We start from the raw sequence: 144,179 nt of genomic DNA on the forward strand, positions 1-144,179 counted from the left end.
CACAAGCATGCACTTGACATGCAACACACTGGAATCAAACCCAGGACTGTGTGTGGCAAAATGTACAGCATGCTAGGAATGTAACAGACTGAACTACTGTGTCAAGACTGCAGCAAGTGTATTTGCAAGATATATGTGCATGCAGTCTGTTACACAGGATTCACATAAGCATGTGTGCTAAGATGGGTATGATGTGTGACACTGAACTGTCTGTCATGATTTTCTAATCTCAATGTGTACTGACTTGCCAGTGCTTCAGCCCACAGTATAGGTGCTGTGACAACTGTGCCAAAAGTAGGTGGCACAACTGTGGACATTCTGCAGCAGTCTGTGCAGTTGTCAACTATACCTGATATCCTAGGTCTCACGTACATCCATCATTATTTATTTGGCTGTGTACTGGTTTGGTGTCTGCATCACAGTCCGAAGTACACTGTCAATTTTCCCATTATATGTACAAGCTGTGTGTCATTGGCAATCAGGATATGTTTATGGAAACACCTGCCTTACTTGAGAACTGAAAGGCCTAGTGGGCTAGTGCACTATGCTGTAGTTGTCAGGGTTAGTGTAGTTGACTTGGGTTTGATACTTGGCAGGGGTGATTATTTTGCAGATGTGCTTAACACTGTCAGAAACACAGAAGGTGATTAAGGCAGTTTTAAGCAGTTTTAAGTGGGTTTGTGTGGTACAATGCACCACTTAGCCCCACTTAAACCCACGTTAATTCCCAAAAAAATAAAAGGAAAAAGGTGATAGGAAAGTGGTGAAATGAGGGGGAAGAAGTGGAAAAAACAATGTAATAGGCAGGTAGGTATGTGCAGGACGAGTGTAGGAAAGGACCATAGCTCTCCATTTCTTGTACAGCAACAGCTGTGCAGGTTGCCTACAATTTGGAATTTGTAGCACTAAGGCTCTATGTCTAAGTATGGGCATAAGGTTAAGATTATCATTTAACCCTGAGGGGACAGTGGCATTAAGCCTAAACTGCCAAAAAAGCTCCCTCATAGCTAATCTGTTTTCCCAATTCCCTCCCCGTGGATCTTTTTTCACATACTTTTGCATACTTAGACATAGAACCTTAGTGTTATGTTAAGACACTGTATATTTTTATATTGTTTTAAATGTCAATTGTATTTTTGTATCATTCACATTTTATGGTTATAGTATTTAATAGTAAGGAGTGTGGTGAAGGTTTATTAAGCCTAATTGTCTGTATGTTATTAATTTAGTTTTATTGTTTTGTTTAGAGAGTTTGTTTATGTTGATGTTGCCACATCTTTTGGGATATTTATATTTATTTTATAATTTTTTTGTATCTTAGCGATATCTGGTTGTAGAAAAATATTTTTGTATTGTCTATATTTAAAAAGGGTTTAGTTTTGCTTTTAATTATATTCATTAATAAGTAATTTTTAATAAAATAATTGACCAGTTAAGAGTCATGTGATGACGTTTCTATAAATACTTGAGAGACTTCTATTGATGTATTCTGAAGAAGTCCAGGATTGCAAGAACAAAAGCGCTTAAGTTAATAAAAGTTTTTTTACAGTATTGGTGCCGTTGTTTTACTGGTTGACTGCCACGGTGGCTTTTGCTTTATTTAAATATGCTTAAACTTGACCTTTCTATTCATAATTAAATGTATCTGGTTTCTATTTTTACATGTCTGGTACATGTCCACTGCTAAGCATTGCACTTCACCATGCAAACACACAAAAAAAAAATATATAAAAAAAAAAAACTTTTACTACGTATGCATACCTTGACATCCAGCACTTTGACAGTGCAGGGGGTGTGTTACTCATCTCCAGACACAGTAACACACTCCCTACACTGATTCACAAACCATGTTACATGGCTCTCCCTCAGTAACACACCTTCATTAATATCCAAGGTGCACTGCTGAGGGGGATCCGCATACATAGCCATGGTACCTTCCATGTAGGCTTTACACTATGCCTACATGGATTTTATTAAATCTTCAGGTATGTGTTTTAGGACAGAATGTCTTGTGAAGAATGTATGTAATATACCCCAACATAGTTAGGATATGTGATGAGTCATGATGGTTATAACAAAACTATAGTGCCCATCATATATATATATATATATATATATATATATATATATATATATATATATATATATACATACAAGGGTGTTTTATTATCATTATCATGTTTAAGAAATAGTACAGACATTATGCTGTGGTAATACATGAAGCATTAATAATTCATGCTAAACAGAAAAGTTTAGTTATGCAAGCATCACTGATATTTTGATCTTTTCAATCATTCAATTATCCTAGGTCATCTCACTGAAATAGGCATTATCCTGATTAAAAGGTTGTGACAAATGCGCTTCTGACACCCTTTGTAAAAGTACCTTTTAGCTGGATTTGAACCATTAATCACCTGTGTTATTTATCTAAAGTCACTGCACTTACACCTTGTGCCTCAGAGAAAGTTACTTGACAGGTGCATTTTCTTCACTGTGTACAATCCATAGTGCTGATGGCCCCACACCACCACCAGGGTGATTTGAACTACAGAAGGCAGCCTAAACTACATTTTTCACTTCTTTGCTTAGGCAGTGAACCATGTTTCAGCTGCTGAGTGGAGATCAAATGGAAAAGGCATTAAAAAATATATGATAGAGAATAAAGCTGACAATAAAATGAATTTAATCAATGGGCATATGTAGCAATGAACAGAGCAAGAAATGCATTACAGTGACACATTTATCCTTCTCACATTTCCTTGCAACTTCAGAAATATACTTTGTGGAATACATTATCAGAATTGTTGTTAATGACAAATAATGTGAAAGTGGACACAGAACAGCTCATGTGCTGTTAGTTAAAATGAGAACAGTTGAGTTTCACACAACACAGTGATAATGTATGTAATTATGTATTCATACCTCCTCTACAAAATGAATAATTAACTGTATTCAAACTGTGCATCGCCTGTCTTACTTCTCTCACTTTCCATTCAGTTACATATTATCTGACAGGTATAGTTATCTGAGATGTGGAAATTATTCATTAAGTATTACCCAGACTGCTGTTGTCCAGGCACCATCACCAGGTATATTAGCATTACATAAGACAGCACACAAATGCAGATTACAAATTTTAAAAAATAGATATTGAGAATAACTGCAATGTGATTTGTAAACAGGATTTGAACATTGCATCATCTATCTTATTTCCCTCAATTTACTTCATTTAAACCTTGATCCACAGAGTTGGACATCTGTCGTGTGCATTATCTATAGTCATTACTATCCAGGGTGCTGATAGCCATGAAACAATACCAGGCTTATTTTATTTATTTATTTATGTATTTATTTATTTATTTTATTTATTTATTTCACATTTGTTAACTGGGTTGGTCCAACTGAGCACAAGCCCATTTTTAGTGGAGACCTGAGGAGAAAAGCTCCAACAGTAATATTTCACATAATTACACAGATTAGAGTATTAATCAGATTACAAAATATAGCAAAAAAAAAGAAGAAAATACAGCATAGTTGTTGACATCACATAAATAAGTAGAATAACATATGATTTGAGAAAAATAACAAGGAGGAGTATGCAATTTGCAGTCAGAAGTTGTTGAGATTAAGTATATTTGGTGAAGTCAGAGAGGTCAGGTAGGATCCTGACAGGGGCAGATCCAATTTTTCTGGAGGAAGTGTTTTAGTTCTATTTTAAAGCTGTCTGTGTGATGTTTCACAAGTTTGAGTTGTTCCAGATTTTTGTTATGGACGATTTATAAAGGAGATTGCCTATGTTCATTTTTGATGTACATGTTTCGAGAAGTAGTTTCTCTGAACTGTGGAAGGGGTGAGGGTTGAATAGTAGAAAACTAAATTGGTGAGAGAGGGACAAGCAGTGGGTTTATTAAGTTTGAGGTGGGTTAAGTGTAGTTGGGATAGTTTTAGATGGGAGAATTCAAGCCACTGTAGCTTGCAGAGAGCTATGTAATGGTGAGTAGAATTTGGTATGTTGGCTGCAAATTTGGCAATTTTATTATAGGCTTGTTCTAGCTTGGATAGTAGGCATGATTGGAGGTTGGTGAGGACTGGTGATCCATAGAGGTTGCTGGGAAGGAGATAGGCTTGAGCTAGGGTGTGTCTGGATTCAGCAGAGAGGAATTTTGAGTTACAGTGAAGCAAGCCAAGTTTTTTGTCAGTTTTCTTAATTGCATGGTGCATGTGAAAGTCAAATTTTAGCTGGTCATCAATAGTCATTCCAAGTAGTTTTGTGCTAGTGTCTACATTTATGATGGTATTGTTCAGTGAAGAGATGGAGAAGGTAGTCTTAAGATGGTCATTATTTTTGGGGAGAAAGAGGTGTAGCTTATTTTTTGGGGGTTTAAGATAAGCTGGTTATCATTTAGCCATTTTTCAATAAGAAAGAAAGATGGCTGAGTGTGTGTCTGAAGTTGTGAGATTGAGTTGGAGGAAGTAATCAGAGTGGATTCGTCAGCATACTGTATGAGGGTAGAGAAGGGGTGGAGGAGTGGAGGTCATTAAAAAAGATGTTGAAGAGAAGAAGTCTAAGAATAGAGCTTTGAGGTATGCCTATGTATATGGGTAAGAAAGAAGAGCAGACAGATTGAAGCCTGCCGGTGAGATAACTTGAAAACCATGAGAGAGTTGAGCTGGATAGATTAAGGTTAGCTAATCTAGTCAGACGTTTGGGGCATGATACCGTGTCAAATGCCTTAGATAACTCTAGGAACAGACATGAGACTAGATTATTGTTGTTCCTAGTTTCAGCAATGGTGTGGGTGAAGGATAGAAGGGCTGTAGAGGTGCTGTGATGAGGCCATGAACCATGTTGGGTGGAGGTGAGGATGTTGTTTTGGAGGAGGAAGTTAAGTATTTGGATGTGAACGCATTTCTCTAGATCTTAGATAATAGGGAAAGTATAGCAACAGGTCTGTAGTTAGACAGATCATTGGGGTTGTCACCTTTGTGAAGGGGATATACAGAAGGATTTCTAGATTTTTGGGTACAGTATTTTCTTTAATAGATCATTTAATGAGAATTGAGACTGGATAGGCGATGAAAGTTTATTGTGCATTGCCAAGTGGTGCTCAAATGCGGAAGGCAATATTAACTAAAATATTTACAGAAATAGTTTTAACAGTTTAAATGAACGTGCAAAGTATATATCTAGCAAGAAGCAGATCTACTAGTGCATTGCACTGATGCATTCAGCCTTCTGACATGTCCTTGCCATATCACTACTAAACAATATCAATATATTAGATAATGCCATGGAAATGGAAAAAAGACAGAGGGGAAAGCAAAAATGCTTTCATTTTTCACACATCATACAGAGTTAATTGTAACATAATTTCAAATGACATATATGACTGTCAGATTTACTCAATACTGACATTACTTGAGTTTCTCACCTCAACAAATTCATACATCAAAATGAGTTTCAGTAGTTATTATGACCTCTCTCAGTAAAAGGACTTTAAACAGGTTTCAAACCTTGCATCACATGTAAGGTTTCTCTAAACTCACTATATTTGCATCTTATGTCAAAGTGATAGGTATGTAATAGCTTGAATTTCTTCACTAAGTACTGTGCAGAGTGCTGAGGAAAGCACAACAATGTTAATCTTCATTATGCTATTAATGGCATTCTAAATTAAACTTGTCGGTTTTTACCTTTGGAAGTGAACTGTTCATGCTAATGACCACTGCCAGTCAATGGAGTGCAATGCCAAATGGCATGTAAAGGACGTAGAAAAAAAGACAAGTTTTGAAACAAGTTGTTTAAATGCACATTTCTGATGTTTTCCTCAATTTTGTTATCTTGCAACATGAGTCTGTATGGATTTAAACCATCAAACCTCAGGTTCATAGGAGGTAACTAGGCTAATGTTCCTAGAGCCTTTACAAGCCTAGCCATGTAGTAGCCTAATTGACCATAGTTAGATGGTTGTTGTTAGCAGAGTAATTCTATGATCAGCACCAACTGCCCCTTTCCACAAGGGACATAAGTGCTACCCCATGGTGAAATTACAGTCCCCCATCTTATTGCCAAGGTTGTGCTTAAATAGTTGAGGAGCTCTGCTTCATGTGAAGGGAGAACTTACTCCAAAGGACTGGCAGTCACTGGGAGATATATCTGTCTCTCCAACATGTTTTCTTCATGTCACAAGCTAGGTTGAGATCCCTGGATCAATTGAATTTAGTCTCATTTGATTTGTGGATAAGCAACATTTCTATTAGGGCAGGGTCAGAGACTGCTCTGTAAGCTAGACACAGGTCACTTCTCAGCAGCCTGTATGATACGAAGTATAGTGACAGGGCTTTCAGTAGGTCATGCATTGGAGGCCCTCGATTCTATTGGTTAGAAACCTCTGTGGTCTCTCCAGTTGCTGCAGGTGTCTGGTGAGGTACATACAGAAGGGAGTATTATACTCAATTAGTGGTCTGATAAATCTTGAGTAGACCAGAGTTATAACCTCCTTAGTCTTGGATGCAATGGCCTTATTTATTAGATGTGCACTGTAGAATGCTTTCTTCACCACTATGGACATTTAGTAATTGGAATATAGATTGTTATAGATCTGTGTTCCCAAGTCTCTCACCACTGGGTTTGAGTTTAGAGGGGTGCTACCTATGTTATAATTAGCAGAGGCTACTTCTTTTCCAAAATGGATAATGAGGGATTTTGTGCGTTTAGATTTAGTTTGTGATTTTGGCACCAATCATTTGTCTGCATCAGCACCTTCTATAACATGCTAAAATCATTGGAGGACTCTATGATTGCACCTAGCTTACAGTCATCTGCAAACTTGGTAAGCCACAGGCCATCTGCTCTCTCCTGGACATCAGAGAAATAGATTCCAAACAGTAGAAGGCCCAGAATAGATCCTTGTGGTACCCCTTTGGTAACTGTTCTACTGGTGCATGTGAACTCCCCAGCTTTGACAGTGTGCATTCTATTGGTGAGCCAGTTAGCTATCCCTCTAGTGATGTATGGGTTAATATCTCACTGGGGAGAGTTTCTCAATGATCCTTGTGTGGGGGGGATTTTGTCAAAAGCCTTGGCTAAATCAAGATATGTGGAGTGCACTGCTGTGCCTTCATCCAGGACTTTGGTAACATTCTCAAAGAAGTCTGCCAGGTTTAATAAGCAAGATCTACCTTTGACAAAATCAAACTGCTTTGGGTTGAGAGTTTGAATGCCACCTAAGTCCTTATTAATAAGGTCCATGATGATACTTTTCATGGCCTTGGAGATAAAACTGGTTAGGCTTATGGGACAATAGTTTGCAGAGTCAGTCAATGGTCCCACTTTGTACAAGGGGATGACTGTTGCTGTTCTCCACTCTGCCAGAATGAAGCCAATGCTCAGGCTACGAGTCCAAAGTGATTCCATTGTGTCTTGTTTTTTATTGTTTAGTAAGCAGCCTAGGATGTTACCTGGCCCCATAGATGCCATATTTCTGGTGTTGGAGAGCACTTGTATGACCTCTTCTTTAGAGATGCTCAGTAGAGGACTGGTATCAGGAATGCTTTGGGGTATAGTTGGGGGGGGACAGGAGGGATAAAGTTATTGCCAAATTTGTCAGCTACCAGTTTGGCAATTTCTTCAGGTTCCATGTGAGTAGTACCATTCATTATAAGTTCTGCACACAGCTGGGCATTTCATTTTAGATTTTAGACATAGCTAAAGAATGCCTTATGATTGTCTTTAGCTATGGAAGCTAATTTAGTCTCATAACTAGCCTTACAGGATTTTACAAGATATCTTATTTACTTGTTCAAGCTGTGTAGTGCAGACTTCCTCTGTTGAGTAAGTTCCTTCTTGTTCTGAGATATGTTTCTTTCTTTTGTTATACAACTTATTTATACTTATGGTCCACCAAGGTGGCTTGCTTTTCAGTAGGACCTGGTTTGGTTCCTGTCAGGTGCAGCCAAGTCAATACATTTGTGCACTCCTCTGCATGGGAGTCATTGTTGGCTGTGCAAGCAGGGGCTTTGAAACATTTTATACAATCACTTAGTAAACTATAATTTGCTTTGGAGAAATTTTTCATTTTTTTTATCCTGATGAGTCTAGGTCTGATATTTACTTCAAACAAGACAGATTTATGGTCTGACCTTATGAGGCAGGGCAACACACAGGGGGTAGTGTAGTGGCTCCCCATGTTGGTGAATACAAGGTCTAGGACATTTGAGCACCTTGTGGGGGTGCAGACCAACTGTTCCAGGACATTTGAACTAACAAAGTCCAGAAAGCTCATACTGATCATGTTTGTGTTTAGGTAAGTTGTCCAATAGAGAAAGGATAGTTGAAATCTCCCATTTGGGAGTATACTGAGTGATTCTAGCAGGTTCAGGTAGGTGGTCTGCTTCCCCTGGCTCATGGTGGGTGACCTGTAGCTGGCAATAATGTGGTAGGGTATTTTACCGTGGTATTAAGAACAATCATGTATAAATATTTCCCATATTTGCATACTAGCAAGTAGAATATGAGTTTGGAGGTACTCAAAATGTGACAGTGTAACATTTAATGTGCAACAGAAACAAGTTATGAACATTTTCCTATCTCATTTTCCAGTAAATGTCAGAATGATTGGGATATTGGCAACAGAATACTCATGTACTCACACAATATTAAACAAAGAGTACAAACACTGCAGCTGTATTCCTCTATTTTTTATGGTGCCTCATTCCCTTATCTATGCTTTCCTAACAGCAATAATATCTCATTTTTATTTCCTATGGTATATGTGTCAAAGACTAATGTACTCCCTTGAATATGCATAACATTTCTTAGTAAAAGGTTGTAGCTGTGGTCATTAAAACAGCATTTGAATGTTAGGAATGTTGAACTCCTAACTCGGTCACTGTACTTTCAGACTTTTTTACAGGTCTCTTCTCCCTGTAACACCCTCAGTAAGTATAAATCAAAGACGGGAGACTGTGAAACCCTGATTTTTCCTGCAGTCAGACTAATCATAAACACCTGCAAGCCATTAGCAGGTAACACTTCTCAATGCTCATCTTTGCAGTGCTAGGGTGAGTGTATGCAATTATGTAGTTCCTAACACCATGTTTACCTACCCTGCATGTAATACAGATTGTGTTATTCAGGAATGCTAATGAATTAGCACTTAATGTGCATACTCGCAGTGATAGGAGGGCTGAGACTGCCTCATACAAAGATAATCATGTAGCTAATGAACAGGTGGCACAGTGGTGCAGTGGTTAATATTGTCTCCTCATAGCAAGAGGTTCTCCAATTCAGTTCTTGAATGGGTGCCTTCTGTGTGGAGTTGGCATGTCCTCCCTGCATTTGCATGGGTTTCCTCTGAGTGCTCTGGTTTCCTCCCATATTCTAAAGACATGCATCTGGAGCATTTCTCCCTAGGCCTCTGCTAAAAATAGTCTCTGTCCTAGTCAGATTTTCCTGCTCAACAAATGTTAAATAAATAAAAATAAATATGTTGTAGTAGGGAGACTGTTTGCATCCAGAAAGCTCAACACTGCAAAATATACTTTGAGGAGATTTATCTACTTTCTAAATTGCTTTCTTGGTAGGGTCTGTTGCTATTTTTTACATAATGCTTTTTTGTTTAACATTAAGAATGGATTGCAATACAGCTACTGTTTAATATGGCTACATTTTGCATACATTTTCTTTATCCTTTACTTTTGGCATAACCCACACATGTCAGTTATTTATCTGCATTACAAAGTTTGGAAAAAAAATGCTACCTCACATAATTGTGTAGGTTTTATTTTCAGATAATTTGAACAGCTGTTGTAGAAGAGTGTAGTGTAACTTTTTAGCAAAGTCTGATACTTTTACATGTGTTGCCAAAAGAATTTGTTAAGGCAGTGATATCTACCTGGCTGCCCTCCACACCAGTTTTCTCCATTTATGCTTGTAAATTGTAAATTAGTAGTGTTAATGCTGTGATGTATTACTCAGTTGCATAACTATTGTCTGTATTACAGAAACGTTATTTTTGTTATTTTATGATTTCTTTTTTTTTTGTGTTGGAAGGCTGTCAACATGTATAGTCACAGGGAGCATTACTTTTTTAATTGTTGTGCCTGATAGACGCATGCATTCATACATAATTGATTTCACAGTGATCCTGTCTGTGTATTATAAATTTAATTTAATTTCATGTTTATTTTCTGTTTCATCTCATACAGGGATATGATGCCCAAGACATCTGTACCCCACAAACTGCTATTCACTGATGCAGAAAATGAGGTCATTATCTAGACCTTTAGTTGCCATGGAGCTTTTCTCGTAGAAAGATGCAGCAGGTGATCAATGACATCAGTGCTGTTGGAGAGCATGGGAGAAATTATTCCCAAATATGACATAGGTCAAGTGATATGATCACCTCTACCCACCATAGGGTGGCTGCAGTTTCCCAGGAACTGGTAGCTATGGGGCAGTCCTGCTACCAAACTACCACTGCCTGGGAAAAAAGAGAAGATCCTCTCCACTGTCAGAGATCCAGATAGCTCATCATAGGGTTTACAGAGAATCCTTGATGTTGCTGCTGATGTGGACAATAAACCTGACAGACCCAGAGTGTCTCAAGCAGAATTTCTAGGTATGCAAAATAAAAATAATGGAAGTGTCATTGTTTATATCTTTATATGCATATATCTTGTATACCATATGTATCTAGAGCCAGTGATAATTGTGAGTTAGATGACACAGTACTAAATTGATAGAGGAGAATATTTTGGGGGAGGTAAGTCCACTAGTCAGTATATTTTTGTGTAAGAAGATTCTTAATCTGCAAACACAAATGAGATTGTTCTCTGTTTCTTGTTTCACTTGCATTGTGTTACTTGTCACAGTGACATTCCTTTAATTTAATTTAATTTAAGTAACAGTACTTGATACAATGACATCTGCATTGCATTCTGCAAGACTACCCACACCTGGTAAGCAAACATTTTTATTGTTATAAGTGTATATAGGATATATTTGCGTGTAATTGAGACTAATATTGGTATTGCTTTAGCATTTATTATAGTTTAACATGTCTTTTCTATAACAAGGTTGTGATCATTTTCATTCCCTATTTCTCTCTTTCTTGTGTTTATTGCTTGTTTTCATAGGTGATCCTGACATTGGCATAGTCTGGGCATGCAGATGGTCAGTCTGACTCCAAGGTTGTGGCTCCCACAACCCCTGAACATACTTCAAACAAACTCAGCATGCCTACACAGGTCCCTGTTAGGATGTTGAATGATCATAACATTGACATTCATAACAGGAAACCCAGAAGATCAAAAAGGCACAACAATAAAGTGCCACAACATGGAAACTGAAAAGATTGAACTGTGTACATGAGTTATTGTGCAAGATTGTGGCACATCTGGGTTTATATATAAGTAACAGGGGGTTGTGGGGGGCACAGACCCCCACATGGGTGCTACAAGAGGGCTTGCACCCCTGCAAAAGCTTTTATAGTCAATGTTTTTAGGTTCAGTGTTGTGGAACTTTGACATTTTGCCTTTTTGATCTTCTGCATTTACTGTTTTGAATGTCTATGTTATGAACAGCTGACATTCTAAGAGAGACTCACCTACACATACCCATGACACAGATCCCTCTGATAAATTACAGATTGATGGTGAAACAGTTGATATGGTTACTCCTGTTGCAGAGCTGGTTGATTCTTCCCATAGCCATCATGAGGGTAAGGTGCCATATAGGAGAGTAGGTAGAGGTGCTTTGAGGAGACGTGCTTTCCACCCTCCTCCTGATGCTGGTGTGTCATTATGTGCTACAAGACATGTGTGTAGGGTCATAATGGAGGCACAGGTATATTTCACCAAGTCCTCAGAAGAGATAGTGTGAGTACTAAACATTGTGCATTCTGACACATGTGACTCCCTGAATCATGTGAGTGACTCCTTGGACAGGATGAATGACACACTGGATCAGGCAGTGTCTGTAATGAAACGTTTGTTGGGGGGATGGGCATCCATGTGGCTATATCTTCTGGTGTTAGCAGATGTAGCCATGCAAGATCCCACTCACATAGTGGTATTATTTCCACTGCTGTTTCAGTGATTGCAGTGTCCAGACCCAGATGTGGCATACCATGGGGTTGTGGTCCTGGATGTAATCATGAGTAGAGCTCATCCAGCAGACATTATTCACATCAAGGTAGCACCTCAATTTCTAGCCTGGGTCATGGAATTAGCAGTGCAACTCTTGGCAAAGGTAGTTCTCATGGTTGGGGGAGATGACTCTGAACTGACTACTCTACCATGCATGGCTCACACCTGGCTGAAATGCATGGATGTAGTACTAGCACAGTGCTTGATTGCGTCTATGCAAACACACACACACACATGTCAACTATCTAAAAAGTACTGTTGAGTGCTATGCATCTTTTGTTACTGGCCCTGATCACTGTATACTTTAATAAAAGCATGTGTTTCTTACTTTCAAATACAAACTCACTTCTTTGGTGTCAGCCTTCCCCGCTTGCCACCCCCCAACCACCATGAGTAGGTGACAATGACTGTGCCCTCCCCTTTGCACATGTGTTTATGACTTAGGATTGCATATATGTTGGATGCACACAGAAGATAGATACACCTTGCTTACTCACAAGCATGAATTTTTCAATCTGGGTTGCAGAAGAAAAAGTTTTGATTTCTTGTTCCTACTCATTTGTTAATGGTTGTTTATATAATTGTTGAACCTCATTGTATTTCAGTTAGTATGCAGGTAAAGCAGTCAAATCAGTAGATACATCACTCTTGCTTCTTGTTGGAACTGTACAAATGATGGTATAATTGACCCATTCCATAGTTTTTAGACAGTGGTCAAATAAAATGCCTGACACACAGTACTGGGTAGAATACATAGCTGTATATAGCAAACATTAGTCAAATAAGCTATTACTGACATAAGTGTACACTCCTGACAAATGGTCTGCTGAGGGGCATATACATATTTCTATATGAGAGTACACTGTCATGTAATATTTTTTTTTCCTTAAAGGTTAAACACTTACCTTGTTATTACTGCAGGTACAAATTGCGTCCTTGGGTGATGTCCCTATCTGATCTGCCATCACCATTTGTGGCTGGCGGTACTTCCTCTGACTCCTTATCTGTATCTGCTGGAGCTATTATCCCTGCCTGTGGTCCTGGGAATTGTGGTCCTGCCCCTTGCTGTCCACGTTGAAACTGTTTCCTGAGAATTCTATTGTGTAACATGGTACAGACTGTTAGTATTTCTGCAGAGGTGCCTGGGTCACACTGCAGGGCACTTCTTGATGTGTTTAGACACCAGAACCTTGATTGGAGTAATCAAAACACATGTTCTATGGTATTCCTGGTTTGAGCATGAGCATCACTGTATCATTGCTCAGTGGGGTTATGTGAGTTTTTCATGGGTGTAATGAGCCAGGGCTCCAGTGCCTAACCTGCATCCCCCACTAGATGTCTTGTGAAAATTCATGCCTAGCAATCCTTGTGCATAGCTCACAGGTTTACTATATGTGTGAGTCATGAAAACTGCCTGGGTTACCTGCACAGACATTGAAGATGATCCCTTGGTCATTACAGACAACCTGACAGTTTATAGAGTTGTATCCTATGCTTTTGATGTATCTTCTTCTCTGTTCACTTTGTGAGGGTTTTACTTCTATGTGTGTGTGCAATCTGCGACTCCCAACACTTCAGGGAAGTGTGTTATTGCATAAAATTCCTGCATAGTTCTTGTTCACTCCTGTGGGGTATGTGGGAAACAGATGCAGTCTGTTGCATACTGTAGTACTGCATTTAAAAATTGATGTAATACTCTAGAGGCTGATACATGTGACACCCCTAATATATCCCTTGAGGGTCTCTGGAAAGTACAAGTAGCTGGTGTAAGTAATGCTACTCATAGTTTTGTTTCCACTGAGATGGGTTCTCCATGATTTCCATGGGGCTTGACTAAGAGGTTGCAGGGGTTACATAATTCCTCTAGTGTTTCCCTGTCCATACTGTATTGCGCTACAATTTCTTTGTCATGTAGTCCATGATAAGTCAAATGGGGTCTTCTTGACCAAGGTCTAGCAGGAACAGTACCTTGATTTACAACCTGTTGCACATACAGCATAATGACAGAAGCAGTAACTCCTAACATTTTTTGTTGAACTGTAACCCTGCCTGTATTCCAAAAGCTTTTGGAGTTCAGGAAAAAGATAGCACTGAGTGTACGTGGTTGCTTTAAAGCTTCCTGAAAAGCTCTGCCATGTTGGATTGGTTAATTAGCATGTACTTCAGCTCTTTATGCTGTCATTAGCATATTCTGCTAATTCTCTTTGTTTTGAGGCTCTACACAACATGTAGAGTTGTTTAATAAATACCAAATAGTGTTCTATGATGTTGGGAGTATGGTGTGCCACCAACATAATAGCAACCCTTAGTGTAGCTGATAGTGAATCATGCCCATTATGTCAATCCTCAAACCAACTGTAACATAGTTTTGTCAAATCAGCCATGACAATTGTTGATGGCAAATCTCCACTCAAAAATGTTCATCTAACTAAAAAGTAACCAGATGTATAGTAAATCTATACTTGGCTAAAGAAGTAGTCAAGTAATTAAAAGGTAACCATAAATACACACACACACACACACACACACACACACACACACACACACACACACACACACACTGTAGGCGTTTACCCTCCAAAATTTCTTTCATGTTTTTTAACCCTCATATTGTCCATGTCAGCCTCCCAAGGTTTTAGATATTTTGGGTAATTATTTATATGTCACCCTCCCAAGGTTTTAGATATTTTGGGTAATTATTTATATGTCACCCTAATTAAGTGCATTGCTGTTATTTATAGTGGCTCCCTGCCTATACTACAAACAAAAATATAATAAATGAGTTAACATCTCTGCTGTTCTCTGAGTGGCATGTGTGAGTTGTACTGCAGAGTAATCTTGAATATGTATTCAGTGAAAACTGGCAATCATAAATCATTCAACTGTGCAACTAGGCTTGCATTGTGACAGTTCATGTCTAAGGAAGAATAACCTTGCAGTTGGTCCTAGAAAGTTATTATAAGTTTGCAGCCCAGACATTTGTGTTTCAATACTGCAGCTAGTACATTCATCATGCTATCCCTTTAATTGCCTTCTTGTCACTGATAGGTTGATGCAAGCGAAATTTCACAAATAAGAGCAATTTTTTTCCTCCTGCATTATATGACTGGGTAAATAAATATCTCACAGCTGGCCTAGTTTAATTAATGTAATGCAACATAAAGGTCATAGACCTATTTTTCTAGGAAAGATTCATAAAAGCAGAATGGTTAATTGCAGAAAGGTAATACAGACCCATGTCCCAGAAAGAAGCATTATAATGTAAACATTTTAAGTGTGTTGGTAAACAAGTGCCTTGTGAGTGAAATCCATATTCTATGAAATGATTAACAAATAAGCGCTATTATTCTTTATGAAAAATAATATTCGATTGGCTAGGACACAGCTTTATTTTTATTTAAAAGTTGGAGGGTGATAAACATATCTCCAGGTGTTACCTAAGAATGTTTTCAAGGTCTGACAGTAAACAAATGGAAGGCAAGGATAGCAAGTACCAGTTTTGCAAAGTATAACATGTTGCCAGCTTGTATACTTTTAATGTTGTGTACTCTGTTAACTTAGCTTTGCCAACTATGATATACATTTAAAATATTGCACACAGCAATTTTACTTTACTCCTTCATTCATTTTGCCTTGTACCTAAATTATTATGCATCCAATTCAACATTCAATCCAATAAGACTGTATTGGCACAGCAGAATAATGCCGTTTAAATGTAATTTGGTTATATTGGAGTGCTGTTTATCAAATTAGCCAGTATAAAATACACAAAAGGTATTACACAGTAGGCTATGGATCTGATCAGATATCTGAGACTTTTCTATGAAAGCAGGCATGTAAAGCTTACCAGGCATATTTAAAAATTCATGAACAGGTGCGATGTTTCTGGATCATTACACAATATGAGGGCTCTTTTTACAAAGAAGTTAGTACTATGGGGCTAGGATTTAGGAATCAAATCAGAAACAACTTTTCTGAGTAATAGAAAAGTGCATAAAGCAAAAAGCTTCTAAATATGACGAGGAAATTATTTATACTTCAGAGCTATCGTTGTCTTGTGTAGACTTTATTTTAATCCATGGATGGATTATTTGTTCCTTTCTGATATTTATACCTATGGAGGGAAGCTTGTACTGAGGATGTTCATAAAATAGCTACAAAATTAAGTCTGCAGCTTAAAATGCATCCTGCAGGGAATAATTAGTGCAAACTGGTTTGTTCAACCATGCAGGCAGAAGACTAGGGAGATATATTCATCTGATCTAAATTACTTACAAAGCCATGCCTGATTGCCTGGTGTGCTACTATAATTTTGGGCAAAATAATTAAGCAAAAGTCACATAATGAACTACTAAAACTTTCAAAATCTATCAAAAATGTAATACTTTCTTCTGTTATAAGGAAATACATTTCATTTATGACCATGCCCTCTTTGTTATTATATGTCACATTTAAATAATTAGCATTTATTTGATTCCAAAATGTAATATTTACTAAACAAAAATGAGAATATGACCTTGAAAAACCTTTAGCCTTTAAGCAGTTTGCAAAATATGACTTCCAGCTTCAAACATACCTCTCAACATCTTTGCATAAGAATTCTGGATATAGCCAAAACTAATGGAGGAACAAGTGCCCAAATATCAAAGACTTTTTAAAAATATAACTGTACTTCATCTAAACAGATTTAAAAGAATAACAACTTTTGCATCATTATGCATTTTCTGGATGATAAGAAGCAGGAATTTTCAACTATTCCACTAAAACATTCCTTCTAGTATACTGATACTCTACTGAGTAAGACAGCAATTATTACTATCCTACAATTGTATTCTAACCTGTCCTGCTAACTAATCTAACCTGTCCTATTTAATCTATTTTTTTTCCATGAAATATGTTATTGACACTGTAACTTCTGTATTAAAAATATTTGTAGGCAAGTAATAATTGTAAGTATACATGTACTTAGATATGTATGTAAAATCAAAGCTAAGTGTTAAGACTTGAATTATTTTTAGTGATGTAAGATATATTCTGTACTGTTTCTCTTTGCATTGTACCTGTGTATTTTTTTGGCATATGACTGTGGAGCTTTTCTGCCTGGGCTTCCACTGAAAATGGGCTTTGTGCCCAGTTGACCTTTCCTGGTAAACAAGTGTCAAATAAATAAATAAAATACCTGTATGTATGTATGAACATGTGTGCATATGTTTTCATCGACTCACAGAATATTAACCATAAACAGTGAATCACAAATACTCGTCCATGACAGAATAAGGAAAATGGCTGTAGCCCTTGCAGGAACCATGTTAAAACCTATTACAAAGTTTTCACCATGCCATGTTGTGTTTTGTAGTTTTGTAGTCAATATTCTTTGAGTTGACCAAACATTTGCTAGTTCCAAAAAGGATCATATATATTTATATTGAGAGAGAAAGAGATAGATATAGATATTGCATGCATGCATTACATTTATGTATGCATATATTTATTTATATATATATGTATATATGTATATGTATATACGGGCCCCCTTCAAAACATCTAAAACTCATAACATGTAATTTCATAACATTGAGACCAGAACATCTAAAACTCAAAACATCTAAAACCCATAATATTGAATTTCATAACGTCTAACAGTACAAATCACATGAAAATAACATCCCCTCCACATATAACGACATATAATGACACCAAACTACCAAACACACTTTTTACTATGTTTCTGCAGGGGGGCTTGATACAGTGAGGTTAGGAAATTAACTTTTTCCCACTGTAGTGCGATCTTGGAGTTGGTATATTTAAGTTATGGGGGGTTGTGGGGGTGCAGGGGGGCTTGCCCCCCTGCAGAAACGTAGTAAAAAGTATGTTTGGTAGTTTGATGTTATTATATGTGGAGGGGATGTTAGTTTCTTTTGATTTGTAGTGTTAGATGTTACGAAATTCGATGTTATGGGTTTTAGATGTTTTGGGTTTTAGATGTTCTGGTCTCGATGTTATGGGTTTTAGATGTTTCAAAGTAGACCCGTATATACCTAAATATGTATAGATACAGAGATGAAGATATATAATTTCATCCCTTCCAAATATATACTCAATGATCCCACCTCCCCAGTGAGCTCACCCTTGATAAGTTTGACCTTCAACTTAGATCTTCCATGGCCATACATGACCATGACAAATGCTTAGCATTCCTTGAACACATCCCTATTAGGGATGGATCACTAATACTTGGTGACATTAACTACCCCTTAATATACTAGAGCACTTTTCCTTCTACTATTGAGAATGCACAACATTTCTTAGGTTGGATAAACAGGAATTCCCTGAATCAAATTGTCCATAACCCCTCCTGAGGCAAAATATCCTGGAACTAGTTCTCACAAACTCATCTATGGCCTACTCTCTGATCATGGCTGGTGGATCAGTTTTAAAGTTTGATCACCAACATCTTTTCCCATGGTTCCAGAACCACCCTCTTTAGAGACTAAAAAAAAGTATATGGCCAGGCATAGACTCTTAGACATACAGTTGGAATAAGGATTAGAACTGTGATTATCGTTGTCTAGATTTTGCCTGTTTTGCTAGTCTTTGAGAGTTGGTGTAAGTGAGGAGTCATGATTCTTTTAAATATATCATAAATTTGTAGCCTAGCTCTACCCCCTCAGTGTTAGAATTAAAGTTAGGGTTAGGCTGCAGCTTGAGCTAGTGCTTTCTAAACTCTGAGTTATGCTTAAAGAAGCTAGAGTAAACTAAGGCATAAGTTCGCTTTGACTATATCAATGCTGGGGAGTGTGGTTGTAGTTAGTGCTAAGGCTTGATATAGGACTAGACAAATATGTTATAGGATAACAGTTTTGCTCCAAATTTGTTCCATGAAACAATCATTTCTACCCCAAACATACCAGAGTCACTCCTCCCCACTGTCTCCAACAACCATATCCTTTAAGTGTTCTTCAAGACAAAAAATACTTCATCAATGGTTCCCAACAATGGGCGGCCATGGTGGTGCAGTGGTTAGTGTTGCTGCCTCACAGCAATAGGTTCTCTGGTTCGATCCTTGGCTGGGGTGCCTTTTGTGAGGAGTCTGCATGTCCTCCCTGTAGTCATGTGGGTTTCCTCCAGGTGCTCCTGTTTCCTCCCACATCCCAAAGACATGCTGTAGGTGGATTGGACACTCTAAATTGGCCCTAGGTGTGAGTGTGTGCATGTGTGTGCCTTCTGTGGAAGGTTGGGTGCCGGGCTGGCAACTTGACACCGTAAAACTCCACTGCCAATCATGAGCGGACAGGTGATTCACTGTGGCGACCCCTAACTGGGAAAAGCCAAAAGAAGAAGAAGAAGAATGGTTCCCAACAATATTCTGGGCTGTCTTATAAACAAAATCAAGCAAGTCTTTGCTGATTCCCTCTTTATGGTTTTTAACCTTAGCCTTGACACATCCTATGTTCCCATTCAATGCAGCACTACAATGTTGATGTTCCTACTTAAGCATGGCCCCAGCACTGACCAAAGCAACTATAGACCCATTAGCCTTACTAGTATTATCTGTAAAGTTATGGAATGCACCATCACTGATTTCATTAACCAGGAAATTATGAATTTAATCAAGCATGACCCATACCAATTCAACTCTTTAGTCTTGCAAACTTCTTTAAAAAGGAAACAATGGATCACACCATTAACACTGTCTACTTGGACCTAGAAAAAGCATTTGATATCATACCACACAATGGAATTGTAAACAAGCTAACTGTCTAAACATAAATCTCTAAGTGACAAAATGGATTTCAAGATTGGTCAAGGTCAGAAAACTTGTTGCTTGGATCAGCAATAACTCCTTAGTTAAGGAAATGTGATCACTGTGTTTCCCAGGGGTCAAAATTAGGCTCCCTTTTTTGACATTTATTTTTCCAATTTCAACATTAATAACAAGGATCTTTGGGTAGCTAAGCTCACTGATGATTGAAAGTTTGGTATAGTCAGCAAATCAATGAATGATACAAATTCCCTTAAAGTGGAACTATCATATATTAACACATGGTGCACTGAGATCAGGCTCAAGCTAAATGCAATGAAAAGCAGTACAATCTCTTTTTGAAAACAACAAATTGATACCTCCTACTGGATCAGTGACACCACACTCTCCAATGAGTCTATCTTCAGAGACATAGGCACCTGGATAGATGGTTCTCTCTCCTTTGATCACCATGTAGCAACAGTATTCAGGAAGTCCTTCTATACATCACAATTAATCACCAAGGGCATCTTTTCCAAAACCAGGGAAGTTATTGTTCCACTGTAGTCTGCCCTGGCTGGACCCATTATACAATATAATTATCCTTTGATGTGTATCTCACAAGCCATATCATAAAATCAGAAGACCGCAGAGGTTCTTCACAAAAAGAATCTCAGTTATAAAAAAAATCTTAACTATCAGTGATGTTGGGAGTCGCTCTTTTTGTTCTTCATGTCATACAGAGTCCTGATGGGAGACCTATGTCTTGCTTTCCTTGCTCTCAGGGATCCCACTATCTGAGACCTCCTTTTTCTCACTGTCTTAAACAGTAAATCCACCACTAGAACAGGAGATCTGAATCTACATCAGGGAGTAAATAAAATTAAATGGAGAGCTAGGTCCCCCCCCCCCCACCCTTGCTTTGGAATGCATTCCTCTTGCATGGCAAGCGGTGCAGCTCTGTGCTTCCCTTCAAACATAGCTTAGTTAGACAACTGGATGCATTTACTCTTTTTCTTGTTGGACCAGTTCACTAATCAATCTAACAACAAAGTAAAAAAAAAAATGTAAATATAATTGATGTAAATAAACAGAGTTTCCTGCAAGCTTTAAGAAAAATATCGAAACTCGAAGTACCTTTAAGTAAAACACTTCATTAATATTTAGTTAATAATTTTGGAACTTAAAAATTAAACAGGCTGTGCTCTTTAAATGTTACTGCTGTTGTTGAAATTCTAATAACATACATACATGTTATCTATGGTTCTAGAACGTAGCAAAGACAAATTGTCTCTCTGGTGGTGTAGCATGAGAGAATTACCTGTATATGCCACTAATGAACTACATCTTGCAGTTTATTAAGGGAAAGAAACAAAATAAACTTTGCATGACAGAGCTTATGCATGACTCTGAAATCTTGTATATGTACTAATCCTTATCAGATTTTTAATAATACATTACATAGGAGGAACAAAATTGGTAGCAACATTACTATTTATTTTACTCATAAGTTGATGAAGAGGAAATCCCTTGTTTATTGTTTCCTTGAGTATTTTTGCATTAGTTCATAAGTTCAAATACAGTGTTTAAACCAAACAGCTATCAAACAATACTGATTACTCCAAATAATTTTATTTAACATTTGCTGACTGGGAAAACCCAACTAGGACAGAGCCTATTTTCAGTGGAGGCCTCGGGAGAAACACTCCAGATGCATGTCTGTTAGGTGTGAAGAAACCCATGCAAACATAGGGAGGACATTCATACTCTGCACAGAAGGCACCACAGCTGAGAATTGAACTAGAAACTCTCTTGCTGTCAGGTGACAATGTTAACCACTGCACCACTGCACCGCTCAAGCTAAAGCCAAATAATGTTCATGTACTTTTTTACTGGCCCAAAAGTCTAAATTAATTTTAAAATTGTCAAGGCTATTAGACTGTTTTACTGTTATTGGTATAGTATTCCAGAACTTAGTGATTTTCATAGGTATAAATTGAGAACTTACCTTAAGATTTCCTGTCTTAATCACAAAATTCAAATTGTTGTGCCTGTGCACTTTTGGACATCTATTTAACTCAGTATTGTACATTATTTGCAACACGAGCTCATAGAAAGTGTTATATGCTAATTTCAGCTTACCATGAATACACCTAAATCAAAAAGAGAACAATTTTAAGATCTTACATGGAGCTCCATACTCAATAATCCTAAGATTTGTAATTCTTTTTGTAAATTTCCTTTGTACACCTTCTAATATTCTTAATTTCCCTTTAGTATATACGCAAGAGCTGTTATCAGTCTTATAAACCATAACCAGTGTATTTTCTTTACTTGTTAAATTCCATAACAAATATCCCAGTTGCGTAATAACTTTTGTACTTGTTAACTCAAAGTGAGCTTTAAAGGAGAAATCAGATGTAATAGTAATCCCTAAATCTTTATACGTTTTAACCTCTGCAAGCTGTGATGCTATTAAATTAATAAGAAATCTAGATATTTCGCTTGAAAAATACATAACTTTGCACTTGTCAAAGCTAAATGTAAATCCAGATTCAAATGCCCACTTACTTAATACTGTTTACTAAATAAATCTTATTTTGCAATCATCTATGTTTTTATGTACCGAAAAATTGTTAGTTTTTTGGACTGGTGGAAAAGACCAGGTTAAATAAAGCTGGCCCCAGTACTGAACCATGTGCAACTCCTACTTTCACTGTCAAGTAATCAGAGAATACATCATGAATCTTAACACACTGCATTCATCCAATTAGTCAATTCATACTCCACATAATGGTAACTATAAATGTTATACTCCAAAAGGCACTCCATAATGACCTCATATGGCAAACTATCAAAGGCATTGGCCAAGTCCAGAAAAATAACTCCTCGTCTAAAATCTAAATCCAAGGCAGTAGTTATTTGTTCATAAAAAAAACTTGTTATTCAGTGTAGATCTACCTTTAATAAATCCATGGTGTACAATATCTACCACTTCTAAATTATTTTCAGCTGTATCCATAAGATCCAATAAGCATCTCTCAAAACACTTTCCCAAAAGAGATGTTACACAAATTGGTCTGTACTTGTTTATTTGTTCTTTCAATCCTTTTTTATACACAGAAGAGATGCATGGCAATCTACAAGATTCAGGTACTATACCATTTTCCAATAATTTGTTAAATATAATAGACAAATGTAGAAGAATTATATCCTTTGTGATCAATAACAAATTTCCTGGAATCATGTCAGCACCCATAGAAGTTGTTTCCTTTATCTTAATAAAAGCAGAAACAATTAGAAATTCTCTAATTATTGGGCAGAAACAGGAGTTTTAAACATATTTATTTCATTGTCACAGAAATTGTAAGGTTTAGATTGTTGATTTCCTGATTGCATGCGGTCCATTGTAGCAATGAATTTTAGTCAGAATGTTTACATTATATACAATTCAAGGTATAAAGTTTATACTGAGAGATCATTTAAACATTTTTTCTGAATGATCAGTCTTTCTCCGAGTTCGAGTGACCACTGAGTAAAAATATATAAATAAACTGATGCAAACTGCAATGAAGAGGGTTTGCTCACTCATTATAAAAATACTTGCTGTCATGTGTTTGGTAATTATATGCATGAAAACTTGTGTTTCTTAATTATGTTGTTAGAGTATTTGAAAACTGTTATTAATGAGTTTTATGCAAGTACATATAAGCAATTGTGTGGCTAAAGCTCATGTATTTTCATGAGATATAGTAGACCCTGGTTTATGTACTGAATCATTAAATTATTAAAACATTTGAGATCCAAAGGAGTTCTAGATATACCAGGCAGAATTCTTCCAATGGGAGCTTAGTTGTTTCTGTGTTTCCATATATTCATATTTTCAAGTAATGTACTGATAAATCTTTATGTGATTTTTGACTATAGTGTTCAGAATGTGCATCACATGGTTCATAGGTAGGTACTAGGCTATTGCCCCTAGGGCCTATATAAGCCTAGCCAAACGGTACCCTGGCTTTTGCCACCCAAGAAAATTATTTTCCTGTGCACCTGTCAAGCAGAGCCACAGAAGTGATCCCCAGGGTGAATTTCCTATCTCCCATCCAATCATCAAGATTTTTCTTGAAGAGTGCTAATGAGGAGCTTTGTTTGCTATAGATAGGTAGTTTGTTCCAGAGTATGGGAAGTCTCTGGGACAGGAATCTATTCCTCCAGCATGTTCTGTTTATTGTGGTGACAATGTTTAGGTCCCTGGAACATGTAGCTCAGAGGAATTGGGATTTCTTTAAGTGGAGCATGTCCAACAGCTCTGGGTTTGACATAGCTTTGTATGTTAGGCAGAGATTGCCTCTGAGTAGGCGATATGCGACAGAGTAAAGCTGGAGTTTTTTGAGACGGTCTGCGTAGGGCATCTGTTTGAGGCCAGTAATCCTCTTTGTGAGGTATTTTTGTGGCCTTTCTAGTTGTTGTAGATGTCTTGTGAGGTACATACCAAAAGGGGCATTGTACTCTATAATGGGTCTAATGAGTGATGAGTAGAGGGGAACAATGACCTCTTTTTTCCTGGATAAGAAACCGTTTGTGATGAGGTGTGCCACATAGAAGGATTTCCTGACTACTGTTGTAATGTGATTATCAAAGGAGAGACTACTGTCTACCTGTGTCCCAAGGTCTCTTATCACACTTTCAGTGTTAAGTAGACTACCGCCTATATGATAGTTCATGGGTACAGAGTTTTTACCAAAATGGATGACAATGCACTTTTTGGCATTAAGCTTGAGGCCATGGCTTTGACACCAGGCATCTGTCTCAGTGAGGCCCTTTTGTAGGATCTCCACATTGTTAGGAGTTTTGATTATGGCTTCTAGTTTTCAGTCATCTGTGAACTTTGTTAGGCAAAGACCTTCTGTGTTAGCCTGTACTTCAGAGAAGTAGATACCAAACAAGAGAGGACCTAGGACTGAACCCTGTGGTACTCTACTTGTCACTGGCCTGAAGTTGGATTTAGAGTCTGCTACTTTCACAGTCTGGGTTCTGTCAGTGAGCAAGTCGGCAACCCATCTTGTGACATAGGGATTTATACCTTCTTTAGAGAGTTTATCTATAATTCCAGAGTGGGGGAAAGTGTAGAAAGCCTTGGCAAGATCTCGATAGGCTGTGTGAACCACCTTACCCTCATCTACGGCTTTGATGACCGCTTAAAAAAAGTCCATCAGGTTTAGGAGACATGATCTGCCTTTTACAAACCCAAACTGGGTACGGTCCAGAGTTTGGAGATTACCAAGGTCATTGTTTGTAATTTCAATGATGATACATTCCATAGCCTTGCAGACCAGGCTCATCAGGTAATGGGGCTGTAGTTCCCAGGGTCAGTGGTGACTCCCCCTTTGTGGAGTAGGATAACCTTTGCTGTGCGCCATTCAGTGGGCACAAAGCCTGAGGTGAGTCTATGACTGAACATGGTACTTAGGTAGGGTGCCTGTTTGTTCTGTAGTTCATGTAGAACGCAGCCTGGGATGTTGTCACGTCCCATGGATGCTGTGTTCTTGGCTTTGGAGAGTGTGTTTTTTACCTGTGCAGCCGTGATTACAGGAATTTTGCATTCTTCCGGTATAGAGATGGGCCCTTTAGGGGATGAGAGAGGGGTAAAGTTAGCACTGAACCTATCTGCCAGGATGTTGGCAATATCAGTTGGTTCTGTATATTTAGTGCCATTGTGCTGTAACTCTGAGCAGATCTGAGTGTTGCCATTGAGATTCTTGACATAGCTATAGAATGCTTTGTGGTTGCCTTTAGAATCAGTGGCGATTTTGTTTTCGTAACTAGCTTTGGAGGATTTTATGAGGGATCTCAGCTTCTTACTGAGGTTGACCACGGAGTTCCACCAATCGTGGGATTTTACTCTTTTTTTGCGACAGTTTCTTACTTCTGTTGTAGAGTTTGTTTATGGCAGGGGACCACCAGATTGGCTTCCTTTTTTTTTGAGGATAGCATCTTGGTTCTGTTAAGGATAGCACGATCCATTCACTCATGTAAGTGCTTATAAAGTGCAGTTGTATATGATTCAGCAATCGTACCTCTATTGTCCATCAGCATGGGTGCCGTGAAGTTTGCCACTTCTGTCTTAAGAAGCGTGAAGTTGGCTTTGGAGAAATTTTTTACGGTGGTTTCCCTAATGGGGGTGGGGTTGCGATGTGGATGTCTAGGGTGATTTGCTTGTAGTCAGATCTGACCAATAAGGAATTGACTTCTGATGTGGAACACCGGTTGCCCATGTTGGTAAAGACCAGGTCTAGGATATTGCTGGCCCTGGTGGGGGTGTGGATAAGTTGATCCAAGGTGTTGGAATTTAGGAATTCCAGAAAATGTTGAGCACAAGAATTGGTACATGAGTAGTTTTCCCAGTTAATGGTGGAGTGGTTGAAATCGACCATTATTAGGGTGTTAGGTTGTACCCTAATATTTTCCAGTGTATCAAGAAATGAGGAGTGGGAATCCTGGGGCATGGTGGGGGATCTGTAGCAAGCTACAATTTGGATTGCGGTCTTGCCCAAGTTTTGCACTATAATTTCAGATGCATTATGCTGAACAATCATCCTGGAGGTGTGGATATCCTTAATGAATATGGACACGCCTCCGCCTTTAGTGCTTCGGTCCAGGTTAGGTGGCCGAAGGGTGTGGTATGAATTATAGCCTGATAATGCAGGGGTGCTCTCTGGAGCCTTGAACCAGGTCTCTGTCACTGCACAGATGTCAATGTTCTCCATTTTAAGGAGTGCCTCGAGGGAGTGCATTGTGAGGTTTAGACTTCTAGCATTAAGTAGCATTACCCTCAGATTTTGCTTGCTTGTACCTGTTACAGTGGTGAATCTGTCATTTGAATCTTGCCTAAAAAAGGCACTATAGGGGTGGAAAGAGCCTTAGCCAGTATCTGGAATCCCAAGGGCGACAGGTGCAGGCCATCTCTTGCAAAGCATCGTGGTTTGTCGATCATGTCATTCCAGGCAGACAGATACTGGATCCCCTTAGAATGACACCAGAAGCTTAGCCAATTGTTGAAGTCAATCATTTTGTCCTTGTACTGTGGTATTATTCTGGGTGATGGCAGGATGCTACTCAGGGCTAAGGTCATACCTGCCTGGGCTACAAGATACCACAGCTCCTCCATGTCTCTTTTCATGTAGTCCAAGGAGGTACATCTCAGGTCATTCACAGAAACATGAACAATGACAGAGTCATATTTGTGCTTGTTGTGGAGTGACCTGAGTGCATGCGTTATGTGGTGGATCCTGGCACCTGATGAGTGGAACATCAGTGTGCCTGACTACAGAGTCAACTATAACTAGAAAGTTGGGTACATTGTTATTCCTTATGGGCTGTGGTTGATTGGCCCACTGAGGTTGTGGGCTATGTGTCATTCGAGCTGTGTTGGGGGGGTGGAGGTTGCTTGTGTTTCTGCTTTGGAGGTCCCTGTTGCTTGGGTATATATTTTTTTTGAGAGCATCCACAAATGGAAGTGTGTGTTTTGTGTTTCTGTGTGTGTGTTTTGGTGGTGTAGGTTTTGAGGGACTATGTGATGAGTGTGGTGAGGTGCAAGTATTTACCTTCTCTTCTTGACTGTCTAGTCCAGTCTTGGGTGAAGAGAGCTTTGCTTCCAGTTTGGCTGTATAAGTGCATCTCTCACAGATTGTAGTGTTGGGTGGTATAAGGAGAAGGTTGCCTGTGTACATGAGGCGATTGCTGCATTGCCCCAAGATGCCCAGATTCATCAGGTAGATAAGAGAAAACACCTAGAGCTGACTCTTAGACAAGCCTGGATAGCTGCTTATTTATTAAGTACTAAAACTGTTTTCCTCTAGACAAGTGGGGAAAGTTGAGTGCTATAGTAATTTATAGCTTATTTAGTGCTTACAATGAGTTCTGAGCAAGTGCTGAGCTCAAAGAAACAGATTTGAGTGCTGAAACTAGAAAATTGGCTAGTTCTAAGGAACAAAATTATGCTAGAAGACTTCCCTCCAACACAGGAAGGCTTGGGGGTTCAGAAGCTTACAAACAGTCCAGGATACAGCAAATCTGTATCTGGACTAGACAACTTACAGGAAAGGCAGGAAACAAGCTTAGAATTTTTTTTTTGTAAAGTGGAAAGGGGAAAGGAGGAGTAGAAACTAACTGGGTTGGCCTTCTCAAATGTTCTCCCTGGATTAGGTTGAATGAGGTAATGACACTAGACTGGGAGGAGTGTCCCAGATCAAATTTACAGTAGGGGCGGGCAACTTCAAAGCCACCAAGTATAAGAACAGGATACCAATAGGGAGTAAGAGTGGGAAACAAAAATCAGAACAAACAAACCCAAACAGATGCTTAACAATTGTAGAAAATTCTAGTTAATACCTCACACAGTGAAACTAGCTAGCAAAGTATATGCAGACAATAAAAGTGCTATAAATAACTCAGAAATAAGCAAAACACAGGATACTTAATGTTATATATCACATATTAGTTGGCTCAGAGCCCTTCCTCCGACTTCCTCCAATTAGCTCAGTCTGGCAATTTCAGGCAAAGCTGTCCATATGCGGTCTGTACCCACCTCATTTTCTGGTAATCAAAAATACCAGATGTTGTCAGAAGTAATAGAAATAATGTGTTTTACTTTTTATTTAATAATCTATACAAACATAACCAAGAAACCTTTACTTCATGGTTATTTGTCTTAGAAATGAAAATTCTGGATCCAGCTAATTAGTTTAGTTGACTTGAAAACATTTGAGAAGCTAAAAATATAATGTATGCTTTGTATTTAACTTTTATTTATTTATTTGTTTGCATATTTTTTTTTTCGGTTTGTTTCTATGTGGTCAGTTGTGTGGCTATACTGGTACGCAACCTTTTTCAGTCACAAACCAAGCCAAATGACACAAAGTAATACATTTGAAGATATAGCATTCATAATACAGTTTTGTGCATGTGTATGTATATATGTCTATATATATATATATATATATAGAGAGAGAGAGAGAGAGAGTGAAAGTGAGTGAACGAGCAGTGGATAATAATAAAAAAAAACAGCAAAACACAATGTAAATACAGATATCTATTAAAAAATTGCAGGCATTATCAAATCCCTAGAATACCAAGTGTATCCCAGAGTTTATTTGCTTTCTCAACCATGCATAAATTTTAATGCAACTGTAAAGAAGTGGAAGAAGTCATGAGCATTTAGACTATATTCAAGCATTAAGAGGGAGACAGACAAAAATTTGCAATGACGAATAAAACAAACTTTAATCAGTTAACTGTGAGCAGTGGATTAAGCTACCATTTATCTACATTTTTTTCTTCAGGAGGGCAAATGATCCTCTGACTCTAGTGATGCCTTTCCTGGTGAATTAAAGGACTTAGCCAACTTGGTGAGTTCTATAATTTCTTAATCTGAGATTGAATTTTGCAATATCAGAAATTTCTGAATGAGCAACACATTACTATGAGAATTAGATTTAAGGGTACTGTGAACAATGTCTAGAGAGTGAGGGGAAATTACTTTATAACACTTAAAGTTCAAAGAGGATTTGGAGTCTGCAAAGTTGCATGTTTTAAACACTTAAAATAATAAACCATGAGATTTAAAAAAAACATAATGAACATGAAAATTATGTTGCACTGTAGAAGCTACAGCCCTGTTAAAAAGAACATTTCTGGGTTAATCATGTTTCTAAATCTGTGGCAAAAGTAATCGCTTTGATAAAAAAATGAGTTTTCATTATGAAGATAAATTGTCTGCAGATATGTTTTGTGCTGAGAGTTTGCGTGGGTCCCTCAAAAATGGACATGTTAACAGTAGAAAAGACACATGTTCCCAAAACAGCATGTGGACAGCAGCATTGTACCTTTTTCTGAACAAACAGCTTGGGCTGACTGAAGACAGTGTGGGACATAGAATGTTTTTTCTATTGTACCATGAATAGTTAAGGCCTGATAGTCTAACTTTGTAAGTAGAATAAATTGGCATAATTTCCACTTAATCTCTAATATTTTATCCCAGACTCCCCCCATGTTTTTGCTACTGTCTTCCAGATAATCTTTAACTATAGACAGTTTCAAAATATATGAATCACAGTGCCTATTCTGTCTTGTATCTCCAGCATTTGCTCTTTTGTGTCCCTACCCCCACCTATAGCCTAAATGGAGTGTATAACTGAGTGCATGAATCTCTTTCTTTGGTCTCATACTGATCTCATCAGTTTCTTAGATTAACATATTTCAGTCAGCCTTTCCAACTTAGCTCCTTTTCAGATGTATATTTCCCCTTTTAGTCACCCTCGCCCTATTCAATTAATGGCTGACATCCATTTAGCCTGTATTATATCTTTCGCTACACAAAATCTCAGTTAGACACAATCTGTCCTTCTTACATTGATGTGAGAGATCCCACTCCAGTACGTTTTACTTTTATTTCTTTTTTATTCCACTATAACTTTGGTATACTTTCTGCTTGCCTGTGTTGCAGTCAGTCACTGCCGTTTTACTGCAAACTGCTGTATGGATCATTTTCTTTTTCCCTTCTTCCAGTACACACATATACTTCAATTTATTCATCCATTTCCTCCATCATCTTTTGTTTAATGTTTTCAGTTCCTTAGCCTTAGAAACCTGTGCTACCATTAGTCATTTTCCCTGGATTCTCATCTAACTTTTACCTACAGACACATTCTGATGCAAATCCCTTTATATTTTGCCTGAACAGTTTGCTTATATGAGTTATGAAAATGCCATAAAATTACTTGCTTATGCATCTAACATACTATGGGGGTTATTAAAATCTTTCACTGAATTACTAGGTGCATTTATTTTCCATAGGTTCATAGGTTCATACTAGGCTATCTGCCCTAGGGCATTTATAAGCCTAGCCAGAGTGTGTTTGGCTTTCGCCACCCATTTTAAATTAATTTTGCTATGCCCTTTTTCAAGGTTAGTATACTGTGCCTCTGTCTAACAGTGATGCAGATGTGATACCCAGGGTAAACCTATGATCTCCCATCCACTCATCAAGATTCCTCTTGAAGAGAGTCAATGAGGGACTCTGCCTAACCTGGACTGGGATTTTATTCCAGAGTGAAAGGAGCCTCTGGGTTATGAATCTGTCCCTCCAGCATGTCCTATTTATTTCAGTGCTGAGGTTCAAGTCTCTTGAGCGCGTAGCTCGATGGGATTTGGATTTTCTGAGGTGCAGCATGTCCATTAATTCCGGGTTGGACATGGCTTTATACATCAGGCACAGATCGCCTCTGAGCAGGCAGTATGCCACTGAGTAGAGCTGGAGTTTCTTTAACCGGGCAGCATATGGCATCTGTTTGATCCCTTTGATCCTCTTGGTGAGGTACTTTTGGGGTCTTTCCAGTTGCTGCAGGTGTCTGGTAAGGTACATCTCAAAAGGGACACTGTACTCAATTATGGGCCTGATGAGGGATGAGTAAAGAGGCACGATGACCTCCCTGGATCTAGATGTGAATCCCTTCATGATTAGGTGGGCTATATAAAATGTTTTTCTAACCACTTTGTCCACGTGGTTGTCAAATAAGAGATTGCTATCAACTTGGGTCCCCAGGTCCCTAATTACTTCTTCTGTACTTAATGGATTGCCACCTATGTGGTAATTTGTGGGCACTTTGTTTTTGTCAAAGGGAATGACTATACACTTTTTGCCGTTTAGCTTGAGGCCATGGCTCTGGCACCAGTTGTCTGTTTCTATGAGGCCCTTTTGGAGGATGCTTGTGTCAGCTGGAGTGTCGATTATGGTGCCCAGTTTGCAGTCATCTGCAAACTTGGTCAGCCACAGTCCTTCCGTGTTGGCCTGTACCTCCGAGAAATATATACCCAACAAGAGAGGTCCCAGGACTGAGCCTTGTGGGATGCCACTTGTAACTGGTTTGGAGTCTGACATGGCTCCAGCAATTCTAACCATGTGGTTTCTGTCCTTGAGCCAGTTTGCAATCCATCTAGTGACATAGGGGATTATATTTAAGCTGGTGAGCTTATCTATAATGCCCGAGTGGGGTATTGTATCGAAGGCTTTTGCGAGGTCCAGGTAGGCTGTGTGGACCACCTTCCTCTCGTCAATGGCCTTGGTGACTGTTTCAAAGAAATCAACCAGGTTTAAGAGGCAGGATCTTCCCCTAACAAAGCTGAACTGGGTAGGATCAGGTGTCTGCAGGTCCCCAATATCTTTATTTATGAGATCCATGATGATCCTTTCCATAGCTTTGCAAACCAAGCTAGTCAGGCTTATGGGGCGATAGTTTCCAGGATCCGTTGAGGCACCACCTTTGTGGAGAGGGACCACTGTTCTGTATGCCACTCTTTGTGTACATATCCTGTATTAAGGCTGAGATTGAACAGTAGTTTTATGTTTGGGTTTAGCTCTTCTTGGAGTTCATGTAGGACGCAGCCCAGGACACCATCTGGTCCCATTGATGCTGTGTTTTTTGCTTTGGAGAGGGCAGCTCTTATCTGAGCATCTGAGATGTCAGGGGGGCAGCACTCTGCTGAGATAGATATTTGCCCTTTTGGTGGAGGGGGGGGGAGAAGTTTGCGCTGAACCTGTCAGCTAGGATGTTGGCAATGTCTGTGGGTTCGGTGTATTTTTTGTCATTTTGGACTAATTCTGAGCATATCTGGGAATTCCCACCCAGGTTCCTAACATAACTAAAGAAAGCCTTGCGATTATCCTTAGTGTCCTGTGCAATTTTTCTCTCGAAGCTGGCCTTAGACGATTTTATGAGTGCCCGTAGTTTTTTGCTAATACTGATCAGAAATGCCTTCCCTTTTTGGGATTTTGCTCTATCATGTAGTAGCTTCCTCCTTCTATTGTATAGTTTGTTTATGGCTGGGGTCCACCCGACAGGACGTCTGCCTTTGGAAGATTGGGACTTGGTTTTATTTGGGATTGCATGATCCATGCATTCCTGAAGGTGTCCATAGAATGCATTTATAAAGGATTCTGCGGTCTGGGCCGTATTTTCCACAGGCCCGGGGGCTTTGAAGGATTCCACCTCGGTTTTGAGGAGTGTGAAATTTGCATTAGAGAAGTTTTTCACTGTGGTTTTCAGGGCAGGGGGTGGAGTCAGGATGTGAATATCCAGTGAGATTAGTTTATGGTCTGATCTTACCAATGAGGGATACACTTTTGGTCTGGAGCATAGAGTCCCCATGTTGGTGATGATCAGGTCCAGTATGTTTTCCCCTCTTCTTGGAGTGGTAACGAGTTGTTCCATAGCATTTGAGTTTATAAATTCTAGGAACCTCTGGGCTAGGGTGTTGGAGCTAGAGTAATGCTCCCAGTCTATGTTTGGGTAGTTGAAGTCGCCCAATATAATGGTGTTTGAAGAGACCTTCATATTTCCCAGTGTTCTCAGGAAGGCCGAGTGGGTTTCCTGGGTTTGGGAGGGTGGTCTGTAGCAGGCTATAAACTGGAAGGCAGTTTTACCCACTGTTAGTTGCACATGGATAGTGTCTGATGCTTCATGCTGTGCCACCAACCTGGAGGTGTGGGTATCTTTGACAAATATTGATACTCCCCCTCCTTTTGTGGTTCGGTCCAAGTTTTGGGGCCGAAAAGCATGGAATGAGGTATAACCTGGTAGTACTGGGGTGCTCTTGGGAGCCCTGAACCAGGTTTCTGTTACTGCACAGATATCGATGTTCTCCATGCTAAGGAGAGTTTCGAGTACGTGCATCTTGAGGTTTAGACTTCTGGCATTGAGTAGCATTACTCTTAGTTTCTTATCCCTTGTGATACCTATGGAGGTGGGTTTGTCTTTTGAGCCTTGCCTAAAAAAGGCACTATGGGGGTAGCAAGAGCCTTTGCCAATATCCGAAAGCCCAGGGGTGACAGGTGCAAGCCGTCCCTAGTGAAGCATCATGGCTTGTCGAGCATGTCATCCCAGCCAGACAGGCATCGGATCCCCTTTGAATGACACCAATACTTAAGCCAATTGTTGAAATTGATCATCTTGCCTTCATATTGTGGCATCATTCTTGGTGAGGGTAAGATGCTACTCAAGGTCAGGGTCATACCAGCCTGGGCTACATGCTCAGAGAACTCCTCTATGTCTCTTTTCATGTAGTCCAGGGAGGTACGTCTCAGGTCATTCACACCAGCATGGACAATGACTGAGTCATATTTGTACTTGCCTTGGAGTTACTTGAGTGCTTGTGTTATGTGGCGGATCCTAGCGCCCGACAGGCAGCTCACCGTGACCTTCTCCTTGTTCAGCCTGGTGAGCGGGACATCAGTGTGCCTGACGGTAGAGTCACCTATAACAAGTGTATCAGGTGTGTTGTTTAGCCATAAGGGCTGTGACTGTTCGGCACATTGGCTTTGTGAGCTATGTGTTGCACATGTTTTGTTTTGGGGTAGCAGTTGCTTGGGTGTCTGCTTTGGAGGTTTCTGCTGCTTAAGCAGATTTTTATTTAGAGCCTCCGAGTATGTTTCTGTGTTTATATGTGTTTGGTTTGCTGTCGTGGTAGGTCTATGTGAGACTGGAATTGTAGTGAGTGTGGTTTCCTTCTCCTCCTGACTGGTTTCGCCAGTACTGAGTTGAGAGAGCTTAGCCTCCAGTATGGCTATATGGTTGCATCTCTCACATGTGTTGGAATTTGTTGGGAGGAGGAGAGGGTTGTCTGTGTACATGAGGCAGTGGTAACATTGCCTCAAGATTCCCAGATTCACCAGTTGGACCCGAGAGGAGATTGACAACTGACCTTTGGACATGCTAGAATAGTATTGGGAATTCCTTTATAATTGAAAAAAAAGGGCTAATGGGGAACAAGGTACTCAAGGGGAGTTTGTGAGGGTGTAGTGCTTTTAATTTTTTAGTGCTGACTTATATAATTGCTTTAGTGAGCAAGTGCCAGGTAACTTAAATGCAATGTGTTACAGGTAACTTAAATGCAAAAATGACAAACAGTAACTTTCTTTCAAGTGAAACAAGTAAATAAGTACAGTAAGCAATGTAGATATCACTAGGGATCCACAGAAGTGCTGAAAAGCTGTGTTTTAGGTGGAATTAGCATTTCAGGGAAATAACAAGCAAACAAACAAGCATACAAACAAAGCTAGATTCAGCAGGCCTGGATCTAGTCTATGCTACAGCAAACAAGGTGTACCAATTTCAGTAAGAAACAGATCAAATATGCAGGCACTATAAGCCTTTAACCATAAATTCCCAGCTCAGAAGGGCAGAGTCCAGCCTCTCCTCCCACAAGGGTGCAGACCACGAACCTTCTTAATGTAAAATAACTGGCCTGAAGCCCAAGTGCTTAAACCAGAAAGTACAGTTGTGTACACTTACCATAAATGTAGATGTTCGAGTGTCGTCACTGTTGCAGTCATCACTGTAGGGTTCTCCCCTGCCGGCAGGCAGTTCTCGGTCAGCCAGAATCCCAAAGTATGGGTCCGCCGTCAGCTGCTCAGCCATGCTCCCTGACGTCAGTGCGCCAGGAGTACAAAGCTGGCAGCCGACGCCATGTTCTCCAGTTTTTTTTGCCTCAGATGTCAGGTGTTCCAAAATGAGTATAACCCCATACCCTTTGCAAATACACCTCAGAAGAAGGGTGAAGAAGGGAACCACACAAAAGAAAAAATAAGAGGGGACAGGAGGGAGGGTAACCCAGACTGCAACAGTGAAGACACTCGAACATCTACATTTATGGTAAGTGTACACAACTGTACTATGTTCGTGTTTCACTGTTGCAGTCATCACTGTAGGGTTGAATCCCAAAGCAGAAGAAAAGGGAGGTGGTCATAAAGTAGAGGGGGCAGCTAAAAGGTTCTGCAAGACTGCAGAAGCAAAGCCTGCCCTAGACTTAGAGTAGAGAGGTAGATTGTAGTGCTTAGAAAAAGTATGCACCGAACTCCAAGTTGCAGGTTCCAAAATGTCTTTGGTAGGTACTCCCCTGAGGAAGGCAGCTGAACTAGCAGCAGCCCTGGTAGAGTTAGTCCTAATACTTCCTGGGATTTGCTTTCCATGGTGAGAGTAACAAAATCTGATTCCATGAGCGATCCATTTAGAAATGGTCTGTTTTGAAATGGCTTTGCCTTGGGAACTTGAAGCATAAGAAACAAACAATTGCTCTGTTTTCCCGATGTTCTTGGTTCTGTCCAGGTAAAAACTTAGTTGTCTGTGTACATCCAAGGAATGCAAGATCCTTTCCCCCCTATTTTGAGGATTGGGGAAAAATGTTGGCAGGTGAATAGTTTGATTTAAAGCTACTTTGGAAACCACCTTAGGCATGAAAGTAGGATTAGTCCTTAAAGACACCCTGTCTTGGTGAAAAATAATATAAGGTTCCACAGCCATGAGTGCTTGCAACTCCGAAACTCTCCTGGCAGAGGTCAGAGCTAACAGGATAGCTGTCTTCCATGATAAAAACTTGATGTCAGATGTGGCAGCAGGCTCAAAAGGAAGTAAGGTGAGTTTTTTCAAAACATAGTTGAGATCCCAGGCAGGAATGGGTGGAGATCTAGGGGGCCTTAAATTCTTAGCTCCTCTGTGAAACTGTCTCATGAGCTGGTTGGAAAAGATTGGTGGGTCTGTATTATAATGAGCAGAGATAGCAGAGGCATGTATCTTTATGGAAGAGAAGGAGAGACCCTGATGTAAAAGGTCTGTCAGGTATAGTAAAATCAGAGGAATATTAGGAATAAGAGGAATCCTGAGCATGCATCCAGGTGCAAAATCTTTTCCATTTTCCTGCATAAGATTTTTTAGTGCTAGGGTGTCTGGCTTCTAAAATGACATCCATAACCTGCTTGGGTATGAGAGAATTAATCATAGACCCTGGATTAGCCAGGCAGCCAGGCTGAGAGTTTTGACATGAGAGTGCAGAACCTGACCCTGGTGTTGGGACAAAAGGTTTGGAGTCTGAGGTAAAACCCAAGGGGGTCCTGAGAAAGGTTTTTCAGTGTTGGATACCAAAACTGTCGAGGCCAATTTGGGGCCAGTAAAATTATCATCTTGGGCTTGTCCTGCTTGATCTTTAATAACACCCGTGGAAGATGAGGTAGAGGCGGGAAGGCATACCCCGAGAGGTTTCTCCAACTGAATGATAAGGTGCATCCACTTTCTATGCTAGATCATGGAATGTCCTTGTGCAAAAAATCTGTAGTTGATGATTGAGGGGGGATGCAAAAAGATCTATGTGCGGGCATCCCCAGACTGCTGTAATCATCTTGAATATTTCGGTGTCCAGCATCCATTCATGTGGGTCTGACAAGTTCCTGCTCAGACTGTCTGCCAGGATGTTTTGTTTCCCTGGTAGATACTGAGCTTGTAGGTCCACTTTGCAAGCTTGAGCTGTGTTCCATAGATTCATGGCTAGTCTGCAAAGGGGGTAGGAGTGTGAACCCCCTTGCTTGTTTATGTACCACATAACTGTGGTGTTGTCTGTCCGTATCAGTAGTTATCCTGGTTGTAGAAGATTCCTGAAGGCCAATAGAGTGTTCCGAACAGCTAACATCTCCTTTAAATTGATATGCAGGTGCTTCTGATCCTTTGTCCAAAGGCCCTGCAGACATCTTCCCTGCAAATGGGCTCCCCATGCGTAATCTGAGGCGTCTGTGGTTAGTATCTGGCTGGCTGGAGGCAGACTGAAGGCTTTCCCTTTATTTTGAATACATGCCTTGGTCCACCAAAGGGATTCCCTTTGCAGACAAGGCAGGATGGTGATCTGTGTGTCTAGACTGTGGCAATGCTGGGACCATACACTTTTTAGGTACCACTGTATTTTCCTCATATGTAGTCTTGCATATGGTATGAGAAGGATGCAGGAGGCCATGTAACCCAAAGCCTGCAGGAATTTCCTTGCAGATAGCTGAGTTAGTGACGCCAAGGTTTTGAAAGTTGAAGCCAGCTGTAATTGTTTTTCGGATGTCAGAAATACCATCTGGGTTGTTGTGTTTAGAAGAGCACCCAGAAAAGTTATCTGTTGTGAGGGTGTTAAATTTGACTTTTTTATGTTCACAGTGAATCCCAGGAACTTGAGAAGATTCTGAACAAATTCTAGATGCTGGAGTAAGACATCCTTGCTGTCTGCTTGAATAAGACAGTCGTCCAGATAAGGGTAAATTTGAATTCCCTTGAGTCTGCAATAAGCTACTACTGGTGCCAGGCATTTGGTGAAGACCCTGGGCACAGTAGACAATCCAAAGGGCAGTGCAGAGAATTGATAGTGCCTTGATCCGGCCTTGAACCTGAGGTATTTTCTGCACTCCTGTCTGATAGGAATGTGTAAATAAGCCTCCTTTAAATCCAATGTTACCATCCATGCATTTTTGCTCAGCATTGGAAGTAGCTGCTGCAGAGTAAGCATCTTGAATTTTGGTATCTCCAGGAAAGTGTTCAAGACTGACAGATCCAGGATGGGTCTCCATGAATTTTGCTTTCTAGGGACTAGAAAGAGCCTTGAGTGAAAATCTTGCCCCATTTCTGAAAGTGGAACCAGTTCTATGGCCTTCATAGCCACAAGGGCTTCCACCTGGTTTAAGGCCTCTAACCATTGATGTTTTGGTAGATCCGGCCATCCGTTTGGTCTTGGTAGGGTATGAAAATGGAATTTGTAACCTCTTGAAACCACATCCAGAATCCACTTGTCTTGGGTTATGTAAGTCCAGTTTAGGTGAAAAAGAGAAAGTTTTCCTCTGAGAGGGGCTTCCAGGCAAGAAGTTCCTGCAGCCCAGCAGAGGGAGTCATTGAGCCTGTTTTCTATGAGCTTGAGGTCTGTTCTCTCCACCCCTAGGGGTGGAAGCAGTCCACTGTCTTGGTCTGTAGGAGGTCTGCGTTTGGGGCTTTCCTCTGGAGCATCTGTATCTACCCCTCTGAGGCCTGTCTGAATTGGGAAAGGACCAATTTTTAGTTGGCCAATTCCTACTAAATCTGGGGGGCTGTACTTGTAAGAAATCCTTAACCGTTTGCATGGATTTTGCCTTGTCCTCCATCTTCTTTATCACCTCTTTAGCCTTAGATCCAAACAAAACATTATACTGAACAGGAGCATCCAGTAACTTAGCTTTCACTTGATCCGGCAAATTTTGTTCCTTTAACCAAGCATGTCTTCTAATGACTGTATCAGAGGCAGCAGCCCTACAAGAAGCCTCCAAGGCATCAAAACCACAGTGTAAACCATGCTTCCCTACTTGTTCAGCGGCATGCATTAAATCATGTAATTCCTTATTATCGGCACAAGCGGAAATGGAAGCTAGCTTTTGTTTCAAAACAGACAGTAGAAATTGCTGGTATTTTAGCATATGAAATTAACAGTTTAAAGCCCTAACAGATAAAGTTGCAGAAGTGTACACTTTTTTGCCCCATCTCTCTAAAGCTCTGGAATCCTTATCTGTGGGAATGGGGTTTTTAGCAGAAGCGGCCTTAACCCCCTTAGGGCCCTGAGAAATGGTTTCAGGATCAGCAGTAGGATTCTTGTATAATAATTGGTAAGAATCAGGAACCCTATAATATGTGTCTGGCTTAGCAGGAGCTGGAGGAAAAAAGAGTCAGGAGTTAAGTTAGCCTCAGAAAAGGCATCATCCACAATATCCAAAATAGGAGGAATAGCCAAGGGTCTATGTAGGGGAAGAAGAAGAAAATCCCTAAGTCTTTTCTTAGATTCTGAGTACTCCTGTCCTTCCCAGTGAAAATGTTCCCTCATTTCGTGTAAAGTTTCTCCAAATGAAAAATCCTCAGGGGGAGAAGCTGAAGGATTGGATTCCTCAGCATCAGAATCCTCATAAGGAAGGAAAGAATAATCCTGGTCAGAAGAAGACACTGAAGAAACAGATGCCTGATCAGAAGAGTCATAAAACAATTCCTGCCTTGGCCTTTTATCTGGAGGGGGATGTGAACCCCTAATCATGGTAAGTAAGTCCTCCGCCATCTTAAGTAACTGTTTTTGGGACTTGGGTCCCAGATCAGAAGAGGCCTGGGCTGAAGTCTTAGATTTGGAAGGAGTCTTTGCCTTTCTCTTTGGCTTTGTCTTTATCAGAAGCTGTGTAGGCCTGAAAACCCCCTCGGAAGCTGGTACCTGCACAGTGGCTCCGGACCCATCCGAAGGAGCATTGTCCGAAGGTCCTGCAACTGAAATACTCAAAGGCCTAGTTGGCTCCTCGTGGGAGTCCGAAATGGCCGACGACAGGGGCTGCAAAAGCACCTCACTGATGGCTGAACCTGAAGCTGGCTCTGCTTGTAAAACATTGTCTGTTTTGGACCTCGGAGGCCTGTCTTTATCCTTGCGTCGTTTGTGAACTCCGGTAGTCGGAAGCGGACATTTTGTAATTAAATCGCCTACCGAAATAATGAAAAGCAAAATCGTACCTTCGTTTAATCGTACGTTGATTAAATCTAGCACAAAACCGACAACTAGCTACGTCGTGGTCAGGGCCTAAGCAAGGAATACAGTAAGAATGGAAATCCTTATGAGGTATTTGCTTCCCACAAGAAATACAGTTATTAACTTTTTCTGACATCGGACTGGAGCAAGAAAAAAGTTTCCCCAACGGGGTACTTAGCTTTGAGTGGAAGAAGAAAGTCTTTGGACTGAAGTACGTAAAAAATTTGTCAGGAGTCAGCCGACCATCACTTGCGAACTGCTTTCACCGCACGGCAAGAAAGGCTGGAGAACATGGCGTCGGCTGCCAGCTTTGTACTCCTGGCGCACTGATGTCAGGGAGCATGGATGAGCAGCCGACGCCGGATCCAGACTTTGGGATTCTGGCTGACCGAGGACTGCCTGCCGGCAGGGGAGAACCCTACAGTGATGACTGCAACAGTGAAACACGATGAACATCTAATACACTTTTAGAATAACAGACACTGAGCCCTCAATCAGCAGTTCCCAACTTAGAAGGATGTAAGCTACCTGTCCTGCCACCACAGTGCAGGCCACAAACCTTCCTAATGTAAAACAACAGGTCTGAAGCCCAAGTGCTTAATCCAAAAGACTTAGAATGATAGCTACAATTTAATCAAATTGTTCAGTCTTTCTTTAGCATTGTGATTTTTTTTATCTTTGATAAAGAAACATTGGAATCCCTGGTCTATACAAGGCAGTGCTTGATTCAGACATGGTGAGAAATTATTGCCACATCTCTAACCTTTCTTTTGTAGATAAGGTTATTCAGAAGGTTGTATATGTGGAAATGTCTCCTTATATTGCACTAAGTGTCATCCTTGATCCATATTCTGAGGAGAAATCTTATTGAAGTATTTATGAGCTATTATAGTGAGTTTTTAGCTACCTTACTGGGTCTGAGGTACAGATAGCACTCTCTCCAGACTCGTAATGCTAATTTGTTATACACTGAATATGGAAAATCAAAGACAAAAGAAAGAACTTTTTGGGGACGTGCTCCAATACTTTAAAATATGTTCCGGACTGAAAATTTTTAGCATTTTGAGGAAATTTAAAACCAAGTTATTTTTCTTTTTTGCATAGCTAGAGTTTGCAGCAATGTAGCCTGGGCACAGACTCCCAGAAAGTCTTTCTTGGATTTTGAACCTGTTCATTAAACCACTGAAACCAGTAAGTCACAGAATCATTATTGTTACTGTTATTATGATTACTGTTCGTGATCTTATTTTCTGTTGTGCTTTTTCATTTTATTGCTACCTGCCTAATTCATTAATGTCTACATAAACAACTATTTGTGAGTTGCTGCTGATGTGAGTGAAGACATGGACAAAGGCAAAATGTCAACACATTTGGGGTTGTTGAGGGAGGTTTTTTTTTTCATAGAAAAATGCAAATAATGAAAAAGTGGTTTGCAATATAAAGCTAATTTAAAAGATGCTTTTCTGTTCTTTGGACATGTAATTGTTTTTATACCATCCATTATTAAATATTCCATATTTGATAAGATCCCTAAGTACAAGATTAGTGCATATCTATGTAGTCCTTTATCAAGCCTTGACACTAACTATGACCATATCCAGCAATATTGGTATAGTCAAAGCAAGCTTGCCTCATAATTTACATTGTCTTTACAAGTATAACTCCAGTGTAGGTAACACTAGCTCCAGTTGCAAACTAAACCTAACTCTAATTGCAGTACTGAGGAGGTAGAGTCAGGCTACTCATTTAAAATACATCTAAAAGAACCATGACTCCTCACTCACACCATCTCTCAAAGATTAGCAAAACAAAATCCAGATAATGATAATCCCATCTCTAATCCTTATTCTTACCCTTCGTCTAAGAGTCTCAGTTTGGCTGTTTACTATTTCTAGTACTGTTCTTTAAGACAGATGCAGTGAATTAACCTCTAGTGTGTTCACAAACCAGGAAGCATATGCATTGGGAAGGAAATGTATTGTTCTGTAGTTTGTGCAACTATAAAAGATGTCAGAGTTTCTGGCTGCAAACACATTATTTATTAAAGCAGCACCATGATACGGAATATCTCAGTACAGAGAGATTCAGCCATATACCCAGTCATGAGTTCTTTTATAACTTTCTAACATTAAAAAAATAATTCCGTTCATACAGAGTTTAAGGCTGTCACAGCTATGACAAAACCCATTTGCATACATGTTCAAGGCTAGAATGAATAAACATTGATAAATATATAGAAAACAGGACAGTTTAACAAACGTTATATATTCTTATCCAGACATGTTTTATGTATTTAATTTAAACAGGCTTATCTCAGTGACATGTCATACAAAGAGTAGGATTCATTAATCTAATAATGTCTACACAGTTAGAAGAAAACTTTTACCAGCTGATTGTTAAGGTCTGAATCCACTACAGTTCCCCTTCATGCTATAAAGCATTACATTCCCAAATCATTTTAAAATATATTGTCATTATTTTGATTATAAAACTTGTATGGTCAAGGATGTTTTGTCTAGCCGTAACAACAATAGCATATGTACTTTTTTTTTTTTTTTTTACAAAAAAAGTGCATTAGCAGATTTTAATAGGATATATAACAGCTATGAAAAGTACAATTATGACAAAAGTAATCAAACTTTGCATTATATCAGTACCAGTATTTCCAAATATGCTACCCAACCCCCAAACAAGGTCCAGCCAGACTCAGATTTAATTATATTAATGTCCAGTTGTTGAATAAAGTCAGCCATCTTCTCTTGCTCATCATGAAAGTCTGAAACAAAAGTACAACACCATTTTTTAATTAAAAGGCAAACTCTGCCCTTCGAGGCTAGTACGTAATCAAGAGATATTTAGTTTTACAATGCCATGGGTCAAATCTCAGTTAATTCCCTATTTGTCATGTGGATGTGTTCTGATGTTTTGTTAGCCATTTCAGCAAATATAAGAGACAACTGAGTTACTTCATTTATAGTGCAAAGTATGCCACACTGAAGAAAGAAGAAATATACTGCTTGATCAGTTGGGGGTATAGAATTGTTTTATTTCACAGTCTTGTAGTTGACATGGTAACCAGGGATATGCATGATCTCCACAGATGTAATGATTGTCCCGTATTCTCATGCCTCACCCCAGTCATATGTTTTAGTTTGTGTTGCTATCACAGTTTCATTAGAAGTGTAATTACAATTGATATAACCCATTTGCACAGTACAATTTCTGGCATAACAAGTATCACCTTTTGCTGATGTAGCAAATTGATAGCATATTTTTTAGTCCATTTTGTGCTATTACAACAGGCTTGAATTTTCATTTAAAATTGCATCTCGGAAACAGTCTGCTAAAAAGGAACAGGTAGCATTAAAATGCCCCCCTTTGCATCACGGGGCACAAATCCACACAACCAGCAATATGTAACATTCAGATCATTTGCATATTGGTGCAGTATTCAAAGAAACAGATTTTCCTTATGTCAATCAGAAGCAGTAAAAGGAGGAGACCTAGTGATGTCGAAGGAGATGTGATACCATCATCATTTGCTTCAGTGGATGTCAAGCAGATTTTCTTGCAATGTCAAGTATAGAGCCAGTTCAGTATTCTGGCACAATTTACTGTCTTATAGGTAGTTAGGATGATAAGATAAGGATTGACCTACTGTGACTCAAAAGATGTTTTGCATTGGAATACTTTCACATAAACTTAGTTGCCAGGTCACAGGTCATAACAGAACTATAGCAGGTTGTGGAAGGGTTTCTTAAGTTCTCTTATGAAAAGTCTTTTAAGATAGAATTAAGTTTTGAGCAATACTCCAGGAAGAGTTAATAAGTAAATACCAGTTCACAGTTTCTGGTGGGGAAGGTAACATTCTCATGGGATGGTCCATAACAATTTCATGTGGACTTAGTTTTTGGGTAGCATTTACAGTTCCTTGCATACTCATCAAAGTAAGAGGCAAAGCATCTGTCCATTTAAGTCCCGATTCATCACAAATTTTGCTAATACTAGTTTTAAGACTATGGTTAGACCTTTCATCGAGGCCAGATGACTGAGGATGGTAGGGGCAGTGAAACTGCAATGAGATTCTAAACACAGAACACAGTATTTTAACAATTTCAGCCATCAAATGAGTACCCCATCTGAATTAATATTGTGTGGAATTCCAAACCTAGAAATAAATTATTTTAGTAATTTCTTCACTACTGTCACATTTAACACATGGATAGGTTTCCAGCCATGCAGAGAAAACACATACAGTAACTAAAATATATGAAAATATAGCACACCTTTTCATTTGGATAAAATCTATTTGAATATTTACAAAAGGTCCTTAAGATAGAGACAGAGCAGGAAGTGTGTCTTTTACAGGACGTGCTAGGTTATATGACAAGCAGATTTCACAATTATTTATATAATGGCTAACTAGAGACTGAGAAAGAGAGACAAACCAACATGCTGATTAAGATTAAGAAGTTCATGCTTACCAATGTGATTCAGTAAGTGATGTGCCCTTACCAACAAGGAATGTACAACTAAAGGTGCTACTACCCTGCCATCAGGGCATCTCAACAATAAATCAGCATACTTTTTACATCCCACTTAGATCCACCTCTTTTTCTCAGCCTTTGAAGCTTCATTCTGATAAGTTCATAGGTTCATAGTTTCATACTAGGCTATCTGCCCTAGGGCATTTATAAGCCTAGCCAGAATGTGTTTGGCTTTCGCCAACCATTTTAAATTTATTTTGCTATGCCCTTTTTCGAGGTTAGTATACTGTGCCTCTGTCTAACAGTGACACAGAAGTGATACCTGGGGTAAACCTACAATTTCCCATCCACTCATCAAGATTCCTCTTGAAGAGAGTCAATGAGGGACTCTGCCTAACCTGGACTGGGATTTTATTCCAGAGTGAATGGAGCCTCTGGGTTATGAATCTGTCCCTCCAGCATGTCCTATTTATTTCAGTGCTGAGGTTCAAGTCTCTCGAGCGCGTAGCTTGATGGGATTTGGATTTTCTGAGGTGCAGCATGTCCATTAATTCCGGGTTGGACATGGCTTTATACGTCAGGCACAGATCGCCTCTGAACAGGCGGTATGCCACTGAGCAGAGCTGGAGTTTCTTTAACTGGGCAGCATATGGCATCTGTTTGAGCCCTTTGATCCTCTTGGTGAGGTACTTTTGGGGTCTTTCCAGTTGCTGCAGGTGTCTGGTAAGGTACATCCCAAAAGGGGCATTGTACTCAATTATGGGCCTGATGAGGGATGAGTAAAGAGGCACGATGACCTCCCCTGATCTAGATGTGAATCTCTTCATGATTAGGTGGGCTGTATAAAATGTTTTTCTAACCACTTTGGCCACGTGGTTGTCAAATGAGAGATTGCTATCAACTTGGGTCCCCAGGTCCCTAATTACTTCTTCTGTATTTAATGGATTACCACCTATGTGGTAATTTGTGGGCACTTTCTTTTTGCCAAAGGGGATGACTATACACTTTTTGGCATTTAGCTTGAGGGCATGGCTCTGGCACCAGTTGTCTGTTTCTTTGAGGCCCTTTTGGAGGATGCTTGTGTCGGCTGGAGAGTCGATTATGGCGCCCAGTTTGCAGTCATCTGCGAACTTGGTCAGCCACAGTCCTTCCATGTTAGCCTGTACCTCCGAGAAATATATACCGAACAAGAGAGGTCCCAGGACTGAGCCTTGTGGGACACCACTTGTAACTGGTTTGGAGTCTGACATGGGTCCAGCAATTCTAACCATGTGGGTTCTGTCCTTGTGCCAGTTTGCAATCCATCTAGTGACATAGGGGTTTATATTTAAGCTGGTGAGCTTATCTATAATGCCCGAGTGGGGTATTGTATCGAAGGCTTTTGCGAGGTCCAGGTAGGCTGTGTGGACCACCTTCCCCTCGTCAATGGCTTTAGTGACTGTTTCAAAGAAATCAACCAGGTTTAAGAGGCAGGATCTGCCCTTAACAAAGCCGAACTGGGTAGGATCCAGTGTCTGTAGGTCCCCAATATCTTTATTTATGAAGTCCATGATGATCCTTTCCATAGCTTTGCAGACCAAGCGAGTCAGGCTTATGGGGTGATAGTTTCCAGGATCCGTTGAGGCACCACCTTTATGGAGAGGGACCACTGTTGCTGTACGCCACTCTTTGGGCACATATCCTGTAGTAAGGCTGAGACTGAACAGTAGTTTTATGTTTGCGTTTAGCTCTTCTTGGAGTTCATGTAGGATGCAGCCCGGGACACCGTCTGGTCCCATTGATGCTGTGTTTTTTGCTTTGGAGAGGGGGGCTCTTACCTGAGCATCTGAGATGTCAGGGGGGCAGCACTCTGCTGGGATAGATATTTGCCCTTTTGGTGGGGAGAAGTTTGCGCTGAACCTGTCAGCTAGAATGTTGGCAATGTCTGTGGGTTCAGTGTATTTTTTGTCATTTTGGACTAATTCTGAGCATATCTGGGAATTACCACCCAGGTTACTAACATAACTAAAGAAAGCCTTGTGATTATCCTTAGTGTCCTGTGCAATTTTTCTCTCGAAGCTGGCCTTAGACAATTTTATGAGTGCCCGTAGTTTTTTGCTAATACTGATCAGTGATGCCTTCCCTTTTTGGGATTTTGCTCTATCATTTAGTAGCTTCCTCCTTCTATTGTATAGTTTGTTTATGGCTGGGGTCCACCAGACAGGACGTCTGCCTTTGGAGGATTGGGTCTTGGTTTTATTTGGGATCGCATGATCCATGCATTCCTGAAGGTGTTCATAGAATGCGTTTATAAAGGATTCTGCGGTCTGGGCCATATTTTCCACAGGCCCGGGGGATTTGAAGGATTCCACCTCGGTTTTGAGGAGTGTGAAATTTGCTTTAGAGAAGTTTTTCACTGTGGTTTTCTGGGCAGGGGGTGGGGTTGGGATGTGAATATCCAGTGAGATTAGTTTATGGTCTGATCTTACCAGTGAGGGATACACTTCTGGTCTGGAGCATAGAGTCCCCATGTTGATGATGATTAGGTCCAGTATGTTTTCCCCTCTTGTGGGAGTGGTAACAAGTTGTTCCATAGCATTTGAGTTTATAAGTTCTAGGAACCTTTGGGCTAGGGTGTTGGAGCTAGAGTAATGCTCCCAGTCTATGTTTGGGTAGTTGACGTCGCCCAATATAATGGTGTTTGGAGAGACCTTCATATTTTCCAGTGTTCTCAGAAAGGCCGAGTGGGGTTCCTGGGTTTGGGAGGGTGGTCTGTAGCAGGCTATAAACTGGAAGGCAGTTTTACCCACTGTTAGTTGCACATGGATAGTCTCTGATGCTTCGTGTTTTGCCACCAATCTGGAGGTGTGGGTATCTTTGATGAATATCGATACTCCCCCTCCTTTTGTGGTTCGGTCCAAGTTTTGGGGCCGAAAAGCATGGTATGTGGTATAAGTTGGTAGTGCTGTGGTGCTCTCGGGAGCCCTGAACCAGGTTTCTGTTACTGCACAGATATCGATGTTCTCCATGCTAAGAAAAGTTTCGAGTGAGTGCATCTTGAGGTTTAGACTTCAGGCGTTGAGTAGCATTACTCTTAGTTTCTTATCCCTTGTGATACCTATGGAGGTGGGTTTGTCTTTTGAGCCTTGCCTAAAAAAGGCACTATGGGGGTAGCAAGAGCCTTTGCCAAAATCCAAAAGCCCAGGGGTGACAGGTGCAAGCCGTCCCTAGCGAAGCATCGTGGCTTGTCGAGCATATGATCCCAAGCTGACAGGCATCGGATCCCCTTTGAATGACACCAGTACTTAAGCCAATTGTTGTAATTGATCATCTTGTCTTCATATTGTGGCATCTTTCTTGGTGAGGGTAAGATGCTACTCAAGGTCAGGGTCATACCGGGCTGGGCTACATGCTCAGAGAGCTTCTTTATGTCTCTTCTCATGTAGTCCAGGGAGGTACGTCTCAGGTCATTCACACCAGCATGGACAATGACTGAGTCATATTTGTACTTGCCTTGGAGTGACCTGAGTGCTTGTGTTATGTGGCGGATCCTAGCGCCCGACAGGCTGCTCACTGTGACCCTCTCCTTGTTCAGCCTGGTGAGCGGGACGTCAGTGTGCCTGGCGATAGAGTCACCTATTACAAGTGTATCAGGTGTGTTGTTTAGTCTTAGGGGCTGTGACTGTTCGGCACACTGGCTTTGTGAGATATGTGTTGCACGTATTTTGTTTTGAGGTAGCGGTTGCTTGGGTGTCTTCTTTGGAGGTCTCTGCTGCTTAGGCAGATCTTTGTTTAGAGCCTCCAAGTATGTTTTTGTGTGATTATGTGTTTGGTTTGCTGTCGTGGTAGGTCTTTGTGAGACTGGAATTGTAGTGAGTGTGGTTTCCTTCTCCTCCTGACTGGTTATGCCAGTACTGAGTTGAGAGAGCTTAGCCTTCAGTTTGGCTATATGGTTGCATCTCTCACATGTGTTGGAATTTGTTGGGAGGAGGAGAGGGTTGTCTGTGTACATGAGGCAGTTGTAACATTGCCTCAAGATTCCCAGATTCACCAGCTGGACCAGAGAGGAGATTGATAACTGACCTTTGGACATGCTAGAATAATATTGGGAATTCCTTTATAATTGAAAACAAGGGCCAGTGGGGAGTGAGGGTGTAGTGCTTTTAATTTTTAGTGCTGACTTATATAATTGCTTTAGTGAGCAAGTGCCAGGTAACTTAAGTGCAATGTGTCACAGGTAACTTAAATGCAAAAATGACAAACAGTAACTTTCTTTCAAGTGAAACAAGGAAATAAGTACAGTAAGCACTGCAGATATCACTAGTGATCCACAGAAGCGCTGAGAAGCCGCGTATTAGGTGGAATTAGCGTTCCAGGGAAATAACAAGCAAACAAACAACAAGCATATAAACAAAGCTAGATTCAGCAGGCCTGGATCTAGTCTATGCTACAGCAAACAAGGTGTAGCAATTTCAGTAAGATACAGTTCAAATATTCAGGTACTATAAACCTTTAACCAGTAATCAAATTATTAAATTACAAGGATTGTCAAACTTTTTGGATGCTTTCTGTACAATAAGAGCAACATTTCTGGTCACATCCAAACCAGCAACATGCTTGACTGCATAATCTACTAATCAGTTGCCTCTCACAGTGACAGTGTTTCCCTTTATATACGTTTACACTTTAATTACATCCAAACGTTTTGGTAACAATAAAGGATCTAATAGATCGTTTGTAAACTTTCCATTTTTATTTCAGTACCCGCTGATATTAAAAATCCTCTCTGTCTCCAAAGTTCACCAAAGTCATGTACTACTTTGAAACCATAACAGCTATCAATATAAATGATTACAACCTTATTTTAACTATTTCATATGCTTTTTTAATGCAATACGTTCAGCTACTCGTGCAGCTGAAAACCTTTTCAGTTTTTCCTGACAGTACTATGCTTTCAGTGCACATGGTAATGCCTGCAGTGAGGTTTCCATTTTTGTCTCTTCCACATGATTTGCCTATGAACAGCTCCATCTCTACATTGTCCAACTGGGTATCCTTTAAGTCATATCTAGCAGAAAGCACATGGTTAGTCACAACTATACTGTCATATGGTACACCATCTCTTACCATGGGCAGAAGAGTTGCAGGGTTTAATACCTGTCACTGCTCAATAGTGATTGAAGGGTTTGAGATAAATAACAACAACTTGGTTAACCTGGCTGCTGAAAAATGCTGCACCTTAGATTTTATTAACAGTGCAGAGACTGCTTGGAGAACTGCAACTGTAAGTTTGTGCTCTAGGACTAATGCCGCGGACTGTTCTACCATCAGTGCAGCAGCTGCTACTGCCTACAGACAACATAGTAATCCACTAGACATCAGGTCTAAGAATGAACTGTAGTATGCAATAAGTATAAATGCATCACCATGTTTTTGAACTAATAGCCCTGCTGCATATTCTCCCTTTTCATGACAGTACAGAGTGAAAGCCTTTTTACAGTCTGGGAGTCCTGAAGCTGGAACTGTAGTAGAGGCTTGTTTTAGAAAAGCGAAAGCACTTTCTTCCTTTCTTCTCCAGGGTAATAGCTAAGGTGTCTCTTGTTTGAACATATCAATCAAAGGTTTAGCAATCTCTGTATAATTTGGTAACCACTGACTACAATACCTAGTCAAACCTAGAAGGCTCACAGCTGTTTTTGAATAACTCTGGGTTGCCTTTGTGATAGCTTTATAGATTTATTGGTTCATAGGAAGTTACTAGACTATTGGCTCTAGGGCCTTTATGAGCCTATCCATGTTATACCCTTGTCCCCTTATTGACCAAGTTTTATTGTCTATATTTAGAGCACAAATCTATGATCAGCACTGACTGTCCTTATCCAAGAGGGACATAGATGTCACCCCTAGGGTAAATTTTCAGTCTCCCATTCAGTTGTCTAAGTTATGCTTAAATAGGGTCATTGTGGAGCTCTGTTTTACATGAATTGGGAGTTTGTTCCAGAGGAGTGGCAAACTCTGGAGACATATCTGTCTCTCCAGCATGTCCTGTTAATTAATGTTCCAGGCTAGGTTAAGATCCATAGAGTGAGTGAATCCTGTCCCATTTGACTTGTGGAAGTGCAGCATTTCCATTAGGGCAGGGTCCAAGACTGCTCTGTAGGCCAGGTACAAGTCGCCTCTCAGCAGCCTATAACATACAGAGTACAGTGCCAGGGTCTTCAGTGTGTCCCTGTAGGTCATGTGTTGAAGGTCCTGGATTTTCTTGGTGAGAAGCCTCTGAGGTCTCTCCAGCTGCTGCAGGTGTCTGGTGAGGTACATACAGAAGGGAGCATTGTACTCTATTAGTGGTATGATGATGGATGAGTACAGGGGAGTTATAACATCTTTAGCTCTGGATGAGATGCCCTTACTTATGAGATGTGCAACTTACAAGGCCTTCCTTACCATTGTGGACAAATGGTGATCAAAGTTAAGGTGGCTATCAACCTGTGTTCCCAAACCTCTCAACACAGGGTTTCAGCTAGGGGGTACTGTTAATATTGTAATTTGCAGGGATTTCCCATTTACTGAATGGGATGATAATATTTTTTTGTTTGTTTAGTTTAAGTCTGTGGCTTTGACACCAGTCATTTGTCTGTGTAATCCCTTTTTGTAGTATGTCATCATCATTGGGGGATTCCATGATTGCAACCAGTGTGCAGTCATCAGCAAACTTGGTAAGACACAGGCCATCTATTTTCACCTGGACTTCTGAGAAATAGACAGTAGGAGGCCTAGCACAGATCCTTGTGGTACACCACTGGCATCTGGTCTGCTGGTAGTGGTGGAATCCCCATCTTTGACTGTATGCATTCTGTCATTGAGCCAGTTGGCTATCCATGTTGTGACATATGGGTTAATTTCCAGTTTTTTAATTTTTCCAAATCCTTTGGGTTCCTAATACCATGACAGGAGTGGACCCATTCCTAAGTTGAAGTATGATTAAAGTTCATGAAATTAGTATTGTTTCAGTCTTTGAAGTCAGCCAAAAGTGCTCTTCACAGCACCTGTAATGTGCTCAGTAATTACTCCTCCTGCACTTCATACAGGGTTACATGTATTGGTAACATATCTAAATACAATTGTAGATTCTTTTTATAAGACCCATTGCTCCTACTACTATTGGAACTGTCTGGGTATCTTTCTTCCACATTGCTCTCGTTTCTGCCTGCAGATCCTGATATTTTATGACTTTGTGTCTCTCTGTATGCAAGACACTGTAGTCACTAGGTGCTGTGATTTCAGTGACCAATGCTACTTTTGTCTTATTTTCATGGACCACTATATATGATTTTCTAGCATCCATCTTTTGAACTGTTGCTAAAGGATGATCCCATGTTATGTAAACTTCATTTTCTATGATGCTTTGTGGCTTTGTTTTGTAATTTCCAGCTGGGTGAGTTTCTTAATGATGCCTGCGTGGGGAATTGTGTTAAATGCCTTGGCTAAGTCAAAATAGGCTGTACGTACTATGTTTGCCTTCATCCATGGCTTTGGTGAAATTCTCAAAAAGTCCACCAGGTTTAATAAGCGTGATCTACCTTAACAAAGTCAACTTGGGCTGGGACAAGAGTTTGAAAGACACCTATGTCTTTGCCAATAAGGTCCATGATAATTCTCTCCATGGTCTTGCAGATATGGCTAGTTAGGCTTAGAGGTCTATAGTTTCCAGGGCTGGTTCATGGACCCACTTTGTGCAAGCGATTGACTGTTGCTGTTTTCACTCTGCTGGGACAAAGCCAGTACTTAGACTGTGGCTGAAGAGTGTGCCAAGTGATTCTGCTGTGTCCTGTTTTAGACCATTTAGTAGGCAGCCTGGTATGTTATCTGGTCCCATAGTTTTTGGCCATGGAGAATGTGGTTATGACCTGCTCTTTGGAGATACTAGAAAGAGGGCTAGTGACAGGTATGCTTTAGGGTATGTCTGGTGGGGACAGAGAGGTGAAGTTTGTGCCAAATCTGTCTGCTAGCAGGTTAGCAATGTCTTCAGTGTCAGTATGAGTGGTACCATTCACTACTAGTTTGCCACAAAGCTGGGCCTTCCCTTTTAGATTTCTGATATAGCTAAAGAATATCTTGTGATTACCCTTGAATAGGGATGCTACTTTAGCTTCATAATTGGCCTTAGAGGACTTTACAAGATATCCAATTTGCTTGTTCAAGCTGAAGAGGATGTCCTTCCTCTACTGAGTCAGTTCCCTCTCGTTCTTGGACATTAGTTTCTTCCTCTTGTTATATAACCTTTTTATGATTGATGTCCACCAGGGTGCTTTGTTTTTTGTGAGGACCTAGTTTTGATCCATTCAGGTACAGCTGAGTCTATATATTCATATAGGTATTTATATAAGGCATTTGTGTACACCTCTGTATAGGAGTAATTGTTGACAGCGGTATCAGAGGGTCTGAAACTATTTATGCCATTGCTTAGGAGGCTATAGTTACTTTTGGATAAAATTTTCATCCGATTTGCTCTTGTTGGAGATCAGGTATAATTGTTACTTCAAGCAAGATTGCTTTCTGATCAGACCTTACCAGGGAGGGCAAAAAAAGGGGGTAGTGTAGAGACCACCTATGTTGGTGAATACTAAGTCTAGGACATTTGTGCTCCTTGTGAGTGTGTTGACTATCTGTTCCAGCACATTTGTAATAACAAAGTCCAGCAACCTTAGGGCGAGTATGTTTGTGCTTATATATGACTCCCAATTGATTGAATAATAGTTGAAATCATCTATGACCAAGGTGTTTGGCTGTATACTGAGTGACTCAAGTAGATATAGGTAGACAGAGTGGTTCAAATGGTTCATGGTGGGGGACTTATAGCTAACAATGATATGGAAGGGAGTTCTACCTACAATTAGTTGGATGTGGAGTAGTTCTAAGGAGTCATACTGCTTGACCAGTCTTGAGGTGTATTTGTCTTTAATAAAGATGGATACACCTTTGACTTTGGTTCTTTCCACTCATTTTGAGGTCTAAACATGTGAAATGCATTGTAGTCTTGCTTGGCCAAGGTGCTGTCTGTGGCTTTAGACCATCTCTCTGTGACTGCATAGACATCGGTATCTTCCAAGGTAAGGAGTGCTTCCAGGGAATGCAGCTTCCAAGTTAGACTCCCAGCATTAAGCAGCATAACCTCGAGTTTGTTTCTAGTGGATTTTTTAAGTTGGGAATTTTGTTGTTATGACTTTGCCTTAAAAGGCACTATGGGGGAGGCAAGTACCTTTCCAGTAACCGAATCCCAAGAGGTGACAAGTGAATCCCATCTCTGGTAAAGTAACATGGTCTGTCAACTGTATCTTCCCAGGTTGACAGATATGGGATCCCCCTAGATTCACACCAGAATCTGAACCAATTGTTGAAGTCAATCATTTTTTTGCTTATATTGAGGCATCATCATGGGTAAAGGTAGAATGCTGCTTACAGCTATGGACATACCTGCCTGGGACACATAATCTGAGAGCTCAGTCATGTCTGTCTTCATATAGTCCAGTGAGGTACATCTCAAGTCACTCACTCCAATATGGGCTATGACATAGTTATAATGGTACTTAATGCTGAGAGACTTGAGTGCATGTGTGATCTGATGGATCCTGGAACCTGACAAGGAGCTGATTGTGACCTTTTCCTTGTTCAACCTTGTGATGGGAACATCTGTGTGTCTCACTATAGAGTCACCTATGATCAAGACATTTGTTTTTTAGGTATTTTGCCTTAGGAGCTTATTAGCAAAGACACTGTTGTATGTATTATTATGTGCAGCGGATTCTGTTGGATCTGCAGTTTATATGCAGTAGGTTTGCACTTGGGAGGTCAGTGATCTTTAAGTAGGTTTCTAGCAAGTACCTCTGAGTATGTGGGTTTATGTATTGTGAGCTTGTTATGTGCAAGAGGTGAAGTGTGTGTGTGCTGACAACCTGTTTGATGTTGGGCTTGTTGTTATGTGAGAGAATTGATTCCAAATTCATAGTATAGCTACATCTCTCACATGTTGAACTTGTTTGTTTTAGGAGTAATTGGTTGTCAGTATTCCTGAGGCAATTGCTACATTGCCCCAGGAAGCCCATGTCAATCAGGCTGGCCAGAGAAATGGTGGGAAACTGTCCATCCATTATGGCAGGTATATACTGTAGTAACTAGTGAGGAGTGAGCTAGATGGACCAGGTTTTGCTGTAAGAATAAAAAAGCAGCTATTCTATGGAAGTCTAGGGAGTAGAAAACTGTGTCAGTGCTTCACAATACACAACTGAATTGCTCTTAGGGCTGCAGTGTGCAACTCTGTTGCACATAGTGAAGCAGGGGAGCTTAGGAGGGCTCCCTAGCAAATATCTAGAACAATTGTTTTTCTAGTCATTTGCATCTATTCATGCCTATACACAGTTGTGCTAAACCCTCTTTGCACAGTGCACAGATGTGTGCAAATGCGAGGCTTAAGCACAAATGAAGTTAAATGATTTTAAAACAAAGTAATCAATGGGAAAGCCCAGTACTGAGTCATATTCAAGCAATCCCCAACTTGGACGTGTCCTAGGCTGCACACTTCTGCCACAAGGGTGCAGGGGAGATTCCTAATGTAAGATAGCTGGTTTTAGTGCTCAAGTGATACCAAACAGTCTAGATTCAGCAACTGTGAATCTAGTCTATGCTATAAAATGCAGAAGTACTATAAATTAAAAGTACAGAGAATCACAGTCGCAACAGCAAAAAGCAGTTTAAATAAAGTAGCAGTTCAGTTGTCAAAGTGCAATGTAGGTTTTAAAAATACTTATTTTTCAGCAGATTTCAATGGATGCCTTGGATTTAGTTTCATTTCACTCCAGATCTCTGACTAAAGTCACCAGTCTCTGAGCAGCTCCAGTAAACCAATTCCAAATCTGTGCAAACGCAAGGTTAAATGATTTTAACAAAGTAACTAAAGGGAAAGCCCATGACTGAGTCTTCAACATGTGAAGGCAAAAGTTGCCTTTTATTTATTTATTTATTTATTTAATTTCACATTTGATAATTGGATTAGTCTAACTGAGTTTGCAAACAAACCCATTTTCAGTGGAGACCTGAGGGGAAAAGCCCCAGTGAACATAAATAAAAATGAAGTGACAATATACACATACTAAATAACAATCACAATACAAAATAATTGTAAAAAAGAAAAGGTTAACTACTTGCATTGCACTGATAGTAAGCAACCCATTTTCAGTGGAGAACCAAGGGGAAAGACCCCCAGCAAACATAAGCAAAGATAAACATACAGGATAAAAACTATTAAAAATGACAATACAAATACAAAATTAATTATAAAGAGAAAAACAAAAGAAAAAATTATGAACATTAAGGGTTGCATTGATAGCAGTGGTCGGAATTTACTACATATAAGAGTAAAAACAAAAAGATAATCATTGTTCAAAAGAAGGAAAATGTAGAGACATTGATAGGAAGTGGGGGGAAAAGATAAATAATGTGGAGAATGGGAGGGGAGACAAAGGAGGGGGGCTATAGTAGTAGAGCTGAAGGTTTAGAAGTTTAGTTTAAGCCACCATTTTACCATGCAATATCAAGTACCCTAAATATTTTCCAACTTCAAAAAGCACTAGAGCACTCCAGGACTGATCAGGCAAATATATTTATACAACAATATATCCCAAGCTCCTCAATGCAAATGTAAGTCCAAGTCACAAATCTCAATACACAAAAATAATCCACAAGTTTATTGTAGGTACGTAGGTTAGCGCTTTCACACTGATGGGCTTCCTCAGACCTTAATACATGCAAAATGATGCTACTAGATTTGTAATGTAATAGTGAACATTATAAACAGTCATCTAACAATCAGCCTTCTATTCTTTAAAATAGGCTTGATGGGAACCTTGTCATTGAGACCAGCTTTCTGGTAATCCCTTAACCTAGTAATCCATCTGACCTCTATTCTTTCTGTATAATTCCTCATATCTCCCCCTCTAGGGCTGGGTATATTCACTTGTTTATAATGTTCACTATTACATTTAGGGTTTGAATTTGAAACATATTATTTTTAGATTAGTTTAGATATGTTTTGCTATCAATATTGTTTTTTTTTTTATATATGTGTATAACAGACCTTTTTACTTTTATAGTTGGTTTATCAGGTTATTGAACATAATTATTGTTGTTGGTTTAGTTATAAATAAATATGTACTGTTTTTATTTAGAAATGTTTTTAAATTATGACAGGTTTGGTTACATACAAATATATAATGTTTTTATTTAGATATATTTTAAATTAATTGAAGGAAATTCATAGCTGCCTAGCTTGAGCATTTTCTGGCTTGTTAAACTTGATTTCTGTATTAGTAGCTGTATTTAGAGCACAACCAAAAGCTGTTTGCTGAATTTCCTGTTTGCACTTAATTTTAAATCGTTTTTTTCTTAAAACTTGCATATTTTCTGTCCTTGACCTAGCACTCTTGTGTGGGGTCATTTACTGCACTGTTATAACTTGATATTACTTGTGAACCTCTGCTATCTCTGTAAAAACAAAACAAAAAAATCTTGCTTTTTCCCACTTTTCTGAGAGTTAAAAAGTTCAGTTACAGGCTTGCTGTTCCTGAACTGTTTGAAAGTTTCTGTGAGGCCATTTTTGCTTGGGCTGAAGGAGGGTCTCTGTGTTCATCAGTGGCAGTGACTAACATTGAGCAGCTTCCCTGCCCCCCGTGGAGGTGGTTACTGACTTGAAACTGTAGTTTTATTGGCCACTAGGGGTCATTTCCATAACTCCTTCATTTGTCCTCAGAGGAGTGGTTTAAGGCAGTAACTTGTAGTTTATTGGCCATTTTGGGTCATTTCCTGTCTTTTCTAGACCCCTGCTATAAAGCACGCTTTAGCGCGCATTAGCGCGATTTAGCGCGGAGTTGCCACTGTTGCACACTAGGGCAGCGCCGGTTAAGCAGGTTTAAACTATTCGGGCTACCTGAAGTCCACTCTTCAAATTTTCCCTTAAAACTACCTTCCTCGAACTATACTACTGATCTAATCAGCGTATCCTATAATTAAAAAGATCATCTCTACTTGACTCCAAGTAGACTATTCTCTATCTGTTAAATGTAGCACTTGCTCCTACAGTACTTATTACCTTGATACGGCACTCTTGTCATAGATAGTACCCCAAAAAGGCAACCCCCATTTCTCGGTCACCCACGCCCCCGGAATCTTTTTAAAGTTTTTCTGTCTATTCCTTCTAGCATGTCGAGGGATCAGTTGCTAGTGTCCTCTCCTGCTCAGCTGGTGAACCTGGGAATATTGAGGCAATGTTACAATTGCCTCATGTACACAGACAACCCTCTCCTCCTCCCACAAAACACAAATACATGCGAGAGATGCAACTATACGGCCAAACTGGAGGCTGAGCTCTCTCAACATAGGACTGGCAAGACCAGTCAGGAGGAGAAGGTTACCACACACACTATAGACCCAGTCTCACATAGTACCATTACAACCTCAAATCACACACATAAACACACAAAGACATACTCGAGGCTCTGATCAAAAATCTACCAAAACAGCAGAGGCCACCAAAGCAGACACCCAAACAACCACCACCTCAGAACACAACACCTGCAACACATAGACCTCACAGTCAGAGTGTCAAACAGTCACAGCCTTTAAGGCCAAACACAATGCCAGACACACTAGTCATTGGTGACTCCATAGTCAGACACACTGACAACCGCTCACCAGACTGAGTAAGGAGAAGGTCACAGTAAGCTGCCTGTCGGGCGCTAGAATCCGCCACATAACGCAAGCACTCAGGTCTCTCAACAGCAGGTACAAATATGACTCAGTCATTGTCCACGCTGGTGTAAACGACCTGAGACGTACCTCCTTGGACTACATGAAAAGAGACATTGAGGAGCTCTCTGATTATGTAGCCCAGGCAGGTATGACCCTGACCTTGAGCAGTATCCTACCTTCACCAAGAATGATGCCACAATACGGAGATAAGATGATCAGCTTTAACGATTGGCTTAAACACTGGTGTCATTCAAAGGGGATCCAGTGTCTGTCTGCCTGGGATGACATGCTGGACAAGCCACGCTGCTTCGCAAGGGACGGCTTGCACCTGTCACCCCTGGGATTCCGGATATTGGCAAAGGCTCTTGCCACCCCATAGTGCCTTTTTAGGCAAGGCTCAAATTCTAAACCTACCACCCTAGAACACAAAAAGGAAAAACTAAGGGTAATGCTGCTCAATGCCAGAAGTCTAAATCTCAAAATGCACGCACTCGAGGCCCTTCTCAGTATGGAGAACATCGATGTCTGTGCTGTGACAGAAACCTGGTTCAAGGCTCCTGAGAGCACCCCAGCTATCAGGTTTTACCTCATATCATGCTCCGGCCCCAAAATCCAGACAATACCAAGAAAGGAGGGGGGGTATCCATATTCATCAAGGACACCCACACCTCAAGACTGGTGGCAACGCACGAGGCATCGGAGACCATCCAGGTGCAATTAACCATAGGCAAGACTGCTCTGCAAATTGTAGCATGTTACAGGCCACCCTCACAAACTCAGGAACCTCACATGGCCTTCCTGAAAACACTAGAGGGGATAAATGTATCACCAAACACCATCATACTAGGTGACTTCAATTACCCTAATATAGACTGGGATCACTACTCAAGCCCAAACACCCTAGCCCAAAAGTTCCTGGAATTCATAAACTCAAATGCCATGGAACAACTAGTCACCATCCCCACAAGAGGAGATAACATACTTGATCTCATCATCACGAACATGGGAGCACAATGTTCAACACCGGAGGTGTACCCCTCACTGGTGAGATCAGACCACAAACTAATCTCGCTGGAGGTCCTCATCCCACCTGAAATAAAAAGACCACAGTAAAGAACTTCTCAAAAGCCGACTTCACACTTCTAAAGACTAGTGTGGTCTCCTTTAAGGCCCCGAGCCGGAAAACAGTACTCAAGCCGCTGAATCACTTACAAATGCCTTCTACCAGCACCTGCAGGACTGCATGGATAAGGCAATCCCAAGCAAAACAAAGACTCTTTGTACCAAAGGCAAGCGTCCAGTCTGGTGGACCCCAGCCATAAACAAACTCTACAACAAAAGGAGGAAGCTACTACAAGATAGAGCAAAATCCTTAAAAGGTAAGACACCCTTGATCACTATAAGTAAAAACTAAGAGCTCTCATAAAATCATCCAAAGCAAATTTCGAGAGAAAAATAGCTAAAGACTCAAAAGACAATCATAAGGCCTTCTTTAGCTATGTTAGAAACCTGGGAGGAAACTCCCAGATATGCTCAGAGCTAGTTCAAAATGATGTGAAGATTACTGATCCTACAGACATTGCCAACATACTGGCTGACAGGTTCAGTGCAAACTTCTCCCCCCGAAAAGGAGAGATATCTATACCAAATGATTGCAGCCCCCTAAACATCTCCAGCGCTCAAGTGAGAACTGCTCTCTCCAAAGCAAAAAACACAGCATCCATGGGACCTGATGGTGTCCCCGGCTGTGTGCTCCATGAACTCAATGAGGAATTAAACCCACAGCTAGTACAGCTGTTTAATCATAGTCTTACCTCTGGATACGTACCCAGGGAGTGGCGCACTGCAACTGTGGTACCACTTCACAAAGGCGGTGCATCCACCGACCCTGGAAATTACCGGCCCATTAGCTTGACAAGCCTTATCTGCAAAGCCATGGAGAGGATCATAATGGACCTCATAAATAAAGACATAGGGAATTTGCAGACTTTGGATCCAACCCAGTTTGCCTTTGTCAAAGGCAGATCATGCCTTTTAAACTTGGTTGACTTTTTCGAAACAGTCACCAAAGCCATTGATGAGGGAAAGGCAGTCCATACAGCCTACCTCGATCTGGCTAAGGCCTTCGATACAATACCCCACTCGGGTATCATTGAAAAACTCATCAGCTTAAATGTCAACCTATACATCACAAGATGGGTTGCAAACTGGCTGAGTGACAGAACCCACAGGGTCAGAGTTGCTGGCGCCATGTCAGACTCAAAGCCTGTCACAAGTGGTGTCCCACAGGGCTCAGTCCTGGGCCCACTCTTGTTTGGCATCTACTTTTCCAAGTACAAGCAAACACAGGAGGGTTATGGCTGACAAAGTTTGCAGATGACTGCAAACTGGGCCATAGTAGAAAACACATCTGACACAGATATCCTTCAGAAGGGTCTCACAGAAACGGATAACTGGTGCCAGAGCCACGGCCTAAAGTTAAATGCCAAAAAGTGCATAGTCATACCCTTCGGGAAAAACAAGGTTACCCCTAGCTACCAAATAGGTGGCAATCCACTGAGCACAGAAGAAGTTATCAGGGACCTGGGGACCCAGGTTGATAGTAGTCTGTCATTCGACACCCATGTAGCTAAAGTAGTTAGGAAGACCTTCTACATTGCCCACCTTATCATGAAGGGATTCTCATCTAGATCAAGGGAGGTCATAGTCTCCCTTTACTCATCACTCATCAGACCAATGATTGAGTACAATGCCCCATTCGGAATGTATCTGACCCGACACTTGCAGCAGCTGGAGAGGCCACAAAGTTCCTCACCAAAAGGATAAAGGGTCTCAAAATCTGTCCTATGCTGCCCGACTGAAAGAACTCCAGCTCTATTCAGTCGCCACCGCTTGCTCAGAGGTGACCTTTGCCTAACATACAAGGCCATGTCAAACCCAGATTTGATGAATATGCTTCACCTCAAAAATCTAGATCCATCAGAGCCACAAGGGCGGAGACTTAAACCTTGACACGGCTATTAATAGGACGTGCTGGAGGGATAGATTCATCACCCAAAGACTCCCTATGCTGTGGAACAAAATCCTGGTACATGTGAGGCAGAGCACCTCGCTGGCCTTGTTCAAGAGAAATCTTGACCAATGGATGGGAGATCGCAGATATACCCCAGGGATTACCTCAGTGTCACTGCTCGACAGAGGCACAGCAAAATAATGGGTATAGTTCCCCATACTAAAGGGGTGGCGTAAGCCACAAAACGATGGGCTAGGCTTGTAAATGCCCTCGGGCAGATAGCCTAGTATGAACCTATGAACCTATGAACCTATGAAATGATGTCATGATTTGTCAAGTATAAATCTAGTAGCATTGTGGATTATTTTTGTGTATTGAGATTTGTGACTTGGACTTACATTTGTATTGAGGAGCTTGGGATATATTGTTGTATAAATATATTCGTCTGATCAGTCCTGCAGTGCTCTTGTGCTTTTTGACTTTGGATTATATATATTTATATAGCGTAAGGAGCACTTACTCCCCGGTCGCTTGTTACGTTTGTTTCTACCCTAAATATTTTACTTTAAGTGACCACAAATGAAGTTTTTCCTTTGATACCTTCTGTCCTTTTATTGCTAATTCAGTCAGCAGATTTATAGTATTCTGGTGGCAGTGCATTAATTAATCTGAAGCTAAAAGTAAATCATCTGCCTATGCATGAAAATCAAGTCTCTTCAAGGCCCTATTTTAAAATTTGAAAAAAAAAAATTGAAGCGCTATCTACAAACCCCTCTGGCATTTCTAGTCACATACTGAATTTCCATATATGTAAAAGCAAATCGATTTTGGTTGTCAGGATGAATAGGAATGGAGAAAAAAGCTGAACATAAATCTATTACAGAAAAATAGGTGGCTTACGGTGGAATACAAGTCAGTATGGTTGCTGGATTTGGCACTATGGGGTATGAAGGGATGACAATTTATTGACTTCTATTAAACCAATATAAATCTATATGTACTTCTACCTGGCTTTTTAACTGGAAGAATAGGACTATTACAGCAGCTGTGTGTTTTTGCTATATTTCCTTACTGTAGTAAAGATTCAACTCTAGGTTTGATTCCTTGCACTGCTTCTTGTTTTAAAGGGTATTCTGCTATGTGAGGAAGTGGTTTCATGGACTCAACACATATGTTTACAGGTCTAGCAGATGTTAACAGCCCTACCTTATTGGAATGCCTTAGCCACATAATTTCAGGAACCTGCCACAGATTATTTGCATTGGAACATTGCATTTCCTTTCCTTCCTCGATAACATTTAGTACAGCAATTATTTCTTCTTCAGATTCAGCCAGTAAATCTACAAAAGCTCCATCTGTAGCTCACAAAACAATACATCCTAATTTACAAAACAGACCTCTACCCATTAGGCTTGTTGGAGTTGAATTACTTAATTAGAAAGCATGCCTGTTTTCATTTGGCCCTAAAGAGACATGAATAGGTTTAGATACAGGAAAAATACTTAGGGTGTTAGTTATACCCACTACTGATACCTTTTCAGATGACACTGGAATATTATCCTAATCACCTAGTTTCAGTACATACCAAGTCTCACCAGTGTCAGTCAGAAATGGAACATCTTTTTGTCCTACTTTTAACTTAACATAAGAACAGATACAAAACCAGTGGTGAACCAGCATGCAAAAGTAAACACAAGTAATCCAAAAGATGTGCAGTATGGTAGGGGCCAAGGACAGTACCACAATGCCAAATGAAACCAAAATGAATGAGGCGGTATCAAAGATGGGTATAAACTAAACCAAAACTTCAAAGGCTGTCCTGAAAATGTTGTTATTTGGATCTTACTTGGGTTATGATCTTCAGTGGCTGCTTTTGCTGTTTGATTTATTTTGGAATTTTGAGGAGCAGCCACCATGTCAGCTATGGGTTCCGACTCCTTGTATATAAAAAATTCTCCAGCAATGGATTTCACATCTTAGATGGGTAATCTGACTTGGTTGATCCAACAGCTTAGTCAAGTTGTTTCACAGTCAAGGGCAGCTGAATCAATGCATTCTACACAATTAGCAGCTGCTCAGAGAATTCCAGTGGTGGAGCAACAGGTAAATGAACAATTTATTTCCCCGTTGGGTAACAATGCATTTGAACTTGCACAAACTGATTTTTCTGAAACTGCAAATGTTTTAAAATGGATGGACGCTTTTAATTTCTCTGATGATTGTGGTTATATTAGATCACCAGGTGGACAGTATTTGTCATTAGACCAGTAGATCAAGTTTTTGGACAATACTTTATTTAAATTTAAATCATTATAAATGGACAATTATTTTATATGTTAAAGTGTACGTAGACAAAATGTACCAAAGGGGCTTTAGATATGGAAGTTCCCCCAGGGTATAGAAGAAAATTCTTCATTTCACACGGAACATTTAGATTTATTTGACCCTACCAGTCTTGAACTCACTCACATTAATTAAAGTCAATGAGTGAAAAATTACAATTTTAAAAGAGGAAGTTTCTAAATTAGTCTCCTCTATTTTGGGAGAGTTAAATTTTGGGCAGTACAAGCATTCCTTCAATAATGTGTTTAAACAAGTTACTACAATTATGTTGTCAGTAAAAAGGATAAAGGACAAGAAACTATGGAGAGATAATCATGAATACAACACCAAATGCGCGTATCCGAAACCCAAGTCTCTCAAAAAAGCACATTCACTCACTGAAGAGGTGATGACTGAACCTACTGAATTTCAATATGAGAATGTCCATGAAACCAGAAAGGTCCCTTTATTTATGTATTATTATTATTATTATTTATTTGACATTTGTTGACCGGGAAATTCCAACTGAGCTTGTTCATAGGTTCATAGTTTAGTACTAAGCTAACTGCCCTTGCGAGCCATTTTAAGCCTAGCCAAGTATCCCATGTGAGACTCAAACCCTGCACCTTGTGTTTGTAAGGCAAACACTTTAGCCATTAAGCCACCTTCCCAACCCTGTGGAGTCCCGGGGATAAAAGCTCCACAGAAAATTCATACATGAAAGAAATTCAACAGGGATTGAAGTAAAATGCAATAAACACAAAGGTTTATACAAGAAAAGTTAAGTAAATGTCCATTACTGTATGAGTGAGAGATGTCAGCAAAAGAGGCATGTCAACCATTAGGACAACAACCCCCGATATGATCTGCCAGAATAGCCAACAAATACAAAACAAATGAATTAGTTCAAGAGGGGGGAGAACAGAACATACTGGTCCAAGAGGAACACATACTCCACCAGATTTAACAAATGGTGAATTGTGATGAGATCACTGCATCCTCTGGTACAGTGTCTGTTACTAATTTCAATAGTTTAAACATCTACAATTACACGGACATTTTAATCCAACCTGAACACCATGGTTTATTTTTAAAAGGCTTCACTTGTACTCCTGCTGGTCATGCAAGTGTAGAACAGACTTTAATTTACTTGAAATTATTTCCAAGAAAAATGAATTTAATAATCCTAATGGGGGACAATATAAACAATGAAAGGGTGATGCACAGCTTGAAATGGAAAAGACATACGACCCCTCCCCCATCCAGTTATTAATGCATTTGGAAAACTTTGTGGCAACAAAAAGACAACTTATGTTTTACAACCTTACATGTACTGAAAAAATGGGTCTATATTAGAAGACCGAACTTTCAAAATTTCGAGTGTTCTAATATCAAACCCTATTAATCGAAAATTTAAAACATCGAACATACAGAACAGCGAATTTTTTTCCTAGGGAAAAAAAATCACTGTTCCAAAACACATGCACACAGCACAAGCACACCAAACAAACAGCAATCCACACACATACACCTAAACTCTTACACCTAACCCTACACTAAACTATACATACACCACTAACTACTCACTTACCTTAACCCTAACCCTAAGGTCTGTCACTATCACACAGTCACCTCACCCGCACCCTAACCCTAACTCACCTACCCTGCCCTAACCCTCACATCCACACAATCACACATTTACCTGACCCATGCCCTAACCCTAACTCACCTAACCCACCCTAACCCTCACGTCCACACAATCACACACTTATCTGAACCCGACCGGTAACTTTCCACCACAGCGCTGAAAATACCGAAGCAACAGAAACTGACAACTGAATTCTTTCCTAGGAAACAATTTGGTTTTCTGTTTCTTCGATATTTCCAGCTCTCGCTGGAAATGGGTCGATATTAGAACACTCGAAATTTTGAAAGTTCTGTGTTCTAATATAGACCCCTAAAAAACAGCTACTTGTAAATCTCACTAACAACAACAAACATCTGGTGTATGAAACCAGATAAAGGGGGAGGTCTGGTTATTAATAATTTATCTGACTATATCAGTAGATAACCAATGTATACCAATCAGTTTCTCTGAATAAGATTCATACTGCATACGGTTCAATTGGCATGTGATTGGAAGAACTATTATTGTTTGAGGGCATCTCTGTGAACTTATACAGCTTTCTTAAGGTGTCCTTTCCTATTATTCCCAAAATATTTGGTATCCCGAAAATACATTTGAATGTATTAGATTCATCGTTACAGCCAATAATGGCAACAAGTGGGTCAGTTACTGAGCCTTTTGCAAAATTTTTGGATACCAAATTGAAATGTCTCTTTAAAGACTTCACACATCTTGAGGGACTCATGGGATTTTGTTGATAAATTAAGAAATTCACACAGTGGAAAAAATACCATATTGGTCACCTTAGATGTCAGAAATTTATTCAGAGTGATCCTGTACGACATTGGTTTATCATGGTTCAGTGACATTATTTTGGGTTCCCATTTAGCTACTGACAGCACACTTAGACTTATCTCTGATTTTATGGAAACAGTCCTAACCTACAATTTCCTTTTTTTTATGGAAAATATTTTAAACAGATCTCCAGGGTGGCAATAGGTGCAGCTTGCACCCCCAACCTTAGCTAATGTGGTTTTGTTAAAATGGGGAAAGGTTGTGGTGTTTAAATTGGACTATTTTCAGCACTGTAAGAGCTATTGACACTTTCAGGATGACATCTTTTTTGTTTGGTCCAGTACTCCACACCAAATGGAGGTGTTCATAACAGAAATGGAGAAATCGACAGATATTCTTAGATTTTCATCCCACATCGAAGAGCACAAGATACAGTTTTTGGATGTTGAACTTGTGAAGAATAGTGCTGGCACATTAGACACATCTATATATCATAAACCCACACACTGTAATTCATTTCTGCATTTCAGGAGTTGCCATCCTTTTCACCAAAAGAAATGTGTTCTAAAAAGTCAATTTGCATGAATTTCTAGGTTAACATCAAACAATGACGAGTGCTCCAGACAGCCTGAGATATTGAAAAACATATTTTTGGATCATGGATACCCTGTGGAGATGGTTGAGAAGATCAAAGAAGAAATCTGGGCAGAGAGAACTAAGAAGTGCGCTCCAATTATACATCATGGTTCATGCAGCGATGGACCTAACAGAGGCGAACAAAGGAATACAACTAATCAGAATCTCATTATTCATTACTCCTTGAATGCAGCAGACAGGAATATTATATTAAAACACTGGCCACTAGTACAGAAGGAAAGTGACTTCAAATGTCACTTCGATGGTATGCCCTGTTGTACCTATAAGAATCATCCAAACTTCAAGACAATTCTAGAGAGGCCAGACAAAAAAAAATCATGTACTGGAAATTTTAAGACATTGAAATGTGACTGGTGCAAACATTATATGTATATAGAAAATAACTAAAACTGGACACTATGGGACACTGTTAGAAGATAGCTTACTAGGGGAAGACATTTTTGCTATACATCTAAAGTTGTTTACCTTGCCCAGTGTCAGTCATGCGTAGCCTTTTATATAGGCAAGACCAACAATTCACTTAATAAACATATTTATCAGCATTTGTATAGCATTAAAAAGAGATAACAAAAGTGCCCTAGCAAGGCATGCAATAAGCTGTGAACATTGTTCTATGTTTAAATTCTACATTCTTCAAAGGATTACAGTTGAAAACAACAAAGGGGACTGGCAGAATTTATTATTGCACAAAGAATTATGTTGGCAGTTATGTTTGGATACCACAAGTGTACCAGGATTAAATGAAGCAGCATCCATTACTACTGAACTGAAATATAAGGCTTCTAAACTTTGAGCTTTGACTGCATATTTCAAAGTTATTTTTTCTGCACCCTGTTTATTTAGAATATTCAGGGGCAGAATGCTATTTTTACTTAAAAAAGTGATCTTTAAATATTTTCTTACTTGACTTGTTGACAATGGTTTTCAGTGTTACAAAGTTTCACTGTTGTTTTTAAACAGCACGTTACTTTTAAATTGCACAGGTCACTTTAAGAATTTTGGCAGTATTTTTTGATACATTGTTACATACTTTTTGTTTGATATAAAAAATGGCTGTTTTAGAGTGTTTGCATGATATTATGGCAATTTTAGGTCTTTATTTCTTTTTGAAGATGTCTGCAGTACGTTAGATGAAAGCAATAATGTTTTAAATGGTTTTGCAATAAAAGCTTTACTCAGGATCGTTTGGCTGTCCTGATCATTTTGTTTTTTGGACAAAACTCCAAATGATATAAAAGCTGTGTAAACCTTTCATAAAATAAATACAAATATGTTACACATATGTTACAATGGCCCATTTGTTCACCATTGTGGCAAGCCCTCCTTCCGGCTTGATTTTGTTAAAAATGCGTTGCTCTTCCTCTACCCTGCCTACCTCTGCCCCTTCTTTCAAAGCTCTGTTTTTGTAATTTAATGAGCTTTTCTTCACCATCTCTTTTCTTTTCATCTACTTGATCCATACAATGCTCTGCATATTTTATTAGCCCACCTCCTCTTCCTGCCATGTTACCAAGTGATGTGTTATTAATGCCTGCACATTTGGTAACAATCTGTGCACAAAGGCAGAATTTAAAGCTGACTGAGTATTTACAATTGGATACCAGAATGCATGGAAAATACTTCTCTCAACATAGTCATCTGGTGTTTCTCCTGTACTTTATTTACATGCAGTAATTTTTTCCCAATTTAATTTAACAAGATATATCTCTAGAATTTCATTTAAGAGCTTATCCTACACTTCGGCTAATGCATTTCTTCCTCAAGTAGTCCAACAATCAGGGCCCTGTTCTGGGGCCAGTCCGTCCTGTTCCTTTAATTTTGCATATACATCAGGAAGGACTACTGCTTTTAGCAGGTACTTTAAATCTGCCAAGTTTGGTGCATTTATGTATTATTTATTTATTTAACATTTGTTGACTGTGAAAGTCCGACTAGGTCAGATCCTATTTTCAGTGGAGGCCCAGGGAGAAACACTCCAGATATTATGTCATATTTAAACAACACTACTCAATTCTTCTTTGAACTTTTGTTGATCTTGCCTTATTTTTGGAAAGATTTTGATAATAGTATGTAAATCATTACGCATCGAAGGTCAGTAGACTAATTTCATACTGCCATCAGGATGTGTCTGAGGGGCTATACAGGTTCTGCCTTTTACCCTTCTTCCTATACAGCCTGTTTGGCCTTTAAATGAGTAAGATGCGCTTTTTTACCGTTCTGCTCTACCATGTCCTGTTTCCCTGGGTTCTTCTCACTTCCAGAGTCAGAAGGTAAATCAGGATAAAAGGTGCTAGAAAGTTCAGATTTAAGTGTGAGGGATGTATGTGGAGGTGCCGAAGGTACAGTATTTAAAGATACAGTTTGTCGTTTAGGTGTGTGAATTACAGACAGGGAGATAAATGGCTGAGATGTGCAATGAGGAAATAAAGGAAACTGATCATCTTCCCCAAAGATTCCTCCCCTTCACCTACCATCTCATGAGCTACTTCTGACCTTTGGGAATCATTGGGTACAAAGATGCAGTGTTACAAGATTTAACTGTACTTCCTTAGCTCACTCTAATAATTTTTCATTTGTATCTTTTAACCCTTTTAACATGACTTCCTTTCCCCTCTTGAAAGTTTCTATGTACTAATAATTATAACAATTCCATTAATCAAATTTTATCAAGTTCCTTAACTTGCTACAATCATTTTTCATTTGTATCTTTTAACCCTTTTACCATAAATTCATTTTCCCTCTTGAACATTTCTATATACCAATAATTATAACAATTCCATTGATCAGATTTTATTTTTTTTTTTATCCTTTTCCTCCAACTGTGTTCTTAGGTTCAGTATTTATTACGTCAAAAATACAGTTTTCAGGGAAACATAAGTCTGGGTTTGGTTTAGTTAGTTTATGCCATTCTTTTACATACTGACAGGAATTTGCCCCATATTTGTAATACATATAATCAGCTGGAGAACCATCTGATCATTCAGTATTTTACTATCTGCTGTACCAATTTTATTTCACTTCTTTGTTTTGCAGTTTCTTTTTTCACTGTTTTCCTTGTACTATTAAGACAGAACACACATACTCATGCAAATGGCACACATTCACTCATCACAGGGCCCCTCCCTGCTGTTTATTTCAGTCTGAAACTCATTTCAATCTTGTATCTTATTTTAGACTGAACCCCAAGTAAGCCTTGTTGCTGGAGCCCCCCTAGTCAATTTGCACTGCATATGCTTTATTTAAACCTCACAATTTTCAGTATTATCCAAACCACCAAATGCATTCACTAGTATAATAAATAATGTACATGCAATCCAAAGTTTCATTTAACATCATTGATCTCATAGGAATTCAAAGACAAAATGTGAGTTAAAAGCACTTACTGAGATGGGCACCAAATATTTGTCGAAGAGATCATGCTACAGGCTTCAGTGATATCAACCAAACAGCTACAAAACCTGGTTAGAACTCTGAAGTCTCAGCACCAACTGAAAAGGAAATGTGTTAATCTCTACTTCATGTAGCTATACAATTCAAGATAAAGACTGACAGAATGTCTGGATGCAAACACATTTATTACAGCGCTATCATAATACGGAATATCTCAGTATAGAGAGATTCAACCATATGCGCAGTCATGAGTTCTTTTATACCCTTCTAACATAAAAAACAAATAACTCAGTTAATATAGAAATTAAGGCTATCACAACTATGACAAAATCCATTCTCATGCATTTTCAAGGCTGGAATGAGTAAACACTGATAAAGCTGTAGAAAGGAGGACAGTTTAACAAATGTTATATGTTTTTATCCAGATATGCTTTATGTGTTTACTTTAAACAGGCATATCTCAGAGACATGTTATGCAAGGGCAGGATGCATTAATCTAATAATGTATACATGGTTAGAAGAAAACATTTATCATCTGCTTGATAAAGTCTGAAAAGGGTCAAGCTGACCTTTGTTACAAGAATTACATGGAAGACGCTTCAGCAATTTAAATTAAAATGTTCAGAAATACAGAAAATCCACTACAGCATGGACAGCGCAGACTAACATGATTCTCAAGCCTTTTGTTTATACACAAGTACAGGTAGCAGTACTAACATACGTACACATAACGATGCAATCTTCAATACTTTCTACAGATGAGCACTCCATGCTCCCACTATGTATCCTTGGGTTTCAGCTTAATGTGAGTTTCAACTGAATGAAAGATAAAATAGTCAAAAGTTTCAACATAATAAAACTTTTCAAAAAAGAGTTCATTTCTCTGGTATTCAAGCACCTAGGCACCTCCATGTGGAGGAATATGCCCTCTCCTTAAATATATTAACTGTATTACCACTATCATAAAAGAGAAAAAGCCTACAAGAATCACATCGCTGCCTGCTGACACATGAATAGAAGCCACGCTAATGATTTTGAATAATAAAAACTGACCATCCAGCTGAAAGTTGGTAAGTTTAAATCAAGTCAAAACCTAATTCAGGTGGATTAGTGACATACCACATGTGGTACTGCATCATTACACCAGCTGTTCTCAGGTCAATACTAGACAATTAGTCTGCAGACCATTGCAAGTCTAGCCAATACCCATCTTCAAAAGTTCCCCTCAGCCTCAAACAGGACAATACAGGACAAAGTAGGGGAAAAACTGAATCTGCCCATCCAATTGTCTAGGTTTGTAGGTGTACCTTTAAAGTGGCAAGGGTATTAAACATTTAACATGTAGTGGAGGTTAGTTCTGGAGGTAGGGGATGCACTGGGATATGAATGTTACATTAGTGCATTTTATTTATCTGATGATTAAGGTTTAGTTCCATTAATCAGCTGTTTGAGACATCATTTGCCCTGCAAACCAAGATGATATCAAAGATGCTTAGATCTTTACGACTCAAAAGAAGAAAAGAGAATTATATAATAAAAAGAGAACAGAAAAAGGGCCACCAGTCAGTCCTAATCGTTTAACACTTTTGAGACAACTAATCTTTTTGTTTAGGAATCTTGGAGGTCTCTCAGACTGAGTTATATGTTTAGAAAAATACATGGCAAAATATCCATTATATTCAATAATCATATTAGACTACTAAGCTGATGACATAAGGGGCCCCTTAACCAAAATGGGTCTGATGAAATACAAGTGAAGAGGGATTAAGACTTCCTTACATTTTGGAAAATTTCTAATAAAAGCATTATTAGAATTTTTTTATTTTAATAGCATATTGTGATCCAAAATTATTTTTCTTAAACTCCTGCTAGACATTCCTACATAGAAAGCAGGACAAGTTGAACATGGAGCTAATAATGCTTTGTTTAAACATTCTACTGATTGTGTTAATTGGAAAAAGTTTATTTTTTTCTCTGTGATAGAGGTAGTTAAGCAGGACATAAGGGGAGGCAACTTTAGAAATTTGGTTGCCCAGAGGGAAGATGAGTGGCAATTTAAGCTGGCCTCCTATGTATATCTGGGTCTTAATGATGCTGTGAACATAAAGTGTTTTGTAAACAATAGGAAAGTGACTATAAACAAACATTAGTTTTGTTTTTTAAATAGTGTAGTTTGTGTATAAGTAAGTTTTTCCCTTGTATTTTTACAGGTGTATTTTATTTTTATTTTATGCTTATATATTCTATTTTAGCATTTAAACATGATGTAATCACTTTTAATTAACATGAGTTGGGGATTGGTTAGTGTTGATGCTCTGCATTATTTAAATGTTAACTGACAGGGTTTTGATGGTTTGTTTCTGAAGAAGTCTGTTAGGCAAATACTGAATATTAAACTTTGACTATGCTAAAAACTCTAAATCAGAGTCCTCCTTGTGCATTTTGGGTGCTTTTTTGTTTTATGTTTTTTTTAGTTGCACCATTGCCTGGTATTGCTGTGTTGTTTCAATTTTATTGGCAAATCTGTTAGCAGAACATCTTGCTACTAATGAATGAGCACACTATAACAATGTTCCCTGTAGTTGTGCCTTTGTAGCACCATTTGGTAGGGCTTGGCCCATAATGTCCCAAGCTAACAGGTTGAGAGCTATGTACATGCAACATCATCTATACAACATATGGAGTTACTGTCCTCACAACTGCAGTAGTCTGTGTAAAACAAAAACAAAACTGGAAAGCAGAACCAAGCTGGATAAAAACGGCACGGACTGTTTTATTCAAGGTAAGCGCTTTCAGCTAAGCAAATGCCCAGCCTTCATCAGACAAAAGTCACTCCACACAGCTCTATTTTTATATAAAAAAGTAGTTCACATTCATTAATCATTAATAAACCAATCACTGTCATGAATCAATTTAAAATGGTTACACCTATAATCATCATATTATAGAAACTTCCTTTCTTAATCTTTTTAGTCAGTATAAAACAAATGTTTACTCAAGAAGCACCTATTCATACAAAAAAAACAAATATAAAATGTATATAATACAACAAAGTTACAAGCTACATTAAAAAACCACACAGTAGCATAAAAACTGAATGCTTAAGGATAGTAAAATAATTAAATATATTATTCAAAGAGAAGCTGTCTCACATTAAAGTTACTATAAAATGCTATACAATTTGCCAAATAGCAATTACCTGAGAAGAGCTTTAAGTTTAAGCACACACTTTATGGATGCAAATTCATTTAACCCTGGGGGGAGATGAGCACATGTTCTAATTTGCCAAAATAACTCTTGCTCTTCCAAATACAACTGCCAGGGTCCTCCTCTTATATAATTTCTAACCTGGTACAACACACAAAATACAAAACAATGATCAGGGAAATCTAAAATGTGCCTAGCAAGTGCATTTGTGAGGTCCTTCCTACCTATGGCATACAGGTGTTCATAAATTTTTTTCTTTATTTTTCTCTCTGTTTTGCCTATATAGAAGGAAGGACATTTCTCACATAAAGCTACATATATTACTCCCTGTGTATCACAGTTGTAATTACCCTTGATAAAATATTTTTTCCTGTTAATGTACACTTTCTTATCATTGTGAATAAATTTACATTGTGGGCACATACCACATTTTCACATACCCTTTATTTTATCTTTTGGTTTATCTACGACCATTTCAACAAGGTTTTTGAGGTTAATACCCCTTCAATATGTGTATTTTGGATATGTACCCAAAACCTTAACTAGAGCTCTATCTTCTAGTATGATGCTCCAATTCTTAGCCACTGCTTCCCTTATAAATTTAAAGTCCACACTGTATGTGAACAAAAAGTTAATTCTAGGGTGAACAGGGGAATCCGTATTCATGATGTCATTATTAGCTCTGCCCATCAAACCTCCACCCAACAAAGGCATAAAATGCCCAGTGGTCCTTTTGCTCTGAGCTTCCTGCAACATCCCCCACAATAAGACTGTCAGGATACCCTCTACTCAGAAACATTTTACTGATATTGTCACATTCCTCAATGAAATCAGTATCATCTGAGATCATTCTGGCAGCCCTGACAAATTGCCCCTTCACTACACTCCTTTTTTGATGGAAAGGGTGACAACAAGAAAAATGGAGGTAACTATTTGAATGGGTTGGCTTTCTGTAAATTAAAGACTTAAATTTATTATTAGTTTTGTCCTTACAGATTTTAACATCCAAAAAGTTCATTTCATCAACTCCTATGGAATACGTAAATTCTAGAAAGTCAGTCATTCCAGAAATATTGTCAATAAACTCAGGGATAAGATTTTGCGGGCCCTTCCAGATAAAATACATGTCATCTTGGTATCTAGTATACCAAGTGACATGTTGTTGGTACAGTTCACTATTGAACAGCCAGTTACGTTCCCAAAACGCCACAACGCTATCAGCAAAACTACACCCACAGGGTGACCCCATGGCAATTCCTAGATTTTGGAGAAAAAACTGGTCTTTAAAAACCAGAAAGTTGTTTGATAACACTACATCTAGTAGAGTTTCCACTAGGTACATCTGTATATTGGTGGCTTTTTTAGCTAACATGAAATTTCTTGTCCAGTCAATACCTAATTGGTGAGGTATAACTATATAAAGATCTTTAACATAGAACAAGAACCTAAAGGACAAGAACCTAACAGGGTCTCTACCCACTTCGCTCCCCGCCCTGCCCCCTATATCCTCCTGCCCCCAGTGGTCCCACCTTTATTGCACTCAAACCCCTCCCATCTTTCCAATATCCAACCACAGCGCTAACCCAATACTACTTCCTCCATATTCCCTCTACTATCACACCTCCTCAACTGACATGTACAAGCATACCTTTCCTTTGCTCACTGCATGCACTCTCCTTGCATATCTTACATCCTACCAAAGCTCCATCATTCCCCCACTCAATCACTACCACTGTACTACTACTCACACCACCACCCATGTCTCACCCATACTCAGCTCCCCTCCCAATAGCTCAAGAACCATCCCTATGCACCCCCCACATATTCTACCAACTATATTACTCAAACGTAAAGCATCCCTACAACTTAACATAGTAACCCTCCCACCATACCTATTACCCACAGAGAACAATCATAAAATTTCCCTTATAAACAAACACATTCAAAAACTGAGAAAACTAATAATCTCATACATATCAAAACTAGCCCTAAGTGGAGACATCCACCCCAACTCTGGCCCTACCATCTCCAACCCCAATCCTCATAATCAGACTAGAAATCACAACTTCTCCCATATTACAGCCAATAGAATGCCAAGTGACTTCCTTCTACTAAGCCTAAATATTAGAAGTATATCCAACAAAGTCCATGAACTCCATGCCACCATAGACTTATACTCCCCAGATATAGTCGTCCTGACAGAAACCTGGCTAAAACCTCACATTCCCAGTGAGCAAATACTCCCAACAGGTTACGGCATACTAAGAGTAGACCGCCTAAACAAAAAAGGAGGTGGTGTAGCTATAATGTTTAAACAACATCTAAACATCCAGATCTTAAAATCATCAGCTCCACAAATAGGCAATGAAGAAATAATATATACCAACCTCAAAATTAACCGAAATAAAACCATCAACATAATTGGATGCTACTTCCCACCTGGCCAAAACATCCCTCCACTAGAAAACCTCCTCAGCTTGTCTACCCACCATCTCCCCCAAGAAACTATCATCTTAGGTGATTTCAATATTGACTGGCAATCCTGTTCTGGCAACAATCCAACCCATCATGTACACCTTCATGGCTTCACCCAACTAGTCCAGTCACCAACAAGGATAAATAAAAACTCCAGCAATCACTCTACCCTGGATTGGATACTAGTCAGTAAGAACCCCCAGTCATATATAACAGGCTGCTTATCAGATAGCCTCAGTGATCACTCCCCAACATTCCTACTCAAAAAATACCTGTACCAAGCTAAACCTGTCATCTATCATCAAATACGTAAAAAAATAAACTTTAACCCACTCACATTCATCTCATCCCTCAAAGAATGTAACTGGTATGCTCTAAAGTACCTCAGTCTAGATGACGCAATTCAATCTTTTAATACTACCTTTCTGAACATCCTTAATTACCATGCCCCCATAAGATTTTCCAGAACCAAAGCACAACCCTCCCCATGGCTACAGAAAACCACTAAGTCAGAAATGAAAAATAGGGATAAAGCCTGGGAGCACTGGTGCAAATCCAAAACCGGCACAGCTAGACAGAAATTCCTAGAACTACGCAATAGAGTCAAAAAGCTAATAAAACAGGACAAATTCCAATACTACCAGTCTGCCCTAGACTCCTCACAACACAGCCCCAAACAATTCTGGTCCTTCATAAACTCCATCCTCCACCCAGGTAAAGTCAGTACTCCTCCTCCTAACATCCCTCACTCCTCAGAAAATATTGCTACCTCATTCAACACACACTTCACCCAAACCATACTATCACTAGTTAAACAACACAACCCCCCTCCCCTCCAACCCACACCTTCAACTAGTAATCTCCCCACTGCCTTCTCTTTTTCTCCTGTACCTACCTCCAACATAAAAAATCTCTTAACTAAACTTAAACCCACCAAATTAGCAGCAGACAACCTCCCAAGTGAATACCTACAAATCGCAGCTGATGCTCTGGCCTACCCAGTATCCATCTTGATTAACCAATCTCTGTCAGAAAGTTGCGTTCCCACATTGTGGAAAGTCTCACATATAATTCCCCTCCACAAAGGCGGACCCTGTGCAGAACTAACCAATTACTGCCCCATAGCTATTCTCTCTCCACTCTCCAAAATACTAGAGAGATGCATACACTCTCAGATCTCACACTACCTCCTTACTAACAACCTCCTTTCCAGTACTCAGCATGGTTTCCGACCAAACCATAGCACCACCACTGCCTTACTCTCCTTTACAAACACTATCCTTCAGCATAAAAACAATGGCTATCTCTCCTCTGCCACTTTCCTAGACCTATCTAAAGCATTTGACATGGTCCCACACAAACAACTTATCTCTGTCCTCAATAACCTATCCTTCTCACAATCAGTCACCAACTGGTTTCAGAGTTACCTGTCTGACCGCCAACAATCCGTTGTATGGCAGAATGACATATCTCCCCAACTACCTGTCTCCATAGGGGTACCCCAAGGATCCATCATTGGACCCCTACTTTTCTCTGTTTACACCAATAATCTAGCCTTTGCCACCAAACATGGCACACTCATCCAATACGCAGATGACTCTACCATCATCTGCTCAGCCCAGTCCCTACCCAAACTGCAAAAAGTCACACAGGAAGCCTTTTCCTCTGTTGAAACATGGTTATCCGATGCCCAATTAATACTCAACCCAAACAAAACTAAACTACTCATCTTCCAACCCACCAAACATACTCAAAACAACTCTCACTTTAACATCACAGCAAAAGACAACACCACTATATACCCAACTGAACACATCACATTCCTAGGAGTGGAAATAGACAATAAACTAAAATTTGACATTCACATATCCATGACCATAAAAAAAGTCCACAAAAAACTAGGAGCATTATACAGAAATAAACAATTTCTCACCAAAGCAGCAAATATTTCAATAGCAAATTCCCACCTTATCTCCACCCTACTTTATGCCTCTCCAGTATATACCAACCTAAGGCAATGTGATCCAAACAAGCTAGAAACCTGCTACAACAAAATCGCAAAATTCACCACAGGGGCATCCTACCGTAGTCACCACTGTCTCTCACTTGCTGAACTGGGCTGGCTTGAACTCCCTCACCTCCTTCAGTGGTATCAACTCTCACTCGCCCACAAACTAGTAAACCATCCACTAAATGTCCCATCCCTCCAGAATCTACTCCAACCCTATCGCACCACCAGACCACTAAGATCCAGCAACAAAAATCACTTGCAGATCACTAAAGTCAATAACTCTGCTGGTGAAGCACTATTCTCTTGCACCATAGCCAAATTATGGAACTCACTCCCACCCACAATTACCTCCGTACCATCATGCACCAACTTCAAAACTTTATTAAAAGCGCACCTAAAACATGCTGGCTATGCCCTTGCAACTCCCACTCTAATATCATCCACCCCATCCAACTACTGCCTTTCTTTCACCTCCACTAACTACCTTGATGATAGCAAGCTCAGATGCTCATAAGCCTGGTACTTATTATACAGCAGGAACTTCTCATTGTTACATTTGTTAATGCCTGTTATGTACTTCACAGATAAAGATTCTAGTTGTCTACTGATGTACTATGTTCTTCATCTGTAAATATGTTGTAAGTAATTTCTATGTTAAATTGTTAATCACTATGTAATCCAATGTAACTACTCTCTGTTTATTTTACTGTGGAGCTTTTCTCCACGGGCCTCCGCTGAAAATGGACCCACATCCAGTCGGACACTCCCGGTCATCAAATTTAAATAAATAAATAAATAAAATAAATAACTAAATAAATAAAACATCTACCGCCAGAAAGATCACATCTGAATGGTATTCAATTTTATTAAAATTCTCCAAAAAATCCCAGGAATCTTTACAAATCTGAGGTTCACCCTGGATGTATGGTTTAAGGATACCATCAATATACTTGGCACAAGCATAAGTAATAGAACCCCGTCCGTCCACTATGGGCCTTAAAGGGGGATCAATTAGATTTTTGTGAATTTTGGGTGTGCCAAAAATGGTAGGAACCTTTGGAGCTGGCATGGACAAATAGTGAAAGGTGTTACAATCAATACTACCCTCTAGAAAGAGATCATCCAACACTCCCCTGATTTTCGTATAGGCTACATGCACTTCATTAAGACTGGATCTCAAATATGTATCAGATTGTAAATGGATAAACATTTTGTTTTCATACACATATTCGCCCATGAAAACCAGACCCCCACCCTTATCTGGTTTCATGACTAATATTACATTCATTAAGAAGTGAGATGAAATCTAATTCATGTTTGGATATGTTACTTCTTATTCTCAAATCCTGTGTGTTATTATTAAGTCCAGCCCTAAAATCAATGTCACATAGTTTTTCAAAAATATTCAACCCAGAATGCAGAGGTGGGTTGAATACACTTGATACTCTAAAAGAACTAACAAATGCAGGTGTATTTCCCAAAGACACAGACAAATTCAGCTTACGGACATACAGTTTAAGATCTATAAGTGTTTTTACAAGATCACTCCTTTTATCTGGAATGAACGACAAACCTTTTGAAAAAAAGTCAATCAGGGGTTGCTCAACAGTTAGAACCATGTAATTATATATCTTAAAGTCACTATGTTGGGTTGTAAGGATCTCAGGTCCTATCTCTAAAGGATATGTAATCTCCTCCGTTGGTTTCCTTTTCTCTTTCTCTGTGGTTGACCCCTCTTGTTCAATCTGGTATTGTTGTCCTGAATGTTCCTGTCCCTGGGAAAACCCTGCTCATTGTCAATATGAGCAAATTCCTGATTTTGGTTTTGACCATGTGCATTATCTGAATTATTTTGGCCCCTAATACGTTCACTTCTGTGCACAGACATTTGTTCTTGATTAACATTATTATTATCTGAAGTAGTAGAATTTTTAGACTTTTCACCTCCCATAGGTGAATTCTGTACTACCAAAGGGGGAGGGGGGTAAGCTTTATTGTTTGCATAATCTGACAAGTCTCTGTCCATTTTACATTTTTTATTAAGAACCAGTTTAGAAACAGAAGCTTCAATACTTGAGAAAATTCTCAGATAGTCATATTTATATCTCAAAAAATCATTGTCTTGCACCAAGCTAGACTCCAAAACTTCAAGTTCCTCTTTGAGACCAATAATCTCAGTTCCATAAAAATTAATTAAAGACAGCAAAAATTCAAAACCCTGTTTATCAAAGAGGGTTAAAAGTTCTTGATGGAAAACAGAATTGCATAGCAATCCCGCAGGATAACGCCACTGGCATAAGCCCTTAGGCACAACTTTCTTCGTGATACATTCCTGCAAATAAGCAACTTCCAGTTGCAATTTTTTACAATGAAACACTTTATGGTCAAAAGTATTCAATCTGTCAACAAAGTTACTCACCGACCGCTCACTGTTCGTGGCTGTCCCCTCTGAATCATTAGATACTTGAAAAAAGTCTTTTTTACCCAAGAAGTTAGCCATTGTAGGTAGAGCAGCAACATTATTAACTCCATTAACGTTTTCCGATAACTCATTAACTGAACCATACGAAACCTCTCCACTACGTCTCCTGATGTTACCACTACAATTTGGCTGCCCAGAAGATGTGGTAGCATTATTAACTTGTTGGAAAATAAGCTGATTCACCAGACGCACTGCAGGGAAACCGGTCGTTTCAGGATTACCTCTGGAAACTACAACTGAATCAGCATGGTTCCCTTGAGTGCACAATTCCACCTTTTGCGATAACGCTTCCACTCTATTTAAAAGTTGACTAGAGTGGTCAAATTTCCTAAAGCATTCTCTTCATTTGAATTATTAGTAAGAATAACTTCTCGCTCCTTGTCCTGCAAGAATAACAGCTGTGAATTAGTCCCATTATGCCCTCTCTCCAATCCAGCTTCTGTGTTTCCACTAGCCATTACGAAAAACAAACTAATATACACTCAAACTGTTTAAAACAAAAACAAAACTGGAAAGCAGAACCAAGCTGGATAAAAATGGCACGGACTGTTTTATTCAAGGTAAGCGCTTTCAGCTAAGCAAATGCCCAGCCTTCATCAGACAAAAGTCACTCCACACAGCTCTATTTTTATATAAAAAAGTAGTTCACATTCATTAATTATTAATAAACCAATCACTGTCATTAATCAATTTAAAATGGTTACACCTATAATCATCATATTATAGAAACTTCCTTTCTTAATCTTTTTAGTCAGTGTAAAACAAATGTTTACTCAAGAAGCACCTATTCATACAAAAAAACAAATATAAAATGTATATAATACAACAAAGTTACAAGCTACATTAAAAACCACACAGTAGCATAAAAACTGAATGCTTAAGGATAGTAAAATAATTAAATATATTATTCAAAGAGAAGCTGTCTCACATTAAAGTTACTATAAAATGCTATACAAATTGCCAAATAGCAATTACCTGAAAAGAGCTTTAAGTTTAAGCACACACTTTATGGATGCAAATTAATTTAACCCTGGGGGGAGATGAGCACATGTTCTAATTTGCCAAAATAACTCTTGCTCTTCCAAATACAACTGCCAGGGTCCTCCTCTTATATCATTTCTAACCTGGTACAACAAACAAAATGCAAAACAATGATCCGGGAAATCTAAAATGTGCCTAGCAAGTGCATTTGTGAGGTCCTTACTACCTATGGCATACAGGTGTTCGTAAATTCTTTTCTTTATTTTTCTCTCTGTTTTGCCTATATAGAAGGAAGGACATTTCTCACATAAAGCTACATATATTACTCCCTGTGTATCACAGTTGTAATTACCCTTGATAAAATAATTTTTCCTGTTAATGTACACTTTCGTATCATTGTGAATAAATTTACATTTAACTGACAGGGTTTTGATGTTTTGTTTCTGAAGAAGTCTGTTAGACAAGTACCGAATATTAAACTTTGACTATGCTAAAAACTCTAAATCAGAGTCCTCCTTGTGCATTTTGGGTGCTTTTTTGTTTTATGTTTTTTTTAGTTGCACCATTGTCTGCTATTGCTGTGTTGTTTCAATTTTATTGGCAAATCTGTTAGCAGAACATCTTGCTACTAATGAATGAGCACACTATAACAATGTTCCCTGTAGTTGTGCCTTTGTAGCACCATTTGGTAGGGCTTGGCCCATAATGTCCCAAGCTAACAGGTTGAGAGCTATGTACATGCAACATCATCTATACAACATATGGAGTTACTGTCCTCACAACTGCAGTAGTCTGTGTAAGCAATATTACCTGCAAAGTTACTAATGGTTTCTTTTTTCTCTCACCTCACCCCATCTATTGTTTAATTTATTAATTTAAATTTATTATGATGATTTGTTATTAATATATTATTTGTAACTACTTCTTATGTTGGTTGTATGTATAATTTCATATAGCTTTGCTGTTAATATACTTTCATTTACGTTATTTATTGTTGTGTTCCTCATTATATTCCTGTATGTTTCTTTCAATTAATCATTTTTATCTTCTATTATGTTAATACTAACATTTGTTTGGTTATGTTTATTTTTACCTTATGTTTATATTTAATTTACTATAGTGCAAAAGGGTAGGCCTGTTCCAGGCAATCCACCTACCTTGGCTCCCAAGGCTGTGGCACCGGGCCCAGTACATCTGGGCTGCAGCCTGGTGGAAGTCCGTCTGCTGCTGATGCACTACCTGGGTTGTCAGGTAGTTCTGTCCCACAGGCTGGGGTTGGTCCCCCCTCTGGGAGTGGAAGTGGAGGAGATGATTATGTCACCTATGCAGAACTGCCAGGCATGGTGCATTAGCTGCTGTGCTAAACTTTTGGTACACACCTATGCAGAATGGAGAGCATGCTGTCCATCCTGGTGGGGCATTCTTGCCCTGGTGCAGGCACCGGCCACTGCCTCCACAGGAACAGTGCTACCAGTCCCATAGGTGAAAACTTGAGTCACACTTCTACCATGTCTGATGTCCATACGACTGTGATTCCACAACACCCTTCTCAATGAAGGTGTTTACCCCCCTCTTTTGCCACACACCAACCCTGTCTGCTGTCTTGTCTGTCTTGTCTGTCTGCAAAAGCTTCCTCACCTTCCCACCTCCACAGGTACCTATGTCCCTTTCCTAACATTCCACTCTCACCTTAAAAAAAATGGGCATCTGTCCCAAAAAAAAAAAAAAATTGTCCCGTACATAGCTCTCCATTTTGCACATGTGCCCAGTGGATATACTTAATTTGGTCCAATTGGTTTAACAGCTTAACAACACACTTATGTTGTCCGCATCCCTCTCTCTGGGGGTGACAGTCCAAATTCATCTAAAAAATCTGTTACAGTGTACAGTTGTTGCTGTACAAGAAATGGATAGCTATGGTTCTTTCCTACACCCTTCCTGCACATACCTACCTGCCTTTCAATATGTCTTTGCCCCTGCTTATCCCCCATTTCACCACTGTCCAATTTCCCCATTTTCATATTTTTATGGATTTTTTTTGCATGACACTGCAAGGCAAGCTGTGTCGCTAAGCTCAGCTAAATGATGCTATACAGATATACGTGTGTGAAATAATAATATTCACATTCAAAATGTACACCTCTTTACTATTTCAAACTCAGGACCATTGTACTTTTAAATGAGTGCATCAACACACTAAGCCACATGGGCGGCCACAGTGGTGCAGCAGTTAGCGTTGCCGCCTCACAGCAAGAGGTTCTCCTGTTCGATTCTCAGCTGGGGTGCCTTCTGTGCGGAGTCTGCATGTCCTCCCTGTGGTCACGTGGTGGGTTTCCTCCGGTTGCTTCAGTTTCCTCCCACATCCCAAAGACATGCAGTAGGGGCATTGGATACTCTAAATTGGCCCTAGGTGTGAGTGTGTGTATGTGCCTTCTGTGGAAGGTTGGGCGCCGGGCTGGCAACTTGACACTGTAAAACTCCACTGCCAATCATGAGCGGACAGATGATCCACGGTGGCTGCCCCTAACCGGGAAAAGCCGAAAGAAGAAGAAGAAGAACCCACCAAGCCACACAGCTGTTAATTAACATAGGTGGTTTCAGCAAAACATACCAACTGCCAGGTTATTATCATTAAGCATGTTTAAGCAGGGCTGCACATTGTGTCACTTCACGTACATTTGCTTAAAGAGTAATGGAAAAAATGTGAGTGAAATTTGGAGTCTGGTACAGGAATACATCACTAGAAAGCCAGACACAGAATAAGGGGTGTAAATGAGGTCTCTAACAACAGGTAACTGTGCACTTCTATCTGCAACATTTAAAAATACTCCTGCTAAAACAAAGGTGTTTAACTGGGACTTTGGTGCAGAAATACATCCCTATAAAGCCGTGCACATAATAATGGATATAAGCGAGACATGTAACAGCCTGTAAGTGTGCAATTATATGTTGAAAAATACACATGCTGCAATAGTAACTCAGTAGCTCAGTCTATTAAATACTTTGAAGACATTAATGTTTGGTACACATGGCCCTGGGTTCAAATCCAGTGGTGTGTAGCATTTAAAATACATGTATGTGCACATCACCATTGTGAATTCTGGAATGAATGTCTGTGTCATTAATTATTCATCAACCCAATGCATTTCACATGGATTGTCTGCTGTTCAATGATGGAAGTCAAAGGCCTGCAGATAGGAACACAGTTGACATATTCCTATTGCAACACTAGAAAGTGCATAGAGTGTCAGGTCATGCATTACTATGCATTCACAGAGGATTTTAAGTTATGCAATGCAAAGGAGGCCCAGTAATATCAGACTACAGCAGACAATTATTAGCTACTGATATTACAAATAAGCACAGCTGCACAATGAGCATACACATATAGAGGTCGTGCTAGCAATAAGGATTGCCAGCACACACATTCCACATGACTACCATAATGTAACACATGGCTTGGCAGTCATCCTTATGGTTGATATAATGGTAAATGTACACCTACATTGTTCAAGGACACAACAAACACATTGCCCTTTACTCTGTTAATGATACCTTTGGCTAACATACTTACCTTAAACACATATCTCAATATCCTGTGGGATGGGTTCCCTCAAGCAGGCTCTGGTTGTACACCAGGGCTGCCACTGGTCACACCTTTACTCATAAGTGTTGTTTTCTTCCACATTGTACAGCCTGTAGCACACATATGTGTATGTAATAAGTATCTACTTCAAACATCCTCTCTGTGCTGACATAGTAGTTCTAGCCAGCATTTCCACCCCATCATATGAGAAAGGGAATGGATTCTACAATGAGCCCTTATATCGCCTTTAATAGTTGCATGTGATTGCCTGATTACACTGCAAATCAGCTGTGTGTGCTTCAGTTAGCATTACTCAACCACAGATTGTCTCTGAACCAATCACCTTCTAATGAGAACCATCTTAAAAAGGCAAACTCCTAGCTAAGGAAACCATTGTGTATGAGAGTTACTTTCCATGGTGAACTTGTTGTCAGAACATGTATATATCTGTATCTTTTCAAAAGTGGAGTATTTTATTCCGTCAGGTATGTAACCATTTTGTTTTCAGCATGATGCATATGTTTTAATATACTTAAGGGGAATGGGGATTACATCAGTAAACCTTTCTTAGAACTGTACCAGTGACATGCCATTGATCTGCAGCCGTGCAATACGTACAGAGGATGTAGACTACAGCAAGAGTTTAATGCTGTCTGTTAACTAGGGACACAGGTCTGTTGGATACTGCCATTGTTGGTAGTTGTAAGACTACACAGCTACGTTTTGGCATTGAACCCCCATATAACTCCCTGTGCAACTGATGATACCTGTGCCACATCCCTAGAATCATTGTCATTGATGCAAGCAAATGAAGCTATGTGTCAGATGCACAGGGTGACTATCTAAATTAATGTGCATTTGTTTCAACCAGTGTTGCCTTTGCCATACTACTTGTACTAGTCAGTCACAGAGTTTGAATGCTGTCATTTGTAATGTTTAAACTACATTATGATGTGTATGTTATGTTGGATGTTCTTATAATGGCTGTGTAGCCACACAATGAAAGGTGTCTCATGACACTGTTTACCTTTCACTTTCAGGATTGCGTAGGACACACCTATGGGTTCACATCTACAATAAACCTATTAACATCAGAGCACAGGATGGAATGACAACACAGAAGACAAATGCCATCAGAAAGGTAAAACTGTTACATGGCTCAATGGGTTCATATGTGTATAATAGGCTAACAAAAACAAGAGCGTCTTTCATCCTAGCCATTCATCCCTAAACTCTGACAAGGTCTGATACCCTTGATAAGTGTAAGCAGGCTTTTGGGAGCTGACACATGAACAAGCCAGGGCATGCAAGGTGAACCATCCACAGTTTCCCTGTGTACTTTACAGACATTTGTCCTAAAGCAGTTATAATTTTCGTGTTCCCCATCCTGTTGTGTAACTTGCACATGATTTGCATTAGGGTGGAACTGAGCTTCACATGCATTGGAAGCCTGTTACCTATTGAGTGTAGTGTCTGGGCAAAATACCTATCTGTCCAGCATGTGCTGTTTATACCACAGTCAAGGTGTAGGTGTGTAGGTGAAGTAATTCTCATGCTAGTCCTTTCTTGGATATGCAGGAAGTACACAGGGGGGTCTGACACCTCCCTGCATGGCAGGTATACAACACCCCTCCAAAGCATGTCAGAGATAGAATACACAGTTATGGGCTTGACGCGGTCTGCATAGCACATGTTATGTACACTGTGTATCAGTTTACTGTGAAACTGGGGTTGGAGGGTGGCCTAATGGTTATGGTGTTTGCCTTACAAACACAAGGTGCAGGGTTTGAGTCAAACAAGGGATAATTGGCTAGGCTTAAAATAACTCACAAGGGCAGTTAGCCTAGTATTAATCTATGAACCTATGAACCTCTCTAGATGTGCACTATCAATGTGTCCATAAGTTCCTGACTATTGAGTCAACTGTTGGAGGTGTGCAACCAAAAAGTTAGTTACCAGGGATGGATAACTTCCCAAGGGATAGTATTGTGCATTCCTTGCATTTACTGTTAAACCATGGCTCTAACGGGAACTGAATGTCTGTGTCATCCCATCCTGGATAACTGCTGAGTCAATGTGTGATTCAATGACAGCTCCTAATTTGCAGTCTTCTGCAAATTTAGTCAGTTAGAGGCCAATGACAGTGGCAGTGACTGCAGAGAAGTAATTGCCTTGAGGGAGCACATCCTGCCCCACCCAAAATCACATCACACATATCTACATGTGAGGAAGTCTTTACCAGACACATAAGTAAAGACCAGACACCTCAGAAACCCAAACACAAGCTTGCTACACATAATCATACCTCTGCAGAACACAGTACATGTAATAGCTCACACACCACTGTCTCACCTGTAAAACACCTAAGGCAAAACACATAATCAAACATATTACTCATAGATGATTACATCATGAGACACATTGATGTGCCTCTCATCAGGCTACATAAAGGAAAGGTCATGGTCAGCTTTCTGTGAGATGCCAAGGTATGCCATATCACACATGCACTCAAGTCTGTCACCATCAGGTACTGTTCTGACTGTGGCATAGTTCCTGCTGTTGTGTACAACTTGAGACATACTGGACTGTATGCAGACATGACTGGGCTGACAGACTATGCGTCTCAGGCAGGTAGGCCCTTGGCTTTGATCTGCATTTTACTGTCACCTAGGCTGATGCCTCCATACAAACAGAAAATGATTGACATCAATAATTGCTGTAGTGTGGGTGTCAGTGTAAGGGGAGCCACTATATGTCAGTGTGGGATTACCTGCTCAACAGACATCAATGCTTTGCCAGAGATGCTCTTCATCGGTCACCCTTGGAATTTTGGCAACTGGTCAAGGCTGTTGCCACCCCTATACAGTGCCTTCTAGGCAGTGTCACAAGGAAACACTTTTCAATGAGAAAACCCCATCTACAAATAACATCATGGTTATGCTGATAAATGCTAGGAAAGTCACCAAAACTCCACTCAAACTTTCCACACTTTGGAAGATGCAAATATTTGTGCAGCCGCAGACACCTGGGTCAAGGTTGTGGAGAGCACCATAGCCACCAGGCTACATGTCCTTCTACATGTTCAGACCTCAAACTTAAAGTCTGCAAAGTAATGGAGGTGGTGTATCCATATTCATTAAGGATAGATACACATCCAGATTTGTTAGACAGTATAAATCCATACAATCACTCATAAGATTCTGCATCATCCCACAAATACGCCCATTCTCTGCAACCTTATTAGCCAATACAAAAACCTAACAACCCTAAGATCTGCAAATAGGGTACTAGTATCTACCTTAAAGTCCAACAACAAATCAAAAAGTTCACTAACTCTGTTGGTAACACTTGGAACAAGCTTCCATGTGAACTAACATCCCTCTCATCCACCCCACTTTTTAAGAAGCAACTAAAACTCTTCCTAGAATCACAATGGTTATGCCCTTGCACCAACTCAGACTGATACTATTCATCTCGCCTGACCACCTTCCCCAGCTGGAATACCTACCCACTGCTATGTTTTTTCTCTCTACTAACCTACTGAAGAAACATACCTCCTAGGGAACCAATATAAAAAAAAAATAAAAAATTCTTTGTTTCTTGTATTGTATATATTTTACAAAATGTTTTTAACTATAAATGACTATCAATGATATTTGTATTGTTATTATATGATCACTATGTATTTTTTTCATTTTTTATGTATTTGAGCTTTGTTGTGATCACTATGTTTCTTGTTTCTTTTTTCATTTTTTATGCCTTGGAGCTTTTCTCCCCGGGCCTCTGCTGAAAATGGACATATATCCAGTCAGACTTTCCCAGTCAACAAATGTAAAATAAATACATAAATAAATTCCCTGGAGAAATTACAGGTGCTATTGACTGCCTGTGGGACACTTAATCAAGCCATTGCCAGCTACAGGAGCAACTCCACAAATCAGGACACCCACTGTGCTTAAATGGATCTACTTGCATCTCTCAAGACACATCAAAACAAGATGGTTTTGGTTGACTTTAACTACCCACCAACTGGGTAGATTGCTCATGCTCAGACTTACTTGCCAAGAGGTCAGTCAACTTCCTTAACTACAATGCCCAGGACCATCCACAAAAGGGAATAGAGAGCATACTGGATCAGGTGCTTACCAGTATGGCTGACCACTAAACATCCTCCACTGTGAAGTCCTCTCTGACCACAAATTGGCATCATTCAAAGTAAGTATCATACCTGACTCCCCCCTGCAGCATATAAAGTAATAAAGTACAACAAAGCAGATTATGACATACTATGGGATGGTATAATAGCTTGACTGCACCCCCCCCCCAGATGGAACAGGCAACTATGCCAAGCTGTACACCAGTGCTTTATACAAGCACCTGTACCTGACAGTGGCAAAACAAGCTCCTCATGGCACAGCAAACCTGCCTGGTGGACAACTGCCATTAGTTGTCTTTACAATAAGAGGTAGAAATTGGTGTCTCACATTAGGAAGGAGGAAGTCCCCCTAAAATGATGACACTCTCTCCTCAGCTTAAACAAGCAAATAAGTGTAAGGTCCTGCAAAACAAAGTATGGGGCTAAATTAGCCTCCTCCACAAAGGACAACCACAAGGCATTGTGCAGTTACATGTATAACATAAAAGGAAAGGCCCACATTGTTGCCAAGCTAGTACATAATGATACCACATATAATGAGCATATAGACATAGCTAACTTGGTTGATAGGTTCTGTGACAACTGCATTCACCTGTCCCCATCACACATACACCAGGACATTCCTATAACTTGTCCCATACCTTGTATCTTTAAAGAGCAGGTACAAAATGGCCTCTGTAAGGTGAAAAACATGGCATCTATTGCACCTGCTAACATCCCAGTCTGCATCCTACATGGTATCCAACATAGATTACCAACACCACTGGAAACTCTTTGCAGTCATGTTGTAACCACCAGCTGCATACCAGATGACTGGAAACTGGTCACTGTTATCCCCTTGTATAGAGGTGGTGCATCCACTGACCATGGGAACTATAGACCTATTAGCCCGACCATATATGTAAGGCCATGGCACAACTCATTATGGAGCGTATCAACAAAGATACAAGCAATCTAAAACACTGGACCCTGCATTGCTTGGACCTGTGATATGGAGATCATGCCTGTTAAACCTTGTGGACATGTATCAGGCAATCACCAATGACCAGGATGAGGGGACATCTGTGCATACAACCACTGGACTTAGCCAAATCTTTTGATACTATCCCTCACTCAGGCATTATTGACAAATGCACCCAGCTAGCCATCAACAGTAATATCATTAGAAGGGTCATTAATTGGTTCACTGATAGCACTCACTCCAAGTCAGAATAGGAGTATCCACCTCCAATAGCAGTGCTGTAACCACTGGGTTCCACAGGGTTCAGTCCTGGGTCCTCTAAGTTTCACAATCCATGTATCCAACAAACACAAACTGAATGTCTTTAGCTGACAAGGTTTTGCTGATGCCTACAAACTGGCAGCAGTCATAGACTCTCCAAATTATGTCAACATCCTACAAGAGGGTCATGCATGACCAAATGATTGATGGCACAACTGTGGCATTAAGCTCCATTCAAATATATGTACTATCATTCCATTCAGTACCAGCAATGTCCCTGCTATGTAGCACATCAATAGCAGCACCTTAAGCTCATACTCATGGGAGAGATACCTGGGCACACAGACATGGGCACACAGGTTTTCACCTACCTTACCTTAGATCACCATGTCTCCACAATGATATGAAGCACATTATATCTTGCTCATGTCATAACTGAGGGCACTGTCACTCAGATATGAATTAGTTATAACCTTCATGTACTATTCCCTCATCAAGCCAATATGTGACTACAATGGCCATTTTGTTATGTACATTTCCAAGTACCAGTGGCAATTTCAGAGACCACAAAGGTTCCTTACAAGGGAAATTCAAGTCTTCACCATCTGTCCTATGGGGAATGTCTGAAATTACTGCAACTTTTGTCCGTGTCATACAGACTACTCAGAGGTGATCTCTACATTGCATACACAGCAATTTGTGACTCTGCTTTATTGGTAATGCTGCATATCTGTAAGTCAAATGGTACACAGATTGCTCACTGCAAGGAACATAACCTGGTATGTAACATTAATAAAACATGTGGAGGGAGAGAAATGTCTACCAGGGTTTAACAAACCTTTGCAACAGTCTCCAACTTAATGTCAAACAGCGCACATCATTGGCTCTCTTCTAATGCAATCTGTATGATTGGATGGGTGACTATAAGTTCACCAAGGAGGATCTGCTTGTGTCACCCTTGGATAGGGGCAATAGATGCTGATCATGTAAATAAGGATAAAAACATGGCTAGGATTATAAGGACCCAAGGGCCATTAGCCTATGAAACTCCAATTACCCTATGATCCCATAGGCTGATGTAAAATTCTCTAACTGACATCCACACACACACACCAACTTGGCTGCATTGAGAGTGGTATCACTACCAATTAATATTTATAGGACACTGCAGAGCACACACAGTCCAAGTTGGCAACAATAAGATTAGAATCCTTACCTACCAAGTCTTATATACTAGAGATCACCGTACCTAGCACACGCACCACACATCAAGTCTGATATTAGCACATCTTTAGGTATTCTTTTGGTAGATGAAATAAGCAGGCCTTGTGGAGGACAGGAATTCTGATGCCTGAGTCACCTGTTATGGCCAAAATAGTGTAAACCCCTGCCTCTTTCTAAGTCAGTGTGGTAATCATATTTGCTTCATAGGGAAATGCACATACACAATCACAGCAAGTGGGCTGGAGTGAGATTAGAACCCATGCCTATCTAGTTGTATGCACTATGATCACAGTAATTAATGCATGCGCCACGACCTAGGTCTGCTTTATGAATGATTGCTTGTACAGGACATTCACAAGGCCTGTGTTAAACTGCATCTGTGGCCTGCAGAGTGACATTGCTTCTTACTGTCATCTGCATCTAGTAGCCTAGCAGTCATACTACTTCTTTTTATCCTAGCTATGTGGCAATAGTAGCCATTTTGGCCATATGTGTCTGTTTGCATTTGCATGGGCAAACCTGTGGCCAAAAACAATTTGCCCTGTCAATGCGTGAGTATGCAACATTATACATTACACAACTTGTTTACTTGTTGGTGTATGTGTGGTGACATCCAGCAGGCACAGGGGGCTGTAAGTAAGTGGGTCATCTACTGTTGAGCTCTTACTTTTGGTCCATTGACCAACATCATATATGCATCATAGTGCAGCTTTAATCACCACAATCTGGCTATGTAGGGCAAGGTAGACATACACACACACACACACACACACACACACACACACACACACACACATACATATATATAACTGGTATATATTTATATATAGGTTCATAGGTTCATAGGTAGGTACTAGGCTATCCGCCCAAGGGCCTACATAACCCTAGCCAGCAAGGTTTACGCCACCCAAGAAAGTTATTTTCCTGTGCCACTGTCAAGCAGAGACACAGAAGTGATCCCTGGGGTATATTTCCTATTTCCCATTCACTCATCAAGATTTTTCTTGAAGAGTGCTAATGAAGAACTTCGCTTGACATAGATGGGTAGCTTGTTCCAGAGTATAGGAAGTCTCTGGGACAGGAATCTATCCCTCCAGCGTGTCCTGTTTAGTGTGGTGACAAGGTTTAGGTCCCTAGAGCGTGTAGCTCGGAGGGATTGGGATTTCGTTAGGTGTAGCATGTCCAACAGCTCTGGGTTTGACATAGCTTTATATGTTAGACAGAGATCACCTCAGAGTAGGCGATATGCTACGGAGTAAAGCTGTAGTTTTTTGAGGCGGTCAGTGTAGGGCATTTGTTTGAGGCCAGTAATCCTCTTTGTGAGGTACTTCTGTGGCCTTTCCAGCTGCTGCAGATTTCTTGTGAGGTACATTCCAAAACGGACATTGTACTCTATAATGGGTCTAATGAGTGTCAAGTAGAGGGGAACAATGACCTCTTAATATATATATATCTATATATATATATATATATATATATATATATATATATATATATATATGTATATATATATACATATATATATATATATATATATATATATATATATATATATATATTTATAGGTTTGTGTGTGTCTGATATGGGTCTACCTGACAACACCGACACATCACAACACCGACAACGAAATCACCGACACCACATAACCGACATTTTACAAACACGAAACCTCACATACCCGACACACCATAATACCGACAATCAACAAACAAAACAAATCCCCTGTCCAAAAAGCACACGCACAACACAAGCACACCAAAATCCTTACAAACCCACACTAAACCTCACATACACAACTATCTACAACCTTAACCCAAACCCTAACCCTAAGGTCCGTCACTATCGCACACTCACCTAACACGCGCCCTAACCCTAACTCACTTAACCCACCTCTAACCCAAAGACTATCACTACCGCACACTTACCTAACCCGCGCCCTAACCCTAACTCACTTAACCCACCCCTATCCCTACAGACCGTCAATATCGCACACTTACCTTACTCGCACCCTAACGTCCGTCACTACCGCATACTTACACAGCCTTTTCCCATGTCAGTGTTCTCAGCGTCGGTGTTTTCATCCGTCGGTCTTCTCAGTTGTCGATGTTCTGGCGTCGGTGTTCTCAGTGTCGGCGCTCTAAGCTGTCGACGTTGTCAGGTAGACCCGTCTGATATATATATATATATATATATATATATATATATATATATATATATATATATATGTGTGTGTGTTATTTAGATATATGGGACGAGACAGATGTATGTGTGCATGCACATAGATACATACACATAAACACACACACACACACACACACACACACACACACATATATATATATATATATATATATATATATATATATATATATATATGTAGATATATATATATATATGTAGATAGATATGTATATATATGTATGTATATATATATATATATATATATATATATATATATATATATATATATATATATATATGTACACACACACACACACACACACACACACACACACACACACACAAACACATATGTATAGGGAGACGGATAGTGAGATTGTGACTGTGGCTGTGGTGACCAAGGCACTGTTGGGTGTGTCTCTCTTCCCTTTGCTGATCCTGCTGCAGCTGTTTCCACAGGATCAGACCGTGTAGCATAACACATACTGTGAACATATGTGCACATGTGGCTATTGCAAAACTATTTGACTCATTAGAAACTACTTACAGACTTACATTTAAAGAAAGTCTTTGCAATGGACACAAAAGTCTGAATGTTAACCACAAACACTCTATAAACTCACCTGAGTCTGCAAGTTGTTGTCCTTTACATTAAGTGAATTTCTATACCTACATCACTAGCAACATTTATTGTTTTACATCAGCTTTTCTGTTATTCTATGGTTTGCTACTAAAATTGTTTCATTTGCCATTTATGCATGATTTCTCACAAGATGCCATTTAGGGAAACTATTGTTTTATATTTTTTGTTCACTCGGTCCTGAAACTACCACTTCATTTTTAAGCATCCTTGAAATGATTACTTTTTCAGTCCTTCATTTCCTAGCTTATATTTGTATATTTATTTAATTATTTATTGTTAACTGGGTAGGTGGGCTGTTCAGTTGTTTTTCTTTTCAGACAGAATCCTTTCTCTCAAAGGAACAGTTTGCTTACAGTCTTTAAGACTCTCACTCTAATAGGATAGTGGGTTAGGCAGTCTCCCTGCCACTGATTGAAAGGGCAAAATACCCTTAACCCTAAAAAATTGCCCCAAGCTCTCCCATCTAATTCCTCAGAATTAGCCTGTCAACCAATGTCCTGACAAACAGTGCCACCTCATACCTGATTCCTTCCTCTCCTGGCATCTCACCACTCCATGTGGGCATCCAGACTGCGAGCAAATATGAACTAATCTGCAGGAAGACCATGCACATCTTCCTTCATTAAAGGCCCAGCATGCCCTATGCATATATCCAGCCTCTCCTCCTGGGATAATCATCTGTCTTTCAACCCTAGCCAACGTTGTGTCAAGCCAGGTATCAGTATGCCTGTTCTCCTGTTGTAGGAATTTGTCCACTGCTTTCAGTTTCCAGAAATGCTGGTCAGACTACAGCCAAGCATTGACACCTTTCAGTCACTGCACCTCTCTGATTGTTAATAAATATGGCAGTAAAGGCAAACCTTCTGAAGTATCCCATTCTAAATGGCTACCATCATATACACAAAGTAAAAACCCAATTATCCCAAGTTTCAGCCCTAAACTTAACAAGCCTCTTTTTTCCTAATGTCACCAAGGCTACTGCTAGATCATTCATCCTCAGGTCCTCCATCTCTCCAATCCTCTTCACTCCATCAGTATCTAATAAGTTAAACAGATCCACAAATTCTCCCCTCTAAATGTTTTCCTTCACAAAATGAACAGCATTACAAAAACACACATCACCCATTAAAATAGCTTGTGTGTTTTGCAAACTCTTGGATAACCATTTTTGACCGAATGCCATCAGCTCCCCAGCATTGAACACTTCTCCAGCTGATAGTTCAAGTCTTACTCTTTGAGACACCAACAGGGTGCCCAGGGTTTCACCTACCTTCACTCTCTCTGCCTCAACTTGACTATCCTACTTCTGACAATGTTCCACTGATTTTAGCAAATTCCGAAGCTTAATTCTCACTCAAATCCTGCAAAAAACCCTACAAGAACTCATCAGGTACCAGATTAAGAGCTGGAGCATCTGTCACATCAAAACTTAAAGGGATTACCTGCCAAAAGATGGGGCTTCACCATCGGGACTGCATTGGCCCCAGCTCCTTCTTCTGGTTCATCCTCCATCTTTTTTTATCTACTTCCTTGATTGGCTGCTCTTCTGGTGACTACTGCTTCCTTCTGCCCCTCACACCAGGCTCTGCAGAGGTCTTACCTGCTTCTTGGGATGGTCCTGCCATTTACTGGCAGAAACAGTCAGTCTGCTGCATATTTTCATTCTTACCCTTAAGCACCTGAACTCTTACCACAATGAAAGGAAACAAAAAACAACATCAGTAACTCTGCTTCCACAACGACTCCCTATTCTTCTCCACCACCCTAATCCTCCCTTTTCCCAATCCCTGCCCCTCACTCTTTCAACACATCTGACTAGATAGAAGACTCATCATGCAATGTTTTCTTTTTATTACTTATTGTCTTGTAAATTCAGTCATGAGGCACCCCCTCCATCAAACTAACAACCACTGGCCCCTTCAGCAATATCCTTTCTTGTGTGCCTCTGGCTTACCATACCTCTACAGTACCTGACCTGAGCATCAGTGCCAGTACCAGACAAACTACAACCCACAAATACCCTGCTTTGACTAAAAATGTTAAGCTAAAATGTCCCTTTCAAGGCTCATGTCCCTGAATAGCCTAATTCCATTATGTAACTAACCCAGCACTCCAAAACCTGCAGCCATACATGGAACCATTCCAACTAGGAGTCCTTCTTCATTCTGGATGCCTGTTTTTCTCTCACTTCATATTGCAGTTCCTATTTGTATTAGATTAACTTACCTTTAATTTCTCTAAATGTATAGATTATTTTGTATTACGTCTAATTTGTTATAATTATTTAAACTACAGATGTTTTTGTTTTATTTTTTAAGACTGTAAAATTATTGTTTTCAAAATGTTTTGTAATAATTTGAACCTTTTCTCCTCAGCCCTCCACTGTAAATGGGCTTCTACCCAGGAATCAAATGTCAATAAATAAATAAACAAACTTAAATAAATAAACAAATAAATAAATTTAATCTAAAATACCATCTCTAGCCTGCCAGATGCTCCCTACTAATAAAGTGCCTCCTATTACTCGACCCCCCTCTCTCACGGACCTCATGCTTCATGTCCTATGTGTACCCCCAGCACACACCCTGGTGATGTCAGGGTTTTCTTCTCTTTTATTTTTACTTTATAGGCTACCCACCCAGCAGTGTGAAAATTTGCTTTAGGTGATCGCATGTGAAAAATGGGGAAAACGGGGTTAATGTTGATGCAGATATGTGACTTGATCAGTTCTCCCCATTGCTCACTCTCAACCCAGGGAGTGCAGCACTTCTTAATGATAGTCTTTTGAGTTTCCTCCATTCTGACCTTCTCCTGTGCCTTAATGCACTTCTGTAACCAAACACTTCCCTACACTAACCTATCTGTAACTAATATTGCCTAGGTCTCCACCCACTGCCTTAGCCTGCTCCCATTGCCTCAGCTTTTGTGACTTCCTGCTCTAGTAGAGGGACAGAAACAACCCATCTCAACTGACTAGAATTATGCAATAATTCTAATAAAATAAAATAAAAAATAAAAATAAAATAAATGCAGACTGCCCAGATTTTACCTCATAGTTTTTGGTTTGTTCTTCATGAAACTTGCAGTTCACCGACAAATAATTGGCAATGGAATTCATTGCATAATGACAAACATTTGAGTTAAAGACTTTATATCCATCATAAAATGCATGCCGAAGTAAAACCTGTTATCTGATCAATTTCTTCACATATAAGAACAATAACGAAAAACATTGCCTGGTTTGGAACATCTGCCCCCCCCCCCCCCATTTTGTTTCTGACTTTGTCATGAATTTTCATGCTGATATTTTCAGATGAAGTACCCACATTTACACCCCACCAATCTCAAATCTCCCAAGTACAAGTTGTCAAGGCACTATCAAAGGTCAAAAACACTACATACATGGGACCAGATAACATACCAGGCTGTCAACTAGTTAGCCTGAAATATGACTTGTTAGACCCCCTTACAGAATATATTCAATGCTGGCCTCAAAACAAGCTTAGGGCCATATAAATGGAGGATAGCAATACTCATTCCCCTGCTCAAAGGTGGGCCTTTAATGGACCCATGTAATTGTAGACCCATAGACTGACCATTCTCATCTGTAAGGCTGTAGAAAGGATCACTGTGGAACTAATAAACAGGGATATAGTAACCTGCAGACTCTTGACATAATCCTTTTTTGGATTTGTCAAAGGTGGGTTCTGGCTACTTAACCTGGTCAGTTTCTTCAAAAAAAGTCACTGAAGCAATGGATAAGATAGAAAAATCAGTGTACACTGCATACCTGGGTCACACAAAGACATTCAGCATCATTCTACACTAAGGCACCATAGATAAACTTTCCTAGTTAAATGTTAACCCTTAGGTAGATCACTGGATAAGAAACTGTCTCTCAAATACAACCCAGTCCATTTCTAGCAGAATGTCCCAAGGTTCATTCCTTTTGCCACTCCTGTTTGGCATTTACTTCTTAGAGGTTGAAGCTAATATTAAAGGCTTGTGGCTGACCAAACTTTGCAGATATCTGCACACTTGATGTGATTGTAAACTCCCCAGAGATCACAAGGATCCTACAAGCGGGCCTCTCCCAAGCAAACAGTTGGTGCCAAAACCACAAACTACAACTTATTTCAAGAAATTTATAATCGTTTCCTTTGACAAGCATGACTCCCTTTCTAACTATTATAGTGATAATACTCCTCTGAAAATTAAGACCTTAGAGATCTGGGAACCTATTTTGACAATCAGCTGTCCTTTGATCACCACATGTCCACTACTGTAAGGAAGTTCTTTGTCATCACACTGCTTATATCTAAAGGTACGGTGTTGAGATCCAAGTACACACTTGCTCCACTGTGCTTAGCATTTATTGTGTTGATCATTGAGTATAATGCCCTTTTTGGTATATAACTTGTCATACACTTGTCACATCTGGACTGAACATAGTGTTTTATCACTAAAAATATCAAAGGACTAAATCATGAAAGCTATGCAGAACATCTCAAAGCCTTGTCTTTCTTCTGGGTATAATGTAGGCTGACCTCTGTCTCACTTATAGAGCCTCAACAGACCCTAAACTGCCAACTCTATTACATATTTGAAAACCCAGTGGTTCCATAAATATCTGTTCAAGGGACCTTTTTTGCAAAACTAATAGAGCATGCTGGAGAGAAAGATATGTGTCACAGAGAATGCCATGCTTTTGGAAACATATTCTACTCAACATAAAGCCCAGTACTTCCCTTACTCTAGTCAAATGTAACTTGCATGAAATGATGACTAACTACAAATTCATACCAGGTGTAGCACCACTGGCCTTCATGGATAGGGAAAACATGTAATCACCCCATCATATACTTGTTTGTCCCACCTTTGGATATTTGTATTGCAAAATGTAAGGGCTAAAAGTCACCATGGGTATGCACTGTTAGGCTTCACATCACAAGTCCTATTATTATTTTTCCCCTTTTTTTAATATAGCAAAATAGCCAAACTAGACTCCCTGGAGATAACTTCCTTGAATTGCTACTGGTTATTACTTCACTCCTCTGTCCTCATGTCTTCTTTTCGTTTTTTTTTTTTTTTTGTTGTTGATGCATGTGTCTCTGGACCCTACACACACACACACTCACACACACACACACACACACACACACACGCACACACACGCACACACACACACACACACACACACACACACACACACACACACACACACACACACACACACACACACACACGCACACACTGAATGTCACATGAGTATGAAAAAGAAGCCCTACCAGTTGGCCTCTTAAAAGTCTCATCACTTATGCTTTTTTCTGTCTCACCTCTTTTTTTTTCTCTAATTCAATATGCATGCCTATGTAAACCCTGTCAGGCACTGTCCAATCTCCAGGAGGCCTCAGTCTCATATGACATGACTCCCAGAGCCCCATTTCCACAGATACCTAGAAGTGACAGTGATCAGTCAGCGCAGAATGTCCTGATTCTTGCCTCATATTTTGAGATGTTCCTCAAAAACATTTGTAGTTTTCTGTAAAATCATTAAGGATTGAAGTCACTATGTAATGACAGACATTTGAATTTCAGAATTCCTATCCTTCAGAAAATACATGGCAATGTAAAACATTTTATTCTAGCAATTTTCTAAGTTTAGAAGAGCAATATTTAAAATGCTTATCTATGGGCCTTTTTTCCCCAATATTTTTAAATTTCTTCAAGATTTCTAATACAAAGAGGTTGAGAGGTATGTTACCCCTTAACATTCTCTTCTTCAATAGTCTTTTTTTAGCAGAGTGAGCTTGCTTTCCCTGTCTAAACTTAAAATGTTTACCTGCATTGATCTTTCCTCCAAGCCCCATTTGGGGAAGGGATGGCACGAATGATTTCCCCCCTGAGCCCAGATGGCCAATCAAATCAGGCCAGGAGAACAAATCCAGCCCCACCAACCAATTGTGCTCTGCATGACCTAACATCTCAGCCACCCCAGATACTTTCAGCAGAAAAAAAACAGCTATGCAGAACAGGGAAGCAGTGCTAAGTCCTTTTGATTCTCTGTTGCAAACATTTGGATTAAGCACCTGATAGGATATACCTAGCAACATAGTGCTCGCTCTTGGTATCAAGAAGGCCAACCATCATCCTCCACAGAGTTGCCAGAATGACCCACAATGTGGTTTGCTGCCAATCTGCCACCACAAAGAGAGTGAAGGGGAATGTAGCCAAGCCAGCTAACGTAGGACCAAGTACCCATGCCCTGATATCTCCAACAAGCCTAGCCTCTCCCCAGCCACTCCAGCATGACAGAACAAGGCAATATGGGAAGGACAATGACCTACATCACAGGTTTGAAAGATATGCTACTAGCCTTGCCTATACCTAATCCTCATCACCTGATATCAACTCAGCACCCCATAAACTCTTGATTCTTGGTAAATAAGGATGTCAATCCTCTGACCATTAGTATGATCTCTTCCTCTTGTCCCTCTTTGTATATACCATTCTCTGTTTTATTTTTATAAATTTTATCTAAACTACTGGAAATGTAGTTAAATACCTGCTGCAGCACCATACCAAATGAAGACTTACCAACACTGTACCTACAGTGTATCTATATTAATACTAGAAGCTGGTCACCTAGTTGCCAGCAAGTGGACTACTTGTGCACCAGACATCCATGCAAAGACACCAGAACTCTCTCTGATCTGTGTACAATAACTGCTTTCCCCTCCTCAGCCTTAAGCACACTTCACTCCCCTTCCTTCTCATCCATCAGTCAGACGTCACTAACTCTCCTCATTCATTAACTTGTATAATAGTACTTTCCTAAACAATTCCACATCCAGGCAAGCACACATGGACATTTTTCATACACACTCTTTTTCTCAGTAAACTTTATAGTAAGCTGAGCAGTATGATTAATTTTACTGAGATTCCTCATAAGCTAGGAAATTGTTTTAAAGACAGCTTTTTATCTATTACTGCTGAAACAATTACATATGTATGTTTGAACTAAGTTCTTTGAGTTTTGTTTTGAAGCACAGCACAATTTATTGATTTCTGATATCAGCTAGGAGGTGGTTCTTAGTGGCAGGGCCAACTTTTTTAAAGTTATTTTTCTCCCTTGCTATTATTCTGATAGGAGAGCTTTCCAGAATAGTTATCTCACACTTGCACTTTCTTAGTGAGTAAGAATGCTCCCTAATAGTGAGCAAAAATTTAAGCTGCTAGCCTTCACTCCTGATGACGGTGGTGCAGGCATGAGGGATCATCATTCAGGTATCCATAAGGAGCAGTTTGGTATTTTTTATACTGGTCTTAACTGCTACATGTGCTCAGCTAAGTGTTTTAGAGAGGTGGTACAGTGGGCTGACTATGTAGGACAGCCCCTTGCTTTCACAAGGGGTATTCACATCTAAGCAGCTCCACTTCCCAAGAAGCAAGAGTTATAGTTTCTGCAGCCCCTTCAAGTATATCAGAGTGACTTTATGTACACCAACGTGTGTTCATATCTTTCCACCCTATCAGGAGAGGTAAGTGGGCCTTGTTCCTGCACTCCTCTCCCTCCCTACCTGGCTCACCTAGTGCCAGGGTTCCTAATCAAATGTCAGTCATGAGTTCACAGTAAGACCTCATCCCTCTGTGCCACAGATCTGGGATTAGCTTCTTAATTTTGAGTAGCAGAATGTCCAATAATACAATAACTTTAACATGGATGAAAGCCAATTAAACTGTTTCAGTAAATCATAGCAGTGAGACTGGGGCCTGGCTGTAAGCAGAAAACATTTTATTCTTTGTCAGTTCCTCAGTTCCATCAAGGATGTTTTGTAGAGAAGCGAAGAGAAGAGAAATGAAATAAAAGCCATTCTCCAACCTTGAAATAAGTACATTTCTGGCTAAGGCTAAATAGGAAATATGAGATAGTAGTTATATTTTGTAGAAAACCCTTAATTACTCAAGTACATCATGAGCTGATGTCTTTGTGGCCGTTTAAATGTCAAAGAGGGGTCTAGTATAAGACTAAGGAACAACAAGCACATTTTCTTTGCAAGTCTTTACTAGAGACAGAAGATAGCTTGCAAAATTTCTGTGGTGTGGAGAACCAAGCTTAATAGGATTTATATGTAATTTATTATTGCTGGGCAAATTACAGTAGCTATTTTAGTAAGTTTATTAGAAGCTTTTTTGCAGAAGTTTAGCCAGTGTTCTTTCTAAATCTAGCAGGAATATGCTATTTGAATGAAATACTCCTGTACATTAAAAGCAGGACGAATCAATGTCAGTTTTTTTAAAAAGTTAAAATAGCAATGATCCTAACACTAATCCTTCAGCTATTCCATTGTTAAATATTTCTACATCTAAATATGATTCGCTAGAATAAACCTGAAATGTCCTGTTGGTTAGGTAGTTTCCCAGCCAAGTTAAAAGATTTTCTCTGATCTTTAGCCTACTGAGTTAATTGAAAAGAATTGAGTGGTATACAATCTCAAAAACACCTGGTCACATGCATGAAAACACATGTAGCCATGTTCTCCTCATTCTTACATTCATAAATTGTCCTTGTTACTGTTGTAGGACTATCAGTATATTCAATACCACACAGAAATCCTCACTAAAAGAATACAGACATAAGTAAAATGTCCTATGCAGACCACCACAAGGCCCTATCCCTGTATTCTGTCTCTTACAGGCTTTTGAGGGAGATCTGTGCCTGGCTGGCATGCAGTACATTGTCAGACCCCACTCTGATGGACCTCCTCCCTATCCACAAAACAAACAGTATCAGAATTACCCATTCTAAAGACTTAAACCTTGTCTGTGGTATAAATACGACTTTCTGGAAAGACAGGTATGCATCCCAGAGATTACTCCATCTATGGAACAGGCTCCTCATCCATGTGAAGTAGAGTTCCTCTCTAACCTGAACAATTGGATGGGGAACAGGAAATTCATCCCTGCTTTGGCACCTATGTCTCCAATGGACAAAGGTGACCTGTAAATAGTTCATCTCCAAGGTCCCTGTCTGCAAATATTTCATCTCCCAACCCCATGCTTATACTTATCAAGAATATCAGAACCTGTCAGAGATTTGGGATGCATGGCTAGGTTTAAAAATCCCCCTGTGGTTGTTAGCCTAGTAAACACCTATGAACCTATTTATTCTTTCATTCCATATAACTCATATAACATAAAAAATAATTTTTATCTTTTCTTATCTTTTTAACATATTCTTTATTTCTATTCTTATAATATTCATATTTAATCAAATATATATTTTATCCACTTCTTTTAGATCATCAAAAAAATCTTTTTACACTGATTTCCCCATAACTTTTTTTACTCTTTTACATTTGAAAAACACGCTCCATGGTTTCATCTTCTTGAAAATGTAAACATAATCTCTCACTTTTCTTTTTATATGGCATATTTCATTTTACTGGAAATTTATCTATTGCTAATCTCCACAAAAAAATCTTGACATTCTACTTTCTCATTTCATCATTTGCTTTTTACTTTATAGCTTTATTTTTTCATCTATTAGACTTCCCATTGGTTTTATTTAGTAATCTTTTATCATTGCATTCTTATACCATACTTTTCTATCTTTTTCTATATCATCAATTTTTATTTTCCACAAAAGCATTTTTTTTGGTAATATTTTATTTCCTCATTTATACACTAGCTTTCTCTTTTACTCTTTCTTACCATACTCACAAATTTATCATACTTATATCTATACAGTTTTACCACCAATCTGTTATCTTTTTCATTTATCCACTTTAATACTTTGTACAAATTTAATGAAGCAGCATATACATGGGGTTAAATAATCCTAAACCTCCTTCTTCTTTATGTACACATAAAACTCCCCATTTTACTGGGTTTAATCCAGAACCCCATATAAATGAAAAAAAAAATATCTGCAATAATTAATTTTCAAATATCTTTGGCAGCATAAATAAACTTGCTAAGTATGCTATTTTTCCCTGCAGTACTGAATTTATCAAATAAGCCTGTTTCTGAATGATAATGCATATGTTCTCCAGAAAAGATAGGCTTGTATTATTTATTCTATTTTTCCCCCATTGAATTCTACTTACATCTTTATTCCCAAACTTTATACCTAACACAGAAATTTCATTAACTGTAAAATACATACCCCCAATCTTTACCACATCACCTAAACCTTTACTTTTCTCTTTATTTAAAGCCAAGCCTATCATCTTTAGATATGCATTTGTGCAAACTATTACATATTTTATCCAAATTTCTTTTTCCGGTTTATTATAATGTCATCTGCATATGTTAACAGAACTGGAATTCTTAACCCTTCAGGTGTTATATATGCCATCTCCTTCATTTTGTTTTTTTTTTCTCTACATACTAGCACATTTATAACTAATGTAAACAGTAAACAGCTCACTGGACATCCCTGTTGTATGCACCTCTTGGCTTAACCAACCATTTAGAAGTATTTTTACTTTATTATTACTATATACTGACATACATAATTTCCTAAATTTCTCACTTATCTTATATTCTTTCATTATTGCCCATAAGATTTCATGTCCAATTGGGTCAAACGCCTTATTCAGATCTCCTATCACGATTTTTGCTTCTTCTTTTCTATTCATAATTTCATCCACAAGTTCTATAACCATCATTAATAATTATTGACTACCCTTCCCCTTTATATTATATTAGCTATCTTCCATAATATTTTCCATTTTAGTTTCAAATCTCATTTGCATTATTTTCATAAAGATCTTATAATTATTATTATTCAATACTATTGGTCTGCTATTTTTTTGTCTTCTATCATTCCTTTCTCCATATGTATTCAAGTATTCCATCATGTAAATATTTATTCAAAATCTTTAAAAATATTTCTTGTCAATCCCTTTAATTTGTATACATTTCATATGCTATTCCATCTGGGCCTGCAGCCAAATCTATATTTACTGTCCTAATACCTTATCTAGCTCACTTAAAGAAATCTCCTTTTCCAACTTTTCAATCTCTTTTTCTGACATTTTTTTTTTATTTTCTATATTTTTCACTACTTTCTTTTTTCTTTAAACATTTCTTGTACATATTGTACTACACAATTCGTAATCTTTTCCTGAGTTCTTTCTATTTCTCCTTTTACATTTTTTAATTATCTCATTACATTACCATCTTCCTTTACTATTCTGCTTAAGTAACTGAATACTTCTCTTTTTCCTTGAAAAATATCTTTGCTTATATAACAATTCTTGTATTTTTCTTGATTTCTTTTATATAATCATTTTTCTTTGTCAAAGTACTTTCTGTCATTATGTTTTAAATCTTCAAATGCATTGTTATACATTCTTTTATATTTTCTTTCTCCGCTTTTCTCATGTGATATTGCCACTGTAAATAAAGCTATTTTAATTTTTTTCCTTAAATATCATCCATCATTCAGACCATTTTTTATAAAATGTTCTCATCGTAATATTATTTTTCCATAACTGTATTACTAATCTATTTCCTTTTTGATTCATTGCTTTCTCATGTATCCTTGTTATTCCTTTGGCTATTTTTATACATTCCTTGTTTTCCTTTATCTCTAATTATATTGCAAGATGATCAGAAAATTCTGTTTCAACTACCCACTTCTCCTATAACTAAACCTTCAAATACTATAAAATAATCTATTTCAGTTCTATACATATCTGTTTTGTAAGTCCATGAATTTTTGTCCACAAATTTTACCTGACCACATTGTATAACTTTTAACATTTTTCTTATATCATTTACTTTCTTTTTATGCCTCCATCCAAAATCACAATTAAAATCTCTTGTCATTATAATATGCATATTTATCACTACATAGTCTATAATCTGAAAAACACCAGTCCAATGTGAGCAAAAACCCAAAGCACAGTTAAATAAAAAATCCCAACAGAGATGAGGAATCCAAGGTATAAACATACAATTGAAGTCAGCAACTTGAATAAATTCAGGTAGGCGAAGTAACATCCAAATATACTTTAATAACAATGAGTGTGAGTGCTTACACAGTGAAACCCACTGCTTCTTCAGACAACATGCACTAAATCACACTGAGTATTTAAGTACAGAACAATTACAATACCAGCCTATCAAAGAGCAACCCTAATTACCACACTAAAAACCATCTTGAAAAACAATTAAAACCTTAAAAGACTAAAAATTATTCTATACAACTCACATAGTACTATCTCAGTTTCTTGGCTTAAATCACAGGTTTCAGGGGCACACTGTCATTAAGTCCCAAACCTCTCTGTGAGGCCAACTGTAAAATCTATTGCAACTCTACATTTTCTGTTTTATTGACTACATCACCCATTCTCTTATTAATTTCAATTATCTGCAAAACCTGAAACAAAAAAAGGATGTGCATTGCCCTCCTGAATAGCATGCTTTGCCAATGCACTGTAATCTAAGCCTTTCTTAATACAGTATAGATGATCATGTATACGTTCCTTTAACCTACGATTGGTTTTACCCACGTAGAATCTAAAACACACATGAATGTACCACAGTGTTACTACTGTAGCATGATTGAAGGTAATTAGTGTGGGAATTGAACACCATGCAGTTGTTTGATCTCTTGGCATCAAAAGCAAGTGCAGTCTGTACTGAGCTACTAATACTGTTAAAACTGACACTGATGTTGACTTTGTATACAGGAATACCAGTATATCAAAAAGCGATAAGTATTTACTACTCAAGATATCTTTTATTGACTTTGCTTTTTGATTGTGAAGTTTCCTGTGTAGACATACATAAATTATATATATATATATATATATATATATATATATATATATATATATATATATATATGGTATATATACACATACAAATAGATAAACTAACAAAGAATTGAAAAAAAAACAAAGGAAAAAAAAAAAAATATATATATATATATATATATATATATATATATAGGTGGCCATGGTGGTATAGCGGTTAGCATTGCCGCCTCGCAGCAAGAGGTTCTCTGGTTCAATTCTTGGCCGGGGTGCCTTCTGTGCGGAGTCTGAATGTCCTCCCTATGGTCATGTGGGTTTCCTCCCACAATCCCAAAGACATGCAGTAGGTAGATTGGACACTCTAAATTGGCCCTAGGTGTGAGTGTGTGCGTTTGTGTGCCTTCTGTGGAAGGTCGGGTGCTGGGCTGCAACTTGACACCATAAAATTCCACTGCCAGTCATGAGCAGACAGATGATCCGCTGTGGTGACCCCTAACCGGGAAAAGCCAAAAGAAGATATATATATACATATATACATATATGTATATATGGTTTACTATCAAAAATTTAAATTGGCTGGGAAGGTCATAGGTTCATAGATTAGTACTAAGCTAACTGCCCTTGTGAGCCATTTAAGCCTAGCCAGTTATCCCTTGTGAGACTAAAACCCTGCACCTTGTGTTTGTAAAGCAAACACCTTAACCATTAGACCACCCTCCCAACCAGTCAAAAGGCTGTTTTCAAGTTTTCGTAATGCCAATCTGGAAAATGTTAGAATCCACATTAGTGAATGATAGGGTGCATTCACTAATGTGAAATCGACATTCTTATAACAGATCTCACTACAGTGAGGATCGGAAATGTACCCTCTTCTCACTGTAGTACAATCTCAGAGCTGGAATATATAATATGTAGGGGGGTTTAGGGGTGCAGCTACCCACATAGGGGGGTGCGGGGGGCTTGTCCCCCTGCAGAAATGTTACCAGTAACACAGATTTTTGACATTGGAATTTCCGGTGTTCAAATGTTGATTTCATGTTACCATTTCCAAAATTTTGGTAATTCTTTATTACCAATTTTGGCAAACTGGTTTGATCAAAAGGTGGAAAATAATTTTGATTGTCCACATATATGGATCTGTAGTAAACTGGATCACCAAAACACCGAAATGAAAATGAACAAGACAACATAATCAAAAGTTCATAATAACAAAAACTGAAAAAAATCAACAGTTGCAAGATCAAACTCTGTTCAATTCTTTCTTTACTGTGGTGTTGCTATATACTAGTATATTCAGTGTCGCGGTTTGTACTATGTACCACCAAAAGTATACAGGCTTTTACATATGACACACCCGTAAAAAAGGAAAGGAAATATTTACTTTAGAAGGGTATATATATATATATATATATATATATATATATATATATATATATATATATATATATATATATATATATATATATATAATTTGGAAAGAACCAGCTGTGAATGTCACACAACTGTTTGAGATTCAGAATGGAGTTTACGGTACAATGAGGATCAGGAAATTTACCCTTTTCTCCACTGTAGTGTGATCTCAGACTTGGTATATTTAATTTGCTGAGGGTGTGAGGGGCACAGTCCCACACATGTGGGGTGCAGGGGTGCTTGCCCCTCTGTTGAAAGTAAAAAAGGTACATTTTTACCTTGAAGTACTGTGTTTAAATGCATTATCTGTTTTTTCATTGCTTGGATTTTCAGTATTATACATGTTCACTCGTGCTATTTCAATCTTGTCGTCTCATTAATTTTCATTTTGATTAAATGTTTATTCAATCTACTAAAGTATATATATATATATATATATATATATATATATATATATATAATACACATATAGACATATTACTGCATGCTTGTCACATCTCTGAATTATTAAATATAATAATAATTTAGCATATTCCTATATTGAATTACCATTTTCATGAATATTATAGTGACATACCTAATTTACGTATTACTTACCAGGTTGCATGTTTCTCAACCACTTTCCTCATGTAACAAGAACAATGTCTGAAATAGTGTGTGTGTGTGTGTGTGTGTGTGTGTGTGTGTGTGTGTGTGTGTGTGTGTGTGTGTGTGTGTGTGTGTCTTTTTGGAGGATGGCACAAAATCTAGAACAATTTTTAAATATTACACTAATTCACTTAGAATGTTAATAGAATAGCAGGTTTTCATCTATGTGTTTTTTTTTCTGAGCAATGCAAAGTATGAACCATTAATTTCTGGCATTATTTACTGACTGTAATCCTCAGTGATTTACCAGAAAATCTAACAGTTTACAATGGACAGGGCCAAAAAAAAGGCAAAACCAGGGATATTCTTTGTAATTAAAAAAGCTGAGAACAATGCCTGGTTGCAACAACTCACAGTGTGGCTCTTTTTTAATTTGTTACTTAACAGAAATGCTGCTAATACCGCATCATGTATTTTGCATGATGTTTTTCAGTAATTCTCTGCATTACCTTGTAATTCAGGACAGGGCTGACTAAGATCTGTGAGAATCATGTTGCAAACCTGATTTACAAAAAGGATACATGAAGGAAGATAATTATGTATATGTACGCACACACACACACACACACACACACACACACACACATATTTTATATATAAATATAAATATATATATATATATATATATATATATATATATATATGTAACCGACTTCCTGAAGTCATGATTCTGGCCATGTGACTCTATTGAGCTCTGCCATGAGCTTTATGAATTATTATGCTAATGAAGCTCAAAGGAACTAAATGTTATAAAGTAAGATTTTCTACACAGTCATTATGATGCAAATACAATGCTTGAAATGAGCCTGAATGAAAATAAGACATGCTGATGCTGATGTACTAATATGAGGCCAGAAGCTGGCTAGTTAATATCATGTCTCATTTTCAAAGTGTTTAGAATACTTATTTCATATACTTTAGATAACATATTATCTAGCTACATTTATATTGCCTCTTTTACCAGTTCTTTTGCATCACTTTGACATTTTGCCTTGACAATAATTAATTTATTTATATTTTTATACATTTAAATGCTTATTTGGCTAGTATTACTCACATTGATTAAAATTATGTATTTTATTATTAAAATTACTACATAGGAATGACAAATGTATTCAGCCCTTCAGGCACACACCCTAGCAATTTAAGTGTGACACATTGTGGCTTGTACAGCTAGTGGACTGTTAACTGCCATTTATGCAGTTTGTATATCATTTCCAGTTACAATTGAATGATACTAAGAACATGATAAAAGGTAATTATATGTATTTTCTTTTTACTTTGCTGGTAATGTAACAGAACCATCAATTAACACTAGACTAAATGTAGATTTTTTTAAAAGGTTCATAAGATAACTAAGAAGTTATACTATCAAAACAACATGCATTTAGCATTAATGTCAAATTTCCTTAGTCCAGGCTTCACCTTAATGTCAGTGGGCACTTTGCTTAATGTACTGCTTTTTACTTAAAAAAAATGAACTGCTGTGAACAATGCTGAAAATCAACTTTATAGTAGTTTATTTATTTATTTATTTATTTATTTATTTATTATCTTTTAAATAATTAAATACTATTTCTCAGTGTAAATTGTTATATAATATTATAATCACATGTAGTTTGAGGCTTTGTTTTTCATTTTGCCAGGACAGAACTATTGATTAGTTCCTTTTCATCTTAGCCAAATATTCCATTAACTGTCAAAAACTTCTTACAGTGCGAAATATGACCTGCTGCTTTGTTATTCTGCTTCTTACCAGCGCTTAGAGAATAGATGCACCATGTTAATTAAGCAAATCTTACTCATCTTCAAGCTCCTAGTCATACATTTCTGTCCAAGTTTATCTGCAGTCAGTCAAGTCAGCCAGGCTTCTTTATTCTCAATTTCTGTCCTGTAACACTCACTCTCTTTCTGTATTTGTTTCACTTGCTTTACCTAAGCTAACCAGTAGCAGCAAGAAAGTCTTGGCTTATGGTCCTTCGCAGTAGTATAAACTGCTATACTCAGCTAAATCCTCTCTATTTCTATAAACTTATATTTGTGAAGGGATGGCCTACATGAAGTGACATACTAAAGGCAAATATCTCTGCATCATATGCTAGATTCATTCTCTAATTCGTATTTGTACTACACAAGCACTCACCCATAGAGAAACAAAAAAGAAATTTAGTGAAGGGATAATTTATAAGAATATCTAGAATGATTACTAAGGAGGAAGATTTGAGAATGAATGCTTGAAGTTAAAACATATGCTTTTGGAAAGGAAATACCCAGAAAAAAAATGTTAGACGGAATTATGAGGGAAGTTAAATTGGAGAGGTCTGATAGATTTGGTCCTATTCTAAGAACAGACAGTGTGAATGGGCTGTAGAAACAGGTATTGGAGAGAAGGAAGGATGATAACACTTTTAGTAGTGCTTTTATTTTGAGTGATTCAGGTTTGATTAAGAATATAGTTACCAAGAATTGGCTCATATTTTCCAAAATTTCAGATTTAAATTCTGTTTTTAAGCAACCAGTTATTTTTACTTACAAAAAGGATAGAAATCTTAAAAACATATTAGAAAAGAATTTAGGGACAAGCAGGGTAAATATGAAAAGGTAAGGTACATACAAATGTGGAAAGTGTTCACAATGTTGTCATGCATTTAATGGGGAAAATCTATTTCCTATATGGTAGGGAGAGATTTTTGATAAGTAAATATTTTGCTAATTGAGATACTAACGGTGTTATATACCTGGCAGTTTGTAAAAAATGCCACTCCTTTTATGTGGGGAAAATGGAGAGGGCATTGAGAAGGATATACGAACATATGTATGATATCAGCAAGCAGGATATCAATAATGCTTTATTTAAACATACTAAAGTATATAAAGATGCTTCGTTTATGTTCTTTATTCTTGAAAACATTCCATAGGATATTAGGGGAGGTGACTGGGAAAACAAAACCGAGGTTAGAAAGGACTTTTGGCAGTTGGTTTTCGAAGCCTGCAGACCACCTGGGCTAAATGAACATATTTCTATAGTCCCAGTATTGAAGTTAAGATTTGCTAGGCTGTGACATTTTATCTAATTCCCTGCTTACTTTCCCTGTTTTTTCCCCTTTTTTCCCCTTTTTTTATACAATTTAAGGAGTGATTTATCTGTTGAGCCACTAGACGGTGGTTTAACACTTTTTATGTGTATGCTTCTGCCGATAATGTACAGAAATATTAGTTATAATAATTTTTGGGTTATGTGTTTGTTTTAAACATATGTATATATTTTTTGTTTTTAACATCAGATCAGGTCATATTGAATGCATATATATATGTTATACTGTGAATGCAATTTTTATATGAATTTAGTTATATGTGAAAGTCATTGTTTTATGTGACTCGTTACATGATTTTGATTTTTGATTAATATTCATGAGATTTCGGATAGTGATTGAATAATTTAGAATTTGATTTGTTAATTAACCCTGAGTGAGTATTTAAGGGATTTTTTATGTATCTATTAAAGTTGAGTGCTTTTTTTCACCTACTACGGGTCGAGGTGCTTTATCGACTGTTTTTGTAGTTGGAGCTTCGTCCTCTGTGTCACCTTTTGCCTGTATTTCTGCATCATATGCGATAAAGTGTTACATGTCTGTTGTGAATTTTACTGGTCTTTGATCAGTTAGTTTTTAATATCTTTAAATACTGTTTAGTGTCTGCCTATTGTGTATACTCTTTCAACGTTCCTTTACTATCCATCTTTCTTGCTACTTGCTCTTTGGTTTTTGTATCTTATGTTTTTTCTCGGAGGTTACTTGAAATTATTCCTAAGGATCAGTCCACCTAACTACTAAATCAGGAACAAAGAAATGAAATAAAAACATGATACATTTCCCAGAAAGTACTAGCAATTAACATAATGAATTATGCAGCTGTGATTGTCCTTATCCTGAAGCAGTGTCTTTTTACATACCAAAATGTCTCTTATAGGATAAACTATAAAATGATGCATCATTTTCTATAAAGTGGGAGCATAAAGATGGCAAGGATAATTTTAAAAACTTGAAAAAAATGCACATGTATGAGACTACTGTAAAATGTACTGTAAACGTGCACACTTATTTACACCCAACTCCCTTTCTCCTGCAAATATACTGCACTGTAACATCTTACTAGTTAGTAGTATTTGTGAATGCTGAAACATTTTCTTCTTTGGTTAGATGTGCTAAATACAAGTGCTACAGAAGAAGTATGTTTGACTAGTATACTGGTCGGCACTAAATTATGCAAGTTAGAGAGTAATGCAACAACAACAATTTCTCAGTAGTGTTGCATGCACTGTAGATTTCCTTGAAATATATTTTCAGGCATAATTTAAAAAGTAGACATTTCTGGTTGGAAATGAATAAGGGTGTGCCATTTGTGAGGAGAGATGTTGTCCAGGAACCTCTCTTGGAGTAAGGAAGTTAAGTAAGTAGCATGGTTAAATGCTGGGCCAAGAAGAAGTGATGTAAGTTGGGCTGTTTTTTTAAGGGAAGGGAGCTTAGGTAAGTCATAGAGAGCTTGCTCATTTTAGCATGGGTGTTTTGCTTGAGAAATAGATTGTCAGTTCTCTGAATCATTGTGCCAGGTCAAGTGAGTAACTGCATTTAGGTAAGAGTTGTGGAATGTAGAAATGTAAGTATCTTATCATCAGAGGGGAAGGAACTTCATTGCTTTCATAGACTGTTTTATTATAAATTAAAAATACGTAAAGAATGAAGCTGTCTTAGGTAAGGCAAATATTAGAGCTCAAGGAAAATGATAAGAGACCTTGAAATTGGTTTAAGTAGTTGAGGGAGGCATTTACAAGACATGGGTTTTGGTTGTGAGTGAGAGGAAGGCAGAGTATAGTAAACCTTACAAAAGGAAATGTGTGTGCTCCGTAACAGTCAGCTGCAGCAAGTCCTGCTGCAAGATGTGCAGGTTCCTCGCTCTCTCCTCCCATCCCTTCCTTGCTGCTCTGGTAGCCCAACACAGGTTCATGTTTTCTGTTAGAAAAAAAAAAAAACTTTGGGTTTTCCTTAAAAGAGAAAAAGGGGGGAGAGGGAGAGAGAGGAAGGGATTAACAGAAGCGGAAGGGTGCTCCTTCCTGGGGCATGCAGATAGTACCAAATAAAATATAAATAACATTTGGAAAGGCATGAAAGCTTAAGCTTAATATGGAGACATAATTTAGTACTCAGAGCATCACACAGCCTGAGCAGGGTAGGCTGGATGCTGTGGGAAAGCATTTTGCATCCCACTGTGGTAGATTTAACCACTAGCCTTTGGGGGTGGGGGTGACAGGCTGCACCAGCTCATTTGTAAGTTGCTAAGTACTTGGAGCAAGGGATGTGCTATTGCTAGCTCCATGGTGGGGGAGTTAAAGGCCAAAATTTTGGGTCTCATGTAAATATTCTTCTACAAACTGAGGAAAAGGCTACATCAAAAGGTTGTAGTAGCAGACATTCTCTTAAGGATATGAAGTGAAATTCATACAGCTGTCATTATTTAGTAAGTTCAATCCTTAATGTCTGCCAGAAAACTACTAATTAACTCATTACATCTGAGTGGCACCTCCAGGTGCATCTGCAGATAACGCATACTGATGCCTGTAGGCATCAAATATTGCTTGTTCATATTTGCATCGATAATTCCAAAACCATGCTATGTACAAGGTTTTAAAATGTTTCATCTTAAAGCTTACACAATGGCAAACTCAACTACATTCATATTTGACCCCTGTCTAGTGCAGGTAAATGGATAATAACTGTTGTTTTTATGCTATTCATTTATATAGATATAATTTTCACATTTTTCTAAATATCTGAACAACCAAGTAACACACACAGAACTCCTTAGCTTCCTATGAAAGCTTTCAGCTAGATGAATAAAATGCTCTTGATATGTGTGTAACTTGAGTGGTTGCCGAAACAGTGTGTTTACAAAATATTACAAATGTAATAGCTGCTATGTTTACTATGACTAATAAAATTCATTTAAGACTTAGAACCTAAAGAATACTACAACTATAAAAATAATTTGCACTGAGGAGTTTGCCATTTATACTTCTTTCATAACCCCTATGGTTCCAAAAATATGCACATTTATTTATAATTTGAGGACATAATTTGATTCTGTCAAAAGGCTTAGGCTCTGCCCGTTGGAAGGTACTGAGCAAACTTCCTGAGCTCCATTGGAGTGAATGAGTTAAGAGAAGAAAATCAAAATATGAGGCAAGTTCTGTGCAGATGGACTTTTGTGCAATGGAGAGGTATGGTCCTCAGTATGCTGAAAATGAGAGGGATATGTTAAGGTTCGGAAGTTGGAATTATAGTGAGTGATAGCTGGTGTACCTGTTGGGCCAGGCACGGTGAGGCATGGTCATCACTCTTTGTTGGTGTAGGTGTTGTTCTCTGGGCTAGTCTTTCCTAGATTGTTGATTTAGTGAGGTATAGCAGTTTTTAGACTACTGAATCTTTATAGAACTGGATGCAAGGCACAAATCACAACTAAGGAGTCTATATAAGACTGTGAGGGATGGTTGAACTGGAAGAAGGAGCAGGCAAGATTACGTCAAGGGAGTTAGTTGGCTTAGGGTCTTTATAACATTTGTGTATATCTCTGTGTGATACTGAGTCATTTTGAGGGGAAAGGTAGTAAGTGGTTTTATTATGTGGTTGGAGGCATAATGTTTGTGGAAGATTTCATTTTATTAACAAGGGTGGTTATACCAGTTGACAATTTTTGAAACATTATCTTATGGTAAGCTGGCCTTTAAGGGCTCAGAAGATTTGTCATTACAATTTTAATCTATCAGCGTTTTCTTCTGGACAGATTGTATGTGAAAGGCTGGGTCAAATGGGAGTCAAAGATAAGGGTTCCTATCTTTTTAAAGTGCTCTTGGATAAGAAAAAAGAAATAAAAAAGGGGGGAAGGGTTAGTTGACTGTTCATAATGTGTCTCTTTTGCCTTTCAGGATGTTGACAGTTGAGCAACTTAGGAAGAGGTGAAAGGGCACTGCAGCACAGGTGGAGGCATCCATTCAAGAATCCTCTGGCCAACAGCAGTCAGAGGATCAAATGGCTCCCACACAGCAGTCAAAAGGGTTTTTAGAGATGGACAGGTCATGAGAAGACTGAGTGAAGGAGATGCCAAAGTACCATCCAACAGCAGCTTGAAAAGGCCCAGAAGTGGATATTGTAACATGACAAGTAGCATGACCAGATGAATTCTGGATCTCTGTGGATAATAATGCTCATGCTAGTAGTGATAGGGGATTGGGTAGTGGAGTTGATGATGATGACTATGTGTTAAATTTGTTTCAAAGCTTGCATGAAGCAGGCAGGATTAGGATGCTGGAGCTATTCATGGCAACAAGGTTGGAGCAGGAGTAGGAAGTTGAGAAGCTTGTACAGGCAACAGACCATAAGAGTGCAGATAAAGAGGAGGAGGGATGAAAGGGGTGACTCACTTCTTTTGCAACTGAATCCATGTGCAAAAATTGGAAAATAGGGGTTGTGGATGGATGGATTTAGGTTAGATGCAGTTGGAGAAAAAAAGCAAGGTTATTTTAATCCTGCAGTAGCTTAAGAATGAGTACAACCATTTATGGAAGGTAGTCAGGGAGTGTTTATTACTCTGTATATCTGTACAATAGTACAGTTGTTTATGGAATACAGTCAGGGACGTTCATATTACAAAGTCAAAACATCGTAATATCAAACACCTAAACAGCAACCCGTATTCATCGAAACGCATTTACGTGAGTCAATGAAAACTTACAGTGGAAAAAAACACTTGCCCTGCAATCCCACATAACTAACCTAACCTAAAACAACCCCACCCACGTGGGGATCCTCTTAACTAAATATCCCAACTCTGAGATTGCACTACAGTGGAGAAAAGAGCAACACTGTGTAGTTGGCCAACTACATCTTTGCTCTGGAAGTATTCATCGATTCCAGTAAATGTGTTTCGATGAATACGGGTCAATGTTTAGGTGTTCGATATTACAACCTTTCGATGTTGTAATATAGAACCAGTCAGGGAGTATTTATTACTCTGTATATCCATACAATAGTAAAACAGAAGATGTGGAGAGGTGAGCTTGTGGACATTTTTGAGTTGATTAAATCTGATGGGACTCAGAATATCACTGAGTTAGAGGCCCCAGGATACAAGGACCTTATGGTGTTGGCTGCTTTGGAGAGAGAGAAGTGAATAAGGCAAGACTATATACAGGAAATGGAACAATTTGGTTTTGGGATTTGTCTAAATTTTTCAATTGTGATGGGCAAAGACACCAAGCAGGACCATCCACTTTTAGCTTATTTCTTAATAATAAGGGAAGCTCAGTGATTAAGGGAGGAAAAGCAATTGGTTATGATATGACAATAATTTCCATTAATTAAAGGCAGTGGACATGTCTTTCCAATGAGTCTGAGGGCATGCAGATACCTGGCTAGGGACAATGATTGATAGGTTTGGTGGAATTTAGCAGAAAGCAAAGAGGAAGGCTAGAGCTTTCAATGCAGGTAAATGTAATTGGGTATCTTGTAGGTTCTCCCATTCTTGTTTCTTTGTGGTGGATCACAGAACTGGGTGAGGTGCTTGAGAAAGGAGCCAGGAAAAGGGGGTAAGGGATTTTTGCCAGGGAATGAAGTTGGAAGAAAGTTGCAGCTAGTACAGGTGCAGTCAAGAGGTCTGGATACATTGTTTGGGGGGGGGGGGGCAGGTAAGAAATGCACTGCACTTTTAGGGATGGGATGGTAGATCAGATTTTTCCTTCCCCATTAGATCAAATAAATTGTTTTGATATTGCAGAATTAGCTGGATTCAGTCATAGCTAAAGAGTTGATAGAGGGATTTACTACAGGGTTCCCTATTAAATCTGCAATGGAAAGTAGTCAGCAGATTTGTGGTAATCTGTAGTTAGACAATGGTAAGCAACATACAGTGCAGGCACTGCTAGATAAATCAAGGCAGGCAAGATTTTGGGTCCATTAGATTTTGCTCCCTTTAGTGAGTTTCATGTATATCTGTTAGAATTGCTGTCAAAGAAAAAAAAAACAAGTGAATATTGCCTTAGTCATCATCTCTCATTTTCTTAGTCCTAGTGAAGAATCACATAGGATTAATACAGAGGTGGAGTATGCATCATTAGATTATGAGTTGAGTCTGATTAAGGGATTAAAGGACCACTGGTTGTTTAAATTAGATGCTGAGTCAGCATTTCAGCTAATGCCTATCAGGTAGAATGACCGGTGGATGATGAGCTTGTCCTTGGGAGTGCAAGTTTTATTTCAGTACAGCTATGCCCATGGGTCACTCAGTATCTTGCAAAGTGTTTGAGAAGATTAGTTCAGTATTGCAATAGATGTGGAAGCAATAAGAGAGTGAATCAAAGGCTGTGGACTACTGGATGATTTCTGATGACTGAGGAAGGCAAAGAGGGAGTTTTAAAAGGAATACAAGTCTTTATTGAACTGTATGCTAAGCTTGGAGTGCCCTTGACAGAAGATAAGCTGAAAGGGCCAGCAAAGGTTATGATGTTTGTAGGCTTGTCCATTTTTGTGTCAGTAAGAGCTTTTCATTTACCAGAGGACAGGTTGGATAAGGTGAGATTAAAAATTGCAGTCATGTTGGTTAAGGACAAAGTTTGGGTTAATGAGGTTATGGAGTTGCTTGATTTGCTCAACTTTGATTGTCACATTGTTAGTCCTGGTATGCCATTTAATAGATCACTGTTCAATTTGTTAAGGGGAAGAAGGAAAAAATCACCATTAGATGGGAGCATCTAAAAGAATAATACAGAATTTAATGGCTTGAAATCAGTTTTTGGCATATTTGAATGAGTTTGCAATGTAGCAAGAGGAATGCGTTTCTTCAGAGGAGTTGTGACTATATAGAGATTCTGTGAGCAGTGTTGGGATGGGTCCTTACTTTCAAGGTAAGTGGTCTTCAGCAGGTTGGCTGCAGGAGAAATATCACCTTTCTTGAAATTATGCCAATTTGGCTGGATATGGTGGTATGGCATAAAGAGTTGAACAATAACAAGGTAATTTTACATTCATACAATGAAGCAGTAGTTCAGGTATTAAAGAACAAGTCAGTTAAGTCACTGATGGTTCAGAAGCTGGTGTTGCATTTACTTTAAATTAATATGTTGCTTTCTGCTAAGCATGTTGCTGTTAGAGTAAATATGATAGAGGAGTTCACAGAAAAATTACCAAAGAAGATTTGGAAGGTTGGCAGGCTATAGTGTTGTGTTTACTGCAGCAATCTTTGTCTAGGTCTATAAATGAGGCTTACAATGCAGCATTGAGATTGTTTAGTGCTTTTGAAAGGGAATTGTCTGATGAAGGAAAAAGTGTGGTCTGTATGCTTGGTCATGCATTACTTAGTGAGTAGGTGAAAACAGGAGACTAGGTATGTTATATTAGGGTAATGCTAGTGGCTATGAGCGTGTCTTCCAGTTTATGAAATTTCATTGATTTTACAAAACATTAGCTAAAGAGAATGCAAAACAGATGAGAAAGAGGAAGAAGGGTAGGAGTTGATGTTAGATATCCCAGTGCTTGCTTAAGGTAGTTGTGGAAAGTTTACAAGGAATTTCTCTGTCTTTTGAAATGTATGTTTTAAGGTTGACTTTGGTTGTTTTTCTTTAGGAAGAGACATTTATACTCTTTGATTTGTTGACTTCTTTGGCAAGGTCAGATATTTTTATTACAAGAAAAGCAGTATTAATTTACTTGGCAAAATCTAAAATGGATCAGGTGGGGCAAGTCAGCAGATTATGTTAGACTGAAATGTAAACAAGTTATTATGTCTGGCAAGATGACCTCTGCATTGGAGGAAGTTGTTTTGTTAAGAATGGGTTCATTTTTCAGTTTTTTTGAATGGTAAGCTGATGAAGTATAGGAAATTCAATTTGGCATTGAAGAAGGCTGTGTTGTAAAACATATTTGAGGGCAGCTTTTTTTGCATTATTTTAGGATTGGTAAGACTTTGAATTTGGCAGAAGTAGGAAGTTCTGTGGAAGTAAATAAAATGAGGGGTGTCAAATGCAATTAGCAATTATATAACATGAACAGATTTAGTAATGAAGTATTTGTTAAGGTTAAATAGGAAAGTTGTTTTATCTTTTTGTTATTTTTTTCCAGAGCTCAAGAAAATTATGATTATTGGCCATTCTTGTATGTTTTTGATGGCAAAAAAAACTTGGTTAGGGTGGAAGGAAGATCTTTGGGCCTTGATTCAAATAGTTGGTCGGTCATATCAGAAGGAAGGAGAGGTATGAGATGGAATCAGTTGTTACCCTTAGTGTATGAGCTTTAAATTTCAAGTAAAAAGGTTAAAGTTATTATTGTACAGCTTGGAGGTAATGATTTACTTAAATTTCCTAAACAAAGGCTCCTTACTTAGAGTTCTTAAACAAGGTTATTTTCTAGGATTACTAGGGCTTTTTAGTATTTGCAGCAAAGGTTTCCAAATGCAGTTAATGTGTAATTAGTGATTTTCCTAAGTTTAGCTGGGTGCAATTAAGTTTTCAGCTAATGAAAAGGCAAGGACATTTCTTAATCATTACATGTTTTGAACAATGCATTATTTAGATATGAAAATGACTGAAAGGTGGAATTTTTCATATACGGAACAGGTGTGGTATAAAAGGAATAGAGAACATCTAAGTGATTCAGGTTTAGATTTGTTTATCATATGCATGTCATTATTTTTGCAAGATATTTTGAAGCAGTTAGGTGTTGTTGATTATATATTGATGGAGTGATGAGAAACAAGAGGAAACAGGCTGTGTGTTCTGCCTGGTGGGATGTTAGGCAAGTGGTTCTCTCCTTTTCTTTAAAATTGCTAAGCAGTCTTTTGAATGAAAAAGCAGTATTTATGCTGCTCAGTGGAGTGTTGATGGTTAACTGAATGAGGAGTCAGGAATGCTGCTTGATCGGTATGGGAATGAAGCCATCCCCTGGAGAAATAAAATGGTGTCAATCATTAAGATGCTGTTTGTGTGTTTGTTCTTCTTACAGTGGTGTTGCAGTTATTTATTTGAGTGTGAATAGAACTGTGTTGGCCTGACAAACTAATAAAGAGGGCACACTGCAAATTTTCGTGTGGTCATTAACTAAGGGAGGGGTTCTCACACAATACTAAGTTGGGAGATAAAGGAATTTTTTGTTCCAAATAGTTCCCTCAGGTTTTTCTGTTCTTGTAGTTTAATGGCACTAATTCAAAAGTTCTTAACGCAAATTAATATCCAGCAACCAAGAGATGTACACTTCATTTCTAAAGTAAAACAAAATAAATAGATAAATAAATAAATAATGAACAAATGAATAGAATGAATGAATAAGACTGAATAAAAAAAAAATATGAGGCTGGAAGTAAAACCTGTCTCAGCACCTGACATCTGCAGCATTTAATGCCCTATTAAAAAGTACACCTAAATAGACTTTTATTAACATCAATAAACCCCTCACTCTTGTTAAACCTGTACTGATTATATCTTCTTATAGTGAGATATATAAAGTAAAAAAAAACATAATGCATATATATGTCACAAATAACAGCTCTTCATATCAAAGCTTATAAAAAATAATAGGTATTTGTACCAAATGAAACCACAGACATTGATATTCATTCATCTTGAACTTGTAGTTTCATATCTGAGAAACTACTGAGATTCCCTTGTCAACAGTGCATCATCGACAGTTGTTGTTGTTGTGTCTTTCGGCTTTTCCCGATTAGGGGTCGCCACAGCGGAACTCCGGTCCGCTAATGATTGGCAGTAGATTTTTATGTGCCGAGTTGCCGGCCTTGATGCACAACCTTCAACGAAGGTACGCCCATTCACGCATGTCTCCACACAGAAGACGCTCTAGCTGAGAATCGAACAGGACAACGTCTTACTGTGATGCAACAATGCCACCGCAGCAGCACCACCACTGCAGTCAAGTGCATCATCGACAGTAGTGGCCAAAAAAATAAGGCCACCATTCGTTTTTCAACAAAATGGGCTGTAATGTTTGCAATATGTTATATTCTTCACTTTTTTTATTGTTTAGTATATCTTTGTTTCCTATTTATACATTTTTGCTTGTCTGCAGTGATTTTTACTGAAAATTGAATGACAATTGATAAATTGATGTGTATGATCTGTATTGGTTAGAATGGCTAGAAAACATGATTTAAGTGACTTTATAGAGGGACAGGTTATAGCACTGCATTCCAAAGGCTACTCCCAATATGATATTGCTAAGCATTTGGCTATTTCCTCAATGTGGAGTATAAAATACCATTTGTTTGGGTAGTTCAACATGTCTTGCTAATTGTGGCTGAGATCGCAAACATCAGACATGACAGATGTCTGATGAGCATTGTTATGTCAAGTTCTCACACTCCGTCTGTTCGAATAGTTAATCTGGCTAAAGAACAGGGAATTAATATTAGTTCCAGAACAGTTACATGACATCTAGCAAAATATTTTAATCTGGTTGCAAGAAGACTAGCTAAGAAACCACTGATGGCAAAGAAACAGCTTTGAGATCGAATAAACTTTTGTCATGCCTTGAAAGATAAGTTTGCAGAGTGGTGGAAACAAGTGCTGTTTCTGGATGAAAGTACATTGCAGTAAGTGCAAGGGTCAGGCTACAATTATGTGAGGCAAAATGTTGGCAAATGCCTGAATCCAAAGTATATGATTAAGACAGTCAAACATCCTCCATCCATTATGGTATGGCGAGCCATCTCGGCGAAAGGCCATTGTGGAATCGACATATTTGGCAAAGTTGAAAAAGTGAATGCTGCAAAGTATATTTTTGTGCTGAGCTCAAAAGTAAAACTCCATATGAACATTTCTAGAACAACAATATTTCAACAGGATTCGGCTCCAGTCATACTGCCAAGACAGTCAAGGAATGGTTTGCCGACAACCACATTCAGCTACTTCCAAACTGGCCATCAAATTCACCAGATCTCAATGTCATAGAAAATTGCTGGAATATCATGAAGAAGAAAGTTGCAGCACATCAGCCAACCCCAGAAAAGGATTTAAAGATGTCAAACACATTTGAATGATTGAGATCACGTCAGAGTACTGCCAATCATTGATCCACACCATGTCATCTCGTATCAAGGCTGTGTTGAAGAATAAGAAAAATTTTACCAAATATTGACTATTAGATGTATAGAATTTTGTTTTTCTCTGTTTTTCAATAAACATTTTCTTGGCAGGCTGAATGGAGCTACAGTAATTGCTGATGTAATACGAAAAGACAAGAAACAGGCAATATTGGTAAAAAAAACTGAAGTGGCCTTAATTTTTGGCCATTACTGTACTTTGCCCCATTATTTATATGGAAGACAGGATAAAACTCAACACTTCATAGACTTTACTTTTTTAATATTAAATTTATCGATTTGTGCAGCCACAGAAATTATACAAGAATTTCATTTAACTCCTGTAAAATCTTCCTGAAGCCTTTCAGTTTTGTCTTTCCTATATAGCAACAGGCTGGCATACAGTCACAGTAAATGATGTACACCACAGTACCGATGTTTCAATCACACCTGAAGTTCAGTTAGTTTTTGGGACTAATTAATTTGCCAGCAGTTACCCTCTGCTATCAAACTGCATATGTTGCGATTACTACATTTATATTCTATAAGAACAATTCTGTTTCAACAGCAAAATATTGTTGACCACAAGCCTGTCACACAGACTCAAAGCTTTCATCTATGAAAAGATTAATCTATTAGGTAATGACAATTTTTACTAATCTTCTCAAAAAATTATCTTCAATGGCTTAACCATGTCTCTTTTAACAACTTATTCATCGATCTTACTAGTCATGTTTCTCTTCTCTTAGTTCAAAGATGTTCAGTAAATGGCAAAGAATATATAAGACAGGGTGATACATATTGTCTGCTAGAAGGAAAATGCTGACTACAGTGTCCTTTTAGGACTAGTATTGTAAATAAATTGTCCAATTTCTCCTTGGAATTGTATATCAAAGTAGCAAATGCTTGTCCTAAAAGCAATTCATTTAAATGCAAGACGTAGATAATTTTGTTGGAATTCTTCAAAGAAATAAAATATAAATAAATAATTTTGTCTTGACCACTGAAAAGCAAGTCATATGCATTTCTACCAAAAATTCAATGCATTCCTTAAAAACTCTTGTTGAATAAAACAAAGATATTCACAGAGTTTGGGACAAAATGCCCCCCATACTGATACCTACGTTTTGTAAATAATATTCTCCTTAAAATACAAAATAGTTATGTACCAAACAAAAATGTAACAAACTGACTAAAAATGTATTGGATTGTCAACTATAGTATAAACAACTGCCTCAAAATCATATAATTGTAGAATGAATGAATACAAAAAACATACATCTATAGTTGCCCAATAACAATCACTGTGTCAAGTAATGGGGGACAGTGTTAAAGTAAATGTGCTGTGTTCCTTAAATAGGACTCTTGCTATGCAACAAACATATTTAAAAACATCATCCTAAAAATACCCTGGAAGTAATAAATTATCTAGCAGTAAAAATCTTTATGAACATTTGCTAGATAACAAACAGAGGGATCAACAGGACCCTATGTACATAGGCTTTGTGCATCTTTACATGTAAAAATAAACTCATTTAATTGATCCCATTAAATAAATCCTCCAACATTTTGTTGTAATGACATCTGAGAGACTGGATAATGTTTTCATAAATATTTGCATGTAGAAAGTTTTACATAAAACATTTATCTCTACTCAATAAGACTATGTTAACTTCCTTTCTCAGCTTGTTGCTCAATGAACTGATTTTATTACAGTCCAAAAGTTTGATTACAAAAAGGCTTTGGTCTCAACAATTGTTGCAATGCCCTTCTTGTCTGAATTAATACACTCTGGTCAAACAGCCAAATAGCATTATTCATCTTAGGAGGTACAGATGTGTTTTTAAAAAGGGTGGGATGGCAAGCTTCCTAGTACTCTGTTACCTGTCTTGCACCAGTAACACCCAGCTCATTGTCATCATATGAGAATACATTCAAATTGTCAAATCACTATCTACAATATGTCCATTTCAAAGGTGGTGTCCCAACTCTCATTGCTTTCACCAACTGCGCAATTCCAACTGAAATACTTTAGATGCAGTTTTCTACGCAACAAAAACTTGCTGTATATGGTAGGAGCTCAGTTCAGAACAATATTGGCATACTTTAAAATAAACCATCATTAATAATATAATCATTATGATTAATGACTAATAAATATAATATATCCCTTTCCTGGATCATTTGGATTAAGGGGAAACTAGCAGTAGTTGCTCCACTTGCTTGTCCTTTTGGTTATCTATCACATAGTGAATCCATTTCACAGTGAAGATAAGCTACACTAGGACATTCCCAAAATCACTTCTATCAGTCAATTTATGTTTAAGGTTATCCACAGATAATGAAATCTTTTCCACCAATAAAACACTATCACCCCTAGCAATGGTATGGCTCTGGTGTTGAAGCAACAAATTTCCAAATTCCCAGCAAGAAAATGTCCCATTTACTAGTAAAACTATTTTCAACTAGCTGATTTGCACTTTCCTCCAATTTTCCTGGTAGACTAATGACATTCACTGTTTATAGAAATTTTGATGGACATATATATCTTAACTCTTGTAACAATGATGTTCATAGGTTCATAGATGTGTACTAAGCTAATGGCCCTGGAGCCTTTATAAAGCCTAGCCCATAGGATTACCCTGGAATTGTGCCACCTGACCTTAGTTCCCAGTGCCTCTGTCAAGTAGAGTCACTGGACTGATCCCTGGGGTGAATTTTCTATTTCCCATCCACTCATCAAGATTTCTAGTGAAAATGGCCAGTGAGGCACTCCGCTTGACATGTATAGCAAGTATATTCCATAGCATGGGCAGTCTCTGGGTTATGAACCTGTCCCTCCAGCTTGTTCTGTTGATTGTGGTAATGAGGTTGAGGTCTCTGGACCATGTAGTGTGGAGGGATTGGGATTTTTTTAGATGTAGCATTTCTAACAGAGCTGGGTCAGACATAGCTTTGTATGTCAAGCAGAGATCACCTCTAAGTAGGTGATATGAGACAAAGAATAGTTGGAGTTTTTTGAGTCTTCCATATAGGACAAGTGTTTAAGGCCTAGGATCCTCTTTGTGAGGTACTTTTGTGGCCTTTCCAGTTGTTGCAGGGGTCTAGTGAGGTACATGCAAAATGGGACATTGTACTCAATGATTGGCCTAATGAGGGAAGAGTAGAAGGAGACAATGACCTCTTTCTTCCTGGATGTAAACCCTTAGCAATGAGATGTGCCACATAGAAGGACTTTCTGACCACAGTGGCAATGTGGTGGTCAAAATATAGGTTGCTGTAACCTGTGTTCCCAGATCTCTTATGATGCCTTTGGTGTTCAGTGGACTACCATAGTTGTGGTAATTCATGGCAACTGGGTTTTTCCCAAAGGGGATGATGACACATTTTTTGGCATGCCAGCTTAAGGCCATGGTTCTGACAATAGTCGTTGGTTTCAGTGAGGCCTTTCTGTAGGATGTCACCATCACTTGGGGAATTAATTATGCCTCCCAACTTGCAATCGTCTCCAAACTTTGTCAGCCAGAGTCCCTTCGTGTTGGCCTGGACTTCTGAATTATAATGCCCTGGACCAGCTTGTTCTTACCCCCACTAGAGTTAGCAACATCCTTGACATGGTCATTACTAACATAGGTGAACATTGCTATATTCCAGTAGTCATCTCCTCCCTGGTTAGATCTGACCACAAACTAATTACCTTGGAAATCCACATCCCTCCCACCCCACCCAACCCGCAAAGGTAACCACCATGAAAAACTTCTCCAAAGATAACTTTGAGCTCCTAAAAACAGAGGTGGCTAACTTCACAGCACCCATACAATTGGAGAACAGCTACATGACCGCTGAATCATACACTAATGCCTTGTATGAACACGTACACAAATGCATCGATCTCGCCATACCCAATAGAACCAAGATGCTCTCCTCTAAAAAAGGAAGCCAATCTGGTGGTCCCCTGCCATAAACAAACTTTACAACAGAAGAAGGAAATTGATGCAAAATAAGGTGAAGTCCCAAGACAGGAAAAATTCCCTTATCAGCCTAAAAAAAAAAAAGTTGAGATCCCTCATCAAATCCTCTAAAGCTATCTATAAAAACAGAATTGTAGCAGATAGTAAAGGCAACCACAAGGCCTTCTATAGTTATGTGAAGACTCTCCACAGCAATACCCAGATTTGCTTTGAGCTACTGCACAATGGTACCTCCTCCTATACTGAGCCAACAGATATTGCCAATATACTGGCTGACAGATTCAGTGCCAACTTTACCCCTCTCTCCCCCCAAGGGACCAGCCACAATACAAGTAGATTGCCAGGCACCCAGTATTACTGCTGCACAGGTTAAAACAGCACTGTCCAATGCCAAAAACACAGCTTCTATGAGACCTGAAAATACCCCTGGTTGTGTTCTATATGAACTACAGAGTGAACTGGGACCTCCCCTGTGTGCCCTGTTCAATCACAACCTCACCTCAGGCTTTGTCACTAGCAAATGGCACACTGCTACAGTCATCCCTCTCCACAAAGGAGGAGTGTCTACAGACCCTGGGAACTATCACCCCATTAGCCTGATGAGTCTGATATGCAAAGCTATGGAAAACTTTGTCATGGACCTAATAAACAAGGATATAGGGAATCACCAAACTCTGGCTCCCACGCAGTTTGGTTTTGTGAAGGGTAGATCATGCCTACTCATCTTGGTTGACTTTTTTAAGTCAGCCACCAAAGCTGTGGATGAAGGCAAGGTGTTTCATACAGCCTATCTTAATCTGGCTAAGGCCTTTGATACCATTCCCCACTCAGGAATCATAGAAAAATTCACTAAGTTAGGCATCAACCCCTATATCACTAGGTGGGTTGCAAACTGGCTCACAGGTAGAACCAACAGTGTGAAAGTATCTGACTCCAAGTCAGACTGCCGACCAGTCATGAGTGGAGTCCTACAGGGTTCAGTCCTGGGTCCTCCCCTGTTTGGTATCTACTTCTCTGAAGTCCAGGCCAACATGAAGGGACTCTGGCTGACAAAGTTTGCAGGCGATTGCAAGTTGGGAGCTATTATTAATTCCCCAGGTGATGTTGACATCCTACGGAAAGGCCTCACTGAGACCAACAAATGGTGTCAGAACCATGGCATTAAGCTCAATGCCAAAAAATGTGTCATCATCCCCTTTGGGAAAAACACAGTTCCCATGAATTACCACATCTATAGTAGTCCACTGAACACATAAGGCATTATAAGAGATCTGGGAACACAGCCTGACAACAACCTCTCCTTTAACCACCACGTTGCCAGTGTGGTCAGAAAGTCCTTCTGTGTACTTCACCTATTACACCTAAACATATGGTTTGTTACCCATTACATATTATTATTAGCTATCGTAACTTTATATTCATGCACCCTAAGTATAGGGAATGGAATTTTATTGTATTCCCTATAATGTATACTCAGGGTATGCTTTTGTCATCTACTTCTGAAGGAACTCATTTAGCTATAGATAATGATCTAAAGTACTGGTATCAGTTGATATCTGATAATAAAGTTAAAAATCTAGATTTCTTAAAACAAGAATTTGATCTAAGAGAAACTTGCTGGTTAGAGGTTCAGACCTTTAGACAACATCTCATTAATAAAATAGATCTAATGTCTATAACAGTTAAAGAATCTATTCCAACACTGATTGATTACTTGATATTAAATTTACAACTTAAAGTTTCTGATAAAGGTAAACTTTCATACATACATAAAATTATCAGACAAGAAACTTTTACAGTGTAGATTCATACTGGAATTATTTCACTTCTATTAATGGGGACCCACCAAATCAATAAGATAAACAATATATATTGGAATCTGCTTATAGAACTACGTCTTCCATTGTCTGGAGACTTTATACATGGAAATTTTTACATAGATCTTTTTATACACCTTTGATGATGAATAAAATAAATAATAAAGATAATTTATGTAAGAGATGTAATGTAGAAATTAATGCTGACTGGGCTCATATGTTTTATGACTGTATAAAATTGAAAGAATACTGGAAGTCAATTAATGAATTTTTGCAGGCTCTTTGGACAGATAATTTCATTATTTCTGAATCGCTTATATTATTCAACACACCTGTACGTCAAAGTGTTAAAAGGTTAAGCTTCCCTTGTTATGGTCTATTCTAGCAGTGGCTAGGAAAATAATAACTAGAAATTGGATTTCAGATACACCTCCTTCGTTCAATGAATTTAAAAATGTTATGAATATAGTGTGCCATATGGAAATAAACACAATTAGGACAAGAACAACTAGAAAAACATCTTATTATATTGTATGGGATAATTTACAAAATTTGTTAAAAAAATTCTAATTTCAATAGCATGGTATTTTAGTTTAATTAATTGATCTGATTGTAGTGGATGTCTTTGTGAATACTTTAGTTGTTTTGTTGAATATTATAATAATACCTATTTTTAATTACTTGTATAAAATTGTTATGATATTTCTCTTATATGTTAAAACAATAAACCTGTTTTGAAAAAAAAAGAGAAAGTCCTTCTGTGTGGTACATCTCATTACTAAGGGTTTTTCATCCAGGAAGAAAGAAGACATTGTCTCCCTCTACTCTTCCCTCATTAGGCCTGCCATTGAGTACAATGCCCCAATAAGCATGTGTCTCAATAAATACCTACAACAACTAGAGAGGCCGCAAAAGTACCTCACAAAGATGATCCTAGGCCTTAATCAGTTCTCCTATATGGACAGACTAAAAAAACTCCAAATATTCTCTGTCTCATATCACCTACTTAAAAGTGATCCCTACTTGACTTACAAAGTCATGTCTGACCAGCTCTGTTAGAAATACTACATCTAAAGAAATCACAATCCCTCCACACCACATGCTCCAGTGGCCTCAACCTCATTACCACAATCAACAGAACATGCTGGAGGGACAGGTTCATAACCCAGAGACTGCCCATGCTATGGAATAGACTTCTCATACATGTCAAGCAGAGCACCTCACTGGCCCTCTTCAAGAGAAATCTTGATGAGTGGATGGGAAATAGAAAATGCACCCCAGGGATCACTCCAGTGGCTTTACTCAACAGAGGCACTGGGAGCTAAGGTCGGGTGGCACGATGCCAGGGTAATCCTATGGGCTAGGCTTGTAAAGGCTTCAGGACCATAAGCCTAGTACACACCTAGGAACAATATTTTCCAAAATACAAATAATATTTACTCTGAGGTGTTCATAAATATCCATAATTATGCACTGAAAAGCACACTTGGTTTAGAGCATCTTGGTCCAATGCTGCCTGGTTTGGCATAGTGCCTTATAGAGGCCACACTAGTATTAAGAGGAAGTAATGTGTTAACTCATTTCATTATAAAAATGTAAAGGAGTGAAAGAAAAAAGGAAGGCAAGAAATGGGCAATACCAAGCAGAAATGTAAACATGCACACTCGCATGCACACTCTCGCACTCGCGCACTCGCGCACTCACACACCCGCACACTCACCCGCACATGCACACACCTAACCAGAAGGGAAGATAGGTAGGAAACAAAGGTATCTTTTTTGGGGGGGGGGGCTGCTGCTTATTTTCCATTTTTAAGAAGAATGGTAGATAGGATTGAAAGTATGGATATGTGTTGGAAGGAAGGAAGGAGGGATTACAGAAGGACGAATTGTCAGACAAACATAAAATGCAGACAGAGACAGAAAAAGATAGCGTATAGAGTAAGTATGGATTCAAAGTACAGCAGTGAAGAAAAGCAGCAGTTTGAAGTAGAACTAGTGGTGATGGAAAGGATGGGACTAAAATACAACATGGTGTGTGACACAACAGGAAGGGGAACCCTATCATAGGGTGTGTAGAGAGGGCCTGTTTGACTAGCCCAGAGGAAACTCATTCAGACATTGGTCACCTCTGTAGGTGATTCTATTTCTGATCACCTGAAGGACAGAGCCACTAACCATGTGACTATATCAGTCACAAAAAGAGAGGCTTCAGCTTCCCAGTGCAGGACTCCAGCTGCAGCTTATTTTAGATATAACCATTTACTGCACCTGACACCATGACTCAGAGAGAACCAGTTCAAGCCACATTCAGAGAAGGAACCTCCTTCCTGTCTGGAGAGGTGGTCACAGAAGTAAGCTATCAATCTGATTCTATAGTGTGATCTTTATTACCCGGCAGAAATGCAGGCTTGGTGACTACTGATGACCTAGCAGCAGACATATCAGGTGATGCAGACTCAGGTGGCTGCTGCTGTTTTACATCCTGTAGCACAGCTGACCCTGTAGAGAAGAAGTAAATAAAAAGGTAACAAAATAACAAAATACAAAAGATTAGTACATGTGCATTATGGGTCCATGTCAACTTAGTGAAAAGCAATATATTGAAAGTCATTATACTGAATGTACAGTGCTTAAAACATCAAAATGCTCATATGTTAAAAATGCTGAAATCAAAATACATACTCCACTATACAAGAAGAGAGCTGGACTCCCTCTCCCCCTTTCCTACTGAAGGACCCATGTAAATGCTTGATTCTGTGATTGGCCAGCAGGAGAGTGATATTCTGTTGATTGGCTGTGTAGTGGCACTGTTTACCATGTAAATGCTTGATTCTGTGATTGGCCAGCAGGAGAGTGATATTCTGTTGATTGGCTGTGTAGTGGCACTGTTTATGCATGTAGTAAATGTATGCTATTAGTAGTTGCTCTAAGTTCAACATATTGACATTTCAGGATTTTGCATTCAGTATTATGATTTTCAGTATAACACTATTCAATGATTTGTTACATTCTTGATTTTTACTACTTGTATTTTAATTTTAAATGATAGATATCTACATACGACACTTACCCAGCTACCTGGAGCCACCATCATTTCTCCAACTTTCAGGGCAACCTCCTCTGCTGCTGTAAATCAGAGAACAGACAGTAATCAGTACAGTTTGTTCCTGTAAACAGAAGGCAGAGACAACAGTAGACTACCATTTTTACAGTGTTTACCATAGATTGCTGGTTCTGTATTTCTAACCTCTGCCTCCCCCTGATGGAGCAGGTCAGGACAGTACATACACGGGTCACTGTATCCATGTCAGCACTGTTGACTACAGCAGATGATGCCAGTGACTTCACTCATTGTTCTGGCAAGCTGGTGCAGACATCTATCCAATTAAATAGAAGTCTTGCTGAAACCAGTGGTGGAAGAAGCTATGCCCACTACAGCGATTCAAACAAGGAAAGAAATTATATCCTCATGTGCACAACCATGCATTATGAACAAAGGAAATTATCACTAGTTATCAGTCATTATGAGTTTTGCCATATGCACATGACCTCTTGGCCTGGGAATAGGTTGGCATGAGCATGGTAACATTGACTGTGAGTGATACCACATTGTGCTGTGATACTAAATCATCTCATTTGCATAATGACACTGCTATGAGACTAGTTTGAACACAGATGTGGTCACCACACACTGCAGAAGACCACATTATGACAAGCTACGTAGGAGCAGGAATTTGAGGGATAACAATTTGTACTGCCCTATAGGCATACTGACAGCAGACAAAACTAACAATGAACCTCAGGACTGCAGGATGGACACATGGGTGCATGGATTTTGGACAGTGTAGTGAGTGCATGTGGGGAGTATCATTGCCAATTGCATGTCAGGTTACTGTCATGGTGTGTGGGGGGAGGAGGAAGTCACCCTCACAGAGAACAGAGCACAAGGGCATGAGGGGTTACTAACCTGATGTGATGAGAGTTTACCCTGACAAAGAACAGAGTACAACAACATAGGCTCATAGGCTGTTACTAGGTTAATGAGCTCTAGGGCCCTAAAAACCTAGCTGCACACAATAAACCATTTAGGCCCCTGAATATTATGGGCATCTGTACGTGGTGGGAATGTTAGTAGGGAGGTAAGAAAGTATTTGTATGGAGGGGTGTTAGTTATGATAAAACCTTTCTTATTGATGGTCTCTGTCCACAGGGGACATGGGGGTCAGAGTGGGGGTACATTTACAATTTAAAACCAAAAGTCACAAACAAAACAGGAACACCATGTAGATGAACCAGGTTATGGAAGACCAAAATACAACCAAAAATAAATCCAAAATCCAAGACCTGGAAATGCAGAAAATGCAGAGTAGATTCAAAGTAAAATCACTCTGTTATCACACAGAGATGGCTTATAAATAATGTGATTTTACTTTGAATCTACTCTGCATTTCCAGGTCTTGGATTTTGTATGTACATTTACAATTTCCCATGTGATTGTCAAGGTTTCATGTGAATGGGGTCAGGGATGAACTCTGTTTTAGCCGGATGGGGAGCCTGTTCCATATTGTGGGGATCCTTTCAGACACTCATCTGTCCCTCCATCACATTCTGTGTATGCCACAAGTAAAGCTGAGATCCCCGGATCTAGTGTTTATGGTGCTGTTTGTTTGCACATGTGCAATAGATCCATCAGGGCTGGGTCTGATGAAGCCCTGTAAGCCAGGCAATGAACCCTCTCAGCAGCCTGTATGAAATTGAATACAGTGACAGAGCCTTTAGGTGATCAGTGTAAGACAGGGTATTCATGCCCTGAATTTACCTGATGAGAAACCTTTGTAGGCGTTCCAACAGTTGGAAGTGTCTGGTTAGGTACATGCCAAAAGGGGTACTGTGTTCAATGACAGGTTTGATAAGGCCCACGTAGAGTAGTACTATAACTTCCTTGGATCTGGATGCCATACCCTTACCTACAGGTTGAGTGACATAGAACAATTTTCTTATTATCATAGCTACATATTGATCAAAGGCTAGATTGCTTTCTATATATGTTCTCAGATCCCTTACTACTGGGTTGACTCTTAGGGGTGTTTTATCAATGGAGTAATTAACTTGGGTTGACAGCTTCCTAAAGTACATTATAATCCATTTTTTAGCATTGAGTTTTAGGCCATGGCTTTGGCACCAGTCATTTCTTTGTGTTAAAACCACTTGCAAGATGTTGATGTCTTGGGGTGAATCTACAGCAGCTACCAATTTACAGTCATCTGTGAACTTGGTGAGCCAGAGGCATTGAATGTTAGCCTTGCCTTCTTAGAAGTACATTGCCAAACAGGAGAGGGCCCAGCATGAAGCCTTGGTATACTCCACTGGTGACCAGTCTCTTAGTGCAGATGGTCTCTCTGATACTCACTTCTTGGGTCCTGTCTGTGAGTCAGCTGGCAATTCAATGAGTTATGTAGGGATTAATGCCTAGCTCAGAGAGCTTGTCAACAATGCCTGAATAGGGTACTATACCAAATGCCTTGCCGGGTCAACATAAGCAGTATGGACTGTTCTACCCTCATCCATTGCCTTGGTAACCCTCACAAAAAAGCTAACCAGTTTAAGTAGGCATGACTCTCCCTTAACGCCAAACTGGGATGGGTCCAGTGTCTGCATTTTGCCAATGTCCTTGTTTATCATTTCCATGATAATTCATTTCATTTGCATATTAGACTTGTCAGACAGATGGATCTGAAGTTCCCTGAGTCAGTTGATAGTCTGACCTTATGGAGAGGAATGACTGCTGCAGTTCTTCATTCACTTGGAACATAGCCTGTTTCAAGGCTGTAGCTGAAGTGCCTCAAGTGGTCCTGATAGGTCATGTTTTAAACTGTTCAGGAAGCAACCAGGGATGTTGCCAGGACCCATGGAGGCAGTGGTTATTGACTTTAGCACGTACCACCAGCACCCAGTCCCTCTAATAGTTGGAGAGGTTTGCTGAAGGGGATTTCACCTGGTGGAACTGGAGGAAGTGGGGAGTGAAATTTGAGCTAATTTTATCAACCAGTAGATTTGCTATGGCACCCTGATCAGTGAAGGTAATACAGTTTACCACCAGTTCAGCATACTGCTGTGTGCTGTCTTTAAGGTTCCAGACATAGATGAAGAAGGCATTCTGATTATCCTTAGCCTGTGAGGCTATCCTGACATCATAGCTGGCCTTGTTGAACTTAATTAGACCTCTTAGTTTCTTGTTTAGTTGTATGAGAGCACTTGCCTTTAAGGGAGTTGTTCTCCCTGATTTTGGCCATGAGTTTTCTTCTTTTATTACGTACCTTATTTTGTTGAGGATTCACCATTGAGGTTTGTTTTTACTGTTTGTTTTGGGTTTCTTTCTGGTAGATATGGCAACCTCTATGTAGTCATTTGCATGTTTGTAGAAGCATAGGTAACTGTGGTCTCAAGGTTAAGGAGAGCCTTGAATTGTGATAAACTGTCACTTAATAGGATGTAGTTTGCCTTAGAATAGTTCCTAACTGTTAGTGGTTTAAGTGGATTTGCTGGGTTGATTTTTACTTCAAAGGAGACAGTTTTATGTTACTACTTCACTAAAGAGGATGTGATGGGGGTGGAGGTACACTGGTCTCCCATATTGATGAGTACCAGATCCAGTATGCGTGATCCTCTGGTTGGAGAGTGCACTATGTGTTCCAGAGTATGTGTGTCAGTAAAGTTCAGAAAGTGTTGTGCCTGTGAGTTTGAGGCAATGTACATTTGCGTCTATAAATAGGGTATTTGGTTGCATGGTAAGCACCTGTAGTAGCTTTGGGTAAGAGTCGTGAGACACTAGGGACATAGATAGTGACCTATAGATAACCATGGTATGGTGAGGAACCTTATCTAAAGTGACTTAAATAAGGATGAGCTCCATTGTACCATCCTGTTTAACCAACCTGGAGGTATGTTTGTTATTAACCAAAATCAAGACACCTCCACCTTTGGCTTCAGTCTGTGCTATTGCTGGTCTAATTGTGTGTAAGGCACTGTAGCCTTGAGTACTTTTTATGGCTTTACACCAAGTCTCACTCATGGCACAGATGTCTACATTCTCTATAGTGAGGGGGGGGGGCTTGAAGGGTGTAGTGTGTTTTTTAGGCTCCAAGCATTGAGCAGTAACATCTTAAGGTTGCTTATAGACTTTTCACATTGTTGGTAGTTTTGTCTTTTTGGAATTGCATATAAAAGGCTCTAAGGGGTGGATAAAGTTTTAGCCAGTATCCAAAAGCCTAGCAAGTACATATGCAGTCTGCCCTTGGCAAAGCAACTTGGTCTTTTCGCCATGTCCTCTCATGCTGACAGCTATTAGATTCCCATGGAGTGAAACCCAAAACAAAGCCAATTATTGAAAACAATCATTTTATGTTCATACTATGACATCATCATAGGTGCAGGTGGAATGCAGCTCAGTGGAAGGTTCATACCTATCTGTCACATATATTCTGAGAAAATCTTTATGCAGTGAGGTACGTAACAGGTTAGTTACTGCTCTGCTGTGGGAGTATTGCACTTACAGGACACAGAGCACAAAGGCATCACAGCTTACTGTCCAGCCATGAGAGCCACATTGTAGAATATGCAGATATGCCACAAGAGAAATAAGACTTTCTGTATATAGGTCACATAACATTCTATCTGCACAAGTTTGCAAGAATGTCAGCAGTGGTAACATGCCCATTTCTGATGACAGTATGATGCACCATGTGTGAGTGGTGACAACACGTTAGTAGACAGGCATGTGGTTAATTTATGGATGCAGGAGGATAGTGCTGAGCTATAGGAGTTTGCCATGGACTATCTGATCCATATGTGTAACCCACAGGTTGGCAAAGTTCACCACACTAGACATAGAGATGTTATTGTAATCCCATTGCACACAAAGCCTGCATATCCTTGACAAAGGTAAAATAAACAAGGCTTTCAATTATAGTGGTATGTGGTTCAGGATATCTTTGCTCAAGATATCTATAAAATGATGGTAGTGCAGGTCTATCACAGGTCATTAATAAGATACTCCATGCCAAGACCAAGGCATAGGATAATGCCAGGCACAGAATGACTAATAGAGAAGCATCTCACAAAGATGGAATAATTTGTAATAAACATGTCTGGGACAGATAAAGGAAACCAAATAGCCAATGGTGGCATAGATAAGGGAGCTGTGTTGGTGATAACCATGTGACTATCTGTAGGGATGCTCCAGGTTAGTCCTAGCATGTTCTATTACTGCTGTACAGTGACCTGTGTGTTTAAATGTGTTTTTCAGAAGAATACATATACACATCTGATCTCCAGGTACATGGAGCAGCAACTGTGACAATCTGCACCACAAGGCTTGTATGTGCCATATGCTATACGAATAGTTGTCATATAGCATGTGCCATGTGATGGTGGAGGAATGCATATGTTCTGGCCCTGCCACAGGTATGATATATTTATGCTTTCAAAGGTTTCAATGGTAAAAAAATCCAACATCACAAATTGGCACATGTGGCTGATAATTATGTCACAATGTATGTGGAACAGATGGATGATACTGTGGCACTGTTGCCAGTGCTATTATTAGAATGTAAGTACACATCTCCCATATTTGAGATAATGATGGAGACACACATTGAATGTCTTTCATCTGTGTTTAGCACTGTCCTTATTACTCCACCTAAATTACAAAGGAGTCTCTGCCACAGATAACATCTACATATTGCACTGTTTCCAAGATAGGAGTACCAACCACAGGGGAGATCAATGACTAGAGGTAATTTCCTGACATGAATGTTACACCTGGCATTAGTCAGTAGATGCTCAAGTGCTCAAGTTTGTAATCCAGGTAGTGATAGTTGATATGCACACCATGTCAGAGATCAGGCTCTGAGCTAGTGCAAAATAGCACAAAATATACTGAAAAAAAATGAAAAGACCAATGGTTAGACCACAGCTGAAGATAAAAATGGAATAATCCACGTCAGGAAATAAATCACTTGCAGCTTCACAGTAGTGTCCTTTATAAAACCAAAAGTTGTAACTGAGATGTAGTAGTCAAGGCAGGAAACGGTTCACTTGCAGTTTCACACCACTTTCTTAAACAAGAGTAAGCGCTTTCGTGATCTAAGTCAGCTGATCGCTTTTTCAGACTCATAAAAAACAGTTAAAACATTGGTATTTAAAATATGGTTCAACTAATGAAAACACATATAGAACTATGACATAGATTAATTAAAATTGCATACATCAGTACATTAATTTGACTTATATTCTGCATAACATGAAATGAAATATACATATAACAGACACATTTTATGTAATAATCCATATTACTTAATGTTTAGGTGGTCTGGATTTTAAAAAAGGTTTCAAGGAAACAGCATTGTTCAATCCAGGAGACCTATCTGCCTGAAGTAGTCTTTTTTATTTCTTATATCTCTAAGGTGTTCAAGGATACGTTCCTTTGGACACCAACAGAAAGTTGGTGTAGCAATGGGCACGGCTTGTGCTAACAGCTACGCCAACTTAGCATTGGCTGCATGGGAAAAAGATCATGTATTAAGTGCTAGCAATAAATATGCTGGCAAAATTGTGTAGTATATACGTTTTGTAGATGACGTCTTCCTGTTATGGGATGGTACTAGTGAAGAGTTGCAAGAGATGGTGGAGTACTTAAATAGCACCACTGAATTTTTAAGATTCACTAGTCAACAGTCCAGGGACTCTATTGAGTTCCTAGATGTTTTGGTCAAGAAGACAGCATTAGATGAACTTACAACAGGGATGTATAGAAAATCTACATGGAGAAATCGTATCTTACATAAGACTAGTATGCATCCAACATTTGTACACAAAAATGTAGTGAAAGGACAATATATGAGAATAAGCCGCTTACATAATACAGATGAAGGCTTTGTGAAGACAATGACTATATTAAAGAAAGACTTCTTAAACAGAGGTTATAGTAAGAAAGACATAAATGAAAGTTCTAAATATACCATTGAAAATAGGGATGGGAGATGTAAACCGCTCTTCTCAAATACTATAGAAGATGTTAAAAGCAAGGAAGGTTATGATTTTAAAGTTAGATTCCCTATAACTTATTCAAGTGACATCAGAAGGTTCTGTAATATTTTTGAGAAGAATTGGAATGTTTTATTGTCGGATCCGGACTTGAGAGAATTGTTAGAAGATAGACCCAGCTTTTCTTTTAGAAATAAGAGGTCCTTAAAAAGGCAACTCTGTTATAAATCCAGAAACAATGAAAGAATGATCCTACCTGATAGGCAGGGGACTTTTCCTTGCAGAAATTGTACAGCATGTGACTATTTATATAATAAATCTACATATAAACATCCTACACTAGGATTTATAATTGATATAGATTTTTATGCTGACTGCAGAACACAAAATTTGGTTTATTTCATCTTCTGCACTGTCTGTCATGCCTTTTATATAGGCAAAACCAATAGGTGTCTAAAGGAACATATCCTTGAACACCTTAGAGATATAAGAAATAAAAAAGACACAAGTGCTTTAGCAAAACATGTGAAAGAAGAAGATAGGAAACATATTTTTAATGTCATGGTTTTAGAAATAATAAATAAAAGTAAGAGGGGAGGTGATATAAGGAATAAGGTAGAGGAAGCAGAACAAAGATGGATTTTACTACTTCAGGCAGATATGTCTCCTGGATTGAACAATGCTGTTTCCTTGAAACCTTTTTTTTAAAATCCAGACCACTAAAACATTAAGTAATATGGATTATTACATAAAATGTGTCTGTTATATGTATATTTTATTTCATCTTATGCAGAATATAAGGCAAATTAATGTACTGATGTATGCAATTTTAATTAGTCTATGTCATAGTTCTATATGTGTTTTCATTGGTTGAACCATATTTTAAATACCAATGTTTTAACTGTTTTATGAGTCTGAAGAAGCGATCAGCTGACTTAGATCGTGAAAGCGCTTACTCTTGTTTAATAAAGTGGTGTGAAACTGCAAGTGAACCGTTTCCTGCCTTGACTACTACATCTCAGTTACAACTTTTGGTTTTATAAAGGGCACTACTGTGAAGCTGCAAGTGATTTATTTCCTGACGTGGATTATTCCATTTTTATCTTCAACTGTGGTCTAACCATTGGTCTTTTCATTTTTTCGCTTGAGGTGTATACCAGGCATTTATCCAGCTTTTGTTTTCTTTCACGTGTACAAAATATACTGAAACTACTGATATTGCCAACATCCTGGCAGATAGATTCAATGCAAACTTCACCTCCCTCTCACCTTCAAAAGGGCCCACATTAATGCCGGAACAGTGTAGTGTCCTGGAAATCACAGAAAAACAGGTGAAAATAGCCCTTTCAAAAGCCAAAAACACAGCATCAGTGGGGTCAGATGGTGTCCCAGGCTGCGTCTTGCATGAACTACAGAATGATCTAACCCCCCCCAACCTAAACACGCTGTTTAACCTCAGCCTCTCCACAGGCTATGTGCCCATAGAATGGTGCACAGCAACGGTTATTCCGCTCCACAAAGGAGGGGCCACAACTGACTCTGGTAACTATTGCCCCATAAGCCTGACTAGCCTGGTCTGCAAGGCTATAGAGTGCATCATCATGGAACTCATTAACAAAGACATTGGGAACCTCCAAACACTTGACCCGACCCAGTTCGGCTTTGTTAAGGGCAGATCATGCCTACTAAACCTGGTTGACTTCTTTGAGACAGTCACCAAGGCCATAGATGAGGGAAAGGTGGTTCAAACAGCCTACCTTGATCTCGCCAAGGCATTCAACACCATTCCTCACTCGGGTATTATAGAAAAACTCACCAGCCTGAACATAAACCCCTACGTCACAAGATGGGTTGCCAACTGGCTTACAGACAGAACTCACATGGTAAGAATAGTGGGCTCCAGGTCTGACTCTAAACCAGTCACAAGTGGTGTCCCGCAAGGCTCGGTTCTGGGACCCCTACTGTTTGGCATATATTTCTCAGAAGTACAGGCAAACACAGGAGGACTATGGCTAACCAAGTTCACCAATGACTGAAAACTGGGAGCCATAATTGCCTCTCCGGCTGACACGGACATCCTTCAAAAAGGCCTTACTGAGACAGACACCTGGTGTCAAAGTCATGGCCTCAAGCTAAATGCCAAAAAATGCATAGTCATCCCGTTTGGGAAAAACAAAACACCCAAGAATTACCACATAGGCGGCAGCCCCCTTAATACAGAAGAGGTAATAAGAGATCTGGGGACCCAGGTAGATAGTAATCTCTCCTTTGACAATCATATTGCAAAAGTAGTTAGGAAATCATTCTATGTGGCCCATCTAATTACTAAGGGGTTTGCTTCTGGAAATAAAGAGGTTATAGTGCCCCTCTACTCATCACTCATCAGACCCATCATAGAGTACAATGCCCCATTTGGGATGTACCTCACAAGACACTTCCAACAGCTGGAAAGACCACAAAAGCACCTCACTAAGAGGATTACTAGCCTCTAACAGATGTCCTATGCAGCCCGACTGAAAAAACTCCGGCTGTACTCAGTGGCATATCGCTTACTCAGAGGTGATCTATACCTGACTTACAAAGCCATGTCCAGCTCAGAATTAATGGACATGTTTCACCTGAAGAAATCCAAGTCACTGCGAGCCACACGCTCTAGTGAGCTAAACCTCACCACAACAATAAATAGAACATGCTGGAGGGATAGATTCCTGTCACAGAGACTCCCCATGCTTTGGAACAAAATTCCTAACTACATTAGGCAAAGCCCCTCACTAACTCTCTTCAAGAGAAGCCTTGACGAGTGGATGGGTAACAGAAAATACACCCCTGGGATCACTTCATTGGCTATTCTTGACAGAGGTTCAGTTAATTAATCAATGGGGCAGTGAAAGCTGACACACTCTGGCTAGGCTTAAAAATGCCCTCGGGCAGATAGCCTAGTACCTACTTATGAACCGGTGAACCTATGTTGCATGGCCTGTGTTAGTAAGTACAACTGCTGCAGGGACTGCAGATCTACCTGTGCTACATGCAGACTGACATGGTATATGTGGACCAGGAATACATGCTTGCTGAGGTTAACTGACATTCATTGGTACATTCATGAGGATACTGGCAAATACTGAACTTGGCCATACAATGACAGAGATGCAGTGGTGTGCCTAGCTTATTTGACACCCAGAGTAGAATTATTTTTAGGCAGGATAATTGATCACCCCTCCCAACACACACACACACACACACACACACACACACACACACACACACACACACACACACACATTTCTCCCTAGTTACCATAAACACAGTTCAGATCTCTCAGTGTACATACTATTTTCATCTTTACTTCTACAGTGATTACAGATATTTGGATTTAGTTTAACATTTTTAAATCAAATTTTTATAGCATAAACACTGATTGACATTTGCTAAACAAAACAATACAGCCCCAAATCAGATTTAACATAAACAGTAAACTTCTCTGCCCTTGAAACTCACATTCATTGAAACAACATTGAAACCCACACTCAAAGAAAACACATGTAGCCAGTTGATGAAAAGGTTTGCCTTTGGGCTGTTTTCAAAGCATAGGCCTCTTGCACACGTTTAGGATCATGCATGCATGCATGTATTCTATGATTTTCCTTCTTGATTGTATTACATTATATTCCTTGTATAATACAGCACCACTTGTTAGAGTGTGTTTTAAATTTGCAATTTTGAACATTTTTCCAGTAAGCAATGAAACAAAACTTATGATCCAATAATGACAAAACTGCCCATTTCGGAACATCGCAAGCATAAAAGGCCACTCAAACTTCTGTTATTACAACCTTCCAATATCAGATAATAAGCAGTCTCTGAAGAAGTAAAAGTCATTTTAATAATTCCACGTTAAACAGATCTGTAACTAATGAAGAGGTTGTTGCTAGCAAACAACTTTATATTTCAGTGTTTCATCTACAAATCAAGTGTTTGCTGCCCTGGAAGAATAAATTGCCTATGCTGCATTAAAAAAAAAAAAAATTGGTAAACTGGTAGTATTGTAGTAGGGAATGGATGGCAAGCATACAACAGGTTCGTAGATATTAGGCATCTCATCCAAAGGAGGACCCACTCAGGACTGCAGCACCCACACCACCTCCCCATTAAAGTACAACACAGTATCAGCACTCCATCTGTGTACATGCTGTGGGACTAGAAACCTAAGGCTTCTCCATCAAAAACAAGCATGCTACCTGTTGTGCTATGACCATTTGCTAAACAAAACAGTTACGCATTGAAAACAAACTCAGCATGAGCAGCAGTAAGCTTCTCTTTCCTTGAAGTTCACAATTCATTGAAAATACACTGAAACCAATTCCTTCAAAAAATGCATCAAAACTAATTTTTTCACTAGTTTGTTAGTTTGTGTAGAGGATTTAGGCTCTTGTTTCCTGTAAGCAAGGTACAGAGTTTGACCCTGAGGAAATTAACTAACTTGTTATCCCTGACCCTAACACACACACACATACACACACACACACACACACACACACACACACACACACACACACACACACACACACACACATATACATGCATGCTCACACAGGTGTCATCTCATATTTAAATTCCACATGGAATACAGAAAAGGAGTAAAAAACAGGTGCTTTTTTAAAATTCTATGCAGAACACAACAAAGGAGTAAGCAGCAGGTGGATATGTACAACGACTCATGCAGTGGCTCACAGACAGAAGGTATTCTTAAAGAAGAGCTCCCTTAAAAGATCTGGCTATGGTTTTACTTTAAGCTTTTCATGTTTAAATGGAAAAAAATAAGGCAAGATTGCAACACCCCTTTACTGTTTTCTTCTGGGGTGGTCAAGCCCCCACA

The sequence above is a fragment of the Protopterus annectens genome, chromosome 3.part1 (assembly GCF_019279795.1).
Source record: "Protopterus annectens isolate FY-2018-M chromosome 3.part1, PAN1.0, whole genome shotgun sequence".
NCBI lineage: Eukaryota > Metazoa > Chordata > Ceratodontiformes > Protopteridae > Protopterus > Protopterus annectens.